The sequence below is a fragment of the Dendronephthya gigantea genome, unplaced genomic scaffold (assembly GCF_004324835.1).
Source record: "Dendronephthya gigantea isolate DGI-Jeju-01 unplaced genomic scaffold, DenGig_1.0 000237F, whole genome shotgun sequence".
Lineage (NCBI taxonomy): Eukaryota > Metazoa > Cnidaria > Anthozoa > Malacalcyonacea > Nephtheidae > Dendronephthya > Dendronephthya gigantea.
Genome location: NW_021163247.1, coordinates 69941 through 214119, shown reverse-complemented (window position 1 = coordinate 214119; position 144179 = coordinate 69941). Strand labels below are relative to the sequence as shown.

The window sequence follows — 144179 nt, the reverse complement described above, 5'->3', positions numbered from 1 at the left end:
ACAAAGAAAAGTGTTTTTTTTAGATGAAATTGTTGTGTAACATGTATGTTTTTGCTCCGATAAATTATAATCCCCGAGCCGGCGCGTAGCGCCATGCGAGGGTACTAATTCCGCCCGGAGATTAGGAAATACACCCCGAACCCGGGAGAACATAGCGGAATCCAAAGTTGCCTAAATCTATGGCCAAAATGTCATGGACGTTCAATGGTCATGGTAGTTGTGCGCATGCGCGAAATTTGAACGAAGAAAGAACGGTCGTCAACAACTTGCTGATTGGCTAAGACAAAAAGAGAGCATGCATGATAGCGTCAGCATTTTAACCGTCATTTTTCAAACTATTTTTTAAGAATATAAAATGAAACCATGGAGTCAAATATTAAAACAATAATAAAAGATTTAAAGATCATCACAGCACAGAAACATTTAGTGAAATAGGAACGACTCGTAGTTTATAATCTTTGAAGTGGTAGGTGTCTATATTTTGCTTATTCAGTGTTAGCTGTAAGTATGCATTGTTTTTTTGACAAGTACGAGCTTGGTATGTCGTTTTACAAGGAGCTAACCGACCGTTTAAGGCTTTACATCATCGCTTAAACTTTAAAAAGAGTTCTCAAAAGTGTACTTCAGAGTTTTGATAAAACAAATATCACTTTGCAGCTTATATAGTCGCTAAAATTTCTTTACCTCACAAAAATAACTTCCCACCATTTTGAAAACTCCGCTCAGAATTTAGAACTTTTAATACCATTGTAATTGTACTACATCGCACGTGTTTATAACGACGGCGTTGAATGAATGTGGAACGACGTATTCGGAGACGGATCAACAAATGTTCTATAACAATACTTTAACTGCTGCAGTTCTAATCCCTCAATGCAGGGCCGTAACTAGAACGATGATTGGGGGGTGTTTATTCATATATTCAGTTTTGCCCGACGGATTTCTATTGTAAGCCATTGCACTTACAAAAGAAACCCCTCGGGCAGAACTGAATATATGAATAAACACCCCCCCCCCAATTATCGTTCTGGTTACGGCCCTGCGTCCAGGGTCTGTCATTACAAGAAGAAAATCATTTGCTTTCAATTTCAAATGTGCTTACAGTCGTTTAATCAGTGTCAACGGATTAAAATTTGAACCTCCGAAGCCAGAGATAGTAATTAAACAAAGTGAGTAAACTCGTTTTGATTCATTTTGACTGAAACTAAGCAGCTTTCGACCAAATTTGATGTCACATGAAAATTTAATAACGCAAATATTATACACTTAATGTATGCTCCCGAGGGAAATAGTGAGTTTTGTTTTCCCAAGAGTCTGAATGTTTCCCGAGACGAAGTCGAGGGAAACATTGAGACTCGAGGGAAAACAAAACTCCCTATTTCCCTAGGTAATGTACATTAAGTGTTTTGTTATATAGGAACGAAAACATACATGTTACACAACAATTTCATTTAAAAAAGAAACCCACTTTACTTTGTTATGACAAGAAGCGGGCAACAATTTTTCACTTGTTTCCCTTGCGGAAAACATTGCATTTATTTAAAGTCATGTGACTACAAATGAACCAATCACATAGTGTCTCGGGACAATTTTTGTGTATTTAAAATGTGCAAAAATGGGAATTCTAGCATATTTTCCATATAATATTCCATTATATAAACACTCAGATACTCAATCCAAATTGATCATGAATAGTAATAAATCATTTTTTACAAAATTTTCTCGATACATAATTTTAGGCAGTCTTGGAAACTTTACCGTGAATTTGTTTCCTACACCGATGATGCTTTTTTTCCTCTTCTTCGGAGGATTATCCTGCCTTTAAAACCTTTTCCGATCATATCAACACCCAGTATGATGTGGATACTAAAAACTCTAATATAGTTGTACGCGCCGAAACATGCCGTGCAACACCAAGTAGCAAGCTCTACGACACACCTCAGTATGAATTTATCAGTAACGGGTACGATTTCGAGTGCTTTGGCGTAAAAGTTTTTATCACGTTTCTCGCCAGGGTCGTCGCTAGAAGCTTAATCGGGTGGTGGGGGTGCATATTCGAATATTTGTTTTATGCCCAACCGATTTCTTTTGGTAACTATTGTTTCTATGGTTGTACGAACAGGAATACACGAATATACTCCCCCAATTAAGCTTCTTGCGACGGCCCTGCCTGTGTAAGCTGGCTCTAGGTCCGACTTATGTAGTGTTTGTATTTGATAGGAAAAACCCCAATATGATACGGCGTATACTTCTACAAGCATAGGCGTACGAACCTGAAGCTTATAGGTGAAGATAAAGATGCCTAGCGACAATGAATGGATATGCTAAATAATCGGTTACTCTATATATAGGCACACTTAATTTGGAAAAATAAATAAAATTTAACTGCTCTAGATATCTCTTTCAGCAACCATAGTAACTTCCGCATAGTAACCGCGGGGCAGTTACCTCAGCAAGTTTCCCTCGTGTGCGGATAGTTTTCGTGAGGAATTCGCCTCAAGAGGCAAGTTTCTCTCGTGTGCGGATGGTTTTCGAGCTAATTAAGCTAAATGCCTTGCGAGGCCGTTATTTCATCTGATAGCTCATTATCTCAGCTGATAGCTCTCGTGTGCAGTGGGACTTAAGCGAAAATCGTTGCAATACGTCGCTGCATGACTCTCTACAGCATATTGCTTCGTGTGTTTATTTGGGCGGCAATGATGATATAATTGTGCGCAAGAGCTATAATTACCTTTTGACCTAGTCTTGTCGCTGCGACATGCCTCACAATATCAAACTGGCTTGATTTTGTGCGTCGTGTTGCAGCGACAAATTTACATCGGAGCGGAAAAGTTTTCGAAGAGTTGTCGCAGCGATTTCTCGCCTAGTGTGTACCGACCTTAAAAGTCAGAAACAACGACACTTACTAAAGTCAATTCACATGATTTAGCACAAATAATATTTGTAATCGCCATTATTTAGCACAAATAATATTTATAACACTCCGAACATCAAATTCCAAAAAGGTTTCTATTCTTCTTTTCTATTCTCACTGAAACCTTGAGTAATTATCGCATTCAGAACTTCTTTAATATCGTTATTATAAAAAACGGAGAGATTATTAAGCATTTAGAGCTTTCCTATGTGTATCTATGTATGTAAAAACTGTATGCGAGAAATTTTTAATCATAATTTTATATTGCAGCTGTGACAAAGATTCGACTATCACTCACTTTACAAGCGGTTTGCAGAAAAGCCACAGATTCAGTATCCAAGTTTTCAGATTTGTTACCAACTACACCTTTGTTTACATTCATTGCGACCTCCGATTATGCAACAGAAACATCCATGGTTCCATTTGTGCTAAACGTACCAGCTGCTCGAACAGACGAAAACGTAATGCGCCTATATTTGATGTTGCTGATCGTAGCTACCAACTTTCAATTGGCCCCATCGTGCACAGGGAGGAGAAGAGTCCAAGACGAGAAAGCAAATAGAGGAAAAGGACGAGGACAAAAAACAAGGTTCACTCACTCAAAGTTATTTCTTAAGTGTTTATGGCGTCAGCTGCTTAGTCATGTTAAAAATTATATGATACCAAACTTTTCTTGGCAGTTTGGATATCGACGTTCATTTACAAAATGTAATTAGATATAGTGGCATCTAAAAAGTATAGAAGCTAATACACACGCGAATAACAGTACATTTTAAATTTTTAAATTCCTAGAAAACGTGACCGACTCTGGGTCCAGTCTGAGTACGATTATGACTGTCATGCTGATTTGTGATGGGGTTACTGTCGTCGTATTGGTCAGAAGACGTCGTCCGTTGAAAAGTTGGAATGGAATGACTTAAGTAAAGACTTAATAATAAATGCAAAATATAGTAAATGATAGATTAAGTTCCGCTACTCGAATTAGCGCTGCATCTCGATAACAAAAAATTAATAAGCGCCGCTGTTGAATAAGCGCCGCGACGCCTATTTAGGAAGATATAAATAAACGCTAAAAAATGTAGAAATAAACGATTCTTTATTTAAACGCGTTAATCCTAAGATTTAAACTATTGAGAACGACGGCCAGTATTGAAACTTTAAAGTTTTATTGTCGACTATCTCTTACAACCAGGCTCATATGACAGTTCTGATAGTTTAAGATTTTCCTTCTTCCTAACACTTGGGCATGTCGTCGATTCGCCGTAGATGCTGTGAACTTAGCAGGAATCACCAGCCCAACTTCGCGCTTTCTTTTTCCTGTAACCTCTACCAAACATTTATTCGATTCATCAGCCTTCAGAAAATAATCTATTTGCTCATTTTGAAATAAGCGCCGCTTTTAAATAAGCGCCGCGTCTTTAAATCGATATTTGCAATAAGCGCCGCGGCGCTTAATCGATCATTTACGGTAAATTATTCTTTTATCATTTCAATTTTTATGCCAAAATGTTACATGTGCTAACATTGGTGAACATGAAGTAAACTATGTAATCAGTAATTGTGTTTCTTCTATTTAGCAATAAAATTACATATTATCTATTTTTATTGGGACGTATTGTATTATAAATCTCTGATTATATAGCAGTTGAACCTGCGATGAGTACAGTGTCCTTCGAGCGGGAACTGAAAACATGGGTACACAAACAGGGGTACACATATCCAGAACGTGACAAAGACAAGGTTTAACGTTTAATTGCCAGCATGTATATAACATTAAAGTTTTATTGCTTCATATCTTTTACACAATTTTATTAGTTTAAGTTTCTAAGTAATTCCGCGTCTAACAACTTCTGCGCATGCCGTTGATTATTCACCGTGTATACCGTAAACTGAGCGGAAACCAACAGCCCAACTTCGCGTTTTCTTTCTAGTACGTGCTGGACTTTCCACTCACTTTGAGATAAGCGTCGCTGTCGAATAAGCAGCGCACTTAAATAAACGCCTCGTCTTCAACTCGGAATTTGTAATAAGCGCCGCGGCGTTTAATCGATCATTTACGGTAGTTTCGCCTCGTCCAACGGAGGTGACAAAAAAGATTTGCTGAATACCAAAAAAGTAAAATTTGATCGGCCAGGTGGAACAAAACTCCATCTTGTTAAGTATTCTAGAATATTCTATTTTCGCTGTTTTGAATTACCTCAGCAAATTCGATAATACAGCATTTGCATGTCATTTAAAGAAATGAGAAGAACATTAAAATCATTGGTATTTCAATACCGCTGAAAGAACTACAATAGCGCTGATTGAAAATCAATTGTGGTAGTGCGAAAGTTCAACAACAACGCCTTATTATATATTCCGTAAAGTGAATATCAATAGAACAAAACGCAGAACAATTGCGTTAACTTATTGATCATTAACATTTTCGGAACAACAATAGCAATAGATCAAACGACATTTAGCGTAACTGAGAAATACTTATTTACACCAAGTTCTCTCATCTGCGTTCTATTATGTATACATAATTTATAAACAAAAGATAGTTATAAAGGTACAGATGAGAAGATGAGAAGAATTTGTTCACTTCAAAACGTTGAATTTCAAAAACAAATTTTGATAGCAGCTGCTGAACGGAATGTGCACTGCCTAACCATTTGCGAAATGTACAGCATGGGGCAGACTTATGCATGCAGACCTACTTGAAAGAGAACACATCCAGGGATAAAACTTACTGCACATACTGATATTGCTGTTGTGTGCAGACTAATATGATAGAATGCGAATTCTAATATTTACTTTCTACACCTTTACATTAATGAATATTTCTCTATGCTAAATGTCGTTTGATTTATTGCTATTATTGTCCCGAAAATGTCAATGATGAAAAAGTTAACGCAATTGTTCTTCGTTTCGTTCTATTGTTAATTTAACTTTACGGAATATATAATAAGGCGTTCTTGTTGAACTTCCGCACTAATACAATTGATGTTAAACTGGCGCTATTTAGTTCTTTCAGCGGTATTGAAATACCAAACATTTTAATGTTCTTCTCTTTTCTTTAAATGACATGCAAATGCTGTAATAGCCATTTTTGTCGAGGTAAGCCTGCATGGGCAAGCGTGTATTGCACGTGATGTGAAATAACTGGAACAAATCACAGAAACCGCAGAATTTATTAAATATTCATAAATGTGAAATCGCTTTTAAATTTGGAAATGCAATGAAAAACAAGAAAGCAACCAATTTTGCCAATGCATTTATAAACACAGGAAATAGAAGTTAGGCAGTGTTGTACGTTGCGATGTCATAGCCAAGCACGCGTCTGGGGTTTAGCACTTTAGCCGTAGGGGAAATACTATAGCATTCTTATTACCCTTTTGTCTGAATTCAACGGTACGCGGATGGATAGAGTTCTGGGTCAGAAATCCGCGAAAGGCTGAAGGGTACCATCTGAAAACGGGGATTACTGTTGGCCTACAGGGGAGTTGGGGGGGGAGTTTTCCCTAATCGACCGGCTTTCCACTTTCTGCCGCGTTCTAGCTTGTTTGCGACAGTTTACACAAGGCGTCCCCCTTATGTACCTCTTGAGAACGTGACTACCTGTGCTATCGTTATCTCTCCAACTCAAGGTCTCATTTCACCTATTTCTTCTTCCGGTACGGATTTTGAATTCTTCCCAGATAATGAGAATATCTTTAAAAACCATATCGAGCTGATAATTTCGGCAAAAAATTTAGGCATTTTCATAAAATAAAGGTTATTCCGAATAGATTTATTATGTGTATTAAAATTTCGGCAAAAAATTTCCGCATTTTCATAAAATAAAGCTTATTCCGAATACATTCATTATGTCTATTAAAATTTCGGCGAAAAATTTCCGCATTTTCATAAAATAAAGGTTATTCCCAATAGATTCATTATGTCTATTAAAATTTCGGCAAAAAATTTCCGCATTTTCATAAAATAAAGGTTATTCCGAATAGATTCATTATGTTTATTGGGGTTTTTGACAAATACACAACAAAATTTAAACGCTATACATATATAGTTCGATTAAAATCTTAATCATCTTCAGGATATAAGATTATACAAGATATATATGACGTTGGTATGGAAACATCTTTGTGTAGACACTATTTTATTGTAAATATACACCTAAAGAATAATAAACTGGTTGAAAAATTGAGCGGTATGGTCTATTTAAGCGACATATTCGCCTTAAAACGTAAGAATTCTTTGTACAGATAATTGGTTTCCTGGTAAAAGAAGTAGGTATTAATTACCACCATAAATATATTCAAGGGTCAATTCGGTCGAGTGAATGCAATCTTGGCCAAAGTCAACAGGATTTCGAAATATATCTACAAACTATATCTTATATTATATCTTTCATATGAATGTCTTAGGGAATTAACGTAGCTATGAGGATCTTTATCAAAAACGAACGACCGGACGTATTAGTTCAACTACCAGATCCAGGCCCCGTTCACGCGGTTCACACGTACGGGTTGCCGTTAGAGCAGGCAAAATTTTGAAGTCAATGAAAGAAGATTCTTAATGTCCAAACTGAACGACCTGAATAAATATACCAAATCTATCAAATTGATAAGTATTTGCTAATCATGGTTGCTTCATAAAGGCAAACGATGAGCGTATCCGGTATACAACGTCGGAGGGGGCTATTGTTTATTCGTAGTAGTCGTGCATATCTGATATCATGGATAAAATTCATTTTATTATCCATGCTGATATATATGTTTAATTAAACAGTAAATACGTGTAAGTCAAATGTGTCAAAAACAATATTAAATCCAACAAACATTAAACTATTTATGTTTAAGTGATGTCTTTGAAGACTAAACATCGACAGAAATTATAGCACTCAGTTTAATTATGCAGTGCGAGCTATCTAATACGTTGTTCATCTTTTCTTATGATAATGCATGCATGGACGTGAGCGAACCTGTCTCTTGGTTTCGATTCCGGTTAGAATCATGTTTGCTAAAACAATATTATTGGTATGAAAATTTGGAAGGATATTGAACGAGTTGGAAAACATTGAAATTGATTTCATAGGCACAGATGCAGATATTTATAGCTATAAACTTCATAACAAAATGGTTTCGATTTAATTTTTTACTTTGCAAATTTTGTTTCCTGGTATGACATCATCATAGAATAATTATTGCATTGACAGGCCGAAAAAAATATTCATGGGAACATTTCTGAAAACATTTACAATTATCGAAGAATAGGAACGCTTAGGTAGGCTAACCACATCACAAATAATTATAACATGGTATAAAAGGAACCTTCGTCCAAATGTTGAGTGTTTTTTTTGTTTTAGACATTGTTTCGCAGCACCAATTTTTATTCAAATCAAGGTTGATTAAAACTTGAAAACAACATCACTAAACGCACGATGCTCACACCTAAAAGGGTATTGTGCCTTCACAGTTTAGTGCATGTTCCTATACTAGGAACGGCGCACTATTATGCCTAAAGAAATGTATTCTGTCTAATTATTTAACTTTAAATATTCATTTAGAAGCTCCCCAATGACTATTTTACTAATTTATTTTTTTATTGTGCGGCAGAGCTAACAAAATCACAAACAATTAATATTATATCTAACTGTAAATCATCCAATCAGAAAGCTCGGTTTGTACCACGTGGTCAGTAAATTAATCATGGAGTTCCATCGAATTTTTTCACATTATGCTATAAAAGTCGAACACCCCGCCGCAGCGGGGTATTCCAATTCGAGTTTCCGTGTACCACGCGTGGATGCCTCGCACACGACTCGAGGTTGTCAACAATTTCAAAATGGAGGCAAAAGAAGCCATTTCACCCAGCTTTTGCGCTGCCTACACGTTGTTTCTCGGGCGAAGCCCTCCGGATATATCTTCCCTTGGGGGTAATATTTCGTCGAATTCCCCTCGCTCCAGGTCTATAAATGATAATAATCAAAGATAGCGTGGTATGGAATAACATGAACATTCATCCAAACATCGAGTGCATATCAACTGTTTTCTTGTCTATTTGACAATTGTTTTGCAGCACCAATTCTTATTCAAAACAAGGTTGAACACAACCTTACTAACGCACGATGGTCATCACCCAAAAGGGCATTGATTGTGCCTTTACAGTTTGGTAGTTTTACTACCAGGAACGGTGCAATATGACGCCTTCGATCTAGTTATTTAACTTTAAATATCCATTGAGAATGTGTCTCACTTGATAGTATATTTTCATTGCACAGTAGAGCTAACAATATCACAAAATAATAATTATAATCAAGGGCAGCTTGGTATAACGAGAATCTTCGTCCAGACTTCCAGTGTCAAGTCGGGTTTTTTTTCATTAAATTCGTTGCAACACTAATTTTAATTAATGCATAATACCGTCACTAAGAAATTTAAATCTGAATGAGGAATTTCGTAATATTCCAACGATGATAATAGTTATCACGTGACTTATTCAGCATACTGAAATAAAAATGTCAGTTATTGCTTTATGAAATAAATTGGTCTAAGCTAGATGAAGCCTTTTTAACAGACTTTTAAATATAAAAAATATACTGTACATATAGCATAAACAGATATTTAAATATCATTGGTATATTTATCACCTGATCCTACGTACTTTTTTACTTACCACAAAACGTAACACAACGATAAACACGAATGAATCGAACTTTTTATTACGCTGTCGTTTATTGCATGAGGTTGGCTTATTTTTTGCAAAAGAGTTCATTAAAAAAGATATATATATATATATATATATATATATATATATTAATTAATATATAAATACCATACTGAAATCCCTCATGATTGCCACTGTATGTGCAGTGCATTTGTATAGCTAGCTACAAACAATTGAAGTAACGTTTCTACGTTTTAAACGAACGAACTACGCTATAAAGAGATATAGCTAGTGTGTTTCGTTCCAGTAAAAACGATAACAAACTTCATAGTTTGACACGTACTCTGTCATATATGTATATATGTAGCCGGATGAAGATTCGTGGATAATTATTCCCATGCACCCCGATTAAACATAAAAAACAACTTAATAGAGATTCTTTTAGAACTTCCGTATTTAAGCTATTTCTTTGTAATAAATTCTTTTAGGCAATTGTTTGCTAAAACAACATTATTTGTATGAACATTTGGATAGATATTGAACGAGTTGGAAAACATTGAAATTGATTTCATAGCACAGATGCAGATATTAGCAATAAACTTCATAACAAAATGGTTTCGATATAATTTTTTAAGTTGCCCATTTTTTCTCCGCATTGACAAGCCATAAAAATGCATCCATGAATATTTCTGAAAACATTCACAATTAATGAGGAACGCTTAGGAAGGTGAATATTATGCATGGTAATGCTTGTAAACCGTGTTGGCTTCATTTAGATCTCATTTTTGCTTTTAACAATAATCAGGTCGTTGTTACAAATCATGTTGCAATTGCTACATGAAAAATCATCTGAAATTTACTTCCGTTCATCCGTTTGAATATTTATTGGGAAAGGATTAAACCAGCGTCTCACTTGGAAAGCGTAAGGGGGGGGGGGGGGGAAATATAAATGTATACTATATACCATAAAAATAATATTTTAAATTTAAAACCACCAAGGTATTCACTATGATGATGTGACAGATTGCATCATATTTGAGGGCTCAGGATTGTGATTGAGTCTGCAACTATAAGATTAACATACCATTCATTCTGATCATGTAAGTTTTCTATGGGACAAGGAAATAGAATTAGCCGACAGGAAGACTTAGCCGATTGATAAAATGATGTTTCATTTTCCGGCTCACAATACATCACTTTGAGTTTCAAGAGAGAAGGATCCAAGCCATTATCAAGTGCTACTTTAATTTGAGACGGTAAACTCTTTACTAATGTTTTTACTAACTAGGTATAAGTTTTCTAGCTTTAAGCACTACAATATTCTGTATGATAGGATTTGGTTTTTACTGTGAAAACATTTTTACTTTTCAGGAAAGCTTAAAACGAATAAGCAAATCTGATATACGTATATGCAAACATTTTTTTGCTTTGCTGCCGCTTATTTTTAAACAGCACAGTAAGATTTATGCTACGACTTTTCAGATGAAGGGAAACTAAATATTTTTTTGTTTTTGTGCGGTTTTTTGAGCATGAATGCTTGGGATATGTGACAACTTTGAGGAAGAACGCTACGCTGTCCTTTTGACATAACCAGGCAGAAAATACGTGCATGCGTAACATTTTTACCCGTTTAATATAAGCCTGAATGTTGTACAACAGGCGTATACATTAGAATTTTGGTTCAGGTACTTTTTTGTTCTATGTTACAGACCTATCCAGGTCGTTAGGAAGGATACGTCTAAACTTAACATTTTTGTACGGTTTTTGTAAGCTGGTTCGCAGGACATATGCAGTTGAATTTTGGATCAGGAATACTTTCTGCTGTATTATTGACCTATCTAGGGCGATAGAAAATAATTTTCCAGATTTTTGCTTATGTGACATTTTGGTGACATCCTGTCAAATTAAAATTCTGATGAAAAAACACAAAATTATTAATAAAGGCTCGGACTCATATTGTTTAATTAAACTGTTCAAGTTGTTTTAGCCGTTATCTGGTGAACGGACTATAATGTAAAGCATCGTTTTTGTATTAAAAAAGTTTAATAGGAAAACTTGCACACAACTATACTAAACAGATAAATTATGCTCACGCCTAAAAAAGTATTGTGCAGCTAGGCTTCTATATTAGGAATGGCGCCCTATGATGCCTGCGTAAAGACATGTATTCGATCTAATTATCTAACTTTGAAGTATTCATTTCGAATTTTTTCCAATGAGTATTTTACTATTTTTTTCCAATGACATATATTTAATTGGAAGGTAAGCTAACCACATCATAAATAATTATAACATGGTATAAAAAGAACCTTCGTCCAAACGTCAAGTGTTTTTTTTTTACTTTAGACATTGTTTCGCAGCACCAATTTTTACTCAAATCAAGGTTAATTAAAACTTGAAAACAACATCACTAAACGCACGATGCTCACACCTAAAAGGGTATTGTGCCTTTACAGTTTAGTGCCTTCACAGTTTAGTGCATGTTCCTATACTAGGAACGGCGCACTATTATGCCTGAAGAAATCTATTCTGTCTAATTATTTAACTTTAAAATATTCATTTAGAAGCTCCCCAATGACTATTTTACTAATTTATTTTTCATTGTGCGGCAGAGCTAACAAAATCACAAACAATTATAATCAAAGATAGCGTGGTATGGAATAACATGAACATTCATCCAAACATCGAGTGCATATCAACTGTTTTCTTTTCTATTTGACAGTTGTTTTGCAGCAGCAATTTTTATTCAAAACAAGATTGAACACAACCTTACTAACGCACGATGGTCATCGCCCAAAAGGGCATTGATTGTGCCTTTACAGTTTGGTAGATTTAACCAGGAACGGCGCAATAATTATGATGCCTTCGATCTAGTTATTTAACTTTAAATATCCATTGAGGAACTAACTTGATATATATTTCATTGCACGGTAGATCTAACAATATCACAAAATAATAATTATAATCAAGGGCATGCAGCTTGGTATAACGATAATCTTCGTCCAGACTTCCAGTGTCAAATCGGGTTTTTTTTTCATTGAATTCGTTGCAACACTAATTTTAATTAATGCATATACCGTCACTAAGAAATTTAAATTTGAATGAGGAATTTCGTAATATTCCGACCATGATAATAGTTATTTTACCTAATCCTACGTACTTTTTTACTTACCACAAAACGTAACACAACGATAAATACGAATGAATCGAACTTTTTATTACGCTGTCGTTTATTCAGGTTGGCTTATTTTTTGCAAAAGAGTTCATTAAAAATTAAGATTTATATATGTTAATTAATATATAAATACATACTGAAATCCCTCATGATTGCCATTGTATGTGCAGTGCATTTGTATAGCTAGCTACAAACAATTGAAGTAACGTTTTTACGTTTTAAACGAACGAACTACGTTATGAAGAGATATAGCTAGTGTGTTTGGTTCCGGCAGTAAAAACGATAACAGTTTGAGACGTACTCTGTCATATATGTAGCCGGATGAAGATTTGTGGATAATTATTCCCATGCACCACGATTAAACATAAAAAGAACTTAATAGAGTTTCTTTTAGAACTTCCGTATTTAAGCTATTTCTTTGTAATAAATTCTTTTAGGCAATCAGTAGCTACCAATTATGAATTCAATCAAAATTCAAAAGTTTAAAGCAAAAATTATAGGTGGGCTTTTTAAAAGATAAAAATGATTGTTTCTAAATTTAAATTCGGTTATGAAAGAAATTTATATTAAAATCAAGAATAAGTGAAATGTCTTGCGAAAAGTATTAGAAACTAATTTTCAGCGAAGTAGATTGCGTTTTCCCCCTCGGTTAGGCGAAAATATTTACTGAACGGTGAGTAAGAAACAAATGCATAGCTCCAACAATAGCTTAAATTTAGCAAAAACAATGTGACGCCTACGACACCGTGAAAATGGCGTGATTGTATAACGAAAGCAGAACCATTGATGGACTTATCACGCAATATCCACGCCTTTTTCACGACGTGTTGCATGTCACGTCGTCTGCTGAATTTCACTATTATAAATAAACCATAGCAACTCATTTTAAATTTCACGTGACAACCATGCACCTCTTTACCGAGATAATTGAATAAGCTTTGTTATATTGACAATAATAGATCAAAATACTGTTCCTGTTTGTTTTAAAGAACATTATTATTGACAATGGAATATCCGGTACTTACTATTTTCATTCGGCTTCAATATCTTCGAAGCGTACCAACGTTTGAATGCTACGAAATTCTCTGAGTCCATTTAATTATTCTTATAGACGTAGAGCGCGTCGCCGACCATTTTGGTCAATTGAGTCTGCGATACGTTGCTGTTTGATAGCGGATGCACCAATGAATACAAACAAACTAGCAATATAAACTTATAATTATAGAATTAAAGACGGTGAAATTCATAAGATAAGCGTTTCTTTACACGTTTGGTAAAATCAGATACTGTTGCTTGCATCAAGATCTATGGCCCTGTAATGACACAAAACTTAATTTACCTTTCATTTTGTGGATATTGTTCTTCTAACGTAGGCCCCATAGACTGGTATATACATATAGACATATATAGACATATATATATAAACACTAAAATCCACAGGATCCTGCACTTTCATCTTTCATTTAATTCAGAAAATCTATTAAAGATTAACCCTTTGCTAAAATCGACTACAAAAATTATAAATACTTCCCGAAATATGAAGAAGGAATTCGAAGAATAACCCTTCTTTATAAGCTAGCAATTTTCAATAATTATTAGTAATTTCCATATGCAAATTCACTCTAATTCCGTTGCCATAGCATTACAGGCATACGGCCGAAATAGTTGGCAATGGCAGGAATCCTCAAAACTGCAGCTGATTTATTTCAGTTTTAAGATGCAATAATTCTTCATATTAATCAAGCAATTAGCTTTATAATATGTTTTCATGGCCATAGTTTTTAAATATTATCGTTTGCCACCTTTTGTTACACGGGTTTTTTATAGACTTCATAATTATTCAATTGCCAAAGAAGAGCAACTTAAATAGACTATATAATAAGTTTAAGTAAGGACTATATAAGGCGTTGCAGGCGTTGTTTTTCACATATTTTGGCAATTCAGTCCATAAATATACAATATACGCTATTTATACCGAAGTATCATTTCGTAATAAACGACAGTACACACAGCATGTATAATAAGAACTCTCATTGGGACATTTTGTGTAATTTAATCATTCAATGACACATGCATGCAAAATTCAAATGAACTTGAAAGTCGAATTGCTCAGATATAGTCACAGACTGTAATGCTAAGATTGGGTTTTGACCAAACGTTCATTTCTTTCACCTTGATAGCCTGTTGATGTAAATGTTTTTTACATCGCTATTGCATTGATTTTCCTTTTGACTGAAAGTCTATATAATTAATAAATTCACAAGTTCTATAGACCCTCCAAACGGTTATATCTGTTTTGCAACAAATTTATGTAATATTTTCTTTCTCAAATTGAGCGATACTGATCTGAATAACTAAAAAATGAACCGCATGAGCACATACACCTCACCGCCTACCGGCCTGCAATTCTGGACCTATTCCAAAAAGAGCAAGAGGCTTGTTACGAGTTACGCGAGAACGAGGCTAGTCAGGTTTTCCTTTGGCAAAATTTCAAAATCATTTCCATATTTCTAAATTTTGACTGGAAAAACTTTTTGTGTAGCTTGCAACAGGTCCAGCGAAAAAGTGAGAAAATTAACAAGTTACTTTAAATTAAGCCGAGAAAATCTGACTAGCCTCGTTCTCGCGTAACTCGAAACAGGCCTCTTGCTTTTTTTCGGATAGGTCTATAGTACTACCAGTTCAAAATTCACTATGTTGTTTTCAGGATAACTGCTTAACATGGCAAGTCATTTCACTTTTCGATTCTTCCTGTTCACCTTAGGTAAGCTATATTATAATATTACATGGCATTTACAATTTCCTTGACCTTCTTACTGCTTGCATCTGTCATTACACTAAACAAGCAAGTTGTCGGAAACAACAGTTTTTCTTCCACGAGAGATGCCCAGAAGATCTCTGTAAGCATTGTTAAATTGACATGTTTCGTAAAAATAATTTAACTTGACAAAAATACTTTACGAACGTTGAATATCTATCAACTTTTGCTTACAGGAATACTAATTATAAATGCAACAGTCGAGGAGGGCTGGGAAAATAAATTCTTGGTGAAACAATCATGGGGAAGCGAAAAATTTCAAAGTAAGGTTACTAATGATTATACTCAATGCAATGTGCCAACAATTAAATCAACGACTTACAGCCTGTTCAACTAGGATAAAATTGTTTCAATTATCGGAATTGATAAATTATTTACATTCTATATCCTTGCCATTGATAGCAGAAAACAGCCGCTAAAATATATAGCGCAGCCTATTATCCAACTGATTCCACGTGACTTATAATAAACAAGCATGCATTTTCATAAATACTATCACACGATTCGTATTGGCGTATTTTCGGGTCCTTTACTGGTACAAGAGTAAAACGGGCAAGGTGACTGATTCATTTTTCATCTGATAAATACTTTTAGTTTTCGAAAATACAGAACAACACCATTAATTAGTGATCGTGTCAGCAAGCAATGATGATCAAATTAAATTACTGCAGGGAACTGAATAGCGATGCTATGTTCGTTGCGACCACATGTACATGATTTGCATTTACAGCTAAAGTCACTACTATGAATAATTATGTATCTCGTGTGTCAGATCTAGACCCCACCAAAACCCATTCAGAACGTCCGCAAAACAAAAGTTTAGTCTTAAACCAAAGATTTGGACGCTCAATATACCTTATAAACATAGAAATTATTTACCAATTTCAATATGGCCAGAAATGCAGTCAATATGGATGCCGAGCATGCTGATTTAGCCATGGAGATATTATAAATAACAGTAGAGGAAGCATCGAGGAGAAATTGGGGCGCGCGTTAATCCAAGTCCCGGATGTGCACTCATTGACGATGACCGAGGACAAAATTTAAAGGAGGTTTTTCATTTCTAAATGTTTTTTTCCTTAAAATATAATTTCAGGATGTCCAAGATAGTAACGACAGCAGTTCAAAAAACAAAGTGTGGTTGCTAAGGAGCCATTGATGCAGGCAATAGGCACTTGGCTTAGCATCCGGGACTGGAATTTGCCCTCTATTAGCGCGCTCCCTTTTTCGACTGATGTTTCCGATACCAATGCCTCCTCTAGTGTTATTTATAACCTCTATATATTTAGCGCTAATTTGAAAATCCAATATGGCGCCCCATATTATTAAAATTTACTTTTTATGTAAGCCACAATTGAAAAGTCATGTTTGTCCACGTCCAAAACATCATCAATTTTATCGATCTTTAACCACTGAAAATTTGAGTATATCTCGAGGTGCCCAAGTATACTACCAATCGAGGAAGAATATTTTCACGATTTAAATAATATAAGAAAGCGTATTCTCCGAGCATATCAGGTACCTTACAGCTCCAATTTCTGCTCGTTGTGGGCGGGCGTCAGAAAATGTCCACGTCAAGGCTTGTTTGAAAAAAATCTAGCTTTATTTAAACTTTAAACTGAACCGCATGATCCTACACACCTCACCGCTTACCGGCCTGCATTTCTGGCCATGGCAATTGTAGAAAGAAACCCTAATTATCTTGTATTATGCGTACATGCAGCTTACTGTTTTTATCTAACTTTTTTTATAAAGAAGAAAAAAGTTCTGAAGGAGTCGAATCAGAAAATGAGTTGTTTGCACTGCGTGAAAATCCAGTGAGAGAAATCCGCGTGAAAAGACAAGGTAAATACAGGACAGATAAAGTTTCGTAGCGTGTTGGGTTCCCAAGACTACTAAAAGAAGACAAGAAATGCTGTTATCTAAATTCATGTCTGGCACTGTAGAGAAAAGCTAGCGTATTTGTAGTTGCATGAAGCATAATATACCATTTGAAGTCCTAAGTGGCTCTTTAAAATGAGAATAATACAAATTTTTACCTTTAATGTCAGATGAAAATATTACACATTGCTACGAAAAGCTTGACCTTGGGTTTATATTGGACAGCTCTGGTAGCATCGGACCAACCAATTATGGCAAAATGAAATCTTTTGTGAAAGATCTCACCGATCATTTCGTGATTTCACAATCATACACAAGAGTTTCAGTTATTTCATATGCGTTGTCTTCCTCATTAAATTTTCCATTTTCACGTGTATTTGGTTCTCGAGAAGATCTTCATTCAGCAATAGATAACATTCTCTACACTGGTGGTGGTACTAATACCGCTTCAGCCTTGGCACAGGCGTTGTCAGAGATGTTCAATTCCAATAACGGAGCCCGACTTTCAGGTGCGTGAAAAAATATAAGTTTATAGGAAAACATGTGGGTTTAATATCACAAGTTATAACTACACGAGCAATTAACATGGTATTATTTTATATTTTTAGCATAATAAAATCGCTAAATTTTTTTTGTATTATGACTCGAGTAGTTTTTCTTACGTCAAAACACAGTCTTGCTCTTTTATCAGTATTTTTTTTACCATTTTGGCCTTTCTTAGTTCCTCCCAGGGCTGTTTAGTTTGTATGTAAATATGTTTTCTCCATTTTGTTTGTTTTTGCCAGAAGAATAAATTCTACCGCAGTACATTATTTGATTTATGCATGTAATATACGACGAATAGGACTAAAATTAAAATAGGAGTGCACTTATTGACGAAATCATAGTGTGCATGTGAATGAGTGATTAGCAATTAACCAAACACGAGTATGATTTTGGAAGTATTACACAACTTAATTCGTTTTATAAGTCTTTGCCATACCATACCATACCATACCATACCATACCATACCATACCATACCATACCATACCATACCATACCATACCATACCATACCATACCATACCATACCATACCATACCATACCATACCATACCATACCATACCATACCACACCACACCACACCACGCCACACCACACCACGCCACGCCACGCCACGCCACACCACACCAACCCAGTGTTTTTCAGTGTTTGTGTGGGCCGAAACAGTATTGGGCATTCTTCCCACAACATATAAACAGACATGCATATTTTTCAGATGCGAGAAAAGTTTTAATCGTTCTCACTGACGGTAAAAGCAGTGGTAGTGTTGATCAGCCAGCTCAAAACTTAAAAAACATCGGGGTCATCATATTTTCTGTTGGAGTTGGTTCAGGGATCGATCAATCAGAACTAGAAACAATGGGATCCGCTCCAGCAGATGAACATGTGTATATGCTGAGCAATTTTAATGAATTTTCAACACTAGCAAAGAAAATGTCACGGACGACTTGTAATGGTAGGGTTTAATTTCAAGAATCTTTATTACAGTCACATATACATGTTTTCTTATTCCTTTAATTTTGACCTTGAAGCAGTCACGGAAAATAGAAATGTATTTGATGAAATTATAGTACCACAATAAAAGTGATAAGATCTCATCTTTTCATCTTGTCCTTCTTACACTACTCCCCCAACACATTTTATTCTTTCCTCCTCATCCGTCGTAATTTCTTCTTCCACCTCTCTATCTTTGCCTTCCTCGTCCTTCTTCACCTTTCACTTTATTTCTTCTTCCTTCCTCTTCATCTTCTTTACGCTTTTTCATTACTTTTCCCCATACATTTTCTACTCCTTTTTACCCATCTTGTTTCCTTTTCCAAAACTTTCTCTTTCCACTTCCTCAATACTCTGCTTACTTTGTATTACACAAGTACACAACTGCTTTTTTCTTTCTAGCAATGTCGTATTTGGTTATATGCAGGAAAGATAATGTTACGGTGATAATTGGAAGGCACAAATTATCATCTCTGGATCTTAACAACACTCATCTTGCTGATAGTTCGTGTAAAGCAAGCTACAATGCATCGCACGTGTTTATAACGACAGCGTTGAATGAATGTGGAACGACGTATTCGGAGACGGATCAACAAATGTTCTATAACAATACTTTAACAGCAGCCGCTCCAATCTCTCCAGGGTCTGTCATCACAAGGGAACAGTCATTCGTTTTCAGCTTCAAATGTGCTTATAGTCGTTTAATCAGTGTCAGCGGTTTAAAATTTGAGCCTCCGAAACCAGAGATAGTAATTAGGCAAAGTAAGTAAATTATATCACATTTGTTTAATGTCAGGTTTTACTAGCACAATGAGAGAAGGAAACGATTTTCATCATTCCCGCCCAGGATGGGAAATTGATTAGATTTTTCTCCATAATTTTTCTGCCAACATTTTTAACATATCTGATTATGTGTTAAACTTAGGCAGTCTTGGAAACTTTACCGTGAATTTGGGTTCTTACACCGACGCTGGCTTTCTTTCTTCTTCTTCGGAGGATTATCCTGCATTTAAAAGCTTTTCCGATCGTATCAACATCCAGTATTATGTGGATACCCAAAACCCTGATATAGTTGTACGCGCCGAGACATGCCGTGCAACGCCAAGTAGCAAGTCATACGACACACCTTAGTATGAATTCATGTCTGACGGGTAAGTGTTTTGGAAAACTATTTTGTCTCTCGCTTTCTTTAAATTCGAATGATTCAAATTCGTGCCGTTTCTTCAAATTAAGCGCTAATTAATTTATAACCCTCAAGAAAGTATCAGCGATCATGTATTGCAGCAGTAACTGATAAACATGAAGATTGCCATAACATTTTTCACACACATAACAATCTTCTGCTTTCATCTTACCGCAACCTCAGGTAATTTTTACGTTCAGAATTTTTGTCACGAAATCAATAATAAAAATTTATTTAATGTTAGGACACTAAAAGCCATGTTACACGGTGCAATCTTTCTTGCGACTTAGAATACAAATCATTATGTAATTCTACATTTAAGAAGTGTAAATTAGTGAAGAGTCTGTAAGATGTAAGTGTAAGAAGCGCCATTGAGTGTAATAAAGACAAAAGTTCAGTAGTTGCCAAACTTACATCTCTCACAGGACCTTAAGTTTACAGGATTGCTGCGTATATGCTCTGGAATAGTTTATGAAAGTAAATTTTACTTGTTTCTTGCAGCTGTGGCAAAGATTCGACTATGATCCATCATACAAGTGGTTTGCAAAAAAGTCATAGATTCAGTATCCAAGTTTTTCGATTCATTGCTAACCACACTTTCGTTTATATCCATTGTGACCTTCGATTATGTAACAGAAACGTTCCAGATTCCATTTGTGCAAAAAGTACCAGTTGTTCGAACAGACGAAAACGTCGCGATGTAGGTGACGCTACTGACAAAGCCTACAAACTTTCAATTGGCCCAATTATGTATCGAAAGGAAACGAAAAAGCAAGATGAAAAGGACCAGAATGGCACTGACACAGGTTTGCTCACTTTGATTTATCTTATAGAAACGTAATTTGCTTCTTGATTCTTTTATATCGTTGTCTAAAAGCATAGGCGTACGGTACAGGGAGGCAGAGAAGGCACATTCCCCCCCACAAAAATTCAAGAATCAAGACATTCGGGCAAAGTTCATCCGAAAATTCGGGCAAACTGAAAACGAGTTACATAGCAAACATTTTTAAAACAAATTTTGTAATAATATCACATATGTGTATTCTATTTGGCCATTTTTGTTACACTTTCTTCTCAGCATATTCGGCGCTTTGCCAAGTTCATTGTCATAAATCTGGTAAAAGTTAAAATTCGCGCCCATTTTATAATTTAAAAATTCGGGTAATTTTTTTAACCCCCCCAAACGAAGTTGCGCCCGTACGCCTATGTCTTAAAGAACCTTTTTTCTAGACATTTTTTTACAGTTTGCTCTTTACTATTTCCAATATGCGGGATAATTATGAACCAGGTGACTAGAAAGAAGAAGATTATCGACAGTTAATCTCGACTTTAGTTTCCAATTCATGCATTTCCAGTGCACGAACTTTTTTAACGAAACTACAAAACCGGCAAGATCAAGCAAGAATAACCAACCAAGATATCTGCCCATTTTTGTTTCAGGCAGTGAACATAATTATTGTGTTTTAACAAGGAGCGCACGGATCGACAGACAAACGTTATTTCAAGAGAAATACAGAAAAAAATTCACACATCCCACACCTACATGAAAACCACAATCATTAATCTTGAGATTTATATTTACTAGCTGTTCAATCCGGGGGCAGTCCTGTCATGTTTGCCATACTGGCTTGTGCCGCAGTTATTGTTGTTGCGCTATCTCTGACTGTCGTCGTGTTGGTCAGAAGACGTCGCAGGGGCAGTTTAACGGCGTCCGTTGAAAAGATTCCAACGGAATTCCCTGCTAAAAAAGTGGAAGAACTTGGCTGCAGCAACGTGACAGGAGAATAAAAACATTCCTTTTTGATTCAATAATGCATTATATAAACGTCTAATAAGCTATCATTTAGGAACAAACGTTAAGTTAAAGACATTAAGAAATATGCATGTATAATTAGGAAACCCTTCACTCAAGGAAGTATAATATTCAACGTAGATCTAACCTCATTTCCGCTTGATGAGATGTTACAAATATACCATAACCATTGCTAATTGCTAAATACTAAATATTCAACAATTATTGTTATTCAGATGCTGTGTGTTTAATTATGATTGGTTCATTCGTAGTCACACGACTTTAAATTATTGCAATGTTTCTCGCCAGGCTGACAAGTGAAAAATTGTCGCCCCAATTACCGTCTCCCGTATACGCCACTGACACTATCCACTTCGTCTCGGGAAATATTCAGACTCTTGGGAAAACAAAATTCACTATTTTCCTCGGGAGCATATATTAAGTGAATATTATTTGCCAAAGGCAGGGTAAATATTACTGATTTAATACCAAGACAAATTTAAGGTTTTTATTTAGTTATATTTAACCAGCATGAGGCGAATAATACTTTAGTATCATTACAAGGGTGTTATAGAAAAAAACAGGTCAGTAGTTGAAAATGTTTTTCCAATTAAAACAATATCAAACGATATTTAAGGATTAATGCACTCTGTGAGTGCATTATCGGGTTTTACATGCACGAGTTCACGAACAAGGAACGAGAAATTCAATACTGCACAAACTTTTGAACGAGTACATGTAAAACCCGATGATGCACAAACAAACAGTTAATGCTTGTTAATATTCATTTTGAGTAAACTTGTAAAGACTTTGTATCATTTTTAAACTTAACTAAACAACACATGCTTATCTTTAAATACTAAAACACCCCAAGCGGTTGCCCGTTTGGTATTTTTCGATGTGGATTCATCTATAATTACATTAATTTCCTTTTCGTTCACTTCGCTAAGTTCAACAAATTTTTTGTTTGTTGCCGCCATTTTGATAGTGCAATAAATCCTATAACGGTACTGCCGTGGCGTTGTTGTTATATAACATCCATTCACGTGGTACAAATCGACCAATCAGAACGTCAATTTACAAAAAATGAATATTAAAAAACGATATCGTTTTCGGCCAGAAAAAGAAGTTAATAACCGCTTTACCTCAAAAATAATTTTAGGCAAAGCATTTTGTTTAGAATTACTGATTTCTTCATCTGTACCTATCTTCATCTGAAAAATAACTTTTCACATTTTGAAAACTCCGCTCAGCTTGCCAGAATTTTTTATACTATTGTAATTGTACTAAAATTTGATCATCAATTTTAACGATATTAAATCTTCAAACAAACATCTGTGAATTAAGCAAACTTAGATAATCCCTAATAATGCTGTACAGGGTGTCCCAAAAAAAACGCAACCACTTAAATATGCAAGAATATTAATATTGTTCGGGTTTGCACCATAGTTCAGCTAAAATGACTTTTACCATTGTAAATGAAGAATTAAGAGCCATTTTCAATTCCCAGAGGTGCTTATCTATTGCGCTTTAGAGCTGTATTAATGTTCTTGCATATTTAAGTGGTTGCTTTTTTTTGGGACACCCTGTTTAATTTATCAATCTATATAACTCAATTACGTAAGATCGCATTTTGAAACGATGTGTTTGTTTTATCTGATGAAAAGAGTGCTACGTATGCTAATCCCCGAGCCGGTGCGGAGCACCGTGCGAGGGTACTAATTCCGCCCGGAGATTAGGAATTACACCCGGGACCCGGGAGAACATAGCGGAATCCAAAGTCGCCTAAATTTGGACCATGGACGTTCAATGGTCATGGTACTTGTGCGCATGCGCGAAATGCGAACGAGTGTAGACTGGTAATCAGCAACTTACTGATTGGCTAAGACGAAACGTTTGTTTTTCAGTGAAAAACGTCAGCAATTTAACTGTCATTTTGCAAACTATTTCTTTAAAAAAATGTTTCGAAAACAAAATATGAAATGTGGAATCAAATAACAGATAAAACACTGGGAAGAGTTTAAAATATTATCAGAACTGGAAGAATTAGCGGTGAAAAGGAACAACTCGATTATAATCCTTGAAATGGTAGGAGTCTATTTTGTTTATTTCTAGGTTTATTTATTTCGTGTTTGCTGTACGAATACATTTTATGACCTTGGTACAGTACGTCGTTTTGCTCGGTTTTGCGAAGACGTGACCGACTATTTAGGGCTTTACATCATCGTTTTAACTTCCAAAAGAGTCTTTAAAAGTGTAATTCGGAGTTTTAATATAAAAATATCACTTTAAAGGTTTATAGAGTCGACTGCAATCACTGCATGAATTTAATAATCGAAAAACAGCATTCGACGTTCACTGCTTGGTTATTTATATTATTTGTGCTGTTTTGATGTTTTGAAGGTTTAGCTATAATGAAGTATTAACTCTCACTTAAACTGTGAAAGTCTGTAACTTAATGCAACGGAAAGCAGCAGGAAAACGGATGATTTCACTTCACCTTTACGACTGTGTTTGTTTCCAAAACATCAGCTATCGGCATTACATTTAGGACATTTCATAATATTGAAGGTTAGGTCTGGCTAGCTCAGGAAATATTTTGCTTCGTTTGAAATGGCGAGGGGTTGCTGCATGCATGTATTTCTAGTTAGAATATGATTCGAAAAATGCACTGGTCGCGAATGCGATGGCATAGAAAATAACACGAAACTAACGTGATACACAAAAGTGAAAAAATGCTATAAACGAAACGGCCGGGTTATGTGTTAATGCCCATCGAAACCATATGACAGTTTTATTGAAGCATGCATGGCCTTTTTTTTGCTTCACGATCAATTGTAAAAAAATTTTGTACGTCACAAAATAATAGGCCTGTGAGTAAAAAGCACCAAGCGCTTCCTGTATGTACAGAAACTGGCTGCATGCATGGTTTCTGGTCAGGATTGATCGTTCTCCGGACCGCATTGGGCAGAAAAATTTCCTTTTATCCGAGTGTTCTCAACCAAACCTAGACGGCCAAACAAAAAGATCATGCATACTGTTCGAACAGGTCGGGAGACGGGGGAAACTTTTCGTGACAGGATGTAAGCATTTACATCTACTTCAGTGCAAGCAGATTTAACGAATAATCTTCTCTCAGGTAAAAACAGCGCTGATTTTAGCATTGACATGATAAAATATAGTAAGTTATAATTAATGTTCCCATGAAATGTATACTGTGCTGGTTTTTATAGATATTGCGCTAACCATGCAAACATTGATCCTATTTCGGGAAAACGTCTAGCTTTCATTTTAGAAAAAGACTCTAGAATGTTTCTTTTTTAAAAAACATAATCATTAGAATTGTGGAAGCTGGGTAGTCACGTGATTTCTATGCAGGACATTTTGAGCCGATATATCTCCGTAACTGAAGTTAAAAACTTTTAAAACATTCTTTAATGTTGTACTTTGGGTGGATCTTCTTCATGAAATGTAGCTTTCCCAACCATTCACACCAAGAAGCAAATAATCGTTATAGTGCTGCTCTCAATAAAACACTTACCTCAATTTGCTTTAAAAAATTGCTGAACGTCTTGCAGAACGCCAAAATTTAGTGATTGTGAAGTAAAACACTTCAGTAGAAATAGAAAAATTTCGACAAGAGCTCACGAAAACCAATTGAAGTTTCCGAAAATATTACGAACGTGGTCATGGTCTTACTTTAGTTTACATAGCTTTCATGGGCAAATTTGTCCATGATACGTCGTTTGCGAATAAGGAACACTGCAATCTTGGTGACTGCATTCGTCCTTGCATGTTTTTTTAATAAGCAATTGATTATTTTTGGCAAATAAAAAATTACTTTTTCCAGGTGCCAAGGGTTCCTTAAAAGGGTTTATCACAACTGCGAAGAGATTTTATAATGTAATTATCATATAATCCTACCGTAATCTTGGTAGGTGCATTTGATGTTGTTTTGAGTAATTCATTATTTTTGTAAAAATAAAAAACTACTCTTTTCTTGAGCTTTTTCAATATTAAGTAATATTTACTTAATAAAACGATCTTAATTGACGGACCAAGATATAGAAATAGCCCAGTTTACCTGTGCAATTTGTCCCGAATCCTTCATATCCACCATGGCATTCACATACGTATGAACCTTTGGTGTTTGTGCAGTTTGCATTTAAACTACACGCACCTTCCACGCACTCATCCACGTCTGCAAACAATGATAATTATATCATTTTACCGGGTTTAATGGATCTTTAGTTGGAAAGGAATTATACACACTTCAAATTCAAGCCAGGAACAGTTGTTAAAATAGTACGGTCAATATGATCAAATAATTTACTAAAATCGAAGAAACACACTCTGAGATACTGTCCCGGTTGGTCAAAGGAAGAGAGCAAGTTTTTAAACATGTCCAAATGACAGTATGCAGTAAAGATGAGCCCTTCAGTAAACAGGATTGTTGCGGACCTATTTCACGTTGAAAATCTGCAATCAACCACTCCATGGCAAAATCTTCCTGAACTTTTGCTATGCATGGAGTATAAGCAACTGGTCTAAGATCTCCGTCGCATGACACCGGAGTGACTTTTGGAATTGGTAGGTAGGAGTCCTTCCATAATATAGGAAAAACCCCTTTGGCGAATGAAGTATTGAATATTTCGGTCACATGTAAAGCTAACTCTGGTGCCAAATTCTTCCAGATACGATTTGTACAGCATGGTTAGAAACACATGGTTGATCTATGCTTTCTGACTGATCTTCTACCATGTCTCAATTAATGTCACTGGTTCTTATAGTTGAATGCTCCGCTCGGTTGTTTTCGATTGAATTTTTTAATTCCGTTGTCAAAGTAGGCCCATTAACATCATGACCTCGGACGTTATTTCCATATGCAATGATCTTGACTTAACACTTCACGACCTTTTTAAAACCAACTGATCTGAATTTGATTTACCTCATAATATCTAGCTTGTAAAAGTCGGACGATTTTTAAAAGCTGTACTTAAATATTTCATAAAACACTATTTACGTTTTCTTACCTGTGCAGTTAAATCCATCTCCAGTATATCCAGAATAACATGTGCAGATATAAGATCCATCTGTGTTATTGCACGTAGCATTGGAATGACATGGGGGAAATGTTTGACATTCGTCAACATCTAAAATGGCAGATGTTTCCATATACTCTTTTCGACTCAAAAAATCGGTAAATAAAATCATTTACATTGTCTTACCTGAGCAATTAAATCCATCTCCAGTATATCCAGAAACACATTTGCAAATATAAAATCCATCTGTGTCATTGGACGTAGCATTCGAATGACATGGGGAAGATGTTACGCATTCATCAACATCTGAAACGGCAGTTCACTCTTCCATTTACTGTTTTTACTCAAGCATTTGGTAAAACGTTATCTAAGTTACCTCACCTGTACAATTAAATCCATCTCCATTATATCCAAAATCACAAGTGCAAATATAAGATCCATCTGTGTTATTGCAAGTAGCATTAAAATGACATGGGGAAGATGTTAGGCATTCGTCAACATCTGAAATGATAGTTAGAGCATTTTTATTTTCCCATTCACTGCGTTCTATTTCGTAAAAAGACTTTTACGTAGTCTCACCTGTGCAAATAAATCCATCTCCTGCATATCCAGATTTACATATGCAGATATAAGATCCATCTGTGTTTTTGCACGTAGCATTGGAATGACATGGTGGAGATATTACACATTCGTCAACATCTGAAATGGCAGTTGTAGAATATTTTTCTTTTTGCTGCGTTCTACTTAAATATTTCGTAAAAAAACTTTTTTCGTTGTGTCACCTGTGCAATTAAATCCATCTCCTATATATCCAGTATCACATGTGCAAATATAAGATCCATCTGTGTTATTGCACGTAGCATTGGAATGACATGGGGAAGATGTTACGCATTCCTCAACATCTAAAATGGCGGATGTAGCATTTTTTTTTATTTACTGCGTTCTACTTAAATATTTCGTAAAAAAAACTTTTTTTAAGTTGTGTTACCTGTGCAATTAAATCCATCTCCTATATATCCAGAATTACATATGCAGATATAAGATCCACGTGTGTTATTGCACATAGCATTGGAATTACATGGTGAAGATATCACACATTCGTCAACATCTGAAATGGCAGTTGTAGCATTTTATTTTTTACGTTTATTTTGCCCTTTTGAAAATCTCGTAAAAAACATTTTACGTTGAATCACCTGGGCAATTAAATCCATCTCCAGTATATCCAGACTGGCATATGCAGATATAAGATCCATCTGTGTTATTGCACGTAGCATTGGAATGACATGGTGGAGATATTACACATTCGTCGACATCTGAAATGGCAGTTGTAGAATATTTTTCTTTTTGCTGCGTTCTACTTAAATATTTCGTAAAAAAACTTTTTTCGTTGTGTCACCTGTGCAATGAAATCCATCTCCTATATATCCAGTATCACATGTGCAAATATAAGATCCATCTGTGTTATTGCACGTAGCATTGGAATGACATGGGGAAGATGTTAGGCATTCGTCAACATCTAAAATGGCGGATGTAGCATTTTTTCCATTTACTGCGTTCTACTTAAATATTTCGTAAAAAAACTTTTTTTAAGTTGTGTTACCTATGCAATTAAATCCATCTCCTATATATCCAGAATTACATATGCAGATATAAGATCCATGTGTGTTATTGCACATAGCATTGGAATTACATGGTGAAGATAACACACATTCGTCAACATCTGAAATGGCAGTTGTAGAATATTTTTCTTTTTGCTGCGTTCTACTTAAATATTTCGTAAAAAAACTTTTTTCGTTGTATCACCTGTGCAATGAAATCCATCTCCTATATATCCAGTATCACATGTGCAAATATAAGATCCATCTGTGTTATTGCACGTAGCATTGGAATGACATGGGGAAGACGTTAGGCATTCGTCAACATCTAAAGTGGCGGATGTGGCATTTTTTTCCATTTACTGCGTTCTACTTGAATATTTCGTAAAAAAAATTTTTTTTAAGTTGTGTTACCTGTGCAATTAAATCCATCTCCTATATATCCAGAATTACATATGCAGATATAAGATCCATGTGTGTTATTGCACATAGCATTGGAATTACATGGTGAAGATAACACACATTCGTCAACATTTGAAATGGCAGTTGTAGCATTTTATTTTTTACGTTTATTTTGCCCTTTTGAAAATGTCTCGTAGAAAAAACATTTTACGTTGAATCACCTGGGCAATTAAATCCATCTCCAGTATATCCAGACTGGCATATGCAGATATAAGATCCATCTGTGTTATTGCACGTAGCATTGGAATGACATGGTGGAGATATTACACATTCGTCAACATCTGAAATGGCAGTTGTAGAATATTTTTCTTTTTGCTGCGTTCTACTTAAATATTTCGTAAAAAAACGTTTTTCGTTGTGTCACCTGTGCAATTAAATCCATCTCCTATAAATCCAGTATCACATGTGCAAATATAAGATCCATCTGTGTTATTGCACGTAGCATTGGAATGACATGGGGAAGATGTTAGGCATTCGTCAACATCTAAAATGGCAGATGTAGCATTTTTTTCCATTTACTGCGTTCTACTTAAATATTTCGTAAAAAAAAATTTTTTTAAGTTGTGTTACCTGTGCAATTAAATCCATCTCGTATATATCCAGAATTACATATGCAGATATAAGATCCACGTGTGTTATTGCACATAGCATTGGAATTACATGGTGAAGAAAACACACATTCGTCAACATCTGAAATGGCAGTTGTAGCATTTTATTTTTTACGTTTATTTTGCCCTTTTGAAAATATCTCGTAAAAAACATTTTACGTTGAATCACCTGGGCAATTAAATCCATCTCCAGTATATCCAGACTGGCATATGCAGATATAAGATCCATCTGTGTTATTGCACGTAGCATTGGAATGACATGGTGGAGATATTACACATTCGTCAACATCTGAAATGGCAGTTGTAGAATATTTTTCTTTTTGCTGCGTTCTACTTAAATATTTCGTAAAAAAACTTTTTTCGTTGTGTCACCTGTGCAATGAAATCCATCTCCTATATATCCAGTATCACATGTGCAAATATAAGATCCATCTGTGTTATTGCACGTAGCATTGGAATGACATGGGGAAGATGTTACGCATTCGTCAACATCTAAAATGGCGGATGTAGCATTTTTTTCTATTTACTGCGTTCTACTTAAATATTTCGTAAAAAAAAGTTTTTTTAAGTTGTGTTACCTGTGCAATTAAATCCATCTCCTATATATCCAGAATTACATATGCAGATATAAGATCCATGTGTGTTATTGCACATAGCATTGGAATTACATGGTGAAGATAACACACATTCGTCAACATCTGAAATGGCAGTTGTAGCATTTTATTTTTTTAGTTTATTTTTGCCTTTGAAAAATGTCTCGTAGAAAAACATTTACGTTGAATCACCTGGGCAATTAAATCCATCTCCAGTATATCCAGACTGGCATATGCAGATATAAGATCCATCTGTGTTATTGCACGTAGCATTGGAATGACATGGTGGAGATATTACACATTCGTCAACATCTGAAATGGCAGTTGTAGAATATTTTTTTTTTGCTGCGTTCTACTTAAATATTTCGTAAAAAAACTTTTTTCGTTGTGTCACCTGTGCAATTAAATCCATCTCCTATATATCCAGTATCACATGTGCAAATATAAGATCCATCTGTGTTATTGCACGTAGCATTGGAATGACATGGGGAAGATGTTAGGCATTCGTCAACATCTAAAATGGCAGATGTAGCATTTTTTCCATTTACTGCGTTCTACTTAAATATTTCGTAAAAAAAATTTTTTAAGTTGTGTTACCTGTGCAATTAAATCCATCTCCTATATATCCAGAATTACATATGCAGATATAAGATCCAGTGTGTTATTGCACATAGCATTGGAATTACATGGTGAAAACACACATTCGTCAACATCTGAAATGGCAGTTGTAGCATTTTATTTTTTACGTTTTTTTGCCCTTTTGAAAATATCTCGTAAAAAACATTTTACGTTGAATCACCTGGCAATTAAATCCATCTCCAGTATATCCAGACTGGCATATGCAGATATAAGATCCATCTGTGTTATTGCACGTAGCATTGGAATGACATGGTGGAGATATTACACATTCGTCAACATCTGAAATGGCAGTTGTAGAATTTTTTTTTTTGCTGCGTTCTACTTAAATATTTCGTAAAAAAACTTTTTCGTTGTGTCACCTGTGCAATTAAATCCATCTCCTATATATCCAGTATCACATGTGCAAATATAAGATCCATCTGTGTTATTGCACGTAGCATTGGAATGACATGGGAAGATGTTACGCATTCGTCAACATCTAAAATGGCGGATGTAGCATTTTTTTTTATTTACTGCGTTCTACTTAAATATTTCGTAAAAAAACTTTTTAGTTGTGTTACCTGTGCAATTAAATCCATCTCCTATATATCCAGAATTACATATGCAGATATAAGATCCACTGTGTTATTGCACTAGCATTGGAATTACATGGTGAAGATAACACACATTCGTCAACATCTGAAATGGCAGTTGTAGCATTTATTTTTACGTTATTTTGCCCTTTTGAAAATATCTCGTAAAAAACATTTTACGTTGAATCACCTGGCAATTAAATCCATCTCCAGTATATCCAGACTGGCATATGCAGATATAAGATCCATCTGTGTTATTGCACGTAGCATTGGAATGACATGGGGAAGATGTTAGGCATTCGTCAACATCTAAAATGGCAGATGTAGCATTTTTTTCCATTTACTGCGTTCTACTTATATATTTTGTAAAAAAAACTTTTTTAAGTTGTGTTACCTGTGCAATTAAATCCATCTCCTATATATCCAGAATTACATATGCAGATATAAGATCCGTGTGTTATTGCACATAGCATTGGAATTACATGGTGAAGATAACACACATTCGTCAACATCTGAAATGGCAGTTGTAGCATTTTATTTTTACGTTTATTTTGCCCTTTTGAAAATATCTCGTAAAAAAACATTTTACGTTGAATCACCTGGCAATTAAATCCATCTCCAGTATATCCAGACTGGCATATGCAGATATAAGATCCATCTGTGTTATTGCACGTAGCATTGGAATGACATGGTGGAGATATTACACATTCGTCAACATCTGAAATGGCAGTTGTAGAATATTTTTTTTTTGCTGCGTTCTACTTAAATATTTCGTAAAAAACTTTTTTCGTTGTGTCACCTGTGCAATTAAATCCATCTCCTATATATCCAGTATCACATGTGCAAATATAAGATCCATCTGTGTTATTGCACGTAGCATTGGAATGACATGGGGAAGATGTTAGGCATTCGTCAACATCTAAAATGGCGGATGTAGCATTTTTTTCATTTACTGCGTTCTACTTAAATATTTCGTAAAAAAAACTTTTTTTAAGTTGTGTTACCTGTGCAATTAAATCCATCTCCTATATATCCAGAATTACATATGCAGATATAAGATCCACGTGTGTTATTGCACATAGCATTGGAATTACATGGTGAAGAAACACACATTCGTCAACATCTGAAATGGCAGTTGTAGCATTTTATTTTTTACGTTTATTTTGCCCTTTTGAAAATATCTCGTAAAAAACATTTTACGTTGAATCACCTGGGCAATTAAATCCATCTCCAGTATATCCAGACTGGCATATGCAGATATAAGATCCATCTGTGTTATTGCACGTAGCATTGGAATGACATGGTGGAGATATTACACATTCGTCAACATCTGAAATGGCAGTTGTAGAATATTTTTCTTTTTGCTGCGTTCTACTTAAATATTTCGTAAAAAAACTTTTTTCGTTGTGTCACCTGTGCAATTAAATCCATCTCCTATATATCCAGTATCACATGTGCAAATATAAGATCCATCTGTGTTATTGCACGTAGCATTGGAATGACATGGGGAAGATGTTAGGCATTCGTCAACATCTAAAATGGCGGATGTAGCATTTTTTTCCATTTACTGCGTTCTACTTAAATATTTCGTAAAAAAAACTTTTTTTAAGTTGTGTTACCTGTGCAATTAAATCCATCTCCTATATATCCAGAATTACATATGCAGATATAAGATCCATGTGTGTTATTGCACATAGCATTGGAATTACATGGTGAAGATAACACACATTCGTCAACATCTGAAATGGCAGTTGTAGCATTTTATTTTTTACGTTTATTTTGCCCTTTTGAAAATATCTCGTAAAAAACATTTTACGTTGAATCACCTGGGCAATTAAATCCATCTCCAGTATATCCAGACTGGCATATGCAGATATAAGATCCATCTGTGTTATTGCACGTAGCATTGGAATGACATGGTGGAGATATTACACATTCGTCAACATCTGAAATGGCAGTTGTAGAATATTTTTCTTTTTGCTGCGTTCTACTTAAATATTTCGTAAAAAAACTTTTTTCGTTGTGTCACCTGTGCAATTAAATCCATCTCCTATATATCCAGTATCACATGTGCAAATATAAGATCCATCTGTGTTATTGCACGTAGCATTGGAATGACATGGGGAAGATGTTACGCATTCGTCAACATCTAAAATGGCGGATGTAGCATTTTTTTCTATTTACTGCGTTCTACTTAAATATTTCGTAAAAAAAACTTTTTTTAAGTTGTGTTACCTGTGCAATTAATCCATCTCCTATATATCCAGAATTACATATGCAGATATAAGATCCACGTGTGTTATTGCACATAGCATTGGAATTACATGGTGAAGATAACACACATTCGTCAACATCTGAAATGGCAGTTGTAGCATTTTATTTTTTACGTTTATTTTGCCCTTTTGAAAATATCTCGTAAAAAACATTTTACGTTGAATCACCTGGGCAATTAAATCCATCTCCAGTATATCCAGACTGGCATATGCAGATATAAGATCCATCTGTGTTATTGCACGTAGCATTGGAATGACATGGGGAAGATGTTAGGCATTCGTCAACATAAAATGGCAGATGTAGCATTTTTTTCCATTTACTGCGTTCTACTTAAATATTTCGTAAAAAAAACTTTTTTAAGTTGTGTTACCTGTGCAATTAAATCCATCTCCTATATATCCAGAATTACATATGCAGATATAAGATCCACTGTGTTATTGCACATAGCATTGGAATTACATGGTGAAGATACACATTCGTCAACATCTGAAATGGCAGTTGTAGCATTTTTTTTTTACGTTTATTTTGCCCTTTTGAAAATATCTCGTAAAAAACATTTTACGTTGAATCACCTGGGCAATTAAATCCATCTCCAGTATATCCAGACTGGCATATGCAGATATAAGATCCATCTGTGTTATTGCACGTAGCATTGGAATGACATGGTGGAGATATTACACATTCGTCAACATCTGAAATGGCAGTTGTAGAATATTTTTCTTTTTGCTGCGTTCTACTTAAATATTTCGTAAAAAAACGTTTTTCGTTGTGTCACCTGTGCAATTAAATCCATCTCCTATAATCCAGTATCACATGTGCAATATAAGATCCATCTGTGTTATTGCACGTAGCATTGGAATGACAGGGGAAGATGTTAGGCATTCGTCAAACATCTAAAATGGCGGATGTAGCATTTTTTCCATTTACTGCGTTCTACTTAAATATTTCGTAAAAACCCTTTTTTTAAGTTGTGTTACCTGTGCAATTAAATCCATCTCCTATATATCCAGAATTACATATGCAGATATAAGATCCATGTGTTATTGCACATAGCATTGCAATTACATGGTGAAGATAACACACATTCGTCAACATCTGAAATGGCAGTTGTAGCATTTTATTTTTTACGTTTATTTTGCCCTTTTGAAAATATTCGTAAAAAAACATTTTACGTTGAATCACCTGTGCAATTAAATCCATCTCCAGTATATCCAGACTGGCATATGCAGATATAAGATCCATCTGTGTTATTGCACGTAGCATTGGAATGACATGGTGGAAGATTTACACATTCGTCAACATCTGAAATGGCAGTTGTAGATATTTTTCTTTTTGCTGCGTTCTACTTAAATATTTCGTAAAAAAAACTTTTTTCGTTGTGTCACCTGTGCAATTAAATCCATCTCCTATATATCCAGTATCACATGCAAATATAAGATCCATCTGTGTTATTGCACGTAGCATTGGAATGACATGGGGAAGATGTTACGCATTCGTCAACATCTAAATGGCGGATCTAGCATTTTTTCTATTTACTGCGTTCTACTTAAATATTTCGTAAAAAACTTTTTTAAGTTGTGTTACCTGTGCAATTAAATCCATCTCCTATATATCCAGATTACATATGCAGATATAAGATCCACGTGTGTTATTGCACATAGCATTGGAATTACATGGTGAAGATAACACATTCGTCAACATCTGAAATGGCAGTTGTAGCATTTTATTTTTACGTTTATTTTGCCCTTTTGAAAATATTCGTAAAAAAACATTTTACGTTGAATCACCTGTGGCAATTAAATCCATCTCCATATATCCAGACTGATATGCAGATATAAGATCCATCTGTGTTATTGCACGTAGCATTGGAATGACATGGGGAAGATGTTAGGCATTCGTCAACATCTAAAATGGCAGATGTAGCATTTTTTTCCATTTACTGCGTTCTACTTAAATATTTTGTAAAAAAAACTTTTTTAAGTTGTGTTACCTGTGCAATTAAATCCATCTCCTATATATCCAGAATTACATATGCAGATATAAGATCCACGTGTGTTATTGCACATAGCATTGGAATTACATGGTGAAGATACACACATTCGTCAACATCTGAAATGGCAGTTGTAGCATTTTATTTTTTACGTTTATTTGCCCTTTTGAAATATCTCGTAAAAAACATTTTTACGTTGAATCACCTGGGCAATTAAATCCATCTCCAGTATATCCAGACTGGCATATGCAGATATAAGATCCATCTGTGTTATTGCACGTAGCATTGGAATGACATGGTGGAGTATTACACATTCGTCAACATCTGAAATGGCAGTTGTAGAATATTTTTCTTTTTGCTGCGTTCTACTTAAATATTCGTAAAAAAACTTTTTTCGTTGTGTCACCTGTGCAATTAAATCCATCTCCTATATATCCAGTATCACATGTGCAAATATAAGATCCATCTGTGTTATTGCACGTAGCATTGGAATGACATGGGAAGATGTTAGGCATTCGTCAACATCTAAAATGGCGGATGTAGCATTTTTTTCCATTTACTGCGTTCTACTTAAATATTTCGTAAAAAAAACCTTTTTTTAAGTTGTGTTACCTGTGCAATTAAATCCATCTCCTATATATCCAGAATTACATATGCAGATATAAGATCCATGTGTGTTATTGCACATAGCATTGGAATTACATGGTGAAGATAACACACATTCGTCAACATCTGAAATGGCAGTTGTAGCATTTATTTTTACGTTTATTGCCCTTTTGAAAATATCTCGTAAAAAACATTTACGTTGAATCACCTGGGCAATTAAATCCATCTCCAGTATATCCAGACTGGCATATGCAGATATAAGATCCATCTGTGTTATTGCACGTAGCATTGGAATGACATGGGGAAGATGTTAGGATTCGTCAACATCTAAAATGGCAGATGTAGCATTTTTTTTTCCATTTACTGCGTTCTACTTAAATATTTCGTAAAAAAAACTTTTTTTAAGTTGTGTTACCTGTGCAATTAAATCCATCTCCTATATATCCAGAATTACATATGCAGATATAAGATCCATGTGTGTTATTGCACATAGCATTGGAATTACATGGGGAAGATACACATTCGTCAACATCTGAAATGGCAGTTGTAGCATTTTATTTTTTACGTTTATTTTGCCCTTTTGAAAATATCTCGTAAAAAACATTTTACGTTGAATCACCTGGGCAATTAAATCCATCTCCAGTATATCCAGACTGGCATATGCAGATATAAGATCCATCTGTGTTATTGCACGTAGCATTGGAATGACATGGTGGAGATATTACACATTCGTCAACATCTGAAATGGCAGTTGTAGAATATTTTTCTTTTGCTGCGTTCTACTTAAATATTTCGTAAAAAAACTTTTTTCGTTGTGTCACCTGTGCAATTAAATCCATCTCCTAATATCCAGTATCACATGTGCAAATATAAGATCCATCTGTGTTATTGCACGTAGCATTGGAATGACATGGGGAAGATGTTAGGCATTCGTCAACATCTAAAATGGCGGATGTAGCATTTTTTTCCATTTACTGCGTTCTACTTAAATATTTCGTAAAAAAAACTTTTTTTAAGTTGTGTTACCTGTGCAATTAAATCCATCTCCTATATATCCAGAATTACATATGCAGATATAAGATCCACGTGTGTTATTGCACATAGCATTGGAATTACATGGTGAAGATAACACACATTCGTCAACATCTGAAATGGCAGTTGTAGCATTTTATTTTTACGTTTATTTTGCCCTTTTGAAAATATCTCGTAAAAAACATTTTACGTTGAATCACCTGGGCAATTAAATCCATCTCCAGTATATCCAGACTGGCATATGCAGATATAAGATCCATCTGTGTTATTGCACGTAGCATTGGAATGACATGGTGGAGATATTACACATTCGTCAACATCTGAAATGGCAGTTGTAGAATATTTTTCTTTTTGCTGCGTTCTACTTAAATATTTCGTAAAAAAACTTTTTTCGTTGTGTCACCTGTGCAATTAAATCCATCTCCTATATATCCAGTATCACATGTGCAAATATAAGATCCATCTGTGTTATTGCACGTAGCATTGGAATGACATGGGGAAGATGTTAGGCATTCGTCAACATCTAAAATGGCATGTAGCATTTTTTTCCATTTACTGCGTTCTACTTAAATATTTCGTAAAAAAAACTTTTTTTAAGTTGTGTTACCTGTGCAATTAAATCCATCTCCTATATATCCAGAATTACATATGCAGATATAAGATCCAGTGTGTTATTGCACATAGCATTGGAATTACATGGTGAAGATAACACACATTCGTCAACATCTGAAATGGCAGTTGTAGCATTTTATTTTTTACGTTTATTTTGCCCTTTTGAAAATATCTCGTAAAAAAACATTTTACGTTGAATCACCTGGGCAATTAAATCCATCTCCAGTATATCCAGACTGGCATATGCAGATATAAGATCCATCTGTGTTATTGCACGTAGCATTGGAATGACATGGTGGAGATATTACACATTCGTCAACATCTGAAATGGCAGTTGTAGAATATTTTTCTTTTTGCTGCGTTCTACTTAAATATTTCGTAAAAAAACTTTTTCGTTGTGTCACCTGTGCAATTAAATCCATCTCCTATATATCCAGTATCACATGTGCAAATATAAGATCCATCTGTGTTATTGCACGTAGCATTGGAATGACATGGGGAAGATGTTAGGCATTCGTCAACATCTAAAATGGCGGATGTAGCATTTTTTTCCATTTACTGCGTTCTACTTAAATATTTCGTAAAAAAAACTTTTTTTAAGTTGTGTTACCTGTGCAATTAAATCCATCTCCTATATATCCAGAATTACATATGCAGATATAAGATCCATGTGTGTTATTGCACATAGCATTGCAATTACATGGTGAAGATAACACACATTCGTCAACATCTGAAATGGCAGTTGTAGCATTTTATTTTTTACGTTTATTTTGCCCTTTTGAAAATATCTCGTAAAAAAACATTTTACGTTGAATCACCTGGGCAATTAAATCCATCTCCAGTATATCCAGACTGGCATATGCAGATATAAGATCCATCTGTGTTATTGCACGTAGCATTGGAATGACATGGTGGAGATATTACACATTCGTCAACATCTGAAATGGCAGTTGTAGAATATTTTTCTTTTTGCTGCGTTCTACTTAAATATTTCGTAAAAAAACTTTTTTCGTTGTGTCACCTGTGCAATTAAATCCATCTCCTATATATCCAGTATCACATGTGCAAATATAAGATCCATCTGTGTTATTGCACGTAGCATTGGAATGACATGGGGAAGATGTTACGCATTCGTCAACATCTAAAATGGCGGATCTAGCATTTTTTTCTATTTACTGCGTTCTACTTAAATATTTCGTAAAAAAAAACTTTTTTTAAGTTGTGTTACCTGTGCAATTAAATCCATCTCCTATATATCCAGAATTACATATGCAGATATAAGATCCACGTGTGTTATTGCACATAGCATTGGAATTACATGGTGAAGATAACACACATTCGTCAACATCTGAAATGGCAGTTGTAGCATTTTATTTTTTACGTTTATTTTGCCCTTTTGAAAATATCTCGTAAAAAACATTTTACGTTGAATCATCACCTGGGCAATTAAAATCCATCTCCAGTATATCCAGACTGGCATATGCAGATATAAGATCCATCTGTGTTATTGCACGTAGCATTGGAATGACATGGGGAAGATGTTAGGCATTCGTCAACATCTAAAATGGCAGATGTAGCATTTTTTTCCATTTACTGCGTTCTACTTAAATATTTTGTAAAAAAAACTTTTTTTAAGTTGTGTTACCTGTGCAATTAAATCCATCTCCTATATATCCAGAATTACATATGCAGATATAAGATCCAGGTGTGTTATTGCACATAGCATTGGAATTACATGGTGAAGATAACACACATTCGTCAACATCTGAAATGGCAGTTGTAGCATTTTATTTTTTACGTTTATTTTGCCCTTTTGAAAATATCTCGTAAAAAACATTTTACGTTGAATCACCTGGGCAATTAAATCCATCTCCAGTATATCCAGACTGGCATATGCAGATATAAGATCCATCTGTGTTATTGCACGTAGCATTGGAATGACATGGTGGAGATATTACACATTCGTCAACATCTGAAATGGCAGTTGTAGAATATTTTTCTTTTTGCTGCGTTCTACTTAAATATTTCGTAAAAAAACGTTTTTCGTTGTGTCACCTGTGCAATTAAATCCATCTCCTATAAATCCAGTATCACATGTGCAAATATAAGATCCATCTGTGTTATTGCACGTAGCATTGGAATGACATGGGGAAGATGTTAGGCATTCGTCAACATCTAAAATGGCGGATGTAGCATTTTTTTCCATTTACTGCGTTCTACTTAAATATTTCGTAAAAAACCCTTTTTTTAAGTTGTGTTACCTGTGCAATTAAATCCATCTCCTATATATCCAGAATTACATATGCAGATATAAGATCCATGTGTGTTATTGCACATAGCATTGCAATTACATGGTGAAGATAACACACATTCGTCAACATCTGAAATGGCAGTTGTAGCATTTATTTTTTACGTTTATTTGCCCTTTTGAAAATATCTCGTAAAAAAACATTTTACGTTGAATCACCTGGGCAATTAAATCCATCTCCAGTATATCCAGACTGGCATATGCAGATATAAGATCCATCTGTGTTATTGCACGTAGCATTGGAATGACATGGTGGAGATATTACACATTCGTCAACATCTGAAATGGCAGTTGTAGAATATTTTTTCTTTTTGCTGCGTTCTACTTAAATATTTCGTAAAAAAACTTTTTTGTGGTCACCTGTGCAATTAAATCCATCTCCTATATATCCAGTATCACATGTGCAAATATAAGATCCATCTGTGTTATTGCACGTAGCATTGGAATGACATGGGGAAGATGTTACGCATTCGTCAACATCTAAAATGGCGGATCTAGCATTTTTTTCTATTTACTGCGTTCTACTTAAATATTTCGTAAAAAAAACTTTTTTAAGTTGTGTTACCTGTGCAATTAAGTCCATCTCCTATATATCCAGAATTACATATGCAGATATAAGATCCACGTGTGTTATTGCACATAGCATTGGAATTACATGGTGAAGATAACACACATTCGTCAACATCTGAAATGGCAGTTGTAGCATTTTATTTTTACGTTTATTTTGCCCTTTTGAAAATATCTCGTAAAAAACATTTTACGTTGAATCACCTGGGCAATTAAATCCATCTCCAGTATATCCAGACTGGCATATGCAGATATAAGATCCATCTGTGTTATTGCACGTAGCATTGGAATGACATGGGGAAGATGTTAGGCATTCGTCAACATCTAAAATGGCAGATGTAGCATTTTTTTCCATTTACTGCGTTCTACTTAAATATTTTGTAAAAAAAACTTTTTTTAAGTTGTGTTACCTGTGCAATTAAATCCATCTCCTATATATCCAGAATTACATATGCAGATATAAGATCCACGTGTGTTATTGCACATAGCATTGGAATTACATGGTGAAGATAACACACATTCGTCAACATCTGAAATGGCAGTTGTAGCATTTTATTTTTTACGTTTATTTTGCCCTTTTGAAAATATCTCGTAAAAAACATTTTACGTTGAATCACCTGGGCAATTAAATCCATCTCCAGTATATCCAGACTGGCATATGCAGATATAAGATCCATCTGTGTTATTGCACGTAGCATTGGAATGACATGGTGGAGATATTACACATTCGTCAACATCTGAAATGGCAGTTGTAGAATATTTTTCTTTTTGCTGCGTTCTACTTAAATAATTCGTAAAAAAACTTTTTTCGTTGTGTCACCTGTGCAATTAATTCCATCTCCTATATATCCAGTATCACATGTGCAAATATAAGATCCATCTTTGTTATTGCACGTAGCATTGGAATGACATGGGGAAGATGTTAGGCATTCGTCAACATCTAAAATGGCGGATGTAGCATTTTTTTCCATTTACTGCGTTCTACTTAAATATTTCGTAAAAAACCCTTTTTTTAAGTTGTGTTACCTGTGCAATTAAATCCATCTCCTATATATCCAGAATTACATATGCAGATATAAGATCCATGTGTGTTATTGCACATAGCATTGCAATTACATGGTGAAGATAACACATTCGTACATCTGAAATGCACATATTCGTCAACATCTGAAATGGCAGTTGTAGCATTTTATTTTTTACGTTTATTTTGCCCTTTTGAAAATATCTCGTAAAAAAACATTTTACGTTGAATCACCTGTGCAATTAAATCCATCTCCAGTATATCCAGACTGGCATATGCAGATATAAGATCCATCTGTGTTATTGCACGTAGCATTGGAATGACATGGGGAAGATGTTAGGCATTCGTCAACATCTAAAATGGCAGATGTAGCATTTTTTTCCATTTACTGCGTTCTACTTAAATATTTCGTAAAAAAAACTTTTTTTAAGTTGTGTTACCTGTGCAATTAAATCCATCTCCTATATATCCAGAATTACATATGCAGATATAAGATCCATGTGTGTTATTGCACATAGCATTGGAATTACATGGTGAAGATAACACACATTCGTCAACATCTGAAATGGCAGTTGTAGCATTTTATTTTTTACGTTTATTTTGCCCTTTTGAAAATATCTCGTAGAAAAAACATTTTACGTTGAATCACCTGGGCAATTAAATCCATCTCCAGTATATCCAGACTGGCATATGCAGATATAAGATCCATCTGTGTTATTGCACGTAGCATTGGAATGACATGGTGGAGATATTACACATTCGTCAACATCTGAAATGGCAGTTGTAGAATATTTTTCTTTTGGCTGCGTTCTACTTAAATATTTCGTAAAAAAACTTTTTTCGTTGTGTCACCTGTGCAATGAAATCCATCTCCTATATATCCAGTATCACATGTGCAAATATAAGATCCATCTGTGTTATTGCACGTAGCATTGGAATGACATGGGGAAGATGTTACGCATTCGTCAACATCTAAAATGGCGGATTGTAGCATTTTTTCTATTTACTGCGTTCTACTTAAATATTTCGTAAAAAAAACTTTTTTTAAGTTGTGTTACCTGTGCAATTAAATCCATCTCCTATATATCCAGAATTACATATGCAGATATAAGATCCACGTGTGTTATTGCACATAGCATTGGAATTACATGGTGAAGATAACACACATTCGTCAACATCTGAAATGGCAGTTGTAGCATTTTATTTTTTACGTTTATTTTGCCCTTTTGAAAATATCTCGTAAAAAACATTTTACGTTGAATCACCTGGGCAATTAAATCCATCTCCACTATATCCAGACTGGCATATGCAGATATAAGATCCATCTGTGTTTTTGCACGTAGCATTGGAATGACATGGTGGAGATATTACACATTCGTCAACATCTGAAATGGCAGTTGTAGAATATTTTTCTTTTTGCTGCGTTCTACTTAAATATTTCGTAAAAAAACTTTTTTCGTTGTGTCACCTGTGCAATTAAATCCATCTCCTATATATCCAGTATCACATGTGCAAATATAAGATCCATCTGTGTTATTGCACGTAGCATTGGAATGACATGGGGAAGATGTTAGGCATTCGTCAACATCTAAAATGGCAAATGTAGCATTTTTTTCCATTTACTGCGTTCTACTTAAATATTTCGTAAAAAAAACTTTTTTTAAGTTGTGTTACCTGTGCAATTAAATCCATCTCCTATATATCCAGAATTACATATGCAGATATGAGATCCAGGTGTGTTATTGCACATAGCATTGGAATTACATGGTGAAGATAACACACATTCGTCAACATCTGAAATGGCAGTTGTAGCATTTTATTTTTTACGTTTATTTTGCCCTTTTGAAAATATCTCGTAAAAAAACATTTTACGTTGAATCACCTGGGCAATTAAATCCATCTCCAGTATATCCAGACTGGCATATGCAGATATAAGATCCATCTGTGTTATTGCACGTAGCATTGGAATGACATGGTGGAGATATTACACATTCGTCAACATCTGAAATGGCAGTTGTAGAATATTTTTCTTTTTGCTGCGTTCTACTTAAATATTTCGTAAAAAAACTTTTTTCGTTGTGTCACCTGTGCAATTAAATCCATCTCCTATATATCCAGTATCACATGTGCAAATATAAGATCCATCTGTGTTATTGCATGTACCATTGGAATGACATGGGAGAGGTATTACGCATTCGTCAACATCTAAAATGGCATTTGTAGCATACTTGATTTATTTTTCCATTCCCTCTTTTTTACTCAACACTTGGTAAAATTATAATTTGCATTGTCTTACCTGTGCAGTTAAATCCATGCCCAGTATATCCAGAATCACATGTGCAAATATATGATCCGTCTGTGTTATTGCACGTAGCATTGGAATGACATGGGGAAGATGTTAAGCATTCGTCGACATCTGAAATGGAAATTGTAGAAACTTTTTTTAATTTTCTGTTTTTAAGATTTTGTAAAAACATTATTTATTCCCGTTGTGTAACCTGTGCAATTAAATCCATCTCCAGTGTATCCAGAATTACATGTGCAAATATAAGATCCATCTGTGTTATTGCACGTAGCATTTGAATGACATGGGGGAGATGTTAGGCATTCGTCAACATCTGAAATGGCAGATGCAGCAATTCAATTTAACTATTTACTGTGTAAGATCTTTTCAAGGATATGGTGAAGTAAATTGTTGACGTTACTGACCAGTGCAGTTAATGTTCAAGATAAATCCTGGGTGACATGTGCAGATATTCGGTAGGTAAATGAAATTATTTACGTTTTCTTACCTGTGCAGTTAAATCCATTAAATCCAAAATCACACGTACAGATATAAGATCCATCTGTGTTATTGCATGTAGCATTGTAATGACATGGGGAGGTTGTTTTGCATTCATCAACGTCTGAAATGCATTCGCAAATTAATCTCTAATCTAGTAATTTTTTTGATTGAACTCTGTTTTCGCCACTGTAAACATGCAAGGTTCGTATATGTTCTGTTTATTTTTACTAAATAATTTCATATCATTTTAGTGTAATGTTCTGTTCACGCAATCCAATTTTGTTGGATTCAATTCACTTCTGAAGGTTGTTTTATAGTCTGTTGTCTTGTAATGTATATAAGAAGTCAATCCACTGAAGCCAATGCTGTACTGCTTTATCAATTACCGACTATATTTCATACGTCGGAAGTGAATTGGATTAACAGAACTTAACAATTCTTCTGTGGCATACATTTTCGGGAATCTTATTTTGAAAAATAATTAAAAAAACCCTCATAATTTGAAGGGGCTAGTTGGACTGCCTTCCTTAAGGCGGATTTCCACTTACAGCGAAGTCGTTCGCCAGCGAAGTATTTGCATATTTTCTTTTGAATTTTAACAGCATAAATAAATTAGTTCGACTAGACTGTTCTCAATTCAAAAGAAAATATGCAAATATTTCGCTAGCGAACGATTTCGCTGTAAGTGGAAATCCGCCTTTAGTTAAATAGCCATGAAATCTCTTATGGGTCCGTTTTCATTTCACATTAAGAAATAGAAGAAATATTTTCCGTGTTTCTATACAGTTATAGAAACACGCGTGGGAGTTCGGCAGAACGAGAAATATTCAGTGGAAAAACGAGCCCGTATGGCGAGTTTTTCTACGTTATTTCGAGTTCTCCGAAACTCAATCAGTAGCGTAGCCAGACTGACGATTTGTCCCGCTATGCTAATATTTGGTGTTCATAGACTGTGCAAACAATCAATTTCTAAAGAAATGAATATTTATGATAACACGACATTTATATAGCGGGACAAAATCGTCAGGCTGGCTACGCCACTGAACTCAATTACAAATTCTCATTAGATTACTTCGCTTGCGAAGTTCGGCTGGAAAATCCCGTGTTTCTATACAGTTATAGAAACACGCTTCTCGAACAATAAGCACGCGTGTACTATAAATGTGATGTTATAAATCTTTCTAATGTGTTAATGTTTCGTTTGATATCTCCAATGTGTTGTGGTTCGTCGAATCGACAATACGCCCTTATTACTACGCAGCACGACTGTCTATTGGTATATCGTATTTATTGTCACAAATAATATTGTGCACAAAACAGAATTCGATCTAAATATTAATATATGAATAATGAATAAGATATTATGGTTTGATTAACTGAATTTATATACTATGATTAACTTTATATTTAACTTACTTCTGTGCCAATATCCTTGTGTTGATTCACACAAACAAATACAGTTACAGGTTAGCATTAACGTCTACCTTTTCCACAGTTCGGTTAAGATTCTCAGATCAGCAGTTTAACTCGTATCAATTGCCTTATAATCATGTCCGTGCAGATAATTATATGATACCTCAATTTTAAGCCCACGTAATTAAATGTCAATCAAATGTAAATAACTAGTAATACAATGTATAATATAGTAATAGATCTAAAGTAAGTGTTCATCACAGCATGTTCTATAAAAATTTCATGAGTGCCTTCCAAGTGATCTCGCGCCAACCTCGCAAAGCATTATTTTGCCAGCAAATAGAAATCCATAGAAGAGATGAGTGAGCGCGTTTTGGCACCAAGGCTATTTTCAAAACTCTTCGCATGCAGTAATAAGGTGTTAAATTATTGGTTAAACGTGATTGCCTACTCTTTCAACTCAAGATCAAATATTTTCCGTATGTGTGAATGAAATTATAGATTTTTGATTTTTGACAATGCGATTGCATTAATCAAAATTTGACAAACACCAAAAAGTTGAATACGAAATTAAGACCCAATAAAAATAGTGATTATCTAATATTCCTGATCGAGTCCTTATGGTCGAACATAAAATATTCCGGTATATTCGACCATGGTCGAGTATATACCATATTCCGGTATTCCGGTATATTCGAGTCGAGTATATCGTATTTCGGTATATTCGACCATGGTCGAGTGTACCATATTCCAGTGTATTCGACCATGGTCAGTTAATATCGATTATAACCGCCCCGGTGCCAAAGAACAAGGTGACCTTGAGGAATATCTGATGAATCCAGAAGACAGGGACTGGAAACGCTAACTAAAACACTTATAATGCTGACGCGCCATCCGTGATATGGCTTTATCACGTCAATTTTTACGTTGCCAAGCAACCATGCTCTTTATTCAGAAAAAATAATACAAAGTAAATCCAGCATAAGTTTGCATATCTTTTTAATATGAATATAATATTTCTACCTGACCTTTAAGTCAGATAATTTTTCAAGGTAGGCGCGTTTTGTAAACAGTCCTCATAATTCCAGGCTTGGAAATGTTTGCATCAAAAATATGCGCACGTAAAAATTAAGTAGTTTTTTGGGACCCTGTAACTTGAGATGAAAGCTATAAATTTTCTTTGACAACATACAAATAGCGTCTAATTTTACAAAAGAATACATTAGGACAGCGACTGCAACTTGTAACTACATGCAGACTAGTGTGTCTGGCCAACAGTAAGGACCTTTTTCAGTCCCAACCACAAAAGGATCACCATGTATGCACGAGACTAGTCCCTAGTCCTCCTTAGCCCGCCGTGACGTCACCGCTTTGAACGCGCGGGAGAGGACTAGCAGAAAATGTTTTTAATTCTTATTTCAAAATGGCAGCCAGAAAATTTTTCTCAAGCAATACCAATCGCAAAATATTTGGATTAGGGACAAAATCAGGGACAATTTTTAAAATCTCAACATTTTGTGCAAGGCCTCTCAGCATGGGCTGTGCGATTATGCAGAGGCATAATTAACAGCGCGCGCTGTTTATTATTAAATTATCAACAAATTTAATAAATTGAGAAACTTTGTCTTACATAGTGTAAACAAAATAATGCATGGTATGCATCTATTACCTTTGCACTTGTAAAGCTAAAAATCGCCAATAACCGCATGCGTCGTGTTTTTATGTCAGAATGTCACTATTTTGGGACTAAACGTCCCAAAAAAACCAACTTGATCAGAATTCCTTGCCTACCAATGAATCCCACTCCCAGACAAGTCGGTAATTCCATCGATTCGACAAACCAAAACAACACCCACTATGTCCCTGCTTTTCTCTTATCTAATGTAATGTCATTAGCCCCAAAAATTGATGAAGTACAAGATGTTGTCCGACGCGGAAACTACCAATTCATTAGCATAGTGGAGACTTGGCTACAGAGTCATATACACGACAATGTAGTCAATATCGAAGGATATAACCTCATCCGCAGAGACAGAATTAACGGCCAACACGGAGGCGTTTGTACTTATATTGAAAATACGATCGGTTTTGAGTTAATAGAAAACTTAACTAATGACTTGTTTGAGGTGTTATGGATCAAAATGCTGATGCCCAGACTGCCGAGAAGATTTAATAGCTTGGTCGTCGGGACCTTATACCACCCCCCAAGTGCTGACGACTCAGCAATGCTGGATTATTTATCCAACTGTCTCTCTACATTGGAATCATGCTATCCTAATTGTGGTTTTATTATTCTGGGCGACTTTAATCAGTTAAATATCAACCGATTAAAACTAAGCTATAACCTACGTCAACTTGTTAACTTTCCAACACGTGGCAGAAATACTCTTGATCTCGTCTTGACAAATCTTTACGAATACTACGATCAACCGGTAAAGTATGCACCATTCGGTCTCTCTGATCATATGTCTGTAGAATTTAAACCAAAAGAACGATGTCAACCCCAAAGAGCGCAGAAAAGAGTGGTGAAGAAAAGAGATCTACGTCCGAGCTCCCGTCTTGCATTCCGTAAATATTTGGAACTGTTGGCATTCCCAGCATGTTTTGACAAAGCCCCTTCTTGCACAGAAAAAATCTCCCTCTTGGAAACCATTGTAACTACTGGTCTGGATTATATTCTCCCACTGCGCTCAACTACATCTCGGTGTAATGAACCTCCCTGGATGAACTCAAAATTATCATTATTAATTAAGAAACGCCAGAAAGCTCTTAACCAAGGAAATATTACCCAATTCAAGTACTTGAGAAATAAAGTAAACCGCAAAAGGAAAAGTTGTCGTGCGAAGCATTATGAAAATAGCATTCAACATCTTAAAGAATGTAAACCATCCTCTTGGTGGAATGAGGTTAAGAAGCTCAGTGGAGCAAAATCTACTAGCGGAAATAACGAAGAAATCCTTAAAGCCTTAAGACCTGATGAACACCTTACGGAAACAGATAAAGTAGATATTGCAAACGAGATAAATGATTCTTTTCTTTCCCCAATGGCTGAATTTACTCCTCTCACTCCAGAGAATTACCAAGATCTGTTATTTGGCGCAGCTAATGATTCTACTGTCACAATTGCTGCAGGAGACGTATTTAAAAAACTGTCAACGCTTAATCCAAGGAAAGCCCACGGCCCTGATGGAATACCAACATGGGTGTTAAAAGAGAATGCTGATTTATTGGAACTTCCAGTCAAAGAGATCCTAGATAGTTCTTACCGCGAATGCCGTATTCCACAATCTTGGAAAGAGGCCGACATTATTGCTATCCCTAAAAAGAAACCCATAACTGACATTAATAACAACCTACGTCCAATATCATTAACACCTATTTTATCAAAACTGGCCGAAGAATTCGTGGTTGAACAACACCTAAAACCTGCGGTATTAGCCACAATTGATAAAAGGCAATTCGGATCCATCCCGAATTCAAGCACTACGTATGCCCTTATCAGCATGTTGCATTTTTGGAATAAAAACACGGACGGAAATGGCTCTACAATCAGAATTATGCTTTTTGACTTTCGTAAAGCTTTCGACATGATAGATCATCATATCCTCGCACGAAAACTGTTAAAATACAACATCCCAAAACCTATATTGCATTGGATCTTAGACTTCCTCACTGATCGCAGTCAGAGAGTTAAACTTAGCGATGACTGTTTTTCCGAGTGGAAGGCTGTGCCAGCGGGTGTCCCCAGGGGACAAAATTAGGCCCTTGGCTTTTTAATCATGATGGACGACCTTGATGTTGCTGATAACAAGAACCTTTGGAAATACGTAGACGATTCAACTATGTCTGAAGTCATAAATAAAGATCAACCTAGTATAATGCAAGCGTATGTCAACGAATTCTCTTCAAACCAGAAGTGATGGTATGCAGTTAAAAGAGTCCAAATGCAAGGAACTTCGAATAAGTTTCTCAACTGTAAAGAGAGAGTTTGATCCTATTATTATCAACGACAAAAACATCGAAGTAGTCCAGTGTGAAAAACTACTCGGTTTAACCATCTCCGACAACCTCAAATGGAATAAACATATTGAGACTGTATGCAAGAAGATTTCAACTCGTCTATACTTCTTGCGACAATTGAAACGGGCAAAGTTACCATCCAAGGATCTTCTCTTGTTCTATGTTACTTGTATTCGGCCGGTTGCTGAATACGCGTGCGAAGTATTCCACGATTCCCTTACAAAATACCTGTCAGACGATCTCGAAAGATTACAACGCCGAGCTTGCAGAATAATCCTCCCCGAACATTCGTACGAGGATGCACTTAATCAACTAGGTCTCTTGTCACTGTTCGATCGAAGACAAAATTTGACCGATAAACTTTTTCGGCAAATTGTTAATGATCCGCAAGACAAATTACACCATTTATTACCAGCATTAAATTTATCTGAGGCATCTCTGAGAGAAAGAAGAATATTTCAAGTTCCAAACTGTAGAACATTTAGATTTAAAAACGATTTTATCAATTTCAACTCTAGTAAATACGTATAATATATCTGAGACACTAAATAATGTAAATAGATAGTTTTACCAATTGAACCTCCACTTTTATGGATTTTAATAACATAGATCATACTTTTTGTAACACTTAAGGTTTTTCAGCCGGAGCCTATTGCCGAGGCTGCAAGTTTTAAGTCAATAAACCATCTATCTATCTATCTATCTATCTATCTATCTATCTATCTATCTATCTATCTATCTATCTATCTATCTATCTATTGTTCGTACAATAGGTACCTAGTCGGAAACCCTATAAAATCTTCATCCATTTTCAGAGGGTCATCAGTTTATATATTTATTCGAACACAATAAATCAAGAAATGTGCACTTTGCATTTTCCATCGTCTTACATTAAAAAAGTTAAATTGTCATAAAAAAACTGCGTGCGTGGTATTTTTTGCTAAACCGAGTGTCGCCATCGTTGTTCTCGAAATATGTCCCGATTGAATTTACTTTAGACAAGTTTTAGAGCCCCATTTGAAAATAGTTTGAACAAAAAACAATAAACAGTCAACTTATTGCTTTTACCAACATATTTTTTGAAATATTGAAGCTACAAAAAATAACTGCGCGCGGGGTCTTTTTCCTGAGACGTGTCGCCATTTTCTTTCTGAAATATGTGCCCATTAAATTTACTTTGGACAAGTTTTAGAGCCCCATTTGAAACAGTTGAAACAAAATTAATAAACAGTTAACTTATTGCTTTTACCAACATATTTTTTGCATTATTGAAGTTACAAATCACCAAGTAACTGCGTGCGTTGTCTTTTGCTGAGACGTGTTTCCATTGTTGTTTTCGAAATGGATTTCTACATGAGCCCGCGAAATATGCCGGCCGTATCACGGAAAGCGCACGCGAAAACAATAGCGTTTCCAGTCCCTGTCTGTCGACCGATTTTAATCGCCAAGTATCAAACTGCTTTGATTTCAGTCTGCCTTTCGATTTCAGTCTGCCAACAAAAATCGCTTTAAAATGACATCGCACACGCAAAGAATTAGTCGGTCGACTAAAATCGTACGACAAAAATCGCGACGTGTGCGCCTGGCTTTAGATTCAGAAAGTACTATTTCTATTACATTAAAACAGTTTTTGTTTGGTCAGGTTTAATTAGTTTTTAATTCTGAATACCGTACCTTGGCAATATGTTTGATTTCCAGTGAATCCAGTGTCACATGAACATACAATGGTGCCAGGAGAGTTCGTACATGTCGAGTTCGCAGGACAGGTGTTATTCAAAGAACAGTGGTCCTTATCTAAAAGTAAGAAAATTACCCAGAGGCTGTTTAGATATTGGGCACAGGCACCCGAGATTGAGCGAAGTGTAGGGTGATTTGAGGTTTGAAATAAGTCTTTATGAAACTAAATAAGCTAATGCTATTGCTGGTGTGATATGCTTATTTGTATAATTATTACATAGGTTTACTTCATATATACAAATACGTAATTTGTTTATACTAAACGTTAGAAACAAATTTACCAAATTTTTAACCAAACTAGGGATCCAAGGATAGTGCAAAGTTTTCATGCCCTGTAATACCTAAGCAGCACGTTTTCCCAACATAAACATTTTGACTTATGGCAGTAAAAATATAATGAAATAGGTTAAACATTAATCAAAAGGAAATAACTCAAAGTACTCAAGTTACGTTAGTCGCGGATACCGGTATTGTCACTATTAAATTATAATTTTAGTTGCCCATGTAAACCGGGCGCGATTTTCTCAGTTTAGTCTCTTTTCTTCGTCAAACAACTGTGACTACATTCACTACATTTTATGATGGCAACAATTATCCGTCATTTCATAAGAATAGCCAAAATAGTTGCGTTGTAAATAATGTAAATAAACCGCGGTGCATATTATATGAGTGGATACTTCGACGCGTAAATCGATACAAAACAATATACTTATAATCAATACTGTATACAGCCAAAATGATTTGATTACTGCACAAAATGCCCGTTTTGTATAGCATCATTTATGTACTGTATGCAGAATACAAGGTATCGACTTGCTATCGACATAATATATATTCGTCATTCGTGTAAGAGATTAGAGATCTATCAATACATAAACAACACAGCGTCGTTTCTTTCTAACCTCTTATGTAGCTCTATTTATGGAATAAACCTTCCAAATTATATTTGTGTCGAATTGAATGCTCGTAATTCATAACATAAGTTCATAAATTGCGTAGATTCTCAAAGAATTGCACGATTTTTACGCCCGGAATGTTTTGAAGCAATGCTCGTCGCTCCTTGTTTCTTTACATCGTGAATAATGTTGAAGGCTCGACGGCGCATGCGCAGTTGCGAGTTGCGACCTATAGGAAAAAAATCGGGTGTTCCGGGGGCAAATCTGCGCAAATCCCTTTGAAACAAAACCCAAACCGCGGAAAAGCAATGCTTCAAAATTTACAGTAACGGTCAAAATTCCTCAATATTTTGCAAAAAGGATTTAGCAAAAGGGATGTAGTAATAAATAAAGCAAGTTAAACTGATTTAAAAACTTTAAATTACTGATCATATACAAAAAGGTACTATACGAATAAATCAATCTACCCCCCGTAAAGTTTACACTATGACTGACTGACTGTCTGACTGACTGACTGTCTGTCTGACTTACTGACTCGTTTGAATTTTCGCCACTCATCACAATACTGCAAAGTTTCTCAAACTTTGCACTAAAAACAGAAGAATGAGCAGAAAATGACCAGTTCAAAAATTTGCATACAATTTACGTGCGTCATGACGGTGATGCTGTAAAACTCCGGCAAAGTAAAAATACTTTTTACATAGTCCCTTGATATAAAGCCTATACACAATAGATTTCTATCGTGTGATATTACTTGAAAGTTACTGGGATTTCCCAGCGCATAGCTTATAAACACAAATGAAGCATGGTCATTTGCAACTCATCAGTTGCAATTGGACCAAGATGGGAAAGGCTAAAGAACACAGCCTAGAACTTAGGCAACGTATAATCGACTTCCACAAAATTAAACGGGATCGTCTTTGGGAGAAATTTCGAAACGATTACAGATTGGCCATCTGTTGCTACAATAGTACGCAAATACAAAACCGTTGGGATAATTCACACCTTACCACGATCGGGAAGAAAACTATTGTTATCTGCTACTGCTGAGCAAAAATTGGTTAGGATGATTCGGAGCAACTTTATCCTCACCTTCTAACCAAATAAAAAAGATATCATCAATATACCGTAGCCACACCCATGATTTTATCTCCTGTTGTTCCAAAAATCCCGTCTCTATCATGTCCATAAAGATACATGCATACGGCGGGGAAAATTTAGTGCCCATGGCCGCCGAAGTTTGACGATAGACATCCGAATTAAACTCAAAAATTTTCTTTTTAAGGACAAATTCCGCCAAATTAGTAAGATTTTCTGATGACACTTTTGTGTTCGCAGACCATCATCGTGTGGGATAATGGGGTAGAGACTCGTAACATCGGCCGTAACGATGCATTTTCCAGAAGTTTACCTATTTCTTTCAATTTATAATTATCCAGAAAATGCCCTGTATCTCGAATGTAAGATTTCCCAGCTCTCATAATAGGCTTAAGATGGTGGGCTAAAAACTCAGAAGCCTTTTTTGTTGGAACCCCACAATTCGAAATGAGAGGACGTCCTGGCACATTAAGTAACCTTTTATGAATCTTAGGTAGCAGATACAATCTACCTACCGTACACGAATTCTTAAAATTGTACGAAAAATACTTAAGTTCATTCTCAGAGATGTTTCTCTGCTTGTGAAGCCTGTTGAATATATCATTGCTTCCATTACTAATTACTAATTTCGTTGTAAACCTTCGTTCCCCAGACTACCACGCACGACCGTTCGTCTGCTAGTTTAATAATTATACTTTTATCCTCTATTAACGTTTTCAACGCCAAGTTGCCAACCACTCCTTCTTGCTAAGATTAAATTTGTGGGTTTTCTTAGGGACAAACTCAAACAATTCTTCAATTTGATTTAAGAACAACTCCAACGACGGACCGCCTTTTGGATTAGTACCCCTCCGGGTTGATTATTTAGTTTACTTGATGAAGATATTAAAGCCGAAACGTTGATAATGATTTTGTGATTGACTTATAAATGGCTTTTTGACAGGTGATTGCCTTATCATATTATAGAATTGAATAGAACATTCACTTCGTCTCTTTAGATGTGAAAGCAGTTAATTCAAGAATAAATGTATTGATTGAATTTCAAGATTTAGTAACACAACAATGGAAAACACATTTGTGAAATGCATGGAAAAAAGAAGCGAAACATTGTTGTGGTCGGCTCTTTGATTTCTTCGATTGTGGTAATAATAATTGGTTAATTTTTTCAGTAATCTGGCAACCTTGATTATATTCCCTAGATATGCCCACTTATCGCGCGCAACCGTCATTTTGAACCGTATAACTTATGAAATTAATAATTATAGAGTTTTACATTAAATGTTTTGATTGAGCAATAGCTTCTATTTTCCGAAATATTGAAAACGAGATGTGAGCGAAACTTATTTTTTAAAAGACAAAATATGCATGCATGCATGCACAAATCATACTCAGCGGTAGTGGCGTAGCCACCCTGACGATTTTGTCCTTACATGTAAATTTTGAGTTATTAAAATCATTGATGTCTTCAGAATTTCATTGTTTTCACGGTAGATGAACACCAAAATATTAGCATAGCGGGACAAATCGTCAGGTTGGCTACGCTATTGATCGTGCAAACGTACAGAAAACAATGAGTGACCTTCTGCGGGAACTTACCAAACACAACAATTATTCGTGTTGCTTCAGTTGAAAGTGAAATCGTAGTAGCCACTGTATCTGTCGATTTATCATATTTATCAATTTGTGATGTTGTTGTATCGAGGATATAATAATATCCATTTCCATCTGCGATGTCCACAGTTGTAATACTTCCTGATTGATCTGTTCCTATCTGTGAAGTCTGACCATCGTACGTTGTTTTCAATATCTTGTAATTTGTCTCAGAAGTAAATAAAATCCAATATACGGTTTTATTCACGATATCAAGCGCAAGATGAGTGCCTATTTCAGTGACACCAGAGTCAAGAGTTTGATCAGTTCCAATAGCAAGACTGTACCGGATGAGATTTCGATTGTTCGTAATATCAGTGGTGAAAAATATTGCTCTAAATGTAAATTTTATATTAGGTGCAAGCGTATATAATATTATCATGTTGAAAAACAAAAAGTTGAACAACGTTTATTCAAATTAATTATTCATTTTCATCTGAAGAGGCTTGATACGATCATAGAACGCTTCAATTTTCGATATATCACATTGCCAAATTATAAGAATGATTGCAACAAGTGACGAATATTATCAGAAAATGTTGTGTTAAGTTTAACTTAAGTGCTTATAGAACATGCCGAAGTCACTATACAGGGTGTCTAAAAAAACGAAAACTATTAATAATAACAATAACAACAAGAAGCCTAATTTAAATGTAATCATATTCACAATTACAAATTTTTCGTACTTAGCATTTTATAAGTTGCATTAAATCCTTACGGGCTAAAATTCGTGAACAGCTAGGGCATTCAAATTTTAACAATGACCGATTTCAATAGTTGCCGTTTTTTTGAGACACCCTGTAGATGCGAACGAAGAATATGTCCTGCTACGATACTGTTCCGATCCACAACATAACTATACTTATATCGAAATGATCCAATAGCTATGCTTTAAAGAGTTGCTACAATGGCCAGCAATTGTCGTCTAATTCTTTCTACATAGCAACCTTTTCGGGAGAAAACTTTTCGAAATAGCTGCAAATAAGACGTCGTAGTTCAGTGATCTCTAGTCTTTTTCTCAGAAGCGCTACAATAGATTAAGTATAGCCTATAAACCCACTGCGAGATGTCAAGGTTCAAATCATGCCTGGTACCATTTTGTTTTCGAATTGTTTTACGATTTGAACCAGCGACATTACCTTTCGGTTAGTTCTTTGGTTTTTGATCGATTGAATTTTGTAATAAACATTCTTCATAATTAACATGCTTATATTTTACCTGTTATAAGGATCGATTTGCAAATCCCTGAAATCATTGTCTGGTGATACACCAATATCTGGTAAGTCGTTCCCATCATAGTCAATCAATTTAAGGTTAAAATCAGACTTGGTGAGATAATAGACACTTTGATTCGCTGCATCAACAGCAAAGGGACCGAAATTTGATGGTACCGAAACATTTTTCAAATCACTCCCATCCAAATTTGAGTAATACAGTTTCTCACCGTCCTTATAATACCAAAGACGGTAGTTCAGTTCGTCGTAAGCAAGCGTCGCGCTTGGTGTCTTCACCAAGGCTTTAGATTCCCCACCATCAATAGAAACATAGGAAATGTGAGTGGCGTTTGTATAGAAGATGTATTCAATTTCACCTCCTTTGTCTATATTGACAAAACATTTAAAGATTTTAGTAGTGAAAGCTAACAAATAAATAATAGTATATAATTTATGTGCAAAGATTTGTATTGGGTTTAGGCGGATCAATAAATATAATTAAATTAAAAAATGAACGAGACTGATATTAATAAATTTAGTAAACTAAACTGATTGTATTCTAGAACCAATTAATGCATGGATACTGAAATATTTGCATCGTGGGGGTAAAAATATTCAATCTAACGTGGCCATCTTGCGAGTCGACGAGTCTTTTCATCAGAATATCCAAGCTACACTTATGTACATTTGTTTGTTTCAAGTTTTTCGCAGTGTTTTTTGAGAATTTGTATGCAATAAAAACCGCTGGGGCCGTTTAAAGGCAAATCTTTACATCATATTTTTTGAATCGCTTGTTTACATAGTTGAATATCTTTCTCCATAATTATTTTCTGGTCTGACAAAACCCATATTTTGTAAAGATTCTAAAATGAACAGCGGCTCAGAAGCTCAGAATCAAAACGGTGGATTGAAATTTAACCCAGTTTTATTATAAAGGGTGTCCCAAAAAAAACACGAAAACTATTGAAATCACCCATAATAATGTAATTGTTAGAGTTTGAATGCCTAAGCACTCTGCTGGACCCACAATTGTATAAATGTTTGCCATACTACCTTTTATGCATTATGCAGTAAAATTTGTTTGTACCCCTTTGTCGACCTTTGTTGAAAAGCGTTTCGCAATTCCGTTGTACTTTGGGTAAGCGTATAATTTATCACAATAAAAACTGTTGTTTCGCGGTTAGCTGTACCATTTTCTTTCGAAGCAATAACAAGGCTAATTTAAATACACAATTTCAAATTTTTCGTATTTAGCCCTTTATAAGTTGCATTAAATCCCCACGGGCTAAAATTCGTGAACACGGCATTCAAATTTTAACAATGAGTGATTTCAATAGTTTTCGGTTTTTTTAGACACCCTGTAGTTGTTCAAACAGGTAATTTGAAACACGTGTTCATCATTTTGAGCATATGTTAGGGTTGATACCGGTGGAATGATTGGTTTGTTGTGTTATGTATTTATATTTAAGAATTAGTCGCCGAAGGCGAGGTGATTACAAACATAGTGAATATAGACTTGAATATCACTGAGCCTGAGATCACTAATTGTTTTAGTGTAATTTCAGTATTGAAAAAGTTTACTTAATATCGATAAAAATACTTATTATATTCATTTTGAAATCAATGGTGTTTCTTGCAATCTGATTGGTTAAAAATAGTGTGATAAATTCCCAAATCGCACTTTGAGCATTAATCACATTTTTTATTCATTCATCATTCATCATAAGCCAATAACATTGTGAAGCTCTGCACCATAATAACCTATCAGATTTTGTATTTCAGTGCAATTATCCGATCAAATTACAGCGGAAAAGGGCACAATTTTTTTTTAGTTTGAATTTTTAAACCCCCCGCAAAATTCTTTGAAAAAAATATATGAAAATCACTCACAATTTACGCCGTTTACGGTTACGGCACGGTTCTTTCAGCCAATAAATCGTTTTGAATTTGTTTAATTTTTGTGTGATTTCAAAATGGAAATTACACTTCCGGTCGTGCAATTTTGATGTGAAACCAAACTTGTGATTAAAATCACGCATTTGTAATCATGCGTTGGATTTCACACCAAATAACACTCCAGTGCCATTTCCATTATAAATATAAACAGAGTTTATACTGAAATTATACTAAAGACGTATAGGTGAAGATATATGTGAACTTGTAAGTGTTATCGGAGTACCCCGCGCCAGCGATGTAACTGAATACCGATGTAACCGTTTACACTACACTGAATTTATTGGCACGGCACGGCTAAAATAGGTCCCGTGCCCAATTTTATTAGTACTCAGGCTACCAAAACAAAGGCCGGGCATAGATGCAATGGGCACGGGTACCCATTTTAGCCGTGCCGTGCCAATAAATCGAGTGTAGTGTAAAGCCCCGTTTAACACTACACTCGATTTAATGGCACGGCACGGCTAAAATGGGTACCCGTGCCCGTTTTATCTATGCTCGGCCTTTGTTTTGGTAGCCTGAACACTAATAAAATTGGGTACGGGTACCAATTTTAGCCGTGCCGTGCCGATAAATTGACTGTAGTGTAAACGGGGCTTAAATGGGACTTAAGTAGCTATCCTAACTTGGACACCCGTAACTTATTCACTCATTCGCATCTATCAAAAGAAGAAAATCGCACATAAAATCGCAGCAAAAATGTAAAAGTGTAAACGGGGCTTAGTGTGGGACTGAACTCCAAAACTCACCTATGCAACTTCTTTTATTTCCTTTATATCCAGATAGACACTCGCAAGTGTAAGAACCATCAGTGTTTGTGCAGTTTGCATTGTAGCCACATGGATCACCCTGGGTACATTCATCGATATCTGCCCAAATGAAAATGATGAGGTTAAGTTTGATTATTGGATATTTACAGGGTGAGTAAATTAGCCGCGAACTTCTGGCTGGAATTTGACAATACCCATGTGTACAATCAACAGGACGTGGTTAAATAATGCGAAAAGGTTAAACCGGTTGAACTAATTCAACGTGGCTCGTGTGCTATATAGAAAAACGGAGCTTAGAAATTAGAATCCATTTTAACTCCAAAGGGAACAAAGGTTAATTAGGTTAATTAATGGGGGTTCACTTATTAGATATGCTTCTTATACCCATGAGATATTTTAGGCAACTTCTGTCATATTGCAGTTAATTTGAATTTCTAAGGTGTCAGTTTTTTTTTTACTTGCCCTGTATAGCATCAAGTGAGTCTTTTTGTTTTCTATTTCAAAAAGTGCACGTACGTATGCATTGGGCATTGAAAATCCGCGTATTGAAACAAGATCAACGCGAATAGACAAAAACGTGATTCACCCTGACTCAATTAAAAAAAATATATATTATTATATTATCATCTTCCACTTTTGTGTTTTCGTCAAAAGATTTAGTCTGGAAGACGATAGATCTAATAGCTATTGATAGAATCCATCATACCGTTCTAAGCTTCAAGCATGCACATTTTAAAAATACTTTTTGGAGGTCATCTGCAATTCATCAAGGAAATGAAAGAGATAATCTAATATCCTTTTCTACATTCGAGCTACTGTTTTTTTCCTGTATATAACGCCATTTCGGACCTTTTCAGGTTATTCGATATTCTCGCATTGATCCGCGAACAATTTATATTAATGTCTGCGTACCTTCACAATTTGTTCCTATCCCAGTATAGCCTTCCTTGCATGTGCAGAAGTAACTTCCTGGCGTGTTGGTGCATGTCGCATTATCATGACAATAACCGCCAACACAACATTCATCTAAATCTGAAAAAAATAGTTTGGATGTGTTGCTTGATCCAAATTCATAGCCCTTGTAGCACATGTCTCATGCAAATAGGTGAAATAAAACTACAGCCAGCTAATCACTCAAGCAAATGTGGAGAAAAACAAGTTCCAAAAATATTTTTAAACTCAAATCTGGATCTTCAAGATGAACGTTTGTTTCAGAATTTGTTTTTTGTTGTATTTCATTCAAATTACATACAATTCAGGCTTGGGTAATTCATTCTCGTTTGCACTGAGATTATTCTACAAGTATGAAATGTTTAAATGTATTTTAGTAGTTGACAAAAGAAAAAACAAAAAGATGTCATGTTTCAAAATGAAATTTCGTTGGGCGCAATAGTATTCACTTTTAACGTTTGGAACTGTTTTGAATTAGTTTCTTCATCTAACATCCCCTTAAATCCACAGAGATAACTCCTCCACTACGGCCAAGTTGCGAAATTCCGAGTCCGTTCCAAAGTTCGCAAATTCATTTCGAGGTTCGGAAATTCGTTGCGAAGTACACGCCCAACATTCCAAATATGGAGTGTATTCAATAATTTTACGATGAAAGATCAGCTGAAATTAACTGTAATTCGATGCTCGTAATTCATAACATAATTGTTCATTAACTGTGTAGATTCTTAAAGAATTACTCGATTTACGCGCCGGAATGTTTGAAAGAACACTCGTCGCTTCTCGTTTCTTTACATCGTGAATATTGATCAAGACCCGTCGGCACATGCGCAGTTTCGAGGTATAAGAAAAAATCGGGTGTTTCGGGGTAGCTATTTTAAACTTCCCATGGAAAGGCTGTCGAGTAGAATAGAAATTTTATATCCATTATTTACAAAATCAAAACTTTTCATAGTAGATACTGAATTTTTTATGAAACTTTTCTTACCTTCAACAACAGTTATTTCTTGTGGTGAATCACTGAGGAAAAATGAATCTTGGAAAGCAGCAGTGGGTCTGTCAAACACATCTATACGTTTCCTTGTGCTATCCATTACATAGAAATTATCTTTCCCTTTTGCAACGTTTACTGAACTTGTTGTACCAGAGTAGAACTTGACTTCCGACGTTGAACCATTGAAATATGTTTTCATAAGAGAAAAACTATCACTAGCAGCAATATAATCAATCCAATAAATAACTTCATACTGAGGGTCAACTGTCAGATATTTTGGTGATGTGTCGTTATGGTAAACAACCTCATTTGTGTCTTTGTCAAGAAAATAGCGAACAATGTCGCCTCTGGTAGCGTCAGCAAATACAAGGGAGCTAAAAAAGAGACATTAATTCAAATTAAAAATTTGTGGTAACACCGCTATAAGCATGCAAAAAAAATGTCCTCACAATTTCATTATGACAATCGCAATATTCATCAGTTAAATTCAATCATTAATTTTTAGTATGCGATTGTATTTCTATAGTCGTTCGAGTTCACCCAACTAAATAGGGATAGTATTCCCAGAGCCGTAGCAAGACCACTTAATAGACCTTTTCCCTTATAAAAAAATCGCTTCTAAGCAGAGCGATATCGCAACTCAAAGTTGCTTGATAATCAACTACCGTCACGCATTACGCGATTGAAGCTAAGAGGGAAACGTCTATTGGGGGAGAGCCGGAGAGGTGTATCTTCAAATATTCATCAATAGCGTACAAAAGAAATCATCCGGTCGTAAGACCAATATATGAAAATACACTACAATGGTTGTCGCTATGCACGAATTTATCAGCCGTACCCAGGCGCTTCGAATAACTATAAATATAGGCAAACTACAGCATTTTATATCGATCAGTAAAGAAGCTGAGGGAGCGCGCTAAAAGCCTGGGGCCTGTTGTTCAAAAGCCGGTTAGCTTAACCCAGGGTAACTCAAATTATCACATCACTTTTTTTAATCGCTCGTTAATGAGGTTGAACATGTTTTTTTATAAATATTTTGTGGATCAATAAAAGTCTTACTTTGTAAAGTCTTGAAACAAATAGTGGTGCAGACGCATACAAACCAAAACAGCGGAGAAAGATTTAACCCAGGTTTAGCGCTAACCCAGCTTTGAACAACCAACCGACCCCTGCAGTATAATAATCCCCGAGCCGGTGCGGAGCACAGTGCGAGGGAACTAATTCCGCCCGGAGATTAGGAATTACACCCGGGACCCGGGAGAAGCGGAATCCAAAGTCGCCTCAATTTGGACCATGGACGTTCAATGGTATGGTACTTGTGCGCATGCGCGAAATGCGAACGAGCGTAGACTGGTAATCAGCAACTTCCTGATTGATTGAAATAAGAATAAAAAATTTAGAATACACTACGTCCACAACAAATTTTAGCGGGTGTATCGAGAAAAAGGTAAAACTGAAAGTCAAAAGTAAAATGTTAACCAAAAGAAAAGTTTTTCATTCATTCACGTGTTAATTATTTGCGCACCTGCTATCCGGATCACAATCCAAGTCGACAACATTAGAAATATTGGTTGGATTAAGCCCCGCTGTATTTCCAGTATTCAAGTCAATAACATTTAGTGATTTGAATAGTTCAGTAACGTAGTAGACCTTTCTTGCTATATGATCTACTGTAAAGCGAAAGATGGTCGAGAGAGATGCTATCGTGGTTGCATTACTTCCGTCCAGTTTAACTGTGATAAGACTGGTGCCATCGTAGTAGAGGAGTCTTTTAGTCCCAGAATCATAATTCAGTTTCACGTTGGTTGCTGATAATATGGTCACAGTCGTGTTACCGTCAGAGAATACGCCTTTGATAGCATCGGTTGTTGCATAGTATAAGGCATCGGCTTGGCACGTCAACACTACCCAAATTACAAAAAGACTTTAAGAAGTGGCCATGAAAACCGTACCTATTCTAAATTTTTCCGAGGATACGCACTAGATTACGTGAGAACTATAAACCCCGGCCCTTATGACAGCTAAACCCTTGTGATTACCTTCACAAAATAAGCCATCACCACTGTAGTTTGCTTTGCAAACGCAGTCGTATGATCCATCCACGTTTGTGCAAGTTGCATTTGAATGACACGGAGCAATCGTTTCGCATTCGTTGATGTCTATATTCGATATAATTGTACGACGTTAAGCGTTTTTTTTATCAAATTGTCTGGGAATTTTGCGATTACACAGTTGCGAGTTAATAGAGTTCGCACTTTTTTAAAAATGGATTGGAAAATCCTTAAAAACCAGTTATATACGTAAGTAATGTTCGAAATATTGTCGGAACTTGCCTGTGCAATTTGTTCCGTTCCCTTCAAACCCAGATAGACACTCGCACGTGTAAGAATCACCGATGTTCGTGCAGTTCGTATTAAAACCACATGGATCACCCTCCGCACATTCATCGATGTCTGTCGAATTAAAATGATCGTGTTCTAATTAAATTTTTAGATATCTATAGTATCTATACTGGCTTTTCATTCAACCGCATTAAAAACTCGCGTATTGAAACAAGATCAATGCGATTTGGCTGAATGCGCTTTCGTTAAAAGAATTAGTTTGTCAGAATATGAAGTCAAACAATCTGGCGTTTACTACAAATTTGAAATAAATGTTATCTGCTTTTTATTAGGGTTAGGTTAACCTAAAAATTCTGTTTTTAGGACGATACCACAAAGGCTGTTTTCGCCTGCAGAAATCAGGTGTAAAATGACTGCGATGATGTTCGTACCAGTTAAACGGTATTGCGCATAATCTATGTTTCATGAACTTTATTATTGGTGACACGGGGAGGGCGTTGCGGTTCGAAAATCACGCACATATAGCCCTTTTCCACAAGACGAATTTATTTGTGCGAACGAATAAAAAGTGCATGGGAATCGATTATATTTTTTGACGGCGAAACGTGAGTGATATTGATAATTGCAAGATTGCATTTCTTGGTTTTAGATTATAATTATTTTCCAACAAACATCTAGATATCGCTTCAGTAGCGTAGCCAGCCTGTCGATTTGTCCCGCTATGCTAATATTTTAGTGTTCATTGACTGTGAAAATAATAGATTTCTAAAGAAATGAATAATAATTATAATAACTCGAAATTTACCTAGCGGGACAAAATCGTCTGGCTGGCTACGCCACTCGCTTGAATTCTTAATGTTCAATGTAGTATAAAGTTCTTGATGCAATATAAAATTTAGCATTCCTAAACATCCCGTGGTCAGAAATCATAATCTTCAGACAAGCAATTTTTTTCAGATTTTTCGATTTTTTTCTTGCTTTCCCGAAGCGAAGATTGAAACCCGAAATTGTTCTTAGGTCGTTATGAACAACGTTTTCCGTCGTTAAAGTATAATTGAGTTCTATTTTCATTCAAGATCAGCTTTCTGAAATGGCTGGTTTTCGATCTAGAAAAGGAAACCTGTTTCTATCCCTTGAAGTAAATAATCTAAATTTAGCTTGTTCACACTAAAATTGATATACACTTAATGTATGCTCCAGAGGGAAATAGTGAGTTTTGTTATTGCAAGAGTCTGAATTTTCGTCTCGGGAAACATTGAGACTCGAGGGAAAACAAAATTCACTATTTCCCGAGGGAGTGTACATTAAGTGCTCTGTGCTTTGTTATACTGTATAGGAACAAAAACATACATGTTACGCAACAATTCTATTTAAAAAAAAACTATGAATGAACCAATCACAATCAAAATATACAACACCTATATAACAATATTATTTGTTTATACTGGCTAAATTGATACTTGTAGTCCATTTTATTGTACAGGGTGTCTCAAAAAAAACGCAACCACTTGAATATGCTGTGCAAGAACATTAATACAGCTCTAAAGTGCACCTCTTGGAAATGCCAATGCTAAAAGTCATTTTAGCTGAACTATTGTGCAAACCCGAACAATATTAATATTCTTGCATACGTAAGTGGTTGCGTTTTTTTTTTGAGACACCCGGTATACTGCTCTGGGGCCGGTTGTATCACGCCCGTTCACCTTAAACGGTGGATAAGTTCAAAATAGAAAGCAAGTCTGCCGTTTTGTTCAACAAGCGAACTAAATGTTTTTGACCTTAATACAAAGATACTGTTTACAACTACATATTCAGTGCATAATGTTCAAGTTGACTCAACATTCAAGAGAGATTTAACAGTGTTATTTAATTTTGACATATCCGCCGTTTAAGCTAAACGGGTTTGATACAACCGACCCCAGGTTAGAAATACGGCAGGTAACTGATGAAATGGACACGGGCACCCATTTTAGCTGGGCCGAGGGTTCATTTCATAGGCGTACGAGGCGGAAGGAGAGAGCAGCTCGGGTCCACAAAACGTGCTTATTACCACAGTTCCGGCAAAATATAATTTTTTAGTATCAACTCACCTATGCAATTTGTTCCATTTCCTTTATATCCAGATAAACACTGACAAGTGTAAGAACCAACAGTGTTTGTGCAGTTCGCATTGTAATCACATGACCCGTTTGTACATTCGTCGATGTCTGGCGAATCAAAAATTAGGGTAAATTAAACAAGAACAAGGCGAGAAGGCGTTCAATTATGCTACGACCCCAGGATGCTACGAAAATATGTTGCTTTCGTAGATCTACCACAGCTAACTAATTTAACAGAACAAAACAGTGAAAGCAATGTATGTGAAATAAGAAAATCATAATCGTTCAAACGAAACACTCAATCTGCTCAAAAAGGTATATGCGTCAAATTTTAATCTATTGAAACATTTTACATCGTATGAGAAATGCCAAAATAGTAACTACATAAGTCTAAACGACAAAATACTTATCTCTGAATATCTTCTCTGAACCGCAGTAGTTGTGAATGTGATTGGGTGTTCTGAGCCCTCACGATTTGCGATGAATAATAAATACGCTAGCGCTAGCTATACAGGGTGTCTCAAAAAAACCCCAACAACTTCAATAATTATGCAAGATAGAATATTAATATTGTTCGGGTTTACACCATAGTTCAGCTAAAATGGCTTTTAGCATTTTAAATGAAGGATTAAGAGCCATTTTCAATTCCCAGAGGTGCTTATCTATTGCGCTTTAGAGCTGTATTAATTAATGTTCTTGCATATTTAAGTGGTTGCGTGTTTTTTGGGACACACTGTATTATTTGGGGCTTCAGTAAAGTATTATGTTCAGTGGCGTAGTTAGCCTGATGATTTTGTCCCGCTATGTAAATTTCGAGTCTTTATAATTATTCATGTCTTTAGAAACTTATTGTTTCCACAGTCAATGAAGCCAACATACAGGGTGTATCAAAAAAAAGGAGACCTTTAGAAATCAAGCTATTGTTAAAATTTGAATGCCTTTTCAATTGCATTTGCACAAAATTATGCTGAACCGTAGTGCGTGAAATATTGATGGCATGCATGCATACATTAGAAAATGAATTGACGTTTGTACACAAGATTGTCTGCTCCTGGGAATTTAATAGCATAAGGAAAAATAACGACCCAAAAATATTCAAATGACTAAGCACACCCTGTATTACCAAAGCGGGACAAATCGTCAGACTGGCTACACTACAGATTATGTTTCCGGATGGATTTGTTTTTTTATCACACTGAATTTTTCTTAGATTCAGAAATTTTTTTCTTCTTCAATAAATTAAATACGTTTTTCTTCGGTTTTTTTTCAGATCGGAATTGTGTATGATTTTTTAATTCATCTCCAAAATAACGTATACCTTGGCAATATGTTTGATTTCCAGTGAATCCAGTGTCACATGAACATACAATGGTGCCAGGAGAGTTCGTACATGTCGAGTTCGCAGGACAGATATTATTCAAAGAACAGTGATCCTTATCTAAAAGTAAGAAAATTACCCAGAGGTTGTTTACATTGAGAGATTGTTACGAACAACCACATGCTATTTCTGGGATCTTATAGTATAAAATACATTACGCTTCGTTTTGAATCTCTGTTAACTTTTGAAACTCTGTTAACCCTATATATCTAAAAACAGCTAAATCAAGAATCATATATTGCATAAATTTAATTATAATATGTGTATAGAGATTTATGCACAGCAGAATGAAGAAATAAAAATCGTATTTCACTGTGTAAATTAATTTCATGCAATTTGATTGGACGTACGATGTTTTTCACGTGTGAAAAAATGCCATACACGGCTTTTGATTGGACGTACGATATTCTTCACACGTGAAAAATTGTCGTATGTCATTTTGGCGGCAATTTGTTTACATTTTCTTTCAAGATGGCGTCGAAATATAGGAGTGAGATTCAAAATATAATTCTCATATTCAAGATATTTTTACATTCAGCACATTCTCAAATCTTTCGGAAAGAATGTCTAACTTCTATTGAACAAAATTACAAAGAAACTGAACAGTAATAAATATGTTTTGAATTGTTTTTATGCATAAAGTTTCGATTTTGTTGCTCGCTGTGTTTTTGTATAATAAAGCGTGTTGTTGTCAAATTTGATCTCTATACACATTTAATAAACAAATTACTTCATGGTTGGCTCGTTTGTACGATTTTTACTATGCACTCGTTGCGAAGTATCGCAAACTCACTCGTTCGTATTGCGATCCTTCACAACTCGTGCATAAAAATCGTACGCACTCGCCAACCATGAAGTAATCTCTATATATTATTCAAAATGGAGGTTGCATGATGAGTGGGCAATATGATATTTCTGGCTATTTCGTAAAATTTTCGGCGAATTTTGTTTTCGATTAAAAGACAAAGTATTCATTCGCCTAAAAATCATACTAACCTAAAACCATGAGCAACTTTTCTGCGGGCACTTACCAGACACAACAACCATTCGTGTTGCTTCAGTTACAAGTGAAATCGTAGTGGCCACTGTATCTGTCGATTTATAATATTTATAAATTTTTGATGTTGTTGTATCGAGGATATAATAATATCCATTCCCATCTGCAATGTCCACAGTTGTAATACTTCCTGATTGATCTGTTCCTATCTGTGAAGTCTGACCATCGTACGTTGTTTTTAATATCTTGTAATTTGTCTCAGAAGTAAATAGAATCCAGTATATGGTTTTATTCACGGTATCAAGCGCAAGGTGAGTGCCTATTTGAGTGACACCAGAGTGAAGAGTTTGATCAGTTCCATCAGCAAGACTGTACCGGATGAGATTTCGATTGTTTGTAACATCAGTGGTGAAAAATATTGTTCTAGGAAAAATAAATAATAAATTAGATGCTAATGATATACTTTTGTTCAAAAACAAGAAGATAAGTAACTCATTTCAAACGTATAAACATATAACTGAGATATATCTCATGAGCTTAACACGTCCTTTTCTTGCACCCAGAGTCTTCTGTGTTAAAAGGGCGCGGTACAACGCAACGAAGACCCTGTTGAAGCTCATGACGTCACATTTCGCCTGAAGGGTTATAACGAAAGTGTCATATTACATGTTTCCACTTTCATCTGTCTTACTCCGGATTTCCCCTTGTTGGTTCATATCGCGTTTTTATCTTGCTTAGAATTTGCGGTTCTTAATAGTTTGTACCAAGAAGGTTCTCTGTCTTGAGAACATGTATCTTAAAATGTGCGTTTCGCCAACGGGTTATGGAAAATCTTTGATTTTTCATCTTGTTCGCAAGGTCCATTTTACGTGGCGATTTGCTTCTTTCGTGGAGATTGAAAGGTATTTGTACGGCATCAGTTTTTCCATCGTATTTGTACGACATCGGTATTCGCCCATCGGTTTTAAATATCAAACGTGTGAAGACTGCACAGGATAAAACCGAAGTCAAAGAAGATGATGTTAACATTGATTTCTGGATTTGCGAAGAGCAAAAGTTGTGCGATGGTTATTACCACATTGTTTTCACTCATCCAGAGTCATTTATTTCATGTAAACACGGACGTGATTAATTGTTGAGCGTAAAATACACCGATATGGTTGCAAATGTCATTGACGAAGCGCATTGTATATTAGTGGCGTAGCCAGCCTGACGATTTAGTCATGCTATGCAAATTTTATGTTATTATCAGAATGCTCCAATACCTAAAAACTTTTCGGAAGTATACGAAGTCTCCTTGGAATGGCGAATTATAGCGCTAAGTACATTCCCAATTTTGCCACCATAACAGCCCCATTACGTAATCTAAGTAAAAATAACACGCCATTTACGTGCACAGATACCCACCAAAACGCCTTCTATCAACTGCTCTAGCCTCAGCACACTGTATGCATGGCTTACTTTGATACTGTTGATGCAAGTCCCGTTAGCGTATCAGCTATTTGTCTCAGAAAACAAAAGAAAAGGACGAAGAAAAGATCGTAGCGTATGCAACTAAGAGCTCTGACTGACGTGGAAAAACGCTATTCACAAACTGAAAAGGAAGCTCTGGCTATCATTTACGGAACACTTTGATTTTAATATCTATACGAACATGAATTTATTCCAATTAAAGAACACAAACCGCTGGAAATTATATACGGTAGTTTAAAATCGAAACCATCAGCATCGAACGCTGGGTACTATATTACAAATCCTGCAGACTACCTATCGAGACATCTAGTATCTAGCAGTCGTCAGCAACAGAAAATGACAGAAGAACATTAGATTTTGTTGTACGCCAGTGTACCAAAAGGAATGACTCTCAAAGAAGTTGACGCCGCAAGGCGTAATATCACAGTTTAATATTCATTTTTTGTAAACTGAGTGAATTTTATATAGCAACAACGCCACGGCAGTGCCGTTATAGGATTTATTGCAGAATCAAAATGGCGGCAACAAACAAAAAATTGCCGAACTTAGTTAAGAAGAAATTAATGTAATTATAGATAAATCCACACCGAAAAATACTAAACGGGCAACCGGTTAGGGTGTTTTAGTATTTAAAGGTATGCATGTGTTGTTTATTTAAGCTTGAAAATGATATAAAGTCTTTACGAGTTTACTCAAAATGAATATTAAAAGCATTAAAGCACTCTTTGTTTGTGTATTATCGGGTTTTACATGCACTCGTTCACAAACAAGGAACTCGGAGTTCAATACTGCATTCGGCTTCGCCTCGTGCAGTATTGAACTTCTCGTTCCTTGTTTGTGAACTCGTGCATGTAAAACCCGATAATGCACTCACAGAGTGCATTAATCCTTAAATAAACACTCGTTGTTCCGCGCTTAGCTGTACCAATTTCTTTCGAAGCAATAACAAGGCTAATTTAAATTTAATCTTATTCACAATTTCAAATTTTTCGTATTTAGCATTTTATAAGTTACATTAGATCCTCACGGGCTAAAATTCGTGAACACGGTATTCAAATTTTAATAATGAGTGATTTCAATAGTTTTCGTTTTTTTGAGACACCCTGTATATAGAGAGAGCGTAGATAACACTGAGAAAAAAACATTAATTTTGTATTGTTGATTATCATTAAAATTAATAAGAGAATATTATAGCACTCATTGGGGCTTCTTTCCTGAAAATATTCAGCGGCTATGGCAGCATGACGATTTTAATTTTGGCTCTCTATAATTATTTTACTTTTAAGCTTTTATAAATATTCATTTAAATCATTTAAATTTATTGAAACTTTGTTAGAAATATGCATTCTTCTTCATATTTGTCATCCCTACTATACCTGTTATAAGCGTCGATTTGTAAATCCCTGAAATCATTGTCTGGTGACACACCAATATCTGGTAAGTCGTTCCCATCATAGTCAATCAATTTAAGGTTAAAATCAGTCTTGGTGAGATAATAGATACTTTGATTAACTGCATCAACAGCAAAGGGACCGAAATTTGATGGAACCGAAACATTTTTTAAATCACTCCCATCCAAATTTGAGTTGTAAAGTTTCTCACCGTCCTTATAATACCAAAGGCGGTAGTTCAGTTCGTCGTAACCAAGGGTCGCGCTTGGTGTCTTCACCAAGGCTTTAGATTTTCCACCATCAATAGAAACATAGGAAATGTGAGTGGCGTTTGAATACAAGATGTATTCAATTTCCTCTCCATTGTTTTCTACATTTGCAAAACATTTAAAGATTTTAGCAGTGGAAACAAACAGATAATTTGTACTGTGTACTAGGATTCGTGATGTATAGTGTTTACACTGACAGATCAATAATTATAATAAAATAAATTAAATCAATGAGATGTTAATAAAAGCGAAAAAATAAATAAATTTCTGCTATCTTGCGAATCGATGTAGAGTCTTTTCTTCAGAACTATCTGACTATACATTTGTTTATTTTAAGTTTTGCCCATGTTCTTAAAGACTTTGTATGCGATGAAAGCGTCTGATTGTTTGTTTCGAACTGGGTCGCTATTATGAGTAATTTGACAAGCTGCATTTTCATCATGTACATAATTATTAGAATTGCCGGATTACAGGGGAAGGGGGAAGTCTGGATTTTCAATAGGCTAAAAATTGCGAGAAAGATAGTTGGTTTTTTCCGAGATTTCTAAGGTAAACAAGGTTATGAACAAATAATACCCTGATCGTGAAAGGGAGTTCAGACACTTCCATGCAGCCACATACAATTTTAATATTTTTGTGAGCCGTGCCCTTGACCGGATCTGGAATGATTAATCAGGCGCTGCTTGTTAGGATTGGTAGTGGTTGAATGGTTGGGTTGTTGTCTTTGTATGCGCACAAAATGTTATGGAGATGCCTTGCGCCGGCGAAGGATGAAACTGCTCTGATACCAGTTTTTAGGTGGAATTTTGCGCGCGGAACGGACTTTTTTACTGTCTGCGCGCTTTCACGCAGAACTTATGTGAGAAAAACTTTGCTCTGCGCCCAAAATCCCGCCAAGTGGAAAACAGGCTTTATATGTTAAAAAGCAAGCTCATAGCAGTCTGCCAATATGTAATGGATTATATGTAATTATTATACAACACAAAAGTATTAGGATCACACAGTAGTGTTGAAAATTGAAATGGTCATTTTATGAGCCACAGCAGTTTTAGTTTTTGATGCAAAATAAAAGGTTTGTTTCACATTATTTTATTCATGCGATAGCCACTTTCTCTTGGAAAAATTCATACGAGAACTCGTCTACCAAAAGACGAAAAGTCTTTGGCAGATATGCAAATAATACTAATCGAATCTTATTAGTTCAATTTCTAATAATTTTGTATCGTGACTCCAATTAATTTGGATCCAATCAATAAATTATGATTAAACCCTGCTTTGCGTGGTTTAACGTAACTTACCTAAAGTGAACAAAAGAAAGTAGAGAAACCATTGATTACCCATAAGGAGTATCGATCAATTTTATTTCTAACAAAAACAAAAATGTAAACAATCAGAAGTTTATATGCTTGTGGCTGAGCTGGAGTGTGCTAGGCATTAAGTCCTATATACCATGCAGAAAGACGATCTGAAGTTGCACATATAATATGTCTAAACTGCCCAGAGATTGTTTATTATTCAACACTTTAAAAGTTATTGATTGGTATTACCTCAAACTCGAAAATGTCCAAATTTTGTTAATGAAAAATAATTTTGTATAACTATGACCATTAGGAAAAGGATCGTTCCATCCGGATATTCCAATAAATTTACACTGCATTACATGATAAGCCTAAGTTTTCAGATTTGTTAAGGAATTTATTTTTATTAAGGAATTTGTAATTTTTTAGGGAATATATAATTAAATATTCTTCAGTATCGCGGCATGTCAAGCGTTGGCGTTTTAGAATGTTCGGTGAGCCGTTGTATACAAAACGTCGCAGTGTTTAAACTCTCTTGAACCTTGTAACACTCATTTCACTCTGATGTGCTGGTTCATTAATATTATTGTACGCGCCAGCCGTTGCCGTTACAGTTGCTGTTGTTATATCCTATAAGGTGTCTATATTAGTTTCGCCGAGAACCAAAATTCCAGACTTTTTTCATGATAAAGGACGACTAAATTTTGATAGAAGTAACAAGAGGGAAATAAACCACGAGAGCTAGAAAGAGTGTACTTAAATTAGTGCAAATGAAAAGTTTGGCGGCGAAATTCTGAAAATTGCTGCAAATATAGCAATGCGAAGTCGGCAATTTTTTTACTATTTATACGTTACCTGTGGAAATACGTCGGGGAATGTGTTATGCACTTCCGGCCGTAATACAGAAGTATACATAATTTGTGAACTCCGAATGGCTATATTTTCTGTAATTTACAATAATTCGCAGTAAAAATTGGAAGTTTTACTAATTTCAATATAATTAATATTATGCTCTTTCCGAATATTTCCTCATTATCGCCAAGGTGAGATATTAGTCTAAAGCGCAAGTCGTCCATTACGATATTATTAATTTGTAATAAACAATTACGACACGCTGACACAGTGTTTCCAAAGTTATGGCACAAGGAATTTATTAAGATACTTTTGACCATCAAATGATCGTTTTGTGATTATGATCCATAACATTACCTTAAATAAACTTGGCGTATGATAAACAAACGTCAAAACAAAAAATAAGTTATTTTAAAGCACGTATATATGCATTACATGATTGGAACGGCATTAAATTTTCTAACACTTGGCTTTCAGATTTTTTAAGGAATTTATTTTTATTAAGGAATTTATTATTCTTCAGTATCGCGGTCGCGGCATGTCAAGCGTTGGCGTTTTAGAATGTTCGGTTTGCCGTTGTATAAAAACGTCGCAGTGTTTTAAGTCTCTTGAACTTTGTAACACTCATTTCAGTCTTATGTGCTGGTTCATGAATATTATTGTACACCAGCCGTTGCCATTTTTTATACTTTTGTATTACGTGTATGTGGAAATGTGTAATAACACTTCCCACCGTAATTCAAAAGTATACAAAAATCGACAACTCCGCATGGCTATAATTTCCGTAATTTACAACATTTCGCAGCCAAAATTGGGAGTTTTACTAATTTTAATATATGATTTTTTAGGAAATGTTCTTATTATTGCCAGAGTGGGAAATTAGTCTAAAGCGCAGGTCGTCCATTACGTATTAATATTTTGCATTAAACATTACGACACACTGACACAGTGTTTCTAAACTTATGGCACAAGGAATTTATTAAGATATACTTTTGACTATCAAATGATCATTTTGTGATTATGATCAATGACTTTAACTAAAATAAACTTGGCGTATGCCAAACAAACGTTAAGACAAAATATTAAGTTATTTTAAAGCACGTATATAGCGGCGTATATCTAACTAATGTCTGTCCAAGAAAATGACTGTTGCAAAGCATTAATATTAAGATTACCTTTCAAAAGTAGAATTTTACTTCCAGATTTAGCTTCGTTGTGTTTGTTGTGAATAGAAGAATGGTAGCAATAATATTCAGGACAATGTAAAGCGGCAACAGCAGGCACCCTGCCGACTAATTACACCTCCTTGCCCTTGGTATATTTAATTGACCACTGTATTATTTTACTATATACATTTAGAGGTATTGGCCACAAAATATTCCGAGTAATAAATTAAGGAACTAATGATGGATACGCTCAGATACGCTATCGGCATATTGGGAAGTAAAATCGCCCAAGCGCAGGCAGTTCGGGAAATTTCGATTTAGATTTAGAAATATATTTATGGAATATTTCATTATCTCACTAGCACAGAGCAGAGACAGCGGTGTTTAAGATATCCTGGCGACAAACCGAATACATTCTTCGGATGCTTTGCATGCCATACTTACTGTTTACATTTTTGCACAGTTGTAATGGCAAAAATCCGCTCGAATAGTTTTAATAATTAATAATTTGGTTGCCCGTTTTCAACCGAAAACTATATAGAATTGGAAAATGTGTCATTGCCGTCTTTCCATCAAGAATAGAATTTGGAAAATGGCAATTCATTGTGATAAAAATGGCAAAATGTCTGGGAGGAATTTCTAAGAAGAGGTTTACATGAATAGACTACACCTTACACACGGAAATAAATAAGCTTATAATTAATAATTATGCCCAACACGCCAATCACAACTATCTGCAAAATAAATTAAGCGATCAAAAATCCATGTGTTATTGTCGCGCAAACAAATTGACAAGACGTTGGTACTGGTGCACGATTGCCCATTGTCATAACACGTTGATACCTACAAAAAATCTTCAAACGAATGTAATTAAAAATGGTCGTGGTGAGAATTCCTCTATGTCATGTTTATAGGAGCTTGCTCTCCCAAGGAATATATGTAATTAAAATGCAGTTGGTGTAATAACAATAAAAAACAGCAAATATAACAATAAATATAAATACTAAAAAGTACTGTAGGAATGTGAACTATAAATCGCCCAAGCGCAGGCAGTTCGGGAAATTTCGATTTAGATTTAGAGCTATATATTTATGGAATATTTCATTATCTCACCAGCACCGAACAGAGACAGCGGTGTTTAAGATATCCTGCCGATAAACCGGAAACACTCTTCGAATACTTTGCATGTCATACTTACTGTTTACCTTTTTGCACAGTTGTAATGGCAAAAAAGCCGCTCGAATAGTTTTAATAATTAATAATTTATTACACAAGTGTGGTTGCCCGTTTTCAACCGAAAACTATAGAATTGGAAAACGTGTCATTGCCGTCTTTCCATCAAGAATAGAATTTGGAAAATGTCAATTCATTATGATATAAAAATGGCACAATGTCTGGGAGTAATTTTCTAAGAAGAAGTCTACATAAATAGACTATACCTTACTCACGGAAATAAATAAGCTTATAATTAATAATTATGCCCAACACGCCAATGACAACTATCTGCAAAACAAATTAAGCGATCATAAATCCATGTGTTATTCTCGCGCAAAAAAATGATAAGACGTCAATTAAAAATGGGCGTGATGAGAATTCCTCTATGGTGCTGGCAAACATCGCGTTGGGAGCAGGTTTCCTTTAGTCCTTAATATCGGGCTATCTTGAAATTTTGCAATGATAGCTTAATTTTGGTGGAAGCCATTCCATGATATTTTACCCAATGATATTGAACAACGACCTTAAAAATTTGTCGTTTTTGTTTTACGAATTTATTGCTTATAGTTCGTTCTAAATAGGATTATGAAAAGTGTGGATCCTGTTGGCAGGCTAAAATTCCACATGTAGTAGATGATTAGGTGCAGATATTTTTACCAAGTTATGAGGACAAAATTGTCGATTCGACTAGAAATATGTCATTCTTTTTTCTCATTTTCATTCTGGAGTAAAGGAACAAGTGAATCGATTGGTAAAGTTATGTCAGCATCGCCAAAGATTCGCCTACAGTATGGTGAAATACGAGGGCTTAAGCAATAACAGGAGAAATCGCATAATAAACAAGTTATCACCTACCTTCACTTAAAGCCATCCTTAAAAATACGACTCCGGAAACTGAAATCGTCGTACGTAAAACACTTCAGCAGGGAAACGTAGTAAAAATTTGGCAACCTTGCCATAATAAGACACTGAGTAGACTCGTGTAACACGCGTGAGCACCACGAGAACGAAAACGCGATTTAGGAATAAATAACACTTATTTGCACGCTGCCTGTATATATTTTTTGTTGTACTTCTGTATGAATTATTTTATATAAATATAATCCATAACAAAAATGTTTCATTTGAAGTGGCCAAGAATTTCTTGGAAGCTTTCATTGGCTTAGGAATTTGCTATTATTGAACCTATAATAGCAAACTCTTAAGTGAAGAGATTTCTTCGTGAATATAAAATATAAAAATATAAATATATATACATTTATATGCATTTATATTACATATTTTATTTGCATGTTTTTCGAAGAGAAGACAAGAAATAAGCGCAGAATAGAAAAGATATCCAAGTTTTTACCTAAACAGATTCTCCCATTTCCCTCATAACCATTTTTGCATACGCAAAAGTATGAACCATTCGTGTTTGTGCAGTTGGCATTTAAACTACACAGGCCTATTGCACACTCATCAACATCTGAAAAAAATAAATAAACACAAATAAATTTTTTCTATTTAATTTTCCTTCTTGCTTATTCCAAGAATAGCAAGTATTTCATTTCATAATAAATTATTCATAAATTCAATATGATTAATATTTACTTACGCTCTTTTTTAAACGAATAAAGTTAAACACAGAGAAAGGAGAAATGCTACGTGAAAACAAAGAGGTTTCTTTTGCAAACTCTGAAATAGGAGAGTGCATAGTTTTACCTGCACAATTCGTAGTTTCCGCATTTCTTTCATATCCAATATGACATCCACAAACGTACGATCCTTCAGTGTTTGTACAAATTGAATTAAAGCCACATGGAGCTTGCAAACATTCATTCATATCTGTAAAATCAGTAATATACTGAGAATGGAGGCGTTTTCCTAAATATTTTATTTACGCCATACTTCAGAGGCACAGCCAGGATATTGGGGAAAGGGGAGGGGGGGGGGCAGCAAGAACCTAGGTGGTCCAGGCCGTCAATGTGAATCGAGACAAAGTTCATGCAAAACATTCTGTGCAGGGTTTTTTTGCATTAATGCAGTACAATTTCGATGATTAAGATCACATACAGATTTTTGGCATTATTCGGACGACATAACAATGATTCATCTCACTTCTCAGGAGGGGCCAAAAATTTCTTCCCCAGTCCTATAGCTACGTCTCTGCACTACTTGCTCAGATTTGTACTTTTATTAGCACTTTCGATCAAACATGTCGCACATAAAGTGTCAGTGATTCCGTATCTTACCCATTAAAATGCTACAAAACTGGTGCACGACTAGATAGTTGTTTGCCAATGACATTACCATCTTAAGGAGCTTACTGGAGGTGTCACCTCGTATTACCGGTTCTAATTACTAAACATGTCAATTCAAAGCAATGTGTTCTTTGCATTCTTGAGGATTAGGGAAATTACCTCAACAAAAGCTACTAGTTGCCAGCCGTTACAGTCACACAATCTCGCTTTCAGTTGTGACTCGACTAACTATGAGTGGTTGGTGTAAGATTAACCTTTCGCGATTTCAAGCATAGTTACAGCCAACGTCCTTTCACATTGACAATTAACCGCCAAAGTACCTTCTGTCTGATCCAACTATCAATGATCTTGCCCTAAGGGGCGACAGCAAAGGTGCACTATTCATCACGCACGACGGAACAGCAGTGGCCGAGGCGTTTGCTTTACAGCTGTCTGAAACAATTCGATTGTGTGGTCTACACCCATCTCGCTATAAAGGGCACAGCTTTGGCATCAGCAAGGCCTCGTACGCGGCAGGTCAGGAAGTGTCCGAGTCCTAAATTCGTATCATTGGACGATGGAAATCCAATGCGTTTCATATGTATATTCGCGTTTCATCTACGTCTGCCTAAGGTCACATACGCATCGCGCACGCGTACGACGGACGCTGACGGGGAGCGTTTTGGTCGCGGCGCAGCATTTTAGATTTGCTTGTACGGGCGGCCACAAGCGACAAGGATGTCTTCATTGTCTCAATGATGTTTTCATCATCTTGCTTTCGTTATCTCAGTCAATTGACACTGATTATATGGGTAAAGGTGTAGCATATAATTATCAATATTTATTAGTGTGTGCGTCTATCTCCAGCGGTTTGCACGGGCGATCGTTAGGAGCGATCGTTAAGACTACGCGGATGGACATGGAAGTTGCCTTTCCTGGGGTAGGGTGCATTTTCCTTGCGAAAAGATACTTTGGCGCATATTTTACCCTCACCTTACTGGGCAAAACAATGTTGATACATATGTAAAAGTTATATAGTTAATCAATTCTGTTAAAATTATTAAATATGACGTCATTTTATTAATAAAATGGCTAAGGGTAATTGTAACCCATAGCTCAAAATATCCGAAGCTCGTGTTTAGCTCTTTCAATCGTAATTAAGACCGCAGGAAAATGCCCAGTAACCAGCTCCGGAAATGCGAAATCCATAGGGCGACATGTAAAGAAATAGTACATAGCTTACACGCGCAAGATGACAGACATAAATAATATTTGTAGCATTTACATTTTTTCCATTTACTGTTTGGTAAAAATTATTTCCGTTGTCTTACCTATGCAATTAAATCCATCTCCAGAATATCCAGAATTACATGTGCAAATATAAGATCCATCTGTGTTATTGCACGTAGCATTGGAATGACATGGGGCAGATGTTACGCATTCGTCAACATCTAAAATAACATTCCAGCATTTCTTTTTTTCATTTACTGTTTTTAACTCAAAAACATACTAATAATCTATTTTTGCGATACCTGTACACTTGTAACCATTGCCCTCATAGCCCATGATACAAGTACAAATATATGAACCATCGGTATTAGTGCAATTTGCATTTACATCACAAGGATTAGTTTGACATTCATTGATATCTAGAAATATATTACACATGACATTCGCAAGGATTACAATGAGTTTGATTTTTATAATCTGTAGAAATCTTTTTCTATACCTTTCCATCCCAAAAAATAATATTTTATTAAATATCTATTAACGAGCTAAGTATATGACATGGTCAACAATTGCAAATTAAAAAGAATCTAAAATCCTCTTTCCATCCTCAACTTAGGCATGCTGGAAAGAAAAGATTAATTCATGGGTATATAAAACAACTGCTAGAGCAAACAATGAAATTGGAGTAATCGTGTGAGCTAGGTAGCTGTCAGGGTTACAACGGATAAATACCGCTCGGGTTCAGACTTGCCTTTCCGAAAAAAAAGCCGAAACAAAATAAATTTTGACCATGCATACAATAAAAACTTTTGAATATGCCGATATTCTATTTTTACGTTACCTGTACAGTTGTAACCATTGCCTTCATAGCCCATGTTACAAGTACAATTATATGAACCATCAGTATTAGTGCAATTTGCATTTACATCACAAGGATTTGTTTGACATTCATTGATATCTAGAAATATATTAAGGATGACGTTGGCCAGGACTACATTGAGATTCAATTTTATCCTGCGTACAAAATTTTTGTATTTTCCCCAAACATAAAAAATATTAATACCAGCTGATTTAGCTGAGTACATGGCATGGTGAACAATTGTAAATGAAAAAAGAATGTAAAATTTTCTCTCCTTCCTTAACTTAGGCACGTTGGATCAAAGCAAAAGACTAATTCATGTTCTAATTATTGAACTATTACAGCAAACAAGAAAATTATATAAACTATGCGTGTCGTCTAGGCAGCTGTTGTGGAAACAGCGGATAAATATCACTAGCGTTCAGATTTGGCTTTGCGAAAGAAAAACAGAAGAAAATAAATTTTGGCAATGGATATAACAAATATTTTCAATAAGAGAATAATCTATTTTTACGTTACCTGTACAGTTGTAACTATTGCCCTCATAGCCCATGTGACAAGTACAATTATATGAACCAGCAGTATTAGTGCAATTTGCATTTACATCACAAAGATTTGCTTGACATTCATTGAAATCTAGAAATATATTACAGATGAAATTCCCCAAAATAGAACATATTAATAACAATCTTACTTAGCTGAGTATATAGCATGGTGAAAAATTGTAAATGAAAAAAAAGGTAAAATTCTTTCTCCTTCCTTAACTTAGGTAGGTTGGATTCAAGCGAAAGACTAATTCATGTTCTAATTATTCAACTAATAGAGCAAACAAGTAAATTAAACTATTCGTTTGGTCTAGATAGCTGTCGCGGTAACAGCGGAGAAATATCGCTCGCGTTCAGATTAGGCTTTGCGAAAGAAAAACAGAAGAAAATAAATTTTGGCAGTGGATATAACAAATATTTTGAATAAGAGAATAATCTATTTTTACGTTACCTGTACAGTTGTAACCATTGCCCTCATAGCCCATGTGACAAGTACAATTATATGAACCATCAGTATTAGTGCAATTTGCATTCACATCACAAGGATTTGTTTGACATTCATTGATATCTAGAAATATATTAGACATGACATTCGCTAGATTACAATGAGTTTGATTTTTATAATCTCTACAAATCTTTTTCTATACCTTTCCTTCCCAAAAAAATACTATTTTATTAAATATCTATTAACATGCTGAGTATATGACATGGTCAACAATTGCAAATGAAAAAGAATCTAAAATCCTCTTTCCATCCTCAACTTAGGCATGCTGGAAAGAAAAGATTAATTCATGGGTGTATAAAACATCTGCTAGAGCAAACAATGAAATTAGAGTAATCGTCTGAGTTAGGTAGCTGTCGGGGTTACAGCGGATAAATACCGCTCGGGTTCAGACTTGGCTTTCCGAAAGAAAGCCGAAACAAAATAAATTTTCACCATGCATACAATAAATACTTTTGAATATGCCGATATTCTATTTTTACGTTACCTGTACAGTTGTAACCATTGCCTTCATAGCCCGTGTTACAAGTACAATTATATGAACCATCAGTATTAGTGCAATTTGCATTTACATCACAAGGATTTGTTTGACATTCATTGATATCTAGAAATATATTAAGGATGACGTTGGCGAGGACTACATTGAGATTCATTTTTATCCTGTGTACAAAATTTTTGTATTTTTCCCGAACATAAAAAAAAATTAATACCAGCTGATTTAGCTGAGTATATGCCATGGTGAACAATTGTAAATGAAAAAAGAATGTAAAATTCTCTCTCCTTCCTTAACTTAGGCACGTTGGATCAAAGCGAATGACTAATTCATGTTCTAATTGTTCAACTATTACAGCAAACAAGAAAATTATATAAACTATTCGTGTCGTCTAGGCAGCTGTCGCGGAAACAGCGGATAAATATCGCTCGCGTTCAGATTTGGCTTTGCGACAAAAAAACAGAAGAAAATAAATTTTGGCAATGGATATAACAAATATTTTGAATAAGAGAATAATCTATTTTTACGTTACCTGTACAGTTGTAACCATTGCCCTCATAGCCCTTGTGACAAGTACAATTATATGAACCATCAGTATTAGTGCAATTTGCATTCACATCACAAGGATTTGCTTCACATTCATTGATATCTAGAAATATATTACAGATGATATTCCCCAAAATAGAACATATTAATAACAATCTGACTTAGCTGAGTATATAGCATGGTGAACACATGTAAATGAAAAAAAAGGTAAAATTCTCTCTCCTTCCTTAATTTAGGTACGTTGGATCCAAGCGAAAGACTAATTCATGTTCTAATTATTCAACTATTAGAGCAAACAAGTAAATTAAACTATTCGTTTGGTCTAGATAGCTGTCGCGATAACAGCGGATAAATATCGCTCGCGTTCAGATTTGGCTTTGTGAAAGAAGATAGAAAAAAAATTGGAAATGGATATAACAAATAATTAGGATATGCGAATAATCTATTCTTACGATACCTGTACAGTTGTAACCATTGCCCTCATAGCCCATGATACAAGTACAATTATATGAACCATCAGTATTAGTGCAATTTGCATTTACATCACAAGGATTTGTTTGACATTCATTGATATCTAGAAATATATTACACATGACATTCGCAAGGATTACAATGAGTTTGATTTTTATAATCTGTAGAAATCTTTTTCTATACCTTTCCATCCCAAAAAAATAATATTTTATTAAATATCTATTAACGAGCTGAGTATATGGCATGGTCAACAATTGCAAATTAAAAAGAATCTAAAATCCTCTTTCCATCCTCAACTTAGGCATGCTGGAAAGAAAAGATTAAAACATGGGTGTATAAAACAACTGCTAGAGCAAACAATGAAATTGGAGTAATCGTGTGAGCTAGGTAGCTGTCGGGGTTACAGCGGATAAATACCGCTCGGGTTCAGACTTGCCTTTCAGAAAGAAAGCCGAAACAAAATAAATTTTGACCATGCATACAATAAAAACTTTTGAATATGCCGATATTCTATTTTCACGTTACCTGTACAGTTGTAACCATTGCCTTCATAGCCCATGTGACAAGTACAATTATATGAACCATCAGTATTAGTGCAATTTGCATTTACATCACAAGGATTTGTTTGACATTCATTGATATCTAGAAATATATTAAGGATGACGTTGGCGAGGACTACATTGACATTCAATTTTATCCTGCGTACAAAATTTTTGTATTTTTCCCGAACATAAAAAATATTAATACCAGCTGATTTAGCTGAGTATATGGCATGGGGAACAATTGTAAATGAAAAAAGAATGTAAAATTTTCTCTCCCTCCTTAACTTAGGCACGTTGGATCCAAGCGAATGACTATATCATGTTCTAATTGTTCAACTATTACAGCAAACAAGAAAATTATGTAAACTATTCGTGTCGTCTAGGAAGCTGTCGCGGAAACAGCGGATAAATATCGCTCGCGTTCAGATTTGGCTTTGCGAAAAAAAAACAGAAGAAAATAAATTTTGGCAATGGATATAACAAATATTTTGAATAAGAGAATAATCTATTTTTACGTTACTTGTACAGTTGTAACCATTGCCCTCATAGCCCATGTTACAAGTACAATTATATGAACCAGCAGTATTAGTGCAATTTGCATTTACATCACGAGGATTTGCTTGACATTCATTGATATTTAGAAATATATTACAGATGACATTCCCCAAAATAGAACATATCTATAACAATCTGACTTAGCTGAGTATATAGCATGGTGAACACATGTAAATGAAAAAAAAGGTAAAATTCTCTCTCCTTTCTTAATTTAGGTACGCTGGATCCAAGCGAAAGCCTAATTCATGTTCTAATTATTCAACTATTAGAGCAAACAAGTAAATTAAACTATTCCTTTAGTCTAGATAGCTGTCGCGGTAAAAGCGGACAAATATCGCTCGCGTTCAGATTTGGTTTTGTGAAAGAAAATAGAAAAAAAAATTGGAAATGGATATAACAAATAATTAGGATATGCAAATAATCTATTTTTACGATACCTGTACAGTTGTAACCATTGCCCTCATAGCCCATGTGACAAGTACAATTATATGAACCATCAGTATTAGTGCAATTTGCATTTACATCACAAGGATTTGTTTGACATTCACTGATATCTAGAAATATATTAAGGATGACGTTGGCGAGGACTACATTGAGATTCATTTTTATCCTGTGTACAAAATTTTTGTATTTTTCCCGAACATAAAAAATATTAATACCAGCTGATTTAGCTGAGTATATGCCATGGTGAACAATTGTAAATGAAAAAAGAATGTAAAATTCTTTCTCCTTCCTTAACTTAGGCACGTTGGATCAAAGCGAATGACTAATTCATGTTCTAATTGTTCAACTATTACAGCAAACAAGAAAATTATATAAACTATTCGTGTCGTCTAGGCAGCTGTCGCGGAAACAGCGGATAAATATCGCTCGCGTTCAGATTTGGCTTTGCGAAAAAAAAACAGAAGAAAATAAATTTTGGCAATGGATATAACAAATATTTTGAATAAGAGAATAATCTATTTTTACGTTACCTGTACAGTTGTAACCATTGCCCTCATAGCCCATGTGACAAGTACAATTATATGAACCATCAGTATTAGTGCAATTTGCATTCACATCACAAGGATTTGCTTGACATTCATTGATATCTAGAAATATATTACAGATGACATTCCCCAAAATAGAACATATTAATAACAATCTGACTTAGCTGAGTATATAGCATGGTGAACACATGTAAATGAAAAAAAAGGTAAAATTCTCTCTCCTTCCTTAATTTAGGTACGTTGGATCCAAGCGAAAGACTAATTCATGTTCTAATTATTCAACTAATAGAGCAAACAAGTAAATTAAACTATTCGTTTGGTCTAGATAGCTGTCGCGGTAACAGCGGATAAATATCGCTCGCGTTCAGATTTGGCTTTGCGAAAGAAAAACAAAAGAAAATAAATTTTGGCAGTGGATATAACAAATATTTTGAATAAGAGAATAATCTATTTTTACGTTACCTGTACAGTTGTAACCATTGCCCTCATAGCCCATGTGACAAGTACAATTATATGAACCATCAGTATTAGTGCAATTTGCATTCACATCACAAGGATTTGTTTGACATTCATTGATATCTAGAAATATATTAGACATGACATTCGCAAGGATTACAATGAGTTTGATTTTTAAAATCTCTACAAATCTTTTTCTATACCTTCCCTTCTCAAAAAAATACTATTTTATTAAATATCTATTAACATGCTGAGTATATGACATTGTCAACAATTGCAAATGAAAAAGAATCTAAAATCCTCTTTCCATCCTCAACTTAGGCATGCTGGAAAGAAAAGACTAATTCATGGGTGTATAAAACAACTGCTAGGGCAAACAATGAAATTAGAGTAATCGTGTGAGCTAGGTAGCTGTCGGGGTTACAGCGGATAAATACCGCTCGGGTTCAGACTTGGCTTTCCGAAAGAAAGCCAAAACAAAATAAATTTTCACCATGCATAAAATAAATACTTTTGAATATGCCGATATTCTATTTTTACGTTACCTGTACAGTTGTAACCATTGCCTTCATAGCCCGTGTTACAAGTACAATTATATGAACCATCAGTATTAGTGCAATTTGCATTTACATCACAAGGATTTTTTTGACATTCATTGATATCTAGAAATATATTAAGGATGACGTTGGCGAGGACTACATTGAGATTCATTTTTATCCTGTGTACAAAATTTTTGTATTTTTCCCGAACATAAAAAAAAATTAATACCAGCTGATTTAGCTGAGTATATGCCATGGTGAACAATTGTAAATGAAAAAAGAATGTAAAATTCTCTCTCCTTTCTTTATTTTAGGCACGTTGGATCAAAGCGAATGACTAATTCATGTTTTAATTGTTCAACTATTACAGCAAACAAGAAAATTATATAAACTATTCGTGTCGTCTAGGCAGCTGTCGCGGAAACAGCGGATAAATATCGCTCGCGTTCAGATTTGGCTTTGCGAAAGAAAAACAGAAGAAAATAAATTTTGGCAATGGATGTAACAAATATTTTGAATAAGAGAATAATCTATTTTTACGTTACCTCTACAGTTGTAACCATTGCCTTCATAGCCCATGTGACAAGTACAATTATATGAACTATCAGTATTAGTGCAATTTGCATTTACATCACAAGGATTTGTTTGACATTCATTGATATCTAGAAATATATTAGACATGACATTCGCAAGGATTACAATGAGTTTGATTTTTATAATCTGCACAAATCTTTTTCTATACCTTTCCTTCCCAAAAAAATACTATTTTATTAAATATCTATTAACATGCTGAGTATATGACATGGTCGACAATTGCAAATGTAAAAGAATCTAAAATCCTCTTTCCATCCTCAACTTAGGCATGCTGGAAAGAAAAGATTAATTCATGGGTGTATAAAACAACTGCTAGAGCAAACAATGAAATTAGAGTAATCGTGTGAGCTAGGTAGCTGTCGGGGTTACAGCGGATAAATACCGCTCGGGTTCAGACTTGGCTTTCTGAAAGAAAGCCGAAACAAAATAAATTTTGACCATGCATACAATAAATACTTTTGAATATGCCGATATTCTATTTTTACGTTACCTGTACAGTTGTAACCATTGCCTTCATAGCCCGTGTTACAAGTACAATTATATGAACCATCAGTATTAGTGCAATTTGCATTTACATCACAAGGATTTGTTTGACATTCATTGATATCTAGAAATATATTAAGGATGACGTTGGCGAGGACTACATTGAGATTCATTTTTATCCTGTGTACAAAATTTTTGTATTTTTCCCGAACATAAAAAATATTAATACCAGCTGATTTAGCTGAGTATATGGCATAGTGAACAATTGTAAGTGAAAAAAGAATGTAAAATTCTCTCTCCTTCCTTAACTTAGGCACGTTGGATCAAAGCGAATGACTAATTCATGTTCTAATTGTTCAACTATTACAGCAAACAAGAAAATTATATAAACTATTCGTGTCGTCTAGGCAGCTGTCGCGGAAACAACGGATAAATATCGCTCGCGTTCAGATTTGGCTTTGCGAAAGAAAAACAGAAGAAAATAAATTTTGGCAATGGATATAACAAATATTTTGAATAAGAGAATAATCTATTTTTACGTTACCTGTACAGTTGTAACCATTGCCCTCATAGCCCATGTGACAAGTACAATTATATGAACCATCAGTATTAGTGCAATTTGCATTCACATCACAAGGATTTGCTTGACATTCATTGATATCTAGAAATATATTACAGATGACATTCTTCAAAATAGAACATATTAATAACAATCTGACTTAGCTGAGTATATAGCATGGTGAACACATGTAAATGAAAAAAAAGGTAAAATTCTCTTTCCTTCCTTAACTTAGGTACGTTGGATCCAAGCGAAAGACTAATTCATGTTCTAACTAGAAATACATGCATGCAGCAACCCCTCGCTATTTCAAACCAAGTACACAATCTCCTGAGTTAACCTGACCTAAACTTATATTATGAAATGACACAAAACTCAAATCAGTCTTAAAGTTTCCATCATTCAATACAAAAATAATCACAAAGCTAGTGTAAACATTGCCCGTTCAATTTTGCTGCATTATACCATGCCAGCAATTAAGTAACGGTTTAAAATCGAAGTTTCAAACGATTAAAACAGTACAAAATCTTCACAGACAAAGAAAAAACTTCAAATGTTATTTTATTCTGTAATTGCAGTCAACGCCGGCGGCTAAAAGTTTCAGTATACTTTATAAATATAGTGTGTATTTTTGATACCAAAATTCAAATTACACTTTCAAAAACACTTTTTGAAGTTAAAGCAAAGGTGTAATAGCCCTTCACAGGTTTATGCGTTTGCAGAAAAAGCTTAAAATTTAACAAATGAACGGCATACAAAGCTGAAAAGTATACAAATACGGCTCATTCTTACCGCGAAACAAGTACGAGATAAACAAAGTAAACACGTACCCTTTGTCTTTGAAAATATTTATAAGCCTGCAGATTATGAATTATTCCTCTTACACGGCTTTGTTTAGACTGTATCCACGTTCATCTTTGCTATCTGTCATGCTTCATATATCTTGTTTCTTCTCGTTTTACTTTCTTTGCACAAAGTTTATGAAACGCTTTTACAAAAATGTGTACGAAATGACAGTTAAATTGCTGACGTTCTCATTGAATTACAAACTTTCTGTCTTAGCCAATCAGAACGTTCGTTGATTACCAGTCTACACTCGTTCGCATTTCACGCATGCGCACAAGTACCATGACCATTGAACGTCCACGGTCCACGGTCCACGACATAGAATTTGAGCAACTTTGGATTCCGATATGTTCTGTCACAATACCCGGGTGTAATAAATCTCCCAGCGGAATTAGTACCCTCGCACGGCGCTTCGCGCCGGCTCGGGGATTATTCAACTATTAGAGCAAACAAGTAAATTAAACTATTCGTTTGGTCTAGATAGCTGTAATAGAAAAAAAATTGGAAATGGATATAAGAAATAATTAGGATATGCGAATAATCTATTTTTACGATACCTGTACAGTTGTAACCATTGCCCTCATAGCCCATGTTACAAGTACAATTATATGAACTATCAGTATTAGTGCAATTTGCATTTACATCACAAGGATTTGTTTGACATTCATTGATATCTAGAAAATTAATATATTATAGATGACATTCGAAAGGATTTCATTGAGTTTGAATTTGATAATCTGTAGAAATCTTTTTCAATACTTTTTCCCAAAACAAAAATATTTCATGATATAATTATTAACAATCTGACTTAGCTGAGTATATAACATTGTGAACAATTGTAAATAAAAAAGAATGTAAAACTCTCTCTCCTTCCTCAACTTAATTAGGCACGTTAGATCCAAGCCAAAGACTAATTATTCAATTTCTAATTATTCAACTATTAGAGCAAACAAGGAAATTAAACTAATCGTGTGAGCAAGATAGCCGTCATGGAAACAACAGTAGAAATTTCGCTTGCGATCAGAACATGGATTAGCGATAGAAACAAAGAGAAAAATAAAATTTGACTGTGGATATAACAGTTAATTTGTTTATGCATATATTCTGTGTTCACCTCACCTGTACAGTTGTAACCATTGCCTTCATAGCCCATGTTGCAAGTACAATTATATGAACCATCAGTATTAGAACAATTTGCATTTACATCACAAGCATTTGGTTGACATTCATTGATATCTAGAAATATATTAATTCAGAGATGATATTCGCAAGGATTGAGTTTGATTTTGATAAATTGTAGAAATCTTTTGCAATAGTTTTCCTCAAAACAAAAATATTTTATTGAATAACTATTAACAAGCTGAGTATATGAAATGGTGAACAATTGCAAATTAAAAAGAATCTAAAAAGTAAAATCAGGCATGCTGGAAGGAAAAGATTAATTCATGGGTATATGCATGTATTATAATACAACTACTAGAGCAAACAAGGAAACTAGAGAGTAATCGTGTGATCTAAGTAGCCGTTAGTAAAACAGCGGATGAATATCTCTCGAATTTGATTTTAATAATCAGTGTTATTGCACGTAGCATTGGAATGACATGGGAGAGATGTTAGGCATTCGTCAACATCTGAAATGATATTTTCAGCATTGTTACTTTTCCATTTCCTCCTTTTCATTCAACACTTGGTAGAAATATTATTTGCGTTGTCTTACCCGTGCAGTTGAATCCATCTCCAGTATATCCAGAATCACATGTGCAAATATAAGATCCATCTGTGTTATTGCACGTAGCATTGGAATGACATGGGGGAGATATTACGCATTCGTCAACATCTGAAATGGCATTTTTAGCATTTTTGCTTTTCCATTTCCTCTTTTTTACTCAACACTTCTAAGAAATATTATTTGCGTTGTCTTACCCGTGCAGTTGAATCCATTTCCAGTATATCCAGAATTACATGTGCAAATATAAGATCCATCTGTGTTATTGCACGTAGCATTGGAATGACATGGGGGAGATGTCACGCATTCGTCAATATCTGAAATGGTATTTTTACCATTGTTACCTTTCCATTTCCTCTATTTTACTCAACACTTGGTAGAAATATTATTTGCGTTGTCTTACCCGTGCAGTTGAATCCATCTCCAGTATACCCAGAATCACATGTGCAAATATAAGATCCATCTGTGTTATTGCACGTAGCATTGGAATGACATGGGGGATATGTTACGCATTCGTCAACATCTGAAATGACAGTGGCAAAATTTTTATTTTTCCATGTATTTTTTTTTTACCAAAAACATGTTAAAAATCAAACATTATCTCCGTTGTCTCACCCGTGCAGTTGAACCCGTCTCCTGTATATCCAGAATAACATGTACAAATATAAGATCCATCTGTGTTATTGCACATAGCATTGGAATGACATGGGGGAGATGTTAGGCATTCGTCAACATCTGAAATGGCATTTTTAGCATTGTTACTTTTCCATTTCCTCTTTTTCACTCAACACTTGGTAGAAATATTATTTGCGTTGTCTTACCCGTACAGTTGAATCCATCTCCAGTATACCCAGAATCACATGTGCAAATATAAGATCCATCTGTGTTATTGCACGTAGCATTGGAATGACATGGGGGAGATGTTACGCATTCGTCAACATCTGAAATGACAGTGGCAAAATTTTTATTTTTCCATGTATTTTTTTTTTACCAAAAAGATGTTAAAAATTAAACATTATCTCCGTTGTCTCACCCGTGCAATTGAACCCGTCTCCTGTATATCCAGAATAACATGTACAAATATAAGATCCATCTGTGTTATTGCACATAGCATTGGAATGACATGGGGGAGATGTTAGGCATTCGTCAACATCTGAAATGGCATTTTTAGCATTGTTACTTTTCCATTTCCTCTTTTTCACTCAACACTTGGCAGAAATATTATTTGCGTTGTCTTACCCGTACAGTTGAATCCATCTCCAGTATATCCAGAATTACATGTGCAAATATAAGATCCATCTGTGTTATTGCACGTAGCATTGGAATGACATGGGGGAGATGTTACGCATTTGTCAACATCTGAAATGACATTTTTACCATTGTTACTTCTCCATTTCCTCTTTTTTACTCAACATTTGGCAGAAATATTATTTGCGTTGTCTTACCCGTGAAGTTTAATCCATCTCCAGTATATCCAGAATCACATGTGCAAATATAAGATCCATCTGTGTTATTGCACGTAGCATTGGAATGACACGGGGGAGATGTTACGCATTCGTCAACATCTGAAATGACAATGGCAAAATTTTTATTTTTCCATGTTTTATTTTTTACCAAAAACATGTTAAAAAATAAACATTATCTCCGTTGTCTTACCCGTGCAGTTGAACCGGTCTCCTGTATATCCAGAATAACATGTACAAATATAAGATCCATCTGTGTTATTGCACGTAGCATTGGAATGACATGGGGCAGATGTTAGGCATACGTCAATATCTGAAATGACAGTTCAGCATTTTCATTTTTCATTTGCTATTTTTAACTAAAAAGTATTTTTAAAATATTATTTTATATGACAGAAAAGCCATATAATATAACCTGTTGTACAGAAATTGATGTCATCTAAATTGTCAAGCAAGTCCGTTAGATTACGATTAACCACTCGTCTTAAGGTAGCAATGGAAAAGTAGTTTGTTTTCATTCAGGAACAGCTTTTAGAATTTAGATGTTTATATCTTGATCACTTCACTCATGAAAATGCTCTAACCACAAGTTCCGTAATACGTCGGTGCAATTTTATTTAAATAATCCTATGTATACTGCAAAAAATGCATTTTCTCATTTGAGTAAATGTTACTCACTTTTTGAGTAATTGTACCGATTACTCAATAATTTGAGTAAATTTTACTCCTCATTCGGTAAAGAGAAACTTTACTCTCTCTTGCGAGTAAACGAAAATTCAAAATGTTGAGTAAAGTGTTAGAGTAATTTTTACTCCAATTTTTGCGCACTCTTTACTCAACTATGAGTAAATTGATGAGTAAAATTTACTCAAGCTAACGCAGGAGATTTAAATACTCACAAATTTGAGTAAATGTAAAGTTTTACTCTTTTCCTGAGTAAACGCAGCATTTACTCAAATCATGAGTAAATACAACGTGTAAATACAACTCAAAATTTTGAGTAAATACAACGTGTATCAGTTACTAAAAAAAACACGTATTCTTTACTCAAAAAAAGAGTAAACTTTACTTTTACTACAAAACTATGCCGGCCACATATATCTTTCCAGTATTTGGGGCTTATTTTGACGGCTAAGTTATTAACAAGGCCAAGAACATTATTGGTTCATATATTAATATCACATAATACCACAAATTAAATATATACAATATATATATTATAATGAGCCAATCATGTTTTGCGTTTCCTTCGGTATGCTAATACAAGCGTACGGATATAATTAATTATAATGCGCCAATCATGTTTTGCGTTTTCTTTGGAGGTAAATGCTAATACAAGCGGACGGATATAATTAATTATAATGAGCCAATCATGTTTTGCGTTTCCTTTGGCGCGACGATTCAAATGACTCCAATTTCATTGTCAGTTTCAAATCACCGTGAGCTTCAACGTGCGGTAAAAGCTTGTCTTTGTGTCTTGGTATATTCAAATATTTCTTTGCTCTATAATTCCGCTGAACTGAGAAAAAATGTTCACAGTGGAGGACGTTCACTCATGGCTTATTGCAGTTGGCTTTGGCGAGTATTGCCAGACGTTTAAGGTATGTTTTTGAGCTTGTTGTTAGCGGAAGATGTGGCGCGCAAATACTCTGTAATTTACTCTTGTTGTCAAATCCAAAGTACAATCGCGCACAAAATGTAGATATTTCAAATTTCATCACTATATAAAAGATAGCATATGCATACACTACCTTTAATTGTAAATCCCCGAAAAATCGCCGTGACATTGGCGGGATTTAGCCTTTAGGGGCATTGCATATAGATACGGCAGAACGTCGATGTTGGACACCATTGTTTAATGGTTTATATGAGAATTTCGAGTGCGGCTTATTTGGGGCAAACTCTGGAGCCTTGTCTTATTTTCGCTCGTATAAATGGCCCTTATGCTTATATGAAACTTAGGCAGCTTATATACTGTTTATATACTGTAAAAATGATATTTTGATTGTAAGCAGTCTCCTTGTTTGATCTTGCATGAATTTGTATTGAATAATTCATATCAAAAATTCAATTTCAATTGAGAGGCCACTAAAAATTGTGTTCAGTTAATAATATAAAATTATGTATTTTGGAGCACTAATAGTAATTTACTTATGGTTTTCAAAACACCAATTCACAAAAGATTATTTATACCTTTGACCAATAGATCATTCAAGTAATCAGGTTGCACATAAAGTGTCAGTTATATATATATTGGCTTCATGAAAGGTCTTATACATAGAACCTATTACTTTATTTACTTAATGACCTCAGAACAAAGGTCTCACAGCAAGTATAATATATTGATTTTTTGAGCACACATGCTCTTAGATATGTAATAGCTTTGGTCTTTCATTTTCATTGGACAACATAAGCAATAAAGGTATATAAAAAGAGCATCAAACATCAGAGTCAAATTACTGTCACATTTAAAGGTAAAAATAATTTTACTAAAAATTGTGTTTGGCAAATTATGAATTAAGTGACATTGCAGTTTATTGTTTTGAATATTGGCCCTGGCATTGCTGTTTAACAGCTTTTGTGTAAGGTGGCTTAGACCGCCTTTAACCATCAGCTCACTTGGGCAGCACATCTTGTGTTGCCCATCAGTGAGAATTGCAAAGACAATATTCAAGACATGTATACATTTATGTTGATGCAGTTCTGCTGCTGTGTAAGGTGGATTCCGCCTTTTACCAGTACCTCTTTTGAGTGGCTTGTCCGCTCATGAAAGAGGAGATATATAAATGAATACACTCTGTAATGTAATTTAATACAAGGTTTTCTTTTAGACTGAGGTGAAATGACAGTTTTATATGGGGCTTATACATATTTTTTATCAAATTTGTATTTAATTAATAATTTAACTAAAAATTGTGTTTGGCAAATTAGGAGTTAAAGTGACATTGCAGTTTATTGTTTTGAATATTGGCCCTGGCATTGCTGTTTTACAGCTTTTGTGTAAGGTGGCTTAGACCGCCTTTAACCATCAGCTCACTTGGGCAGCACATTTGTATTGCCCATCAGTGAGAATTGCAAAGACAATATTCAAGACATGTATACATTTATGTTGATGCAGTTCTGCTGCTGTGTAAGGTGGATTCCGCCTTTTACCAGTACCTCTTTTGAGTGGCTTGTCCGCTCATGAAAGAGGAGATATATAAATGAATACACTCTGTAATGTAATTTAATACAAGGTTTTCTTTTAGACTAAGGTGAAATGACAGTTTTATATGGGGCTTATACATATTTTTTATCAAATTTGTATTTAATTGCACAAAAAATTCAGCAACTAACACTCAACAGTACTAAACATCTTATAAAATACAAGATTACATTTAAGTAATATATTTATCTTTTTTACATGACACTTACTCTTTGATATGTGATATGGTCTAATGTGTTTGAGAGAACACAAGCTGCACCATCGCAAAAAAAACATGTGGCAAAATGAAAACTATAACTTGTTTTATTATTTATGACTAAATAGGTTACGTACCATGCTAAATGATTTAACTAAAAGTTGTGTTACTCAATATAAGTTGGACAGAGACATCGGCGATGAATGATAAAGAAATGGCGAGTTCACTAAGTAAGATCAAATACATGTCTTCTCCGAATCAAAAGAGAGAAAAAAGACAGGAAGAAGACAAAGAAAACAAGAAAAAGAACGAAGAAAAAAGTGACTTAATTGGTACTGTTTTTTGAGGCGAGTTTCTTTTTACTTGTGTCATTAACATTATAGGCCAGGCTTGATCCTGGCTGCTAAGTAACAAAGCAATTACGAGGTCTTTATTTGCCTTACCGAGTACAGTACCCATTTGAGACAAACACCAGGGCGTTGGGTGAAAGGTTGCTTAACGCTCAAGTCTTCTGTCAATATAAGTCTATCTGAACGATATTTTATCTATCTTTTCTATAGGACGGAAGTTTCGAGAATGCAGCAAAAGAATGTTATGCAAGCGGTAAAGCTTCATTTTGCAAACAAGAACAATTATACATTATACATAGCAAAGTCTCTAGGTTATCTTTCTTCATTTTTACCGAAATGTACGTTATTTGCAAAATAAAATTTGTCCTCCAGATGCCAACTGTGACATCATGAGTTTTGCATTAATGACTGCATGTCATTTTACTATATTATTGACAATGTATATACCACTTTAACGAAACTTAAGGTTGTGATTGATTGTATATTCTGATTGTGTAACTGCGATTCGTGTGCTGCAAAATAGCAGGCCTGTTGTAAATTAATTTTTAAAATAGACAATTTCATTGAACAAGTTGTTTGTGTGCATTTTTTGTCTCGATCTACATTATTATGTAGTGCGGTGTATTCTTGTTATTCTCCTTGTTTCAAGTTTTCACTTTTTTTTTACTCAGAATTGCGAGTAGCTGTCATCACAGTAGCTGAGCAATTTGGAAATCCAATTGGAAGTCAAATTACGCAAACGTTCGAGTAGCTTTACTCGTCTTTTGAGTAATTCCCGCGTTTACTCAAAATAAGGAGTCACTGTGGAAGCAATTTGTCCGAGTAACTGGTACTCGTTTTTTGAGTAGAAACTACTCTTATACTCGGGTAAATTTACCGAAATAATGAGTAGTTTCTACTCAAAAAATGAGTTCTAGTTACTCAAACAAATTGCTTCCACAGTGACTCCTTATTTTAAGTAAACGAGCGAATTACTCAAAATTGCGAGTATTTAACTGGGTTTACTCATTTAATGAGTAAATAAGGGTACACAGCTTTTGAGTACTTTGTACTCTTTTATTTGAGTAATATTTACTCAAAACAAGCGAGTAATTTTTACTCAAATATTTTGAGTATGTTTTACTCAGTATAATGTGTCACTGTGGAAGCAACATTTTACTCAATAATTTGAGTACAATTTACTCAGGATTTTTTGCAGTATATAATTACTTCTCTTGTTTGCAAGTATTTACGGAACCAACAATTATCTTATTTTTTTATTGTGTTCTACTTGAACTTTGTGAAAAATATTATCTCCGTTGTATAACCTGTGCAGTTAAACCCGTCTCCTGTATATCCAGAATTACATGTGCAAATATAAGATCCATCTGTGTTATTGCACGTAGCACTGGAATGACATGGGGGAGATGTTACGCATTCGTCAACATCTGAAATGACAGTTCAACATTTTCATTTTTCATTGGAATGAGATGGGGGAAGATGCGAACGGACATATTTAAATTAAAAAAAAGTTTTTATTTATTTTGACTTTTAAAAAGACTATTGCATTAGCCATATGCTGCACTACCCATTAGCTGCGCATGGTGATCGTAATGAAAATTTCGTTATCCCAATTTTAAGTTTCACAACGTTCTGGCTTGTACTCCTTTGTCTTTGTTTTGTTGTTTCTCAAATTGCACAAAATCTCTGCGTACCTTCACAATTAGTTCCTATCCCAGTATAGCCTTCCTTGCATGTGCAGAAATAACTTCCTGGTGTGTTTGTACACGTTGCATTATCATGACAATAACCGCCAATACAACATTCATCCAAATCTGAAAAAATAAGTAGTGAGGTGCGTCAATCAAGAATTTATTCTTCCTTCTAAACTTGTTTAGGATCGAGTTACGGATTTTTATTTGGATCATAAAAGCCTTAAACACTTTCAAAAACACTTACTCAAAATTCTTTTTCAATATTTGCACATCAAAATACAATACTTGGCCGAGTTGAGGTAGAAAATTATAATTATTTAAGTAAAAAAGAAATGTTAATTATTTCTTATCCTAAGAAAGCTAATTCTCTAATTTTTACATATTAAGCTAGCTAGGCAACATGTTAAAATATTATGTACTTTATTCTAAATTGGTGCTTTATATTTAGCGGCAAATAAAGTTCAATTGCTGATGAGCCTTGTTTACACTACGCTCGATTTATTGGCACGACACATGCAGCACGGATATAAATGGGTACCCGTGAACTCATTTCATCCGTGCTCGCGGCATTTTAAGCCTTTTCGCGGTGATTATTTTCATGAATGCAGTTTTTTTTTACGTTTCACTCACCTTCAACAACAGTTATTTCTTGTGGTGAATCACTGAGGAAAAATGAATATTGTAAAGTAGCAGTGCGTCTGTCAAACACATCTATACGTTTCCTTGTGCTATCCATTACATAGAAATTATCTTTCCCTATTGCAACGTTTACTGAACTTGTTGTACCAGGGTAGAACTTGACTTCAGACGTTGAACCATTGAAATATGTTTTCATAAGAGAATAACTATCACTAGCATCGATATAATCAATCCAATAAATAACTTCATACTGAGGATCAACTGTCAGGTATTTTGGTGATGTGTCATTATGGTAAACAATCTCATTTGTGTCTTTGTCGAGAAAATAGCGAACAATGTCTCCTCTGGTGGAGTCAGCCAATACAAGGGAACTAAAAAGAGAGACATTAATCCAAATTTGAAAGTTATGGTAAAAGGCATGCAAATACTAGCCATGTGATTATGATAATCACAGTATTTCTTTCTTTTTATTAAAGTATGTTAGTAAGTTATGGAATTATAGGTAAGCCTATCGCATGAGTTATAGAGCGATTCACTGAACAATATATTCATACAGGACAGTGGTTAATACACTATATATATATATATATCTGGGCCCTATCTCTATAAAAGAAAATCACAGATAAACTACCGGTCATCTAAAAATGAGAAAAATATACCGCGCGTCGCCATGGTGATTTAAAACGGGATTGACCATTCTTGGGGTTTGCGCGTATTTGCTAGAGTATGTCCATGCAGTTTAAGATGACATCAGTGATGTGGGGTCGTATAGTTACACATATTAATCTTCGTTTGGACGAATTATACCATTTCACACATTTTACATTGAAAGTAATCCTTGCACGCGTGTATAGTGCAAGTTATCAATCTGGGGCCGGTTGTATGAAAACTGGATAGATTACATGTAACATGACTAATTAATTATGCGTCTCTTGTATATAGTCGTTGTGCTGTTGTATAATATCATATTATTTACCTGGTGAGTTTAGCAAGCTTAACGCTTGTCATACGAATTATATAATTTGATTTATAAACTCCGTTTTCATAATGACAAAAAAATCAAATCAAAATATTCGCGTGCAAAAACCAGTCAAGGCGTAACATAAAACTTCTGATGTTGTATGAGACGTCTGATGTTATATTTCACGTTAATTAATAATTAAAATAAGTAAATGTTACCATAACACTAGCTATAGTTGAGTGACTTAACTTCCAGAAAAAGGTAAGAACATTGTCGTAGTTTTGCTATTTTTTCACAAAAATATGAGGGTAAACTTTGATTCTTTGAAAATATACGGCCGTTGCGAGTTGCTATGACTACGAATAACTAACAGTGCTTCCACGCCCAGAAAAATATTTTCATACTTCTTTCCTCACATACTACGTACCCTCCAAACCCTCAACCCACACAAATTTTCTATCATGTTACCATATCCCTACGCTTAACTAATTTCGTTTAACTGAGGCAAGGGGTTAATTGCTGCATGCATGTATTTCTAGTTAATCTATCTATTAGCTGATTGCCGAAAAGGCGCGTAGCACTGACTATAAAGTGACGAGCAACAAATTTTGAGCGAGTATATAAAAATTTATAGAATCTTTTGTTTATTCACGTGTTAATTATTTGCGCACCTGTTATCTGGATCACTATCCAAGTCGTCAACATTAGCAATATCGGTTGGATTTAGCTCCGTTGTATTTCCAGTATTCAAGTCAATAACATTTAGTGATTTGAATAGTCCAGTAACGTAGTAGACCTTTCTTGTTATATGATCTACTGTAAACCGAGAGATGGTCGAGAGAGATGCTATCGTAGTTGCATTACTTCCGTCCAGTTTAACTGTGATAAGACTGGTACCATCGTAGTAGAGGAGTCTTTTAGTCCCAGAATCATAATTTAGTTTCACGTTGGTTGCGGATAATACGGTCACGGTCGTGTTACCGTTAGAGAATACACCTTTGATAGCATCGGTTGTTGCATAGTATATGGCTTCCACTTTGCACGTCAACACTACCCAAATTTCAAAAAATTATAATTATACAGAATACATAGGCAAACTCTCACTGTACTCTCAAAATACCTACAACACTCGCCGTTAAACGTTAAAAAGACTTTAATCCCATATCTATAATTATTATTCACTATAATTTGTATACAATCTCCGCTTTGATTGGTTAGCCATTTGAAAATAATTATGACGTTAAATTTGCAAAATATTATAACTCCTAGTATTTGTAATTATGACTATGTAATTATGGCGTTAAATTTACAAATAATTTCTGGTATTCTGTAATTATTAAGTCATAACTACAAATAATTGTTTCTAAAATCAATATAAAATCGAAAAAGAAAATAATTACTGAATAAAATAATTTTACCGTATAAAGGCAAGCCCCCCAGGTTAACGGGATTCAGGGCTAGGCAGAATAAATTACCAAACTTTGAAAATTGTAATCGCATTGGCAGATTATTTTAAAATATTTTGAATTTAAAATTAAGTCTTTTAATTCGTTCTGCCTAATCCTAGATCCGATTAAATCTCAATCTCACGCTCAATCTCGTCCAATAATTTTCTCATAAAATTATGCATTTTACATTATTCCGAGGATACCCCTAGATCACATGACAGCTGAACATCGGCCCTTATGACAGCTAAACCCTTGCGATTACCTTCACAAAAGAAGCCATCACCACTGTAGTTTGCTTTGCAAGCGCAGTAGAAAGATCCAGGAACGTTTGTGCAAGTTGCATTTGTATGACAGGAAGCATTTCGTTCACATTCGTTGATATCTATATTCGCGATCGATATAATTGTACAAATTTACGAAATGATCCCCTTGAATAAATAAATCCCATTAAATTAACCTGTATTTCTCTCTTGAAGAAATAAAAAAAGATTGAAGCAGATATGACTGTGTAGCTAGTTAATGGATTTAGCATTTTAACATCGTATAATTATCATACACAATGCGGACGTTTATAAAGTGGTCTGTAACATCAATCTTTGTAATGTGTTCTAAAACTTTGATGCAATTGAAAAATGTTCAAAATATGACCACCCTAGAACTTGCCTGTGCAATTTGTTCCATTCCCTTCAAACCCAGATAAACACTCGCACGTGTAAGAACCATTAGTGTTCATACAATTCGTATTGAAACCACATGGATTACCCTCGGCACATTCATCGATGTCTGTCGAAATTAAAAATGATGAGGTTAAATTAGGTTGATATATGAGTGGCAATAAATCCTTCTTCCCCCCAATCAATCTTTTCGTATTTAAAACATTGATAATGCTATTATCTAAATATTTAGCTAATTTAACGTTATTGGTAATTTTTACTTACAATATAATTCCACAGTAAAGGGAGTTCTAGGCTAGGGATGTATTCCGATGGAAAACCTGTAAGTTTGTAACGTGCCCAATGATCAGCCTCGTACCCAGGCGCTTTATTGGAAAACATAAAGGCTGCATTCAGCGTAATATAGAGATCTGTGGCTAAAATGTGCGAGCGCGCGGGGGTGCTTGGGGTGGACGCGACAAATGAAGCGCCTGGCAGAATATGCGACAAATATGGCGCCGGCGGACGACGTATTCATATTCATAGATGCAAATGAGCAAATTGCCGTACACCCTATCACCGGGCGGTACATTTGGGAAAGATTTTGTGCAAAAATTGTCACTGCGTTGTATTATTCGTCATTTTCGAATATTAAGGCACAAACAGTTATTTACGAGCGCTGAAAGAAGAGAATCTACTCGAATATGCAATGATTTACATCAGATTTAGGTTGCACATTTCTTCCATCTGTTTGACTTCTTTATTAATTTGTTTTTCTTGGGAATCTGTTATTTTAACACCTCCAGAAACACTAAGAATTTTGACTTTGACCTGGTACGTTTTTATCATGCTGAGTTTAATTTGAAAAATTGTTGCAATTTCACATTATGGTCTTTTGCAAAGCTCATTAGCCAGTTCAATGTTTCCATCATCTAATCGAGTAATAGCAACAGTTGATTCTGTCATCTAAGCCATTTCCATTACATTAAGTTCATTCTGCATTACAGAAATATTATCATTCTGCATTACAGAAATATTATGGTTTACTACCATGTGGTTTTATTAACAAATTAGTGTAAATAACTGTATTAAATGTTAAGAAAAATTAACTATTGAAACCTATGTAGAGAGTAATTCATTAATATTCCTTTACAACACCAACACTCTTTGTATACTGTACTGTACATGAAATTCAACTGGTGTACTACAAAGCAAATAATAGACTTAATTCATCCCTACAGCAATATACTTATATACATCACACAATGTAGATGCAGGTTGTGTACAGTATTCCAAGAAATTACTATAATACATGTATAAATTATATTGTTCCATAGTCCTATTTACTACATTATACTCTCAAAAGGAGATACATATTTTCAATCCAACAACTATTTTCTTTTTTGTAGAATGGGGGAAAATTTCTTTAATTCCCAAGTCAAAGTATTATTTTTATTATCAGAATGCCATGTAAACTCATTAATAATGTCTGTTTTTCATGGACATTGGAGTCTTCACAATAGTCATTAGTCCAACAACCTTCTAATTCAGAGCATAAATTTGGTGATTTTATCTTCCACTACCTATGAAAAGCACAAATATGTATAATTTATGAATAACAGTCCCAATTTCTGACAATCGAGTCTGATATATAATATGTACTTATGTTTATGTTAAATTCACACAAACTCCAAGCATTGGGGTTAAAGCATGTTTCCCTGCTGAAATGATTCTTTTCCTTCCTCTTTCTGTGGGGTGCTGGTAACAATCTGACCTGGAGTTTGTTATTGTATATCACTAGTAACACGCATATAAATTGCAACTTGATAGCATATTTGATATAGAATGAAAATAAAAATGTATTATTGTTTAATTAATATCAATAGTGGAAATATTTAAATCTCAAGGCAACTAAGCACTCGACTCTAACACTCAATTCTTGTTTCTTCGATACCAAACGTATACCTTTCCTCCTCCGAGCTTGACGATACTTTTGTAAGGAAATTAAGACGAATCTAAATAGTGTTAAATACTGCGCGACTGCATAGTAACACAGAGGAGTATACTCATACACTGTTTACGAAACGAGATTTGTCAAAATAGTCGTAAAATAAAAAAATTCAGTATAAAGCTACCTTCAAATGACAGTTTTTGAAACGATCGTTCCAAATCATCCATAATTTTGATCGCAGGTTCAATTCTTCTTCAAAATATATCTACATATAACATATTGTAGCCTTCACGCATTTCTCACTTTTTGCAAAAAAGGAGACGGAAATCTGCATATTCTGCCAGGCGCTTCGTTCTCCCGTCGCGTCCTCCCCAAGCACCCCTGCGCGCTCGCACATTTTAGCCACAGATCTCTATATTACGCTGAATGCAGCCTTTATGTTTTCCAATAAAGCGCCTGGGTACGAGGCTGCCCAATGATACCATTCAAATTTTACAATTGAATTTGTAATTGAATTTGATATTTTCTGTCGAAAGCGTCACTTTTTGAACTGCACATTTTAGGTAAGAACGACCCATTTCCCGTTAGAACTGCTCACTTCGGAAAATAGGCGGCGCGCGTTAAGATTTCTGGGTGTCCAAATATTGCAACAATATGAAGCTTCGAGCAGTGACAAACTGACACTGACAGGCAATCTCTTTTTGCATTCTAACCATATATCACAAATCGTTATAACGAAAATGACAATGAAAAATTATCTAAATATTATCTAATTAGCTATATAGGGAAACGTCGCTTGAACATGTACGAGACGTACAAATCGAGACGATTTGCATCAAATACGACTGACATACAGTCATGATTATACAGTGCGAAAAAAAAATTATTTCTATCAGGATTTACTGTGCGCTGATTTCTATTTTAACCCAGATCAGTGGCTGTGAAACTTTAAAAGGTGTAATGGTACTCTATTATACTACATCGAGTACATTAACATGACTGACCGCATTTCGTAATTCGTACATATATGTACAATTATTTAGGTGTAAGTTGACGCTATAGCATTGCAATCTTCAACACTATGATTACATAAAGATACACCTAGAATTAAAGTAATTCCGAAAAATGAAAGCATAATACAAATTTTATTCTGTATATTTCGAATCAAGAAATCTGCTTTCATTTTTCGGAATGACTTTAATTCTATACGTGCTAAAACTATCAGTTGGTAAAGGATAAAAATACACCTTTAGCAAGTAAATTTACAATGATTTTGCTGTTTATACCCGGGTGTTTGCACCAAGTGCACCAGATTCAGGTATATTGACATACTTTGGTATTTGATTCAGATTCAGGTATATTGAGTAATCATACAACAACTTATGAGTAGATTTTCACTGTTCGAGTGTAAACATATCTACCCTTATGAAAATTTCACATAATGATTTCATATATGAAATGTTTCATATATGAAACCTTATGTGGAATTGAAACACTTCATATATGAAAATTTCACATGTGAAATTGTTTCACATAGTTTATATGATTTTTATCCAAGAATATTTCATATATGAAATGATTTCAAATATGATATGTTTTACATATGAAATAGTTAGAAGATAATAAAATGGCTGCATGAGTGAATTTCAATGTATGGATTGAAAATTTATTGGATTAAAACTTAAGAGGTTTTATATGATAAAAATTTAAATACAAAAGATAACCATTTTAAATACATAGACATATATTAACCTGTAAAATTAAAAAAAACAATTTAGCCATAACATTTCAAGAACAACACTTATCAAGTTCATTTTTATTTTTTTTTGCATGCCATTTTTCATTATTTCATCCTTTATCTGTTTGCACATAGCATTCCTCTTCACTATCTTCTTTGCTGTGCTCTGCCTCACACATTCTAATAAAAAGTAAATATATCAGTTTATCCAAATTCACTCATGTTATCTCACTTTTATATTATAAACTAATTTCATCATACAAAGATATACTACTCCACAAAATTATATTATATTATATTATATATATATATATATATATATATATATATATATATATATATATATATATATATATATATATATATATATATATGTATAGGTTATCATATGAGGGGCGAGGTGATATCAGTTTTATCGCTTGAGGGACGATATCATAAATGTCACGAGTGAGCGCAGCGAACGAGGGACATTTATGATATCGTACTGAAAGCGATAAAACTAATATCATCTCGTCCCGATTGTGACAACCTGTTTATCACATACTTCTTTTTCTTCTATAAAGCAATCGACATCGGCTGAAACAAACCTCGAACTGCTCGAGTCAGCCATCTTTGTTTTGACAGCGGCAAATGCAGCGGGACAAAAAGCGATATCAGTGACAAAAAGCGATGTCAGTGACGATATCGTTTTTATGTCACCCTGTTATCGCCCTGTGATGTGATAAATAAAAAAGTATGTGATAAATATATATAGTATGTGATATATATATATATATATATATATATATATATATATATATATATATTATATATAATATATATTATAATATATATATATATATATATATATATATATATATATATATATATATATTATAAAGTGTATTTACATACCTTTTATTATTTGAACTTTAGCCAGCCAGATCAATTTACCAATGTGAAGTATGCACCACATTTGACACAACATTCATGATTCAACAGGATAATCAACACCATATTCAAAATCACCATATGACTCATTTCCATCATTCAAACGTTCGAAATTCAAATTTTGTAAAAAGCCATTCCAAACATTTATTAAAAGAATTATAATGGACTAAATCGATCATATGGAGTTGAAACTTTATACCTTGAAACGAAACAGATGAAATCAACCTAACATAGCCCCAAAAAAGAGATTTTGTACCAACTTTTTTGTTACTAATTTTATCATTTCGTATTTTTATCCATAAAAATGTGGGTACAAAATCTCTTTTTTTTAGGCACATCTTAGGTTAATTTTGTCTATCTTGTTACAATGTACAAAGTTTAAACTCCAATTGATAGATTTAGTGCATTAATCTTTTTAATAAATGTTTGGAAAGGGTTTTAAACAATATTTGAATTTAATGATAGAAATGAGTCATATAGTGTTTCTGAATATCATGTTAATTATCATGTTGACTGTTGTGTTGAATGTGGTGCATACTTCACAGTAGTGATTAAGTTGTTTGTCTTTTTTTTCTTGTCAGATGATTCCTGGTCTGTTTCTAAATCAATGGATGTCAACAGTATATTTGTCTATTTTTATTTATTTTTTGCTCCGTCCATCTCAACCAAAGCAGGTGGTATAGGCGTCAACTAATAGCAGAAAAAAATAATTGCATCACTTTTCTTCTAAACATTATTTTGCAACAACAGTACTCTTGTCAGTTCATATTGAACAAATCTTAATTTTCAGCTAATTGAAAACCACAAAATTTTAAAAATCTTATTCCACTGATTGTTAATCCAGGTGACTGATGACTGTATGTAATGATTTTCAGTGAGTATGAGTCAGACTTAAACAAGACTGTCAAGCTATGGCTTTCCCATCAATACTTTCATGTGTAAAAAATAACATAAGGAAAATTGAACATTATAAATTCCCTCCTATTTTCATATTACTGTTATATAAAAAAGAAATAAGATTAGAGAAAAATTTAAAGAAATAAGAGTAATCAATATAAATTGAACAAATTGCCCGTGATTCATCTGTGATTATCGTGATTTTGAGCGACGAGTTATAAAAGCGAATATATATAAAGATTAGCACAAACAATATTAATTAAATACCTGACTAACTTCTTTAATTATAAAACCATTCTTTACTAGACCACATGAACACATCATCAGCACAGAATGCTTCTTAATCCACAGATTTATATCCATATTTCGACTATTCCGTACGGATGTATATTAAATTTTTGATACAGCCAGCAGAAAGTTTGACTGTTTCAGACGTGTTGTAATATGAGATGTTCTTTCGAAGCACACACCGTTTAGGAGCAATACCGATTATACCGATCGAGCACTCGCCGGGTAGCAACGGACTGATGGTCCCATAATACCCGAAAATGTGTTTGTTTTTTCATGGCATCATGCATAATAAAATCATCAGTCTTTTACATATCTATCCATGATGGCATTAATCCACAATTAGCATTTTGATCCGTTATAATTTGCATTACATGAAGTAGCCGATTCACTCATAATTAAAAAATTTCAACTCCTATTTCGTATGTGAAACCAGACACAGTACTAAAATGCGGTGCCCGCAATACTCACCTAGAGATAAAAGTCATAAAACGTCCGCTCATTTCTAACGACATCACCAACCTACATTCTCCTGTCGGCCGCTGGTTGGTTGGTACATTAAGGTCAAAATTGCGCTTAAAGCTTTTAAAATAAGATATTTTGGCCTCAAAATACTATCGAAGTGAGGAAAAATTGAAACAATAGTAAAGTATAGCATAACAATTTTGAGCAATTTGTCAACAAATAAATTTCGTTTGTCTTTCAAACGTCATAAATCGCTGCGAATACTCTTGTTTAGTAATAAACTTAAGATGTGTAAGTATAATTTCTTACGCTGAATCGAATGGTGGTATTTTTGTCCTTCTTGGGTGCATAAACCAGAGATACACGCAATCATCAGAGTTTGAGATTGAAATTGGAAAAAAAAATTTCCTCGAAAAAAGGAATTCGGCAAACGTACAACAAGATTAATAGTAAATTAGGAATAAATTCCAAGCATGTGCAAGGAATTTTACTAGGCGATTAAGGAAACGTATTGATGCGAACAAACAAACTCACAGGCAGAATATAATGCGGTGCCAAACTTGGCGCGGGCACCGCAATGTTATGTGAAATTTTTGTAAAAGGTAACACTAAATAGGTGTATATTAACGCTATCGTAAAGTATAATATGAAAGAATTAAGTAACGTTGCACCGTTTTAATGTAAACATACACTAATTTGTTTAGGTAGAGTATTTCTCTTTTTACACCAAGAAAGTGTTATAGGAATGCTAGCAAGGTGTATGCATAGCACACTCTTCATAACACTTCGGACAATGCAATTCCGGATTTTTAATGAAACAACCAAGTTTTGCTAAAATCTTAAAGTATATTGTACTGATACACTCTCGTATATCCCAAGGTTTACCTGTACAGCTAGCGCTGTTTCCAGAATAGCCTTCATGGCAGGTACACACATACGAGCCATCTTTATTAGTACAATTTGCATTTCCATCACAAGGATTTGTTTGACATTCATTGATATCTGTAGGGAGATACTGAATGATTTTAGTGCAAGAAACTTTTTTTAATAATTAATCATATAAAAATATCTCTGAAAACACAACATGATCGCACAGGGAAGTTCTTTCCACATTGTGCATGAAATGTTGACTACAAAATTGTAAAGGCGATGCACCTAGCTCATAATTATATACCTGTACAGTTTGTTCCATTTCCTGTATATCCAGTCTGGCACTCACACTCATAAGAACCATCAATGTTGGTGCAATTTGCATTGTAACCACAAGGGGATGACTGACATTCATCTATGTCTGAAAAAAAAAATTGAATTCTTTAATTCATACAGTTTTGGCGATATCTTGTAATTATACATATTGTATAAATTCATTGTGATGAGATAATTTTTTGCTTATCCTGCATATGTAAATAGCTCTGCATCAAGTAGCAAATATGCTGCTGTCTTTACGTCGAAACGTGAAGAAGTGCATTGTTTTGCCTTACTTTAAAACGGAAAGCAAAAACATGGCAATAACCTTACCCGTAAGTAGATTACCCCCCATATACGGATGAAAGGGATGCCGCCAATGACGTCACAATGGGTGTGCATGGGGATGCCACGTGAACATTATGTGGGGATACATGATACACACGTAAAAACGCACGAGTTGTAACAAGCCTGCAGCAAGCTTGTCGCAAGCTCGTTTCAACAAGCTTGTTGCAAGATTTATTGGCACCGCTTGTCCCAAGTTGTTGTGACGGACGTGTAGCAAGTTGTTGTCAGACTTGTAGCAAGTTTGTTGTGACAATGCTGTACCAAGGTTGTTGCCAACAAGCTTGCTACAAGTCTGACAACAACTTGCTACAAGCTTGTTGAACTTGAGCTGTTCCAAGCTTGTTATAACAAGGCCGTTACAAGCTTGTCGCGACAAGCTTGCTGCAAACATGGCCGCGCATTAAATCTCGCTTTAAAACACGCGTGTTTTCCCGGAGATTGTGAAACAAAGAACAAACAACACAAAGTTTGATGTAAAAATCATATTATTTTAAAAACAAATTCAAAGGTTAGCAATTAAATACAAACTTCACATTTGAAGTACCAAGATTACTAAAGGCTCAGTACAAGAACATATGTATTTTCCTTTCTGAGTATATAGCCTAATAATCAGTTCGTAAGAAAAGTTTCTTTGCATTCATATGGTAAAAATTAACTGGTGCATGAATATTCTTGTATAATACCAGTATTTCAGTCACTTGTTGAATTAACTTCGTCATCCCAAGAATCAACAGCTAGCTGCACCTCTTTCTTATAATTCACTTTGTTTGATACGACTTTCCGGCCAATACCTCAGTTTAGCTCCAGTTTGATAATCAAATTCCTATAAAGTATAATATACAATGGCTTCAGAAATCAGTTACTTTAAAAAATATGCAAATATTTTTGAGGAAACTGGTTTGCAAATACGTTGAGGAAACTCCATCCTGTCTGCTGTGGCGAGGGTCTTGCTTGCCATCCAAGTCTAATGTCAAATAAGTAATGTACAAATACTTTATTACCATAATACGTAAATATATATTATTATTTCTAATCAGAGCATGCTAAAAACATACGCACAGATATTAAAAATAGGAAATTTTGCACTTTACCACACACCTACTCGTCATTAAAAATATTTGAATTATTGAATACAAAAAACCGGCGAAGTTTCGATTTTGATAAATATCCACAGAAACTAGCAGTTCAATGTTTATAAAAAGCAATAAATTCAACAAATATTTTAAAAACTATATAGTTTTAAAAGGCTATAGCTTGTGTACTATAATAAATTGTGTTGCCGGCGTTGTGTACGCCATATCAAATATTTGGATGAATTAAACGCACATACCTTTATTAAAACGTCGAACTGTAGTATTCTTCAAACTTTTTTAAGTTGCCCATCCGTTTTAACTGATATTTCAACGTTTATTAAACTTTTAAAGGCTTAAAAAATCAAAGGTTTTGGCACAAAGATAGCTCAATGACCAGGTGAATCAGTGAACTGTTGAAAAGAGCAGGGAAATTTGCAAATATACTGACGTAATTTCAACCAATAAGATCACTTATACATAGTTTAAACAGAGTTTGAACCAATGAGATTACTCCGTTGAAATCGTCACTTCCTCAACGGTTCAACGGTTTTAGATATCCTTGAAACAAGGAAATGTTCATCTGTAATGTTTTTAAGGAATTCGGATTCTTTTCAAATCTTATTACTAAAAGAAGTTATGAACTTTGTTGCAGAGTGTTAAAGTGTTTAAAAGCTCGTTGATCTTGCGTTTGCCATTTGATGAATGGCAATAATCAATAAAATCATATTTGGCCCAGTTCAAATTGATTTTATTGTTATCGGAAAACTTTTGCCGTTAACAATGTCGCTACAACTTGTTGGAACTGTCTTGTTACAGCATTGTCACGCGCAGCCTTCGTACAAGCTTGTTGTGACAGGGTTGTTACAACTTGATGACTATAACAACTTGTCAACAAGTTGCTCCAACAAGCTTGGTACAGCTTGTTGTCGACAAGCTTGGAACAAGTTGTTCCAACAACTTGCTACAAGTCTGCAAGCCAACAAGTTGTAGCAAGCTTGATGTCAACAAGCTTGCTACAACCTGTTGTCTCAACAAGCTTGTTACAACTTGTCAACAAGCTTGCTACAAGCTTGTTGAGCCAACAAGTTGTCAACAAGATGTGAGATTTTTAGGTGTGTAGTTTCGCGTGAACATCATAGATGATGCATTTTGCGTTTAATGACGTCATTTTGCGTTTAATGACGTTATGTACGTTGGATCAAAGCATAATCTTCTTAAGATCAATGATGATATTCCTGTAATGCTAAATAGCAAACCTATTCCCAGAGTATATTCAATCTCTTGTCTGGGCGTTACCCTTGATGAAACATTAAGTTGGGAAGAACACATTGAAACGATTTGCAAAAAAGTTGGGGCAGGTATAGGAACGTTAAAACGCGTCAAGCCTTATGTTCCTGGAAACATGTTGCAATCGATTTATAAAGCTTTGATACAACCTTATTTCGATTATTGCTCTCCCCTTTGGGATACCTGCAACAAGACATTGAAAGATAAGCTGCAAAAATTTCAAAATCGGGCAGCTCGAATAATAGCTGGCGCTAGCTATGAAATTAGGTCTGCAGATATTCTTCGGGCACTTGACTGGGAAAATTTAGATTCCAGACGAAGTATGACCAAGGCAGCATTATTATATAAAATTTTGAATGATTATACCGCACCTAATTTGAAAGAATTATTCATCAGGAGGAATCTTTTGCAAAATAATTATGACCTCAGAAACTGTCACATTGATTTGGCTCTTCCAAAACCGAGACGAGAATTTCTGAAAAAAAGTTTTAAGTACAGTGGTGCTAAACTTTGGAATAATCTTTCGCAAGAAGCTAAGGAAGCGCAATCTATTTATTCTTTCAAAAATATTGTAAAGCAAATGAATTGTTAAATAGAATTAAGATTCAATCATGTATAGATCTTAGCATACGGCCGGATCACACCAACTTAATCTATTTTCTTACTTATATATTTCTCTTTTGTAAATAGCTATGTAGATATATTATTATCTTTTGTAAATGTTCTATTGTGTTTTGGACGCCCCTTATGGAAACCAACTTTTGTTGATAAGGCTAGCGTCATTAAAGAAGGTTTTACATACATACATACATACATACTAAATGTACACGGGAGTTTCACGTGTACATTATGCGTTTGATGTGTGTAGTGTTTATAGGGTATGATATAGGAATCAAGATCAGATTTTAGTATGGATTATTTATTATTTCGATTTGTTGAAAAGTTATGGTACAGTTCGATTTTTTTGTGAAATAATTTTTATTAATATAATTTAGGTACTCTACGACTATTAAATAGATAGTGATTTAGGATACGATTAACTATTGTTCTAAAGTCACTTAAACTTACGGTTCGTTGTATTTTGATGAAATGTGCGATCATCAATAAGTAAAAATTAATGTTTGAGGGAAATAAGAACGAGTTTAGTAGAAACATCTGATCACGTCTTAGCATGCAGTCGGTGACTTCTATCCACCAATTATTATCATAACTCATCGGCCATGACGTTTCGCCAATGTACACGCTGTACCCGATTGGTTCTTTGACGTTCACATAGTAGCCATATTTCTTTTGTCGCATAAGCGGTTTGTTTGAGTATACGCGGAACACTTTACCCTTCCTACCGAAATTATATTCACGTTTTGTACAGAATCCAACTTTGAGACTTGAAGATTTCATCATCCATCAGCAACTCAGTCACCCACATTAGCTTTTCAGTTATTTGTTTTTCAGTGTCAAAGTTATTCTGAGTCTTCGATAACGTTAGGAGTACAGTTTTAACGACGAGATCTTTTAGAGTCTGCACACGCTCCATCGCCAAGGGTTATGTACAACTGAACCGCATTTTATTAAGTGACTGTTGATATTGTACAACATCACATGCGTAATGAATACATTAACATATCATGTGAGCATTGTATACAGGATTTGAATAATTAAACAATGTATACGTATACAGATAGATTAACAATGTACACGTGTACGACGTTGACGCGATGTTCGCGTTAACATTTCACGTGAACATTGTATACGGTATGCGTGTTGTATGCGTATACAGATAAATAGATCATGTATATGTATACGACGCTGATCTGATGTACGCGTTAACATTTCGACGATGCTCGTTTGCAATGGTTTCCTTAAGAAAGGTTTAGTAAACCATTTGGCTAAGTTTAGATTCTAATCATCATTATCGTCATCATCATTACTGCCTTTATTTTTTTTCACATCTTCAATCTCGTGGTCGTTTAAAAGCCTTTTAATAAGGAACTTTCTCTTATCAACTGCAGCTTCTATTGCTTCTTCTGGGTCAAAATCATCATTTTGAATAAACGCATCTTTTGTGTGCATTATTTTCTTATGTACTGGATCTTTCTTTATTTGTCTCATCCATAAAAGGCGCTCTAAGTAGATATTTTCTAATTCTTTCTGGAGTCTAGGCATAACATTGAAGTAAGCTTTCTCTTTAGCGGTATGCTCATCGAAACCACTGCTTATAAGACTTTCTTCCATTTCCTCAAAAGCTGTGTTACTTCTTTGTTTTGCTTCTTCTATTAACGGTATCCAGGGGTCCATTTCTTCTTCAGATTCTGAGTCAGACACCGTCGAACTTCCAGACTGCTGAGTGGAAGTGGTCGAGACATCATCTTGGAAATCTCTTTCTTGACTGTCCGAGTCTGTTTGAGACATGTTTCTTTCTTGTTCTCGTAGTGGACAGTAATCCCGTTCGTGTCTGCGCTGATTGTAACGCGGCTAAAATCTTCCGCAAAATTGACAGCTCATTCCCTTACCACTGGAGGAGTGGGAATGCCTTGTTATCGAGCAGTAATGCAGTTTTATGAGCAAATGAGCATGTGTCATGAGCAGTTATGAGCATGTGCTCCTGCTCATCGCATAAAACTTACCCGGTTCATAGAGATTTTTTAGGCCCAAACTCCTATAGTTAAGAATGCGAGAATGTGCTCATAACTGCTCATGAGCACATGCTCATCGGTCCATCGGCCAAAATCATGGGTACTCGATTTTTGAATATATTGATATTGATTCAGTGTCTTTTTCAACCTTTGATATAGCAACTTCAAGTGCTCGAGCTAAACACATTTTGTCAGTGTAATTAATACGAATAATTGATCGCTTGCTGATCAAGTAAATTGATCTCATATCGTTTCTTTCCGGTGCCTCCGTTGGGCATCTCAACGTTTCACAATATTAACATTTACTGAGTCGTTTAATCTGAATCCCCGATTAGATTGAATAACTCGTTCAATTTAAAATGAACTTTAATTTCTCACTAGATATAAAGTGTAAAGGGTAATTATTCACTTATTTTGATAAAGCTCTGGCATAAAATTTGCAGAGGAAGGGTCACGCATGCGCAAGCGTTTACCCGGCGTTAACGTTAAGAGTAAAAATGACAAACACAATTTTATCAACAAGATTCCCATCATCAGTATATTATTTATCGTCAATAAATCCTTGGAATATACACCTGTGCCAAACCTTTTTTATAATTTCTCCATCTGTAAATGCTTGATTATGCTATTTTTTAAAATCATGAGCGTTTATCACTTAGTACATGAATGTCTATCTTGTCAACATAGTGCTTAAAAACCCAATATTTGAGATCAACGTATCCGTGATCTACGCATGCACAGCATAACTTTCGAACAAACTCTTTATTTGTAAATGTTTGTCTTTCATCAAAAACAATCTTCCATTCGTTTTCGTCTTTTACCAGCGTGGATAAGATTTTGTTTTCAAAGCTGGATAAGGTCATGTAGATAATTGGGTGCACGGCATCTTCCCCCCAGTAAAAGATTAAGTCAGCTACTTTCATTTTTACAGCAAATAAAGCACTCTTCGCTTCAATTCTTGTCTATGATCCGTACGGAACGTGGTTTTCCAATTGATGCGTGTGTACTTGTGCATTTTGATTGCACTAACGCGGGGTTTTATATCGCTGAGACGCCGGGTAAACGCTTGCGCATGCGTGACCCTTCCTCTGCAAATTTTATGCCAGAGCTTTATCAAAATAAGTGAATAATTACCCTTTACACTTTATATCTAGTGAAAAATTAAAGTTCATTTTAAATTGAACGAGTTATTTAATCTAATCGGGGATTCAGATTAAACGACTCAGTAAATGTTAATATTGTGAAACGTTGAGATGCCCAACGGAGGCACCGGAAAGAAACGATATGAGATCAATTTACTTGATCAGCAAGCGATCAATTATTCGTATTAATTGCACTGACAAATAGTGTTTAGCTCGAGCACTTGAAGTTGCTATATCATGCAAAGGTTGAAAAAGACACTGAATCAATATCAATATATTCAAAAATCGAGTACCCATGATTTTGGCCGATGGACCGATGAGCATGTGCTCATGAGCAGTTATGAGCACATTCTCGCATTCTTAACTATAGGAGTTTGGGCTTAAAAAATCTCTATGAACCGGGTACAGTTTTATGCGATGAGCAGATGAGCACATGCTCATAACTGCTCATGAGCACATGTTCATTTGATCATAAAACTGCATTACTGCTCGATAACAAGGCATTCCCACTCCTCCAGTGGTAAGGGAATGAGCTGTCAATTTTGCGGAAGATATTTTAGCCGCGATTACAATCAGCGCAGACACGAACGGGATTACTGTCCACTACGAGAACAAGAAAGAAACATGTCTCAAACAGACTCGGACAGTCAAGAAAGAGATTTCCAAGATGATGTCTCGACCACTTCCACTCAGCAGTCTGGAAGTTCGACGGTGTCTGACTCAGAATCTGAAGAAGAAATGGACCCCTGGATACCGTTAATAGAAGAAGCAAAACAAAGAAGTAACACAGCTTTTGAGGAAATGGAAGAAAGTCTTATAAGCAGTGGTTTCGATGAGCATACCGCTAAAGAGAAAGCTTACTTCAATGTTATGCCTAGACTCCAGAAAGAATTAGAAAATATCTACTTAGAGCGCCTTTTGTGGATGAGACAAATAAAGAAAGATCCAGTACATAAGAAAATAATGCACACAAAAGATGCGTTTATTCAAAATGATGATTTTGACCCAGAAGAAGCAATAGAAGCTGCAGTTGATAAGAGAAAGTTCCTCATTAAAAGGCTTTTAAACGACCACGAGATTGAAGATGTGAAAAAAAATAAAGGCAGTGATGATGATGACGATGATGATGATGAAGATTAGAATCTAAACTTAGCCAAATGGTTTACTAAACCTTTCTTAAGGAAACCATTGCAAACGAGCATCGTCGAAATGTTAACGCGTACATCAGATCAGCGTCGTATACATATACATGATCTATTTATCTGTATACGCATACAACACGCATACCGTATACAATGTTCACGTGAAATGTTAACGCGAACATCGCGTCAACGTCGTACACGTGTACATTGTTAATCTATCTGTATACGTATACATTGTTTAATTATTCAAATCCTGTATACAATGCTCACATGATATGTTAATGTATTCATTACGCATGTGATGTTGTACAATATCAACAGTCACTTAATAAAATGCGGTTCAGTTGTACATAACCCTTGGCGATGGAGCGTGTGCAGACTCTAAAAGATCTCGTCGTTAAAACTGTACTCCTAACGTTATCGAAGACTCAGAATAACTTTGACACTGAAAAACAAATAACTGAAAATCTAATGTGGGTGACTGAGTTTCCGATACATGATGAAATCTTCAAGTCTCAAAGTTGGATTCTGTACAAAACGTGAATATAATTTCGGTAGGAAGGGTAAAGTGTTCCGCGTATACTCAAACAAACCGCTTATGCGACAAAAGAAATATGGCTACTATGTGAACGTCAAAGAACCAATCGGGTACAGCGTGTACATTGGCGAAACGTCATGGCCGATGAGTTATGATAATAATTGGTGGATAGAAGTCACCGACTGCATGCTAAGACGTGATCAGATGTTTCTACTAAACTCGTTCTTATTTCCCTCAAACATTAATTTTTACTTATTGATGATCGCACATTTCATCAAAATACAACGAACCGTAAGTTTAAGTGACTTTAGAACAATAGTTAATCGTATCCTAAATCACTATCTATTTAATAGTCGTAGAGTACCTAAATTATATTAATAAAAATTATTTCACAAAAAAATCGAACTGTACCATAACTTTTCAACAAATCGAAATAATAAATAATCCATACTAAAATCTGATCTTGATTCCTATATCATACCCTATAAACACTACACACATCAAACGCATAATGTACACGTGAAACTCCCGTGTACATTTAGTATGACGTCATTAAACGCAAAATGCATCATCTATGATGTTCACGCGAAACTATCATGTATCCCCACATAATGTTCACGTGGCATCCCCATGCACACCCATTGTGACGTCATTGGCGGCATCCCTTTCATCCGTATATGGGGGGGGGTAATCTACTCCCGTACATCAAAACCTTTAACATATCTAGCGAATAAAGTCTTACCGGTACAATTTACTCCACTTCCTTCAAACCCAGTTTGGCATTCACACATAAACGAGCCATTAGTGTTTGTGCAGTTGGAATTAAAACCACATGGATCCATTTCACATTCATTGACATCTGAGAAACAATGTAACACAAGGTGTAGAAAATACAGGCATTTCAGCAGTTACTTATTAACTTAACGCTACTTTTCACATTAAAAGTGGCTTCTGCGATAATGAAACTGTTTTGAATTGTTTTTCCTCTATCATCCTTCTCCCCTCCCAATGTCTCTTTTTCTACTCTACTTCTATTCACTCTTCATCATGTTTCACTGTTTGTATAGTTCGAGCTTCGATCTCTTCGCTTACATCTTCAACAAATTGCTGGACTATTCTTACTCCGAAACGGCGTCTCTAATGATAGTATCCTATGCGTTGTAAACTATTGTATTTCATTCTGTCCGAAGATTACTTTGAAAAAAAGTCGAAAATTTACAATCTCAACCTGTGTCTTGTTTGATTCATATTTTGACTCTCAATTAATTAAGATATCCTGTTTGTACGGAGTTTGTTTTTTACTTTAGTTTTCGTCTGGTTTACGACTAATATGGTGGCTGAATTATTACTGAATGTACGCGAAGGCCGGCGCACGCTAGAACTACGCGCTTGGCAAAAAGTCAGTCGTGCATGGCTATTGGCGTAAGCCACTTGCTCTCGTGCGCGTATACTACCAAAGTCGCCGGAACAGTCGCCCGCGCACGAGAGCAACTGGATGGATTACGCCAGTGGCCACGAATGACTTTTTGTTAAGCACATGTATAGCTCTAATGTGCGCCTGCCTTAACATGCATGCGTGTGTTACGCAAGGCTTCATAGTGATTGAGATACGCATATGAAAATAGCCATAGAAATAGAAGTAGCAAGAGCATGACAGGGATTAGTGATTAATTTTTGCCACAAGATGCCTGAGTAAATATGATTTCGGCCCATTCGCAACCATTAATCACATTTCCTTTCATGCATGACATTTCGTGGGATTGAATAAAGTAGTAAGGTAAAAATATCAATCATCCTGTCAGAACGTGCGCATCTGGATCAACAGTCGTATGTCGTTGCCAAGTTTAACTGTCATAATTGAAAATATGCATGCTCGAGGCAGCTGTGAAGCTCTTATGTCAATCAAATGTGTTTTTAATATGCGCGGTCGAGCATTTTAAGGATTACGTCAGAGAAAGTTTAATTTGAGTAAAATAGTAGTATAAATAGTTAAGTTATAAAATAAGGTTCACAAAAACAATGTTTGATAATTTTAATGCTTATTGATGATAAATATTTTAAGTTGTGAACATTAGAAAGTATTGATCAATAGAGCTAAAGACCAACTCGACTAGTGCGTCAACGCCTTATACAAACAAGATATGAGAGCTGGAACGAGCTTCTAAGACCAACCCACATTTCTAACTAACAACGCTGATTGGTTGGATAAGGATCAGCCCACTCTGGTTGATGACGTTTACAGTTGTCCCTCAACCGTGAATATAAAAGGGCGTGCACAACACCCCAACCTTCAATGGACTAGCTTAGTAAAAAGCATATGAAACGTTAGGAACCTCAACCTGACAGAACGGACAACCAAGACAAGAACTCAAAAACGACGAAGATCAGAAGATCAAGTGAAGAGTAGAGAATCCAGAAAAGAAACTGAACATTATTGAACTTTAGTAAAACCTTGTAAAAGATCTCCTACCTCGCGTAAATAGAACATTAAAGACATAGAACACGTGGGGATGCATTAAGATAAATTTGTCAACTTTTTAGGCATATATAGCTATGCATCATTGGTGTATTTTACTAAAAATAACTGCACTTAACAGTATTAATACGGCAATAATGCATATTTTTTCCTTCTATCTATACAAACACATACTAAAATAATCAACGGACGTCCTGCTTCAGGACACACGAGAGATTTGATCCCTTTATTGTACTTAACACCTATGTTCCGGCACTTCTGTAACAAAAGACTAATCATATTGAAGTTATATTTAAAGAAGTATTTCTGTTGCCACTTTAAGTTTTGTTCAGAGATAATTTGAGATGCGTATACGGTGACAACCCTAAATTTTTATAACGGTACGGGGAATTTGCTGACAGGAAAGAGAAGCTCTAGAGATTATCAAAAAACGCATCAGAAGGCAGAAGGTCACCGCAACCTCTTTGTGATTTTTGTACAGACTTCCCTGTTCTATATAACATTTGCCAGCATTGATTTTTTATCAAGTTTTAAAATGATTTACCTGAACAAATTGTGCCATTGCCTTCGTATCCCACATGACAAGTGCAGTCATACAAACCATCGTCATTGGTGCAATTCGCATTAAAATCGCAAGGGTTTGCGAGACATTCATTAATATCTGTAAAAATACAAGTTGCTTTAAGATAGCTTGGGCGCATATAAACGTGCGCAGTGCACTTGGGCAGTGCGTCCTCATTGCATGGCTGGTGTCGAATCGGAATCGGATTTACAAAATCGCAATTATTTGCTAATCAGTGTGGACTATCCGACATATTTAAACAATTGATGGCCCAGGACGTAATGAAATGTTGTACTAATATGGAAACGTATAAATCCGATTCTCCATTACGTCCTCTACGCCCGTGAGGGCTTTGTTACGTACGCGCGCTTTGTTTTTAAGGTCGGCGTTAGATCATATCGAATTAACGTACATGACGTCATAAAATTTTCAATAAATCTAACCCTAACCGTAATTAAGGTAAAGCCAGAGATACTATTACATAAGTATATTATCACTCCTATACTGGGTATGAGGGTAACAGACATTTACACTTTCGTGTACATTTATAAATGTATAAATGTATCATCATTCATCCCCATTTTTATTTTATAATTTTTATGAACCAGGCTACCAGCTCTAGAAAGACTTCATGTAAGACTTCTGTTATTATACTTCCGTTATTGCAAAATTTATGACGTCATGTACGTTAGTTCGATATGATCTAACGCCGACCTGTTTTTATGACTCGACACAGTAGCATGGGCAGACTTTCAAAAGCCGCTTGCCTCCGCGCATGAAGCGGGTGGTAATGGAGAATCGCCTTTACCGGTTAAGCCTGTTTTCCACTAGCGATATTTTTCGCGCGAAGCGACTTTATTCTTTTGTATTTGAGCAAGTTGTTCCAGATGGTTGCAGTTGAGAGCTCTGGAACAAAAGTAAAATGTCGCTTCGCGCGAAAAATATCGCTAGTGGAAAACCGGCTTTAGACGTGTCAGCGCGCGTGCAGGCTAGTTTTGGAAGGCCGATAAAATATATATCGAATATAATAAAAATTTGTGATCGTGAATGCCACTTAGCAGGTGGTCGCGAGTTCCATCTAAGGGTTAATCTAATGCAAAAATAATTGCAAAGTACTTTCTGTTTTTATACGACTCAGTGCAATATGAATACCATTTTTCTTGTTTTTTAAGATTTTCGGCTTGGTTTAGAAATATAGGTGTTCAGGAATCATGTGAATAAATGTTAAAGAAGAACAACTTGCACATAAGCTTTTTAAAGAAAAAAAGTGGCAATAAACCGAACGCCTGGAAATGCCTATAAATGGAAAATATTAATTGATAACCAGATGTTACCTGTACAATTTGTTCCATTTCCTTCATACCCGGATATGCATTCACAAAGATACGAACCACCAGTGTTTGTACAGTTTGCGTTGAAACCACATGGGTTAGCCAAACATTCATCAATATCTTTAAAAGGGAAAAAAGAACGAAATTTTTAATCGCTTTCTTTAAATATTACTCTACTAAATCTATTCTCAGCCTACACTCCATCAATCACACGATGTCAGATAATCCAGTCCTGGAATTATACAAATTTATCTGGATATTAACTGATTATTGAATGACCGTGAGGTGTGATTGGCCTCGGTCTGATATTCCATAGAACAGATCGAACAAGCGAGGGCAATAATCTGTTTATTATATGGCTGAACTGCATGAGACATCCGGGATACTGGTCCAAATAGGGAATATACGCACCACGGTACGGATATGGGTTTTTACGGACTGCTCGTCAACCAATCAGAATAGAGGATTTAGAAAAGCCATATAATATAACCTGTTATACAGAAATTGATGTCATAAAATTGTCAAACAAGTCTGTTAGATTTTGATTAATCACTCGTCTTAAGGTAACGCCAGTGTTCGGACGACTTAAAAAATAGTTTGTTTTCATTCAGGAACAGCTTTGAGATGTTAATGTCTTGATCACTTCACTCATGAAAATGCTCTAACCACAAGTTGCGTAATACGTAGTTACAATTTTATTTGAATAATCCTAATTATTTCTCATGTTTGCAAGTATTTACGAACCAACAATTACATATGTTAGTCACAGGTGTGGATAATAATTTATTCGGCTGATCATTTCGGTTTATTAATGGACCTTTTGCATAATAGACCAACTTTTGATTTAGGCGACAAAAAGGTAATTTCCGAAAAGTGCGTACTAAATTTAGTAAAATTAAAAAGTTTAGCTGCAAAATATTGTAAAGTACGGAAAATATAGCCATGCAAAGTTGGCAATCAGTTTGCATACTATTTTGTAAATAAGTATACAAATTTCGGTATGCTCTTTCTAGCTGTGGTGATTTATTTCCTTCTTGTTACCTAGATCGCAAGTTTATCCATTAATCACGCTACATTGCTTCAAAGAAAGATGAGTCTCAGTGTTGCGATGCTGATTTCATACTCTTGCCTATGAGCCACAAAGGCTGCTGTTGTTCATTGAAGTTAAGACCATTAATGATCTTTATTCTACATGGAGTGAAGTGTCACATAATCTTAAAAATCGTAAAGGTGCGGCTGAGTATTATGTTAAATGAATCTCCACAGAAACTGGTGCTGTACCTGTACAATTTGTTCCATTTCCCTCATATCCTGTTTGACATGTACAAATGTAAGAACCAAAGGTGTTTGTGCAGTTTGTATTGTATCCACAAGGACTATTTAAACACTCATCGATATCTAGGAAGTTTGGACAAAAATGCGATAATTTATAAGAAATAACGAAATTACTTCTGGTCAACTCTAAAAACAATCAATATGTTCCTGATTAATTAAATCATGGCTGAAAATGTTGTGCTGCTCATGGATTTGAGTGTCAACAAGTTGCATAAACTAGTAAAACTTTAGGCAATTATTGTAAGGTGTTAACAATCATGCGTGGGGGTGCAACTGACTCATTTTTGTTACCAAAAACAACAAGAGCTGTGTGTTTATACCTGTACATATTTCAATAATACCTCTATTATATATTATTTGAAATCAGGGTAAAGTAAGTCACACTGACTCAGTAGAAATCAGGGTAAGGTAAGTCAGTAAGACTTGTCGTCAAATGGACACTCATATAGAGAATTCTTCTAAAAATAGGCTAGCTGATAGAATTGCCATTATAATCGGTATTGTCTGGTGCATTCCAACTTCCACTTTCTGTATACCTTTGCAATATGTTTGATTTCCAGTGAATCCAGTGTCACATGAACATACAATGGTGCCAGGAGAGTTCGTACATGTTGAGTTTGCAGGACAGGAATTATTCAAAGCACAGTGGTCGTTATCTAAAGGAAAAAAACAACTCAGGTACTGTTTACATGAGCCCAGTTACCCGAGATTGAGCGAAACGAAAGATAATTTTGAGGTTATTAAAAAAAGTCCGTTTATGAAACAAAACAAGCGCATGAAAACTTCCATGATTGCATGCTTATTTTAGAGCCTAAAAATCATCTCATGCTTCGTTTTGGAAACGCAATTTGCTCAAAATTTGGAAATTACCTGAAATATTATAATTTTATTCCTCTAGATATACCTACTCGTCACGCAACCGTTATTTTCGAACACATATAGTTGCACGTATACGAAAAATTATAGAATTTTACATTAGATCGAGTAAATAGCTTCTAATTTCCGAAACAACGAAAGCTAGAGGTAAGCGAAACTCGTTTTTAAATGCCAAAAATACTTGCACAAGCGTGCAAAAATCATATACTATCATTCTATCAAAATTAGTCGAAAAAGAACTCAAAATCATATACAATGAATTTCTGCGGGAACTTACCAGATACAACAATAATTCTTGTGGCTTCAGTTGAAAGTGAAATCGTAGTAGCCACTTCATCTGACGATTTATTATATTTAATAATTTTTGATGTTGTTGTTTTATCGAGAATATAATAATATCCATTTCCATTTGCAATGTCCACTGTTGCAATACTTCCTGATTGATCTGTTCCTATCTGTGTAGTCTGACCATCGTATGTTGTTTTTAAAATCTTGTAATTTTCCTCAGAAGTAAGTAGAATCCAGTATACGGTTTTATTCACGGTATCGAGCGCAAGGTGAGTGCCTATTCCAGGAACACCAGAGTAAAGAGTTTGATCAGTTCCATCAGCAAGACTGTACCGGATGAGATTTCGACTGTTCGTAAGATTAGTGGTGAAAAATATTGATCTAGGTTGAAAAATTGACATCAAATTATTTGATATTGATGCATTTATGATCCAGTTATGTGATCAGTGTTACGCAGCTCTAAAATTGCTACATATATAGATACATAAAACTTTATTTAGACACGCTAGCCTCATCAACATACTTGTTTTTCATGATGGGCGTGTTAAAAGATAGATTAATGGTTAAATAAAAATACAAAAAATTACAAGCGGAAAGGATATAAACATGCAAAAAAAAATAATTAGTAAGTATCATGAAGGAAAAAAATAAGCTTCATCTCGCCGTAGATTTTATAATTCTCTTAAAGAAATGAACTGAATCAGCGTTTTTTGTATCAATAGGCAAATTATTCCAATGGATAGCTCCATTATATTTGAAACTTCTTTTAAGAAATTCCTTCTTTGGTTGTGGTAGTATAAGTCAGTTTCACGATTCCTAAGATCATAGGGGAATTGGAGGATGATCATTTAATATTTTATACATGTAAATAGATTTAGAATAATTGCGTCTTTTTTTCAAAGATTCCCAGCTTGACATATTCAGTACGTCAACAGATCGAATATCAAAAGTAGACCCCGTTATAACTCTCGCAGCACGATTTTGCAGTCACTGATATTCAAACAGGGGCGATGTTAGACGCTGGATTATAGGGAGGAGGAGGATTTATACACTTCTATTGCTGGGTGTTTAAACTCGATTGTTTAACACGAATGATGGCGAGTACAATAGACCGATAATTATCGTATGGAAAACGAAAACCTATGTAACTGCAGGAACATGAACGAGTGCGCATGCCCGCTAAATAAGATGTGCTTGACAAAAAATCTAGTTTATAAGGCCAAGATGGAAGCCGAAGATTCGAAGAAAACGAGAACATACATTGGTATGACAGCGACAACATTTAAAGAGAGAAGTCACAAGAGGTCATTCAATGACATTATATAGATACGAAAAACAAACGGAACTATCTAAGCAAGTTTGGAAATTGAAACAAAATGAAAAACAATATAATATTAAGTGGTCTATCGTTTCCCTAGCAAATTCAATCAAGGGTGGAGGAAAATTGTGTAATTTATGTTTAGAGGAGAAATTGCAAATACTACGTAATTGTTATTCTAGGTTTAACTTCAACAAAAAAAGTGAACTTTTCACAAAATGTGTGTACGCGCGCAAATTCCACGCTGGACAGTTTAAACGGACACGCGTTAGCAAATGCATCGCGAGTAATAATACGTGAAACCTTAACCGTAATTAGTATGTTGCCTGATGATTGCTTGTTGCATGAAACTTCAAGTAGCAACTTATCCATTCAAAAATTTTAATGAAAACATTATTCATATATTTATATATATATATATATATATATATATATATATATATATATATATATATATATATATATATATATATATACAGGGTGTATCAAAAAAAATGTCGCAAATGTAAAATTTCCGTTTTTCAGGATAATTTGCAGAATTTGGCAAATTTTTGTGTTCCTATTGATAGTTAAGACTTATCTGGTATACCTAGGCCAAGTTTGGTTTTTCATTAACAGAATTATGTTACCGGGGGGGTGGTTCCTTTCCACTGATATTGAGAGGGCTTGCGCGCGAAAATGTGAAGCTGAAATTGAGATATTATTTAGCTGTCTAAAAGTAGGAAAGCTTTTTAATAAACTGTCAAAGTTTCAGGAAAAATAATGCAAACTGGGAGCAACGCACGACCATTAAAAGTGACAAATATTTCATTGCGCGCAGTGGATTAAATGCATCGTTCATTTTAGCGTGACCGATCTCATGCAAGGCCGGGCAAATGAATATAAATTAAAGCGAGAAACTGAAAAAGAAGACGAAGCGATTTAATAACAAGATTTTTATTCTTGATGTTAATCCTCAACATTTCCACCATTTCTTTCTAAGCAAACTGCGGCTCGTCTGAGCATGGTAAACACTGAACGGCGAACCACATTTGTCTGTCCTGCCTCCTATTATCCATTTCGTTCGAAATTCTTTCTTGCAAATCGCCTACGCTACCACCGGCAAATCTAGGCGAATGGACAGACAAATGGTTCGCTGGTCAGTGTTTACTATGCTCAGACAAGCCGCAGTTTGCTTAGAATGAAATGGTGGACATGCTGAGGATTAACATCACGAATAAATCGCTTTGTTTTTGTGTTCAGTTTCTCACTTTAATTTATTCATTTGCCCAGCGTTACATGAGATCGGTCACGCTAAAATCAACGATGCATTTAATCCACTGCGCGCAATGAAATATTTGTCACCTTTAGGGGTCGCGCGTTGCTCCCAGTATGCATTATTTTTCCTGAAACTTTGACAGTTTATTAAAAAGCTTTCCTACTTTTAGACAGCTAAATAATATCTCAATTTCAGCTTCACATTTTCGCGCGCAAGCCCTCTCAATATCAGTGGAAAGGAACCACCCCTCCGGTAACGTAATTTTGTTAATGAAAAACCAAACTTGGCCTAGGTATACCAGATAAGTCTTAACTATCTCTAGGAACACAAAAATTTGCCAAATTTTGCAAAATATACTGAAAAACGGAAATTTTACATTTGGGACATTTTTTTTGATACACCCTGTATATAATAACTATCAACTCATCAATCATATCTAACGCCTGCCATGAAATCACTCAGTGGCGTTAAAACACTTTTCTTGTTCCGTATGGAAAGACTGGGCGAGGCTTTATTGATAATTAACACAACACTTAAAACGATTGGAACTTTGTCACGTGAATGTAACATGTATAGCGCTGAAAGTTTCTATTGTATTTTTAGCAATTGCTTTACAAAAGCCTCATATGAAATCAAAAGCTAAAGATCATCAAGAGTGTTTAGTTAGGCGCCTTGCATTGTGGAAAGACCCGTTTCAAGGCCCATTGTAATTGACGTAAGCTGTAGCGTATATATACCCTGACATGTAATTGTCTATTATTTGTGCTTATTATTGTACTGTATAACTTTGTGTGTATCTGGCAAAGCATAATAAACAAACAAATAAATAAATATATAAATAAATATATAAATAAACGTCCTGATTGTTTAAAAGTTTTTATGTTGAGAACGTCAACCTATTATGTCAATGTTTTCTTATTTTAAAGGTTCAATTTTTAACCATTACTTAAGTAACCATCACTTTAACTATGACTACTGAATAAATAGTTATAACAAATTGAAATTGAAATTTAATTTACCTATTATGGGTGTCGATTTGCAAATCCCTGAAATCATTGTCTGGTGATACACCAATATCTGGTAAGTCGTTCCCATCATAGTCAATCAATTTAAGGTTAAAATCAGACTTCGTGAGATAATAGACACTTTGATTCGCTGCATCAACAGCAAAGGGACCGAAATTTGATGGAACCGAAACATTTTTCAAATCACTCCCATCCAAATTTGAGTTGTAAAGTTTCTCACCGTCCTTATAATACCAAAGGCGGTAGTTCAGTTCGTCGTAACCAAGGGTCGCGCTTGGTGTCTTCACCAAGGCTTTAGATTCTCCACCATCAATAGAAACATAGGAAATGTGAGTGGCGTTTGAATAAAAGATGTATTCAATTTCAGCTCCATTGATTTCTACATTAGCAAAACATTTAAAGATTTTAGCAGTGGAAACAAACAGATAATCTGCACTGCGTACTAGGATTCGTGATGTATAGTGTTTACACTGACAGAGCAATAAATATAATAAAAAAAAATGAAATCAATGAGATGTTAATAAAAGCGAATAAATAAATAAATTTCTGCCTATTTTGCGAATCGGTCAGTGTAGAGCCTTTTCTTCAGAACTATCTGACTACATTTGTTTGACAAGTTTTGCTTGTCCGCTGTTCTTTAAAGACTTTGTATGCGATGAAAACGTCTGCTGGATTATTTGTTTCGAACTGGGTCGCTATATACGGGTAGTTTAATTGACACGTTGCGTTTTCATCATTTACATATTACAATTGCCGAATTACAGAAGGAGCAAAGGGAGAAGTGTGGATTTTCAATAGGCTAAAAATTGAGAAAAAGATAGTTGGTCTTTTCCGATGTTTTTAAGGTTTAATCAACGTGATGATCAAATACTACCCTGATCGTGAGAGGCACTTCCATGCAGCCACAAACAATTTTAATATTTTTGTGAGCGGTGCCCTTGACCGAATCGGGAATGATTAATCCGGCGCTGTTTGTTAGAATTGGTGGTGGTTGAATGGTTGGGTTGTTGTCTTTGCATGCGGACAAAAGTGTTATGGAGATAGACGGAGCGGACTTTTTTACTATCAACGCGCTTTCACGCAGAACTTATGTGAGAAAAACTCCGCTCTTCGCCCAAAATAACGCTAAGTGGAAAACAAGTTTTATATACTAAAAAACAAGCTTATATAGCAGTCCGCCAGAATGTAATGGATCTCCCGTTGTGGCTAAAAGACAGTTGTCGGACAGGGAACGTATTATAATTATTATGCAACACAAAAGTATTAGGATCACACAGTAGTGTTGAAAGTTGAAATGGTCATTTTATCAGCTAGCCACAGCATGCAGTTTTAGTTTCTGATGCAAATTAAACGGTATGTTTCACATTTATTCATGCGATAGCCACTTTCTCTTGCAAAAATTCATACGAAAACTTGTCTACTGAAAGACGAAAAGTCTTTGGCAGATGTGCAAATAATATTAATCGAATCTTAGTTCAATTTCTAATAATTTTGTATCGTGACTCCAATTAATTTGGATCCAATCAATAAATTATGATTAAATCCTGCTTTACGTGGTTTAACGTAACTTACCTAAAGTGAACAAAAGAAAGTAGAGAAACCATTGATTACCCATAAGGAGTATCGATCACTTTTATTTCTAAGAAAAACAAAAATATAAACAACCAGAAGTTTATATGCTTGTGGCTGAGCTGGAGTGTGCTAGGCATTAAGTCCTATATACCATGCAGAAAGACGATCTGAAGTTGCACATATATGTCTAAACTGCCCAGAGATTGTTTATTATTCAACACTTTAAAAAATATTGATTGGAATTACCTCAAACTCGAAAATGTCCAAATTTTGTTAATGAAAAATAATTTTGTATAACTATGACCATTAGGAAAAGGATCGTTCCATCCGGATATTCCAATAAATTTACACTGCATTACATGATAAGCCTAAGTTTTCAGATTTGTTAAGGAATTTATTTTTATTAAGGAATTTGCAATTTTTTTAGGGAATATATAATTAAATATTCTTCAGTATCGCGGCATGTCAAGCGTTGGCGTTTTAGAATGTTCGGTGAGCCGTTGTATACAAAACGTCGCAGTGTTTAAACTCTCTTGAACTTTGTAACACTCATTTTAGTCTGATGTGCTGGTTCATGAATATTATTGTACGCGCCAGCCGTTGCCGTTACAGTTGGTGTTGTTATATCCTATAAGCTGTCTATATTAGTTTCGCCGAGAACCAAAATTCCAGACTTTTTTCATGATAAAGGACGACTAAATTTTGATAGAAGTAACAAGAGGGAACTGAATAAACCGCGAGAGCTAGAAAAAGTGTACTTAAATTAGTGCAAATGAAAAGTTTGGCGGCGAAATTCTGAAAATTGCTGCAAATATAGCAATGCGAAGTCGGCAATTTTTTTATACTTTTGTACTACGTGTGGAAATATGTTATAACACTTCCGGCCGTAATACAAAAGTATACATAATTTGTGAACTCCGAATGGCTATATTTTCTGTAATTTACAACAATTCGAAGCCAAAATTGGAAGTTTTACTAATTTTAATATAATTAATATTATGCTCTTTCCGAATATTTCCTCATTATCGCCAAGGTGAGATATTAGTCTAAAGCGCAAGTCGTCCATTACGATATTATTAATTTGTAATAAACAATTACGACACACTGACACAGTGTTTCCAAAGTTATGGCACAACGAATTTATTAAGATACTTTTGACTATCAAATGATCGTTTTGTGATTATGATCCATGACATTACCTTAAATAAACTTTGCGTATGCCAAACAAACGTTAAAACTTAAATAAGTTATTTTAAAGCACGTATATAGCGGCGTATGCTGACTAATGTTTGGCCTGGAAAATGACTGTAAAGCATTAATGTTTAGATTACCTTTTAAAAGTAGAATTTTACTTCGAGATTTAGCTTCGTTGTGTTTGTTGTGAATAGAAGAATGGTAGCTAGCAATAATTCTTAGAACAATGTAAAGCAACAGCAGGCACCCTGCCGAATAATTTCACTTCCTTGCCTTTGGTATATTTTATTAACCACCGTATTATTATAATATATATATTTATATTTAGGGGAATTGGTCACAAAATATTCCGAGTCATAAATTAAAGAACTAATGATGGATACGCTCAGATACGCTATCGGCATATTAATTAAGAAGTATAAATCGCCCAAGCGCAGGCAGTTCCGGAAATTTCGATTTAGATTTAGAGCTATATTTATGGAATATTTGATTATTTTACCAGCACCGCGAGCAGAGACATGAATATTATTGTACACCAGCCGTTGCCATTCCAGTTGGTGTTGTTATATCCTATAAGGTGTCTATAATATTAGCTACGCCGAGAGCAAAAATTCCAGACTAAGACTTTTTTCATGCATGATAAAGAACGATTTGCGCTTTAGACTAAATTTTTGATAGGAGTAACAGGAGGGAAATAAACCACGAGAGCTAGAAAGAGTGTACTTAAATTAGTGCAAATGCAAAGTTTGGCCGCCAACTGATTCCTAAAAGTGCTGCAAATATAGCAATACAAAGTCGGCAAATTTTTTATACTTTTGTATTACGTGAGGGAATGCGTTATAACTAAATTTTGACTAAATTTATGTTATGACTAAATTTTGATAAGAGTAACAGGAGGGAAATAAACTACGAGAACTAGAAAAAGTGTACTTAAATTAGTGAAATTGCAAAGTTTGGGCGCGAAATTCTTAAAATTGCTGGAAATATAGCAATGCGAAGTTGGCAAATTTTTTATACTTTTGTATTACGTGAGGGAATGTGTTATAACACTTCCGGCCGTAAATCAAAAGTATACAAAATTTGTCAACCCCGCATGACTATATTTTCCTTAATTTACAACAATAATATTATTTGCACACTGAAACAGTGTTTCCAAAGTTATAGCACAAGGAATTTATAAAGATGCTTTTGACTATCAAATTATCGTTTTATGATTATCTATGACATTACCTTAAATAAACTAGGCGTATGCCAAACAAACGTTAAAACAAAATAAGTTATTTTAAAGCACGTAGCTATATATACCGGCGTTATGCTTAACCAATGTCTGTCCTAGCTAATGTCTGTTGCAAAGCATTAATATTTAAGTTACCTTTCAAAAGTAAAATTTCACTTCGAGATTTAGCTTCGTTGTGTTTGTTGTGAATAGAAGAATAATAGCAATAATTTTCAGAACAATGTAAAGCAACATGTAGCAGGCACCCTGCCGAGTGCCGACTAATTTCACTTCCTTCGTATATTTAACAAGACGCCTGTTCTGGCGTTAACTCCGGCGCACGTGCCAGTCTTAATATAGAGCTTCTGAACATAAACAATACAGTTCATATTCGCATTTAGATGCCTTGCGAACCTAAATGTTCGGAAGCACATCGTACTTTAAAAAGTATAGAAGTTCAATTGTTCGAAAATGTAAACAAACCGCATGATACATTCGCTTTGTCTCACACTTAGCCTTTGGAATTCGCGCTTATATATTATATCTTCAATCCTGTGCAAACTACGACGTGTCAACGCGCCCATACACGACCACATCATCTTGTTAAACGGCGAAATAGCAGCGATATTATTAAAATAGGACCAGAATCTACATGTATTAAATATATTCTTACTCCAATTCAATCTAAACTTAATCGAAGAGCATGAAAACAACGGTTTATTTGTTCCTCTTGAAGGAATTGCCGTATAATACGAGCGAAATCGAATCGCGCATCGGAAAATTATCCAAAGCTGTGCACCACAACTCTTGGGAGATAAGACTGGGACGTAGATAAATACAGTCACATACACACTTTAAGTACTAGAATGTTTCCCGCCATTTCAGACTTGCGACGACGAAAAATAAAAAAAAAAAAACAAAAACAAAAACAAAACAAAACCGGGGCGAATTTTCAACTCCGTCGCTGACGCCGGAGTAATTAACCATGCACTGTATTATATATATATATATATATATATATAATATATATATATATATATATATATATATATATATATATATATATATACTATATACATTTAGGGGAATTGGTCACTATATACATTTAGGGGAATTGGTCACAAAATATTCCGAGGATTAAATTAAGGAACTAATGATGGATACACTCAGATACGCTATCCGCATAATTTATTGGGAAGTATAATTATAAATCGCCCAAGCGCAGGCAGTTCGGGAAATTTCGATTTAGATTTAGAACTATATTTAGCTATGGAATATTTCATTATCTGACCAGCACCGAGCAGAGACATAAATATTATTGTTATATAGGTTCTGTGTATTTTAAATGTGATTGGTTCATTCGTAGTCACATGACTTTAAATAAATACAACGTTTCCCGCCAGGGAAACATGTGAAAAATTGTTGCCCGCTTCTTGTCATAACAAAGTGAAATGGGTTTCTTTTTTAAATGTTTTTGTTCCTTATAACAAAACACTTAATGTACACTACCTCGGGAAATAGTGAGTTTTGTTATCCCTCGAGTCTCAATGTTTCCCTCGACTTCGTCTCGGGAAACATTCAGACTCTTGGGAAAACAAAACTCACTATTTCCCTCGGGAGCATACATTAAGTGTATATTGTACACCAGCCGTTGGCGTTCCAGTTGGTGTTGTTACATCCTATAAGGTGTCTATATTAGCTTCGCCGAGAACCAAAATTCCAGACTAAGACTGTTTTCATGATAAAGGACAACTTGCGCTTGCAACGACGTGAGGGAATGTGTTATAACACTTCCGACCGTAATGCAAAAGTATACAAAATTTGTCAACTCCGCATGGCTATATTTTCCTTAATTTACGACAATGATATTTGCAATCAAACATTACGACACACTGAATCAGTGTTTCCAAAGTTATAGCACAAGGAATTTACAAACAAACTTTTGACTATTAAATGATCGTTTTATGATTATGATCCATGACATTACCTTAAATAAACTTGGCGTATGCCAAACAAACGTTAAAACAAAATATTAAGTTATTTTAAAGCACGTATATTGCGGCGTATTTCTAACTAATGTCTGTCCTAGGAAATGACTGTTGCAAAGCATTAATATTTAGGTTACCTTTCAAAAGTAAAATTCTACTTCGAGATTTAGCTTCGTAGTGTTTGTTGTGAATAGAAGAATGGTAGCAATAATTTTCGGAACAATGTAAAGCAAGAACAGGCACCCTGCCCACTAATTTTACTTCCATGCCGTTGGTATGTTTAATTAACCACTGTATTATTATACTATATACATTTAGGGGAATTGCTCACAAAATATTCCGAGTCATAAATTAAGGAACTAATGATGGATACGCTCAGATATACGCTATCGGCATATTGGGAAGTATAAATCGCCCAAGCGTTGGCAGTTCGGGAAATTTAGATTTAGATTTAGAACTATATTTATGGAATTTTTCATTATCTCACCAGCACCGAGCAGATACATGAATATTATTGTACACCAGCCGTTGCCGTTACAATTGGTGTTGTTATATCCTATAAGGTGTCTATATTAGCTTCGCCGAGAACAAAAATTCCAGACTAAGACTTTTTTCATGATAAAGGACGACTTGCGCTTTAGACTAAATTTTGATAAGAGTAACAGGAGGGAAATAAACTACGAGAACTAGAAAAAGTGTACTTAAATTAGTGAAATTGCAAAGTTTGGCCGCGAAATTCTGAAAATTGTGGCAAATATAGCAATGCGAAGTTGACAATTTTTTTATACTTTTGTATTACGCGATGGAATGTGTTAAAACACTTCTGGCCGTAATGCAAAAGTATACAAAATTTGTCAACTCCGCACGGCTATATTTTCATTAATTTACATGCAACAATGATATTATTTGCAATTAAACATTACGACACACTGAAACAGTGTTTCCAAAGTTATGGCACAAGGAATTTATAAAGATACTTTTGACTATCAAATGATCGTTTTGTGATTATGATCCATGACATTACCTTAAATAAACTTGGCGTATGCCAAACAAACGTTAAAACAAACTAAGTTATTTCAAAGCACGTATATATAGCGGCGTATGCCTAACAAATGTCTGTCCTAGAAAATGACGGTTGCAAAGCTTTAATATTTAGGTTACCTTTCAAAAGTAGAATTTTACTTCGAGATTTAGCTTCGTTGTGTTTGTTGTGAATAGAAGAATGGTAGCAATAGTTCTCAGAACAATGTAAAGCAACAGCAGGCACCCTGCCGACTAATTTAAGTTCCTTCCCTTTGGTAGCTATATTTTATTAACCACTGTATTATTATACTATATATATTTAGGGGAACTGGTCACAAAATATTCAGAGTCATAAATTAAGGAACTAATGATGGATACGCTCAGATACGCTATCGGCATATTGGGAAGTATAAATCGCCCAAGCGTAGGCAGTTCGGGAAATTTCGATTTAGATTTAGAGCTTTATTTATGGAATTTTTCATTATCTCACCAGCACCGAGCAGATACATGAATATTATTGTACACCAGCCGTTGCCGTTACAGTTGGTGTTGTTATATCCTATAAGGCGTCTATATATTAGCTTCGTCGAGAACCAAAATTCCAGACTAAGACTTTTTTCATGCATGATAAAGGACGACTTGCGCTTCAGACTAAATTTTGATAGGAGTAACAGGAGGGAAATAAACCACGAGAGCTAGAAAGAGTGTACTTAAATTATAGTTCAAATGCAAAGTTTGGCCGCGAAATTCTTAATTCCTATATTTATTTTATTTAAAGCACCTGGGAACGAGGCTGGCGGCATTAATCCTTAATTAAAGCACGTATATAGCGGCGTATGCCTAACTAATGTCGTCCTAGAAAATGACTGTTGCAAAGCATTAATATTTAGGTTTACTTTCAAAAGTAAAATTTCACTTCGAGATTTAGCTTCGTTGTGTTTCTTGTGAATACAAGAATGGTAGCAATAATTTTCAGATCAATGTAAAGCAACAGCAGGCACTCTGCACACAAATTTCACTTCCTTGGTATATTTAATTAACCACTGTATTATAACTATTTTAGGGAAATTGGTCGCAAAATATTCCGAGAAATAAACTAAGGAACTAATGATGGATACGCTCAGATACGCTATCGGCGTATTTGGGAAGTATAAATCGCCAAGGGCAGGCAGTTCGGGAAATTTCGATTTAGATTTAGAGCTATATTTATGGAATTTTTCAATATCTCACCAGCATGCACCGAGCAGAGACATAAATATTATTGTAGACCAGCCGTTGCCGTTACAGTTGGTGTTGTTATATCCTATAAGGTGTCTATATTAGCTTCGCCGACAAAAACAAAATTCCAAACTAAGACTTTTTTCATGATAAAGGACAACTTTCGCTTTAGACTAAATTTTGGTAGGAGTAACAGGAGGGAAATAAACCACGAGAGCTAGAAAGAGTGTACTTAAATTAGTTCAAATGCAAAGTTTGGCCGCGAAATTCTTAAAAGTGCTGCAAATATAGCAATGCGAAGTCGGCAAATTTTTTATACTTTTGTATTACGTGAGGGAATGTGTTATAACACGTCCGGCCGTAATGCAAAAGTATACAAAATTTGTCAACTCCGCATGGCTATATTTTCCTTAATTTACAACAATGATATTATTTGCAATCAAACATTACGACACACTGAAACAGTGTTTTCAAAGTTATGGCACAACGGGAATTTATAATGATACTTTTGACTATCAAATTATCGTTTTATGATTGTGATCCATGACATTACCTTAAATAAACTTGGCGTATGCCAAACAAACGTTTAAACAAAATAAGTTATTTTAAAGCACGTATATAGCGGCGTTATGCCTAACTAATGTCTGTCCTAGAAAATGACCGTTGCAAAGCATATAATATTTAGGTTACCTTTCAAAAGTAAAATTTCACTTCGAGATTTAGCTTCGTTGTGTTTGTTGTGAATAGAAGAATGGTAGCAATAATTTTCATAACAATGTAAAGCAACATGCAGCAGGCACCCTGCCGACTAATTTTAGCAGACTAAGACTGTTTTCACGATAAAGGACTACTTGCGTTTGCGACGACGTGAGGGAATGTGTTATAACACTTCCGGCCGTAATGCAAAAGTATACAAAATTTGTCAACTCCGCATGGCTATATTTCCTTTAATTTACAACAGTGATATTATTTGCAATCAAACATTACGCTGACACTGACACAGTGTTTCCAAAGTTATGGCACAAACAAACGTTAAAACAAAATATTAAGTCATTTTAATATTCATTTTTTGTAAACTTACGCCTTTCTGATTGGTCGAATTGTACCACGTGAGTGAATGTTATATAACAACAACGCCACGGCAGTGCCGTTATAGGATTTATTGCACTATCAAAATGGCGGCAACAAACAGAAAAATTGCCGAACTTAGTTTAGAGGAAATTAATGTAATTATAGATGAATCCACACAGAAAAATACTAAACGGGCAAACCGGCTTGGGGTGTTTTAGGTATTTAAAGGTAAGCATGTGTTGTTTAATGAAGTTTAGAAATTGATATAAACTCATTATGAGTTTACTCAAAATGAATATTAAAAGCATTAAAGCACTCTTTGTTTGTGTATTATCGGGTTTTACATGCACTCGTTCACAAGCAAGGAACTCGAGGTTCAATATTGAGCTTCTCGTTCCTTGTTTGCATGTGAACTCGTGCATGCAAAACCCGATAATGCACTCAAAGGGTGCATTAATCCAGCCTCGTTCCCAGGCGCTTTAAATAAAATAAATATAGGGACACTACAGGCTATTACATAGATCAGTGGGTAAGCTGAGCGAGCGTGCAAGGAGTTCTGGGGAGGACGCGGGAAAGGAAGCGCCTGGCAGAAAATGCATAAAACATGGCGGCTCACGATTTACGAGTTCACTTCACTGTTGTTTATTATTCAAAAGTGGAAAAGAGGAACTTGTTAAAATATTAATTCTGCCCGAATTTTCAAGAGAGATACACAGAAATATACGCATGTGGAAAATTTTATGCACGAATGAGGAGTGTTTAGGTATCGCACTGCCATCATTTCTAAATAATGAATTTTCAAGCGGGGCAAAAAGCGAATCCCTCCGGATTTGCAAAATTCTACATGAAGAAGATACAAGAAAATGTATGGATAAGATATTTGATTATCGTAGAACAAAGGTAAGCACCTCTATATACATTTATTTGAACTCTTATGAAGTTCTAAAATATATCATTTTTGTATTTTTATTAGAATTTAGGAAACGACCCCAAACGTCCCTTGATAGCATGCTTTTCTCCTCACTGGACAAATCGAGGGAAGCCATCAACAGTGACTGTTCTACATATGCATTTGGATCCATATGATATTCCACAATTCATTCCAAATTTGCGGCCAATCTGTGCTGTCTTTTATTGCATTGGCCACTTGACAAATTATATGCTAGAATACAGTAGCTAGTAGGTATAATGCATCATTATAAATGCATTGAAAAAGATTCTAAAGATATTTTGTGTTAACACCCAAGTTCATTAGAAATGTGATAAGAGGTTATATATCAAGTTAAATACATATATTACAAAATGCTTATTTACATGCAAACCTATTGGACTTGGATTCAAGTTTCAACAACATGCAGAGATAGCGGATGTTTTCCTGGTCTTTTATTAACTGCTGACCAGTAGCATCAGGCTCTAGATGTCTTTGAAAAGGTGTTTTAAAAACACAAATATGCATCATAACCTGCAACAATTATAATTGTAATATGGCATAGTATAATTATTATATGGTGTATATATGAATTATATTTTAAACTAAATTTTAATCTCCATGCGTTATGGTGGTTTATTGACCCAGACATCCATCTGCAAGAGAAGATAGCTTTAGTTGGTTGCTAGACTACATTTAGAGTATTTAAGCAGACATCACCCAGCAGGAGATAACTATATGAAATTGCTGGAAGTTTCTAACTAGCACACAGTCATAAACAAAAAATAGCAATTGTTGCAGGATTTTCATTCTGATTAAAATGATCTCCTAGATTGTCGAGTAATTTTACACATTACACATTGGTATATTATGGTGAACATTGGCACAGTATATTTATTGTTAAAAACAGGAACATGTTGGGGCGTACAAATGAAAGACATACTGTGAGGCAAATCGATGTAAATTTCAACTGGATAGAGCAGAGTTTGACTGGCAGAGCTGGCCCAGTTAACATGCATAAAAAGTATTTGAAATATACATACTGTATGATATTTAAAAACATAGAAACATGCGCATACATATATTTTCATGTCGATGGAAAATATACCAGCTTAATGTACTCAGCAGATAGAATAAAGTTCCAACGCTTATACCAACTGACTTACTTTGAACATTTTGTCCCCAAGCGACGATAAATCCAAATCATCAGAACTTGAAGATGCTATTGTAAGGATAATTTTATCATCAGAATATGATAACGGTCGATGTATATTATTATTAGCTTAATTCAGAACAACACGAAAGATTCACTGACAGTCTACTCTATTAAAACGTACTAAATATTATATAAAATGCAACCAAATTCTGTAAAAAAATATTACCGCCAAATGAGAACTGCTTCAGTGATTGCTCCAGGTCATCCAAAAGGCCAACAAACCACCAAAAACGCATGAATGCACGAGTAAAACGCCGAAAAGCTCGATTTGTCAGAAATCGTATTACTGGCAAAAAATATTTGCATTTTCTGCCAGGCGCTCCATTTCTCCCTCGTGTCCTCCCCAAAATTCCTTGCGCGCTCGCTCTGCTTAGCCACTGATCTATGTAAAAGCCCGTAATGTTTTTATATTAATTTTATTTAAAGCACCTGGGAACGAGGCTGGCGGCATTAATCCTTAATTAAAGCACGTATATGGCGGCGTATGCCTAACTAATGTCTGTCCTAGAAAATGACTGTTGCAAAGCATTAATATTTAGGTTTACTTTCAAAAGTAAAATTTCACTTCGAGATTTAGCTTCGTTGTGTTTCTTGTGAATACAAGAATGGTAGCAATAATTTTCAGAACAATTAATGTAAAGCAACATGCAGCAGGCACCCTGCCGACTAATTTCACTTCCTTAATTGATATATTTAGTTAACCACAGTATTATATACTATATACATTTAGGAGAATTGCTTACAAAATATTCCGAGTAATAAATTAAGCAACTAATGATGGATACGCTCATATACGCTATCGGCATCATTTAATGGGAAGTATGATAATTATGAATATTATTGTACACGAGCCGTTGCCATTCCAGTTGGTGTTGTTATATCCAATAAGGTGTCTATATTAGCTTCGCCGAGAACAAAAATTCCAGACTAAGACTTTTTTTCATGCATGATAAAGGACGACTTGCGCTTTAGACTAAATTTTGATAGGAGTAACAGGAGGGAAATAAACCACGAGAGCTAGAAAGAGTGTACATAAATTAGTGCAAATGCAAAGTTTGGCCGCGAAATTCTTAAAATTGCTGCAAATATAGCAATGCGAAGTTGGCAATTTTTTTATACTTTTGTATTACGTGAGGGAATGTGTTATAACACTTCCGGCCGTAATGCAAAAGTATACAAAATTCGTCACTATTATTATTATTATTAAAACTTTTTTCATGAGGGATTTACAACAATGATATTATTTTGCAATCACCATTACGACACGCTGACACAGTGTTTCTAAAGTTATGGCACAAGGATTTTATAAAGATACTTTTGACTATCAAATTATCGTTTTATGATTATGATCCATGACATTACCTTAAATAAACTTGGCGTATGCCAAACAAACGTTAAAACAAAATAAGTTATTTTAAAGCACGTATATAGCGGCGTTATGCCTAACTAATGTCTGTCCTAGAAAATGACTGTTGCAAAGCTTTAATATTTAGTTACCTTTCAAAGTAGAATTTTACTTCGAGATTTAGCTTCGTTGTGTTTGTTTTGAATAGAGAATGAAATAATTCATTATACAATATTCATAATTTTCAGAACAATGTAAAGCAACAACAGGCACTCTGCCGACAAATTTCACTTCCTTGATATATTTAATTAACCACTGTATTATTATACTATATACATTTAGGGAAATTGGTCGCAAAATATTCCGAGAAATAAATTAAGGAACTAATGATGGATACGCTCAGATACGCTATCGGCATATTGGGAAGTATAAATCGCCCAAGGGCAGGCAGTTCGGGAAATTTCGATTTAGATTTAGAGCTATATTTATGGAATTTTTCATTATCTCACCAGCACCGAGCAGAGACATGAACATTATTGTACACGAGCCGTTGCTATTCCAGTTGGTGTTGTCATATCCTATAAGGTGTCTATATTAGCTTCGCCGATAATCAAAATTCGAGACTAAGACTTTTTTCATGCATGATAAAGGACAACTTGCGCTTTAGACTAAATTTTGATAGGAGTAACAGGAGGGAAATAAACCACGAGAGCTAGAAAGAGTGTACTTAAATTAGTGCAAATGCAAAGTTTGGCCGCGAAATTCTTAAAATTGCTGCAAATATAGCAATGCGAAGTTGGCAAATTTTTTATACTTTTGTATTACGTGAGGGAATGTGTTATAACACTTCCGGTCGTAATGCAAAAGTATACAAAATTTGTCAACTATTATTATTATTATTAAAACTTTATTTCATGAGGGATTTACAACAATGATATTATTTTGCAATCACACATTACGACACGCTGACACAGTGTTTCTAAAGTTATGGCACAAGGATTTTATAAAGATACTTTTGACTATCAAATTATCGTTTTATGATTATGATCCATGACATTACCTTAAATAAACTTGGTGTATGCCAAACAAACGTTAAAACAAAATAAGTTATTTTAAAGCACGTATATAGCGGCGTTATGCCTAACTAATGTCTGTCCTAGAAAATGACTGTTGCAAAGCTTTAGTATTTAGGTTACCTTTCAAAAGTAGAATTTTACTTCCAGATTTAGCTTCGTTGTGTTTGTTTTGAATAAAAAATGAAATTAATATTCATTATACAATAATATTCATAATTTTCAGAACAATGTAAAGCAACAACAGGCACTCTGCCGACAAATTTCACTTCCTTGATATATTTAATTAACCACTGTATTATTATACTATATACATTTAGGGAAATTGGTCGCAAAATATTCCGAGAAATAAATTAAGGAACTAATGATGGATACGCTCAGATACGCTATCGGCATATTGGGAAGTATAAATCGCCCAAGGGCAGGCAGTTCGGGAAATTTCGATTTAGATTTAGAGCTATATTTATGGAATTTTTCATTATCTCACCAGCACCGAGCAGAGACATGAACATTATTGTACACGAGCCGTTGCCATTCCAGTTGGTGTTGTCATATCCTATAAGGTGTCTATATTAGCTTCGCCGATAATCAAAATTCGAGACTAAGACTTTTTTCATGCATGATAAAGGACAACTTGCGCTTTAGACTAAATTTTGATAGGAGTAACAGGAGGGAAATAAACCACGAGAGCTAGGAAGAGTGTGCTTAAATTAGTTCAAATGCAAAATTTGGCCCTGAAATTCTTAAAAGTGCTGCAAATATGGCAATGCGAAGTCGGCAAATTTTTTATACTTTTGTATTACGTGAGGGAATGTGTTATAACACTTCCGGTCGTAATGCAAAAGTATACAAAATTTGTCAACTATTATTATTATTATTAAAACTTTATTTCATGAGGGATTTACAACAATGATATTATTTTGCAATCACACATTACGACACGCTGACACAGTGTTTCTAAAGTTATGGCACAAGGATTTTATAAAGATACTTTTGACTATCAAATTATCGTTTTATGATTATGATCCATGACATTACCTTAAATAAACTTGGTGTATGCCAAACAAACGTTAAAACAAAATAAGTTATTTTAAAGCACGTATATAGCGGCGTTATGCCTAACTAATGTCTGTCCTAGAAAATGACTGTTGCAAAGCTTTAGTATTTAGGTTACCTTTCAAAAGTAAAATTTTACTTCCAGATTTAGCTTCGTTGTGTTTGTTTTGAATAGAAATGAAATTAATATTCATTATACAATAATATTCATAATTTTCAGAACAATGTAAAGCAACAACAGGCACTCTGCCGACAAATTTCACTTCCTTGATATATTTAATTAACCACTGTATTATTATACTATATACATTTAGGGAAATTGGTCGCAAAATATTCCGAGAAATAAATTAAGGAACTAATGATGGATACGCTCAGATACGCTATCGGCATATTGGGAAGTATAAATCGCCCAAGGGCAGGCAGTTCGGGAAATTTCGATTTAGATTTAGAGCTATATTTATGGAATTTTTCATTATCTCACCAGCACCGAGCAGAGACATGAACATTATTGTACACGAGCCGTTGCCATTCCAGTTGGTGTTGTCATATCCTATAAGGTGTCTATATTAGCTTCGCCGATAATCAAAATTCGAGACTAAGACTTTTTTCATGCATGATAAAGGACAACTTGCGCCTTAGACTAAATTTTGATAGGAGTAACAGGAGGGAAATAAACCACGAGAGCTAGGAAGAGTGTGCTTAAATTAGTTCAAATGCAAAATTTGGCCCTGAAATTCTTAAAAGTGCTGCAAATATGGCAATGCGAAGTCGGCAAATTTTTTATACTTTTGTATTACGTGAGGGAATGTGTTATAACACTTCCGGCCATAATGCAAAAGTATACAAAATTTGTCAACTCCGCATGGCTATATTTTCCTTAATTTACAACAATTATATTATTTGCAATCAAACATTACGACACACTGAAACAGTGTTTCCAAAGTTATGGCACAAGGAATTTATAAAGATACTTTTGACTACCAAATGATCGTTTTGTGATTATGATCCATGACATAACCTTAAATAAACTTGGCGTATGCCAAACAAACGTTAAAACAAAATAAGTTATCTTAAAACACGTATATAGCGGCGTTATGCTTAACCAATGTCTGTCCTAGAAAATGACCGTTGCAAAGCATTTAATATTTAGGTTACCTTTCAAAAGTAGAATTTTACTTCGAGATTTAGCTTCGTTGTGTTTGTTGTGAATAGAAGAATGGTAGCAATAATTTTCAGAACAACGTAAAGCAACATGCAGCAGGCACCCTGCCGACTAATTTCACTTCCTTGGTATATTTAATTAACCACTGTATTATATATATACTATATACATTTAGGGGAATTGGTCACAAAATATTCCGAGTAATAAATTTAGGGACTAATGATGGATACGCTCAGATACGCTATCGGCATAATTTTAATTGGGAGCTATATATATGGAATATAACTAGGGAGCAGCGTGGCAGCGTTTTCAAACAACTTAGCATCAAATGTGGGATAACCAGTGCCTAAATTAGACAAAACACTTCTCGACGTTTCGACCTGAGGGCCTTCGTCATTAAATTATGACTATGTGTGAAATAGCTTGAAGTACTATGGGTGACTCGCATTTCTTGTCGTTTACGGCAATCGTTAGTACGGGAAATCGGACAAAGGGCTCTAATTTTCATGCCCGTGACACAATGATTACTAGAGGCAAAGTGTCTGGCAACAGGCTTGGTGTTATTGTGGTTGTTAACCGAGCTACGGTGTTCACCAAATCTTACCCTTAGAGATCTTCCAGTTTCGCCGTTATATAGTAAACCACATTTGTTGCATGAGATGCAATAAATGAGGTTGGAGGAGACGCATGTGAAATGGTGCCTGATGAAAAACTGTGAATTGGGAGCCGAAATAACAGTGCTGGAATCGGTAAATGAGTATGTTTTACAATGGCCAATGCCACATGGCAATGTGCCATTTGGCTCTGAACAGTTTTGCTGCAAAGAGCTGTGAACCAATGTGTCCTGGACACTTTTGTTCTTCCGAAAAGAAACTAGGGGGTTATCGTTGAAAATGGAAGATGTCTCGGGATCATTCTCAGGATATGAAAATTCTTAAGTAAGATATCCCTAACAGCAAAATTGAAAGGATGGTGTGTTAGACTAAGGGGGTAGAATTCATGCTAGGGGTACTAGAATCTCTAAGGGTGTCTAAGCGGGAAATGTCAGAGGCCTTAGATAAGGCAGTGTCAATAAGTGGAGAGGGACAGCCGCGCCCGACAAAGAATGTGCTCATCTCCAGACGTCTCCGGCGGAGACGAAGGAATTGTGAGAAGGGGAAAGACCTCTTAGTGTGGCTGGGGTGGAAGGACGAATATAAGAGGTAGCTATGAGAGTCAGTGGGCTTGTGGAACACTGAGGTAGAGAGCCTATTGCCATTGATGGAAACCAGGATATCTAAGAATGATACACTGGTCTCACCGATATCCCATGTGAATTGAAGTGCTGGATGAAATTCATCAACAAATTTGATGAATCTCTCCAACTCAGCACGGGAACATGATGCTGTACAAAGACAGTCATCAATGTACCTTCCCAGGTAATCAGGTAGAGGGCCA

General features: G+C 35.0%; 3 protein-coding genes and 9 long non-coding RNA genes across 12 annotated transcripts; 1 reads left to right on the top strand and 11 right to left on the bottom strand.

The window, feature by feature from the left end:
- Window positions 1-29513: 29513 nt before the first annotated feature.
- On the bottom strand, window positions 29514-29868 carry LOC114540515. The gene is made up of 3 exons (XR_003689072.1): window positions 29826-29868; window positions 29619-29738; window positions 29514-29532 (listed from the first exon to the last, which is right to left on the bottom strand). It is a non-coding gene; the product is annotated as an uncharacterized LOC114540515 (long non-coding RNA).
- Window positions 29869-32970: 3102 nt separating this feature from the next.
- Window positions 32971-33329, bottom strand: LOC114540506. Its single transcript, XR_003689065.1, has 3 exons — window positions 33287-33329; window positions 33080-33199; window positions 32971-32993 (listed from the first exon to the last, which is right to left on the bottom strand). It is a non-coding gene; the product is annotated as an uncharacterized LOC114540506 (long non-coding RNA).
- A 2897-nt stretch (window positions 33330-36226) lies between these two features.
- On the bottom strand, window positions 36227-36992 carry LOC114540507. Its single transcript, XR_003689066.1, has 3 exons — window positions 36950-36992; window positions 36337-36456; window positions 36227-36249 (listed from the first exon to the last, which is right to left on the bottom strand). It is a non-coding gene; the product is annotated as an uncharacterized LOC114540507 (long non-coding RNA).
- Window positions 36993-37245: 253 nt separating this feature from the next.
- On the bottom strand, window positions 37246-37605 carry LOC114540511. Its single transcript, XR_003689068.1, has 3 exons — window positions 37563-37605; window positions 37357-37476; window positions 37246-37270 (listed from the first exon to the last, which is right to left on the bottom strand). It is a non-coding gene; the product is annotated as an uncharacterized LOC114540511 (long non-coding RNA).
- A 1485-nt stretch (window positions 37606-39090) lies between these two features.
- LOC114540513 lies at window positions 39091-39425 on the bottom strand. Its single transcript, XR_003689070.1, has 3 exons — window positions 39413-39425; window positions 39203-39322; window positions 39091-39115 (listed from the first exon to the last, which is right to left on the bottom strand). It is a non-coding gene; the product is annotated as an uncharacterized LOC114540513 (long non-coding RNA).
- Window positions 39426-39508: 83 nt separating this feature from the next.
- Window positions 39509-39869, bottom strand: LOC114540514. The gene is made up of 3 exons (XR_003689071.1): window positions 39827-39869; window positions 39620-39739; window positions 39509-39533 (listed from the first exon to the last, which is right to left on the bottom strand). It is a non-coding gene; the product is annotated as an uncharacterized LOC114540514 (long non-coding RNA).
- Window positions 39870-41148: 1279 nt separating this feature from the next.
- On the bottom strand, window positions 41149-41509 carry LOC114540508. Its single transcript, XR_003689067.1, has 3 exons — window positions 41467-41509; window positions 41260-41379; window positions 41149-41173 (listed from the first exon to the last, which is right to left on the bottom strand). It is a non-coding gene; the product is annotated as an uncharacterized LOC114540508 (long non-coding RNA).
- A 1882-nt stretch (window positions 41510-43391) lies between these two features.
- LOC114540512 lies at window positions 43392-43795 on the bottom strand. Its single transcript, XR_003689069.1, has 3 exons — window positions 43753-43795; window positions 43545-43664; window positions 43392-43458 (listed from the first exon to the last, which is right to left on the bottom strand). It is a non-coding gene; the product is annotated as an uncharacterized LOC114540512 (long non-coding RNA).
- A 4159-nt stretch (window positions 43796-47954) lies between these two features.
- Window positions 47955-49829, top strand: LOC114540505. Its single transcript, XM_028560638.1, has one exon. The coding sequence runs from the start codon at window positions 47955-47957 to the stop codon at window positions 49827-49829; it is 1875 nt and encodes a 624-aa protein (XP_028416439.1).
- A 144-nt stretch (window positions 49830-49973) lies between these two features.
- On the bottom strand, window positions 49974-72639 carry LOC114540504 (pro-epidermal growth factor-like). Its single transcript, XM_028560637.1, has 15 exons — window positions 72596-72639; window positions 71014-71398; window positions 68199-68587; window positions 67108-67227; window positions 65781-65897; window positions 63682-63801; window positions 63388-63507; window positions 62874-63252; window positions 61343-61722; window positions 60319-60438; window positions 59386-59505; window positions 56688-57069; window positions 55416-55804; window positions 51763-51882; window positions 49974-50041 (listed from the first exon to the last, which is right to left on the bottom strand). The coding sequence occupies exons 1-15, from the start codon at window positions 72636-72638 to the stop codon at window positions 49974-49976; spliced, it is 3252 nt and encodes a 1083-aa protein (XP_028416438.1). The 5' UTR covers window position 72639.
- Window positions 72640-76585: 3946 nt separating this feature from the next.
- On the bottom strand, window positions 76586-108403 carry LOC114540503 (pro-epidermal growth factor-like). Its single transcript, XM_028560636.1, has 11 exons — window positions 108382-108403; window positions 108038-108154; window positions 100605-100724; window positions 100204-100323; window positions 99165-99543; window positions 97524-97903; window positions 96894-97013; window positions 90183-90302; window positions 77533-77655; window positions 77180-77296; window positions 76586-76611 (listed from the first exon to the last, which is right to left on the bottom strand). The coding sequence occupies exons 1-11, from the start codon at window positions 108401-108403 to the stop codon at window positions 76586-76588; spliced, it is 1644 nt and encodes a 547-aa protein (XP_028416437.1).
- A 749-nt stretch (window positions 108404-109152) lies between these two features.
- Window positions 109153-109937, bottom strand: LOC114540519. The gene is made up of 3 exons (XR_003689074.1): window positions 109727-109937; window positions 109306-109360; window positions 109153-109219 (listed from the first exon to the last, which is right to left on the bottom strand). It is a non-coding gene; the product is annotated as an uncharacterized LOC114540519 (long non-coding RNA).
- Between the last annotated feature and the right edge of the window lie 34242 nt (window positions 109938-144179).

Bases quoted from the DNA above. Each gene is read 5' to 3' on its own strand.
- LOC114540505 (XM_028560638.1), top strand. From the start codon at position 47,955: ATGTCATTAGCCCCAAAAATTGATGAAGTACAAGATGTTGTCCGACGC.
- LOC114540504 (XM_028560637.1), bottom strand. From the start codon at position 72,638: ATGGGTAATCAATGGTTTCTCTACTTTCTTTTGTTCACTTTAG. The intron at 67,228-68,198 runs GTAAGTGCCCGC...TCTTACTTTTAG, and splicing joins ACGAATGGTTGTTGTGTCTG to ATAAGGATCACTGTTCTTTG. The intron at 63,508-63,681 runs GCAAGTTCCGAC...TATCGAATATAG, and splicing joins GAACGGAACAAATTGCACAG to ACATCAACGAATGCGAAACG.
- LOC114540503 (XM_028560636.1), bottom strand. From the start codon at position 108,403: ATGGGGGGTAATCTACTTACGG. The intron at 99,544-100,203 runs GTAATCGCAAGG...AAATTTGGGTAG, and splicing joins TGATGGCTTCTTTTGTGAAG to TGTTGACGTGCAAAGTGGAA. The intron at 77,656-90,182 runs GTAAGACAACGC...CTGATTTTACAG, and splicing joins AAATGGATTCAACTGCACGG to ATATGAATGAATGTTTGCAA.